We start from the raw sequence: 140471 nt of genomic DNA, 5'->3' as shown, positions 1-140471 counted from the left end.
CTCATTATTTAATATTTGTAAAAAGACAGTAATCCCAAAATCTGCAGATGCATAGCCCTTTTGTATTTTACCCCATTTCTTTCTTCCCTTTCTGCTTAGGAGTTATTCACCATGAGATAACTCTTTTTACTGTAAACTGCAGCAAAAAGTATCCCGTTGCACCAAAAAAAACAACTTTTTGATGCGTGGGAACATAATATTTGGTAAACCACTCTAATTGTTCAGGAATTCAGGATATCTTGGACTAAATATCTAAAAAAATATATCAATATGATACCCTTCAATAATCGTACACAATATTCATTCTTGATACTTTTAATCAGTGTTGACGTGCAATCGACCAGACCTTTTTTTTTGTGTCCCGCAGGTAAAAATTGGGACCTCAGTGCTGCTCTGAATGATTATGAGGAGCTCAGGCAGGTCCACACTGCCAACCTGCCGCTGGTCTTCAACGAGGGCCGCTACTACAAGCAGCCAGAGACACGTGACACGCCCACCCATGTCAGCAAGATCGACAGGCCATGTGCACAGAAGCAGGAGGACAATGCACAAGGTACGAGGGCTCCCTCAACACCATGTTGCCACCACCAATGACCCCCACCAGTTTTGTCTTTTCTTCACTCGCTTCCCACTCATCCATGCAATTCTCGCTTCTTCTCCCCTCTAGAGAAGCGTCTGTCCCGCGGGATCTCCCACGCCAGCTCTGCTATCGTCTCGCTGGCGCGGCTGCAGGTGGCCAGTGAGTGTACCAGCGAGCAGTTCCCTCTTGAGATGCCCATCTACACATTCCAGCTACCAGATCTCAGCATGTACAGCGAGGATTTCAGGAGCTTCATAGAGAGAGACCTGATCGAGCAGTCCACCATGATGGCTCTGGAGCAGGCCGGTGAGTAATACAGGATATAATATTATACAATACATTCTGGTATAGTGGTTCTCCTACTACTGTTATGAGATATGTAACATAATCTTGTGCATGTTCTTGATTTAGATTACACTGAAATGTGGGTAGCAATGAGAAAATACCATTGAAAGTCAGTAATAGACAGTAGACAGAGACGTGGAGGGTGAGGCTGAGAGTAGAGATACAGAGCAGCATCATCTGGAAGCAAGACCACAACAACTAATTCAAAGCATCCAGGATCCCAAAGGATTCATCTCCCAGCTTCAGTTTTGAACTAATGGAGAGAAACTAGTTAGTGAAGTTTCAAATCTTCCTGCAGATTTTCTCACAGAGACTGTAAAGACTTTCTCGCCTATTTCTGTTCTAATTCTGGGAACAGTCGTCCAAAAAGAAGATCAGGATAATTAAATATATTGACTTTCATATTTCTATATTTCATAAACAAGTGAATAAGAGACAATCTGTCTAGTATTGTGAATACATTTTCAACAGTCCAACCAGAAAATCTATAAATGCTATAAAATATGTATCTCTGCAAATAAAAATATGTGAAATAAATTACAAGCAGCTTAGTATTAGCCTCCCTTTATGGGTGGTTGAATATCAACCAGCACATGAATCATTCATGGTTATAACATCATTAAACAAACTAGGATGTAACAGTAGTCCAAGTTTTAAGAAAATTAACTTAATATCTAACATGTAAAATGCAAAACATCTGCATTTTGAGCCCATCCACACTGAGGGGGTAAATCAGTCAGAGCTTCTTCTGTGTTTACTGTTGTTAAATAAATGATGCAGTCAGATCACCCCAGGCTCAGAGCGATGAGGCTGCCTGCAGTAAAGCAGTGTGCCGTGCCCGGGGCTGTGAAGCAGTCGTCTCTCCCTCAGGGACGCTGGCAGGGCGGTGATGGAGCAGAAACTGGAGATACTGTAAAAGTCAGGCTGAGGAGGAAGATACACTGAGTGGGTTTTTGAAAGACTGCTGGGTATTTGAGGGTGTGTGCAAAGCATATGGCCTGTGCTAATCATTGCCTTCAAAGTTCAGCTAATGAAGCTAATTATGCCTGTTGGCTAATTGTTCTCATTGGGCCATCACTGGTACCTGCTCCAGTAGTGTGAGACTGGAGGACATTAAGTTTACAGTTTATTTGAGTAACAAGGTGACAAACAGTTGTGACGGACAATCGAAGGCTGCTGTAAATATCTGTGGTGCATTCCTGACAGAGATGATTTTTACAGAATCTGAAAGGACCATTAGATACATCCCATGTCTAAAATAATATCATCAGGATATAAACTACACTCAAAATGACACTAATTTCATGTTATTTAATTTGTATAAATAAAGTAACCCTTAACGATGTAATAAGTAATTTAAAAAGCTATAGACTCTATAGTATAGAGCTTTTTATGGACCTGAGACTCATTTATTTATTTATCCATTTTATTGCTCTTGCTGTATCTAAAATATACTTGCTATAAACCTAAAATTGTTTTCTATTATTGATAAATTTGCACGTTTCTGTTCCTTCATTTGATCACCTATGGCCCCTGTTACATCCCCAGTCGCCTGTAAAATAAACATCTCTCTTGGAATTGCCTCTCCCAAAGTTGTTTCTGTTTTTCTTATGTGCTGCGACTTCTTCTTTGTAGATTGTATTCTCCTCTCCGTAGAGATGCTGGGCTGGGTAGGAATAAATGTTGCTTTGACCCTGTAAAGCCCAATTAGATATTATATTGGAAATGTACAAATGCATTTTTTGTCTCTGCATTTCAATTTGAGTAAATTAAGAGAACGTTGACTTGAAAATGGATTGAAAGTAAAAGGTATTTGCTCCCCTCTGTTTCTCAGTTTTGTGCAGAATTCATGGTCTTATAATATTGTACGTGTGTGCAGGCCGTCTGAACTGGTGGTCCACCATGTGCACTAGCTGTAAGAAGCTGCTTCCTCTGGCCACCACAGGGGACGGGAACTGCCTTCTGCATGCTGCCTCTTTAGGTGAGCTACTCATGTACACTGGAGTATATCTAACACATGATATTACCATATCATCCATAACAACTGTGCAAGACGCTGTCTATTAACAGCGTCAGTGCTGCGTCACAGCTGCTGAATCCAGAGGAGGGAGTGGGAAAGGAGGATTGGAAGAGCAAAGGTAGCAAGGAAGGGAGGGAGGGAGATAAGTGACCTATACATTGCAGGAAACTGTCAGCTGCAGGGTTCAGTGGATTCACAGTTTATTCAGGTCCCTGCCGAAGGAGGTTGTTGACTTCCCAGTGTGAGGACGACTGCAGCAGGAGCTGTCAATGTTCGAGGCAGCAGAGCTAATGCAATTTACACTGACAGTCGGACAACTAAGGCCCTTTGATGAGTGATGAAAGACATTTTTAGACAGGAAGTTAAAGAGCTGAGGTTTTCTCATAATGATTATATAGTTTGGTGCAATGGCTGTGTTATTGTTTTATGTCCTCAATATTAACAAGCAGTAACGGTGTCTTGAATCTGTGTCAATCAGGGATGTGGGGCTTCCATGACAGAGACCTGATGCTGAGGAAATCCCTGTATACCATGATGAAGAGCGGAGCGGAGAGAGACGCTCTGAAGAGGAGGTGGAGGTGGCAGCAAACCCAACAGAACAAGGAGGTTGGAAGAGTAAATGCATCACATCCACTTTCACGAATGATAGCATTAACACATCCATAAGAGCAAGCGAAGGGATGAGCCACATGTAACCACTGCTATTACGCGCTGATTTTAGCTTCCTTGCTGGGTCGCACATTTGGATTTTTGCTGCGAGGAAAATAGTCTTTTTGATGATACCATGTGTGCATTAGTAGCAGTGTTAATACTGTCAAATCCTCTGCACTTCCTCTCCCTTCTCTTGATGTTCATGGATTAAAGTATTTGCCAATCTATTAGAAAAATGGTGTCACCAAAGATAGCTCAGGCAAAGAAGTAGTCCAGATGCTCATATTTTAAAAATGCCTTCGGGCGTTCTGGTGGCCCACTGATCTAAGACGCACACCATGTAAACGCAGCGTCCTGGTTTGTTGCATGTCATCCACCTTTCTCTAATTACGCATAATTCCTGTCTGTTTTTTTTCATCTTTCATCCATTAACGGCAAAAATATGACAAAAAATATGTAGATGCATAAAGCTTCTGGAGATAACTTTGGAGATTAATTATGATAAATAATGATAAGGATTGTGTGGGTGATTTATTAGAAATTCTCTATGTGTGTGTGTGTGTGTGTGTGTGTTGGTGCAGTCGGGGCTGGTGTACACTGAGGAGGAGTGGGAGAGAGAGTGGAACGAGCTGCTGAAGTTGGCCTCCAGTGAGCCTCGCACTCACCTCAGCAAAAACGGCAACACCAGTGGAGGGTAAGCAGTTTGACTCACATTTATCCCCATTTTACTCCCAAAGACACAACGAATAATACATCCCTTCAACCAGAATCCAGCAATGTTTGCTCCGTAGTCATTGTATAAGATGGCGAGTGGAACAACACGGAGCAGCCGTAGTGAGTGTTGCACAGCTCTCGTCCCACATCACACATCACACTCTCCTGCTGTGTTTTAATGGCTTGTACGTTGGAACACCGCAGGAGGCCCACAGTTAAATAAAACAAAAGTGACCTTCTCACTTCGATGGATTTGTCAGGGAAACTCATTGTTCCCACTAGTACTTTAAAATTGACTCCTTGATTTAATAACATTGTTGATGCTGTAGTGTGAGACTGTGCCATCTACTGGCTGCCATCAGTATTAATCATTTGTCCCCCCCCACCCGATGCATAAACAAGTGTATGAGTGGGTTTATCATAGGCTACAGAGGCAGATCTGAAACTAACTGTAGTTTCCTCTTCCTACGCACAGAAACCTTGTGGTTTGTCTCTTGTTTCCATTTTCACTGAAAGTATCACTCATTCTCTCTCTTATCTACACGATGGGCATAGCAGCTATTTTGGTAGAGAAAAAACAACTATGATGGAAATAAAAAAAACTCACCAAGGTGTCTGCTGGTTGAAATGTAATTCACTTGAATAACTTGTGATCTAAGCAGGTTGTGGCTATCTGCGCTCAGTGCTGACTTCAAAGCTAAATGTAAAAAACCTCATGAGAAAACATGCAACGGCTATTTCCGTGTGACAGCAGCATCTGAAAACTATTTAATAACTGCGTTAATTAGCTGTCCTCGCCAGCGTTGACTTATCCAGCACAAAGCCCTCTATCACTGAAAATATCCCACAATTTACCCATTTATTCTGGTGGTTTTAACCTCTCATTGAGTTAGACTCTAATACAGTAATCAGGTCAGGGACGTTTGATGGTCCTAGTGTGAGATGAGCCCCTAAATAGGATGAGTGGGATTCACATATTAAGAGGCTCTTTATTAGAGTGAATTTAGCAGCGTGGCTGTTTGTATGGCTGACAACTTAATTGTTGCACATCATCTGGTTCCCTGGCGGTTGCATGCCTGATAGCTCTGCCTCTGCTTTTTCTCTCGGTCTCACCCTCTCTCACTCTTTATCTCTCCTGCTCTCTTTCATTCAATCTCGTGTACGAATAGATGGATCTTTGTACAAGTCTGTTCAAGGTAGCCAGAGGGCAAAATGGATCAGGTTAGATCACGCAGGCACATGACATTTACTGTTTGGCAGATGTTTTTGCATCCCTCTATTCCAAGTCAGGAAATTGTCACAGTATCCCATGATCCCACTGTGTTACATGGTTGTTGTTGGTTTTATGTTGCAGGGTGGATAACTCTGAGGATCCGGTCTATGAGAGTCTGGAGGAGTTCCATGTGTTTGTGCTGGCCCACGTGTTACGCAGGCCAATTGTAGTGGTGGCGGACACCATGCTCAGAGACTCAGGAGGAGAAGGTAGGCTGACCGCATCTTGCGTTGATCTTCTACACTACAGTAGGATAAGCAATGTACTGACACTAGATGTGGTGTTCCAGCGTTTGCTCCCATCCCGTTTGGAGGGCTCTATCTTCCTCTGGAGGTTCCTCCGAGCCGCTGCCACTGCTCTCCTCTGGTCCTAGCCTACGATCAGGCTCACTTCTCCGCACTGGTGTCCATGGAGCAGAGAGACCAGCAGCGAGAGCAAGGTAAGCAACTGTGCATCATCACAAAACCACTTACCGTACATAATGTTCACGGAGAAATCTGGAGGCATACGCAGATTGGAATGTGGGATGTGAACCTTTCGTTGACCTCCTGTTCTTCAAAAATCCCAAGTGTCACCTGCTGTAATGTGCATTAGTGAGGCAGTCTCTGGTTTAACTTTAAGTGGGTAGATTGCAAGAATGAGGGCGAGTGGTCCGCCTGTCCTGCTAGAGGTGAATAATGTATGAGACAGCAGTCTAATTACCTGTGCTCCATTATTAAAGCAGGCCAGTCGACAGCAGGAACCAGGGAGTGGCCAACGTGGATGGGAAGTGGACAGCAGGCAACTTCTTCTGACTTACTGAGCACTGATCAAATCATTCAATTGTATGTAGTTGTGTATCCACATCTCTCTCTCAGAGGTCACTGTTTGAATTTAGAGAGTTACAGTCGGTCTGTTTACGGTTTGCCTCTTTCACGGGGCTCTGTGATACGGTGCTGCATAGAGCATATTTATTGTGTTATGTCGTGGCGACGGGGTGTGGATTTTCCATTTCGTGTGAGTGGCTCTTGTTTTTGTCTTGTTGTGCTTCCACTCCGGACATGTTGCTTATTCTCGAGGTCTGAGTAATCTTCACATGGAGTTCCTTTAATTGACAAATAGAGTGGATCTCCTTGACAACCGGTCTTGGTAGTCACGGCACTCTTCTTTATCTGACTCAGTGGGTGGAACTCACTTGTCACTTGCGTGGGCTGTCGGCCAGCTCGTCCCTCTGCCTCTTTTTCTCACTCTCAAACACAGATACACTTATGCAAACTGTTTCTCTCTTCCTCTCTCTGTCTTCCTCCTTCTCGTGTGCTTTTCTGAGCCTGTACGTTTCCTATTCTCGGCATGTAAACACCAACCTAGTTATTACGTCTGGGTACGACCACTGCAGACTTAGCAGACAGACGTGATTACTATCATGCAATCCCTGCCCTGAAGTCATTCCCTTTTAATGCCAGCAGCACATCAGGGATGAAAGGCAGCCTACTCCACAGCACATAACTATTCAGCACACCCACTTTTATTTATTTGGGTGTTTTAGTGTTGCAGAGGTGGGTTCTCTGTTTTGTCCACCAGATGGTGCATACGTCCAAAGAAGCGGCTGTAGCTAGAACACTACAGCACTGCATGACTCTACTTTTTCATTCTGGTACACTGTGTCCTGTGATAGGAATCAGAGTGCTTTTTGTCTGCATTCTCTCTCTCTCTCTCTCTCTCTCTCTCTCTCCAAGATGTTATGAAAACATTTGCATGCTTAGCTCGGTGCATTTGTATGTCACGTGATGAATCATATTTCACAGCAATGACACAAATCTGTGCTGCTCATGGCATGTTTCCCTGCATTTGTTATGTATGTAAGAGGTGTAGTTTTATTGTTTTATATGATATTTATAAGTAATGTGTGTTTCTGAATTTTAAGAAATGGTACAATGCTTATATGCTGAACAGACAGGCAGAGGGTCAGACAGACAGACCTAATCTTCCATTGCCAATTAGGACAGAGCAGCGCCAGCCGGCCCTTAAGCCCTCACCACATCACCACATATGGGCAGGGTCCCGTGTTGGGGCCTCAACAAACCGATCGTCTCTGCTTACAGTCAGGCCAGTGTGCGGACGTCTCAGGTAGAGGGTTGGTCTCAGTTCCCCCAGCAGAGTGAAGAGCATCCGAGAAGCTGTCGGCCCTGTGTGTGTTCAGGTGCCAGAGGCTGGGTTAGAATACTGGCTCTTTCTTCAGCCGTCTGTACGGAAGGTTATAACGAAGTAACCCGATTCTAAACCACACTGACACATCACTCTACTGACCCTTTTATGGCCAGCTTGCATGAAAAACAAAACAAAAGGGAGGGGTGTCTAAAGTCTAAAGAGGTTATTGCTAAGGATCAAAACTTTCTTTTATTTCATTTTTCTCCCACTGGGCACATCCCAACTGCACAGTCAAGTTGTTTTTTTCTTCTGAGTAAGGTAGTCAGGTGAACCCAGAGCTTTCTATGTGTTTTCTATCAGCCCACTGCTGCTCACCTGCTGTGTGATAATGACTGGCTCCTCAGTAGACGCTGTTGGCAATGTCTTTTATCAGCTTGTTTGTGCTCCTGTGGTTAAACGATGTGTGAGTGGAACTGGACCTCTAAAAAACGGTGGAGCTATTTCAAGCTCTGGTCCCAGTACCAAAACACTTCCAGGTTTTCTTTGGCATCCCATCGTCAACCCCCTAACACCCATCTGAATGAAGTAAATGGCCGTCTTTTACACAAAGACCACCTACATAACAGTAACAGTGTAACCATCCAGCTCTGGCCAGGTTCTACCTCTCTACCTATTAAAGACACCCAGTGTATTTCTCCCCATGCAGTCGGCGTAGTTAAATCAATATGGCAGTCTGAATTAAAATGCTATTTGTTGTGGTTTTATATGTTACTTCAAATGTGATGCTCTTGTAATTACCACCATGGTTCTGCTGTTAAAATCTGTGGTGAAAATAAGCTCAGGCTTGTTTATATCCATGACTGCTGTTTAGTCTGCTGAATTGAGTCCTTTAAATCTGCAGCTGGGCTGAGTGACCAAAGTCAAGGATTCAAATTTGTGCATTTTCCAGACAGCACAAATTTTTCTTGAATTGTAAACAGAGGAAACATTGGCTCACTGTTCCTGCTGTGACTAAAAGCTTGTAATGGGTGAGTGTCCTCTGAAGGGGGTAAACGAGGAGAGAGAATCCTCTCCTTCCCTGCTCTCATGACACGAGGCATGATATACTTGTACTTTTTAATTTTGTGCAAACTAAAAAAAGCAATCAAATCATGTGAATGCATGCTTAGAAAGGTTATCTACCTCATTTCCAGCAGCTGTTTCCTCACAGGTTACACCCAAGTCCCCCTCCGATTTCAAAGATGCAAACTGAGCAAGGCGACGCAGGCTGACAGCTATGTTGCTGAGTACACAGCTCGCATAGCGCAGAGGGCTATGATGTCATCCATGCATAAGCTATGGGAATCGGTCATTCAAGGACAACAAAACAAGGCTGCCAACAGGGATAGTAAATACATTACAGCACACTTTAGTCCCCCAGAGCTCCATTGGCAGTGTTGAATCTGAAATCTGGACCGGACCCAAGTGGGAACAACAGCACACACAGCAGTTTGGAATGGCGTGAAAGGAGGACAGCTGCATCGTGGGAGCCAGGACGCCACCTCACGGACCTCCGCTGCCTGCTGCATGACCCTTACTGGGAACTGAGTGGGAGCTGGTTAACTGCGTTCTGTCTGTCCGTGTGTGTTTCTGATTATGACTGAATTTTTCTGGGCAAGAGTGTTCTAGGAAAGACCCTTCTTTAAGAAAACCACTCTTTTTTTTTTTTTCTCCCAGTTTTCGTCGCTGCAATGCCAATGCTCTCATTACTGTTTGTCTCTATGGTTACAGGCATTAGTCATGCTTTTTTATTTTTTTGGAAGATGGTGTAAAATGCATCGCAATTTACAGGTATGACGCAAAGGCAACCTTGACATTTAAGGACAGGTCTAGGCGGGTTTGTCAGCACTGCTATTAGTGATGTATTTACTCAGCTGTTGGAATTTGTTTGCATAGCGACTAATGGTGTCACATACCAATAAGTGATCATGTTTGCAGTGTTAAATTTGCTAGCATGGGTGTGGCCGCACTAATTCTCTTTCAAAAACGTAAGGCATCATCACTATGCATGTATCAACACTATTTTGACACATGTGATTTATAGTGTACTTTGCACCTATGCACAGGCACTCAGGAAGAGACACAAGTGGGTAAGAGTGAGCGTTTGACCTGCAGTTTCACCAGGGACACGGGAGGGGCCGTTGCTGCTCGTGTCTGTGTCCGCATGAAGCCTGCAGAGCAGAGCAGCCCAATGGCGGAAGAATTGATAAGGCGGGGAGGAGACTGTATCTTCCATCTGGGGCTGACAGTGAAGGCTGGAATGTCCTCTGCCTGAACAGCCTGCCTCTCTCTGCTGTCTTCCGGACAACAGCCCCCACACTAGGCAGCCTGAGGAGAGCTGTCATGTGGGCCAGTGGGGTCTAGCTAGTCCTCCTCACACTCTTGTTTTGAAAGGCAGCCATGCACTCACACACAAACACGTACACGCCCGCACTGTGCACATAATATAAGCACGCTTCCCACGAGAGGAAGCTCGGGTGGGTGTCTGTTTTATGTGCTCTGTCCAGTGTTATAATGTTGAAAATATCTTCCTGCTTGTAAGTAGCTGATCATATCAGCAGGGTATGAATGAAATTATTTCAGCACTTGTTCAATTTTTCAGCAGTCCTGTGTCTGATTGCAATCTATTACTAAACTAAATCATCCTGTACAGCCCCGAACAACTGCAGAGCTACTCGGTTCAATGTGAATCCAAGCAGCAGCCTCATCGTGCCAAACTCAGACTACCAAATCCTTTAGTTTAGCTTAGGGGTGCTTTCAGTTGGTCACAACCTGGGTCCTATTTTGGTAGTTTTGCCCATCACTCTTTCTGGTAATGATAACACTGCACTGACCCAAGTATCTGCAAAGGTCTGGGATGTCTCTAAAAAGAAAACACACAAGGCCGACACCACGGTTTATGTGGAAGAGAAAACAAAGACAAACGGTAAAATTATGACCCACGGTGTGTGTTGTAAATTCATCACAGTTTACAGACTGACTTCCTACTTCAACTTTGACCTAACATACTTCCTATAGTTGTGCATGCACATTGTTTCTGTGAATCAAAGGATTATGACCAACATTAAAAGTATACTCTGTTTGGATTTACCGCCAAATAAAGTGTTTTAGATAATCTGACTAAACTGGGTTTTTTTATTTTTTGCCTTGCCCCATTGGACTTCTGAGTGTTATGTCTAGATATTGCAGTGTTATCATTAGAGATAGTAAAGATTCCGATGAAAATAAGACCCAATTTGAGAATTAATAATTCATTCTTGACCTTCACTGTCTGGATGAGTCAGCATGAGTGACACTCACTGGTCACGGTTACTTCTCTGCCTAAAAAATGTATGTCAGATAGAATGCACCCACAGTATACTTTACCCCATGCTGACAGACATCTGGGATAATTAACATGCCATTATTCTAGTGAGTCAGTATGGTGTCACGTTAGCTCTGACACCACGGTGGCCTTGTGAGAGAATGGGTGGCGTGCAATATAGACTCCGGTGGTAGAGCTAGACCAAACTAACCTTCTGATAATCTCATCTCTTCCAGCTGTTATCCCTCTGACTGACTCGGAGCACAAGCTGCTGGCACTCCATTTTGCCGTGGACCCTGGCAGGGACTGGGAGTGGGGGAGGGACGACAATGATAATACCAAGCTAGCCAAGTAAGTCCTGGAGAGCATATCGCAGGGTGTTGATGCTTATCAACAAAGAACACAGTGGCGCTGACTACGAAAGACCCACGAAGGGTGAAAAACTGCAGGCCAGGGCAGTTCTGTTCGTCTACACACAGGGCTGTATGTGGAGGATTTAACTCTCATTATGGCCTCCGAGCTCAGGTCACTTTAAAGAGTGAGCCGAGAGAGAACAAATTGTGAGATACGTCAGTCATCCATAGGGTTTTCCAGGAATGGCCTCACTAAAGCAGCAACACACTAACAAAGAGTTTATCTAAGGGTTTTCTGTTTCACATTCCTGCCAGTCAGGGGGTCAGCTTATCATTTAAAGGAACAGTTCACCCCAAAATACACCCAAAAATACATTTGCTGTGAGTGGCCTACTTTTAGAGATGGCGCCAAAGAGATGTCTGCCCTCTTTCGAGTATATTGGGACTAGATGTCACTGGGCTTGTGGTGCTCAAAGCGCCAAAAAATACATTTGGAAAAACTACAGCAATGTCTCTTTCCAGACATCGTGACCTGGTTACTCAAGATAATACACAGACCTAGTTTTATGTAGGAACTATTTTCTGTCAACCAAACTACACCTGTCAACCGTATTCCCAGGGTGCGTCTATAATCAATAAGGTTACATCTCGTCCATGAGTAGATGCACGCTTCCTTTTGCACGCTTCCTTTTACACGCTGATACCGTTTGCGGCTGTAGATCGAGGGTCTGTGGATTATGTTGAGGGACCGGGTCATGTTTCTGGAGAGAGATATTGCTGTTTTCAAATGCATTGTTTTGGCACTTTGAGCACCACAAGCTGTAATATAGTCACAGCTTAATGGAGAGAAAGCAAACATCTCTACAGCCAATATCTCCAAAACTAGGCATTTCTGACCAAAACAATATAGATTGATAAATAGCACTACAGGTAAATATGTATTTCTGATTTTGGGGTGAACTGTCCCTTTATCAAGCTCCAATGCAGATATACATGGAAAGAATGTTCAAGCTTCTAATAACACCTCTTTATATTACCCTTAATGCATTGCAAGCATTCAAAGTTTTCTTAAATTCAATAAGTTCCTAAAAATGTCAAACTCAGATCCGTTAATATGCTATATATGCCATTGGGTTCTAGTAAAAAAAAAAAAAAAGGTCACTGTTATATCATCACTGCTAGTTGTTAATTGTGGTCACATGTTCTCCCACAGTCTCATCTTGTCTCTGGAGGCCAAACTCAACCTGCTGCACAACTACATGAATGTAACATGGATCCGAATTCCATCTGAAACAAGGGTAACGTTTTCTCACACGTGTTTGTGGTTCATCACGGTTAATTTAGCCAGAGAGACATTTCAGATTCCAGATGATCTTGAAACCACATACTGTTCAATCAATCACTTTTATCTACTGTCAGAGTCCCAGGAATTCCTCTGTTTTTTCTGATTATGTACTTTTAAAAATATTTTTGGGGGAATTTGTCTGGAATAGATTGGGAGTCCCTGAGAAATTTCCCTGAGACCTCATTGCTATGTTCTGTGTTTTATTCATTGCTGTGTGTTTTTGTGTGTATTTCTGTGCAGGCTCCCCTCGCTCAGCCAGAGTCTCCCACAGCCTCTGCAGGTGAGGATGTCCAGTCTCTAGCTGAGTCTATGGACTCTGACCGCGAGTCTGTCGGCAGCAACTCTAACGTCAACAACGGCAAGCCCAGCAAGGAGAAGGACAAAGACAAGCAGCGCAAGGACAAAGACAAGAGCCGGGCTGATTCTGTAGCCAACAAACTAGGTAGCTTCAGCAAAACCTTGGGAATCAAGCTGAAGAAGAACATGGGAGGTCTGGGTGGCCTTGTGCACGGAAAAATGAACAAATCTAACTCTGGCTCAGGTCGTAGTGGGGAGAATGGAGGGGAAAAGACAAAGAAAAAGGAATCTAAGACAACCAAAGGGAGCAAGGAGGAGTCGGGCCAGTCAGCCAGCTCCACTTCCTCTGAGAAGACCACTAGTCCATCCCCTACAGACAGAGACGGACCCTCCAGCTCCTCCCCCCCAGGGAGACAGGACAGTGCAGCGAGAGACAAGACCCTGGAAAACTGGAAATACAGCACCGATGTCAAGCTCAGCCTCAACATCCTGCGGGCTGCCATGCAGGGGGAGCGCAAGTTCATTTTTGCAGGCCTCCTGCTCACCAGCCATCGACACCAGTTCCACGAGGAGATGATCAGCTACTACCTGACCAATGCCCAGGAGCGCTTCAGCCAGGAGCAGGAGCAGAAGAGGAAGGAGGCCGAGAAGAAGCCGCCTGCCACTAACGAGGTGGCCGTGAAGAAGCCCGAGCATGAGAGTGTCTTCCAGAGGGAGAGATCGGACAGCTCGCCACCGGAGAGCTGCTCTCCCGTCCTGCCCCACCACACCCACACCTACAACCACAACTCCCAGCCCCCACTGGGTCTCAAGATGCAGGGCAGGAACAGTCCCACTCCTGCAGCCCCTCTCATCTCTGTCCCAGTCCCTCCTCTCACCCCGCCAACAGCCTCCCACCATGTCCCCCACCCAGCCCCAGCCCCTGCGCCTTACTCCTCCCCCAGTATTGGTGCTAAGAGACCTGGGCCCGTTCCCGTGTCTGCCCACTACAGCCATACACCGCCCATCCAGCGGCACAGTGTGATTCACTTACAAGATGTCAACTTGCAATCCTCCATCTTCCAAGATGACCCCTATAAGCCTGTGGTGGGCACCCTAAAGACATGCGCCACCTACCCCCAGCAGAACCGCACACTCTCATCCCAGAGTTACAGCCCCGCTCGACTGTCCGGGGTCCGCACTGTTAACACCATAGAGACCCTGTCCTACAACATGCCTGGCGAACACAAGTCTCACACCTACACCAATGGATTCAACGCGGGGGACATTCAGGACTGCTTGGAGTTTGCTGATGAGGACAACTCGTCTCACACCTGGCTCAACCAAGAGAAAACCAAAGGGCGGAGCTCTGGAAGCCCTTTGTACTGCTTTCAGCAGCGCCGCTGCAAGAGGGAGAACTGCTCCTTCTACGGCAGGTCAGAGACAGACAACTACTGCTCCTACTGCTACAGAGAGGAGCTGAAACGCAAGGAGAGGGAGAGCAAAGTGCAGAGGCCCGCATAGCCATCACAGCCACTTCAGCCACATGTCAGCAAGGCCGCAGGAGACGTGAAGGAACGACACCATCTGCACTCTGCATTTAGAATAACATGATGGCAAACATTTTCCTATTTTGTTGAAGAATGCTCTTGTATTCCTGTCACCCCTCCCTTGTTAGTAAAGATTATTACTTTGTGATAGGGGAAGCAGAACTTGAAACAGTGAGCAGCTTTGGCCAGAAATTGTGCTGTGTTTTTTTGTTTTTTTTGTCTCATTGAAGTTAGTCTTTTACTTGTTTTAGAGTAAAAGTCATCTCTCTGTGATATAACGTTCTGTATGTGAGGGAAAGTTCTTTATTTTTTAAAGTACAAAAAGATTTGCATCTCATCAGGAGGGAACATTTTAGCTCTTTTCATCAGTTTGAATGCAATACCTCTGCTTGGTTCTTCAAACATTTGTAGTTGTTTTGCAATCAAAAGAAATTCAATGGGAGATTAATATTAGACTTTAAAGCAATAAATTGGTGATTTTTGCTACACCCTCTCCCAATTTTGTCTATGCACCAATAATATAGTTACTGTAGGTTAACTGTGTCTTGTAAATTGTAAAGGATTGTCACGGTGTGCTTTTGTAAACAAATTTGAACTACAGGAATTAAAATGTGTAAGCATTATAGATTGTAATCTTGGATTAGGATGAAAATGTAAAACTATCTCATTTGTTAAGTGTACCTTTGTTCTTGCCACAGTACAAGGGTTTCCTGTGTCAGAATTGGACTCAAGATAATGTGTAAGATATCATTTCACATTTGCACCCGAAGTCGACCTCCTTAAGTCCACGAGCACTGCCAAACTGGCTTCCTTAAAAAAGATTACAATTCGAATTTTTCAAAATGTTTTCTGTGGCAAACACCGAACAGTGTGCAGAGGATCAATTGCTTCTGAAATATGCAGTGTTTATGGTGTGTTTCTCTGAGTCGCCTGTTAACTACTCTATTCGGTTAATGTGTTAGATGAGAAGAATTGTGGGTAGTGAGAGCAGGCCGATGCGTATTTGTCTGAAGTGTGATTACGTGTCTCTTCCCCTCCACACAAACAACACAATGTGCAATCATGCTATTAGCACTATGTGGTGACCTGCAGTATAGATGTGTCACTGGTCCAGTGTGAGATTGTCTGTTCTTCCATATCTAGAGGCCGTTTAAAAGAAGCACCTGCTGCTAAGAGCACCTCAAGCCTTTGTGATCATCAGTGCTTTAACCAATCAGTGGGTTTGTAAAACCCCGGGCCTCCAAGTGCTTTCTGCTCATTCGACATGACTACTGTAACGACGCAGTGTTTGTGTTGCTGTTTGTTCTGGTGATGCTTGGATAATGTACCATGCTGTCCTTACCTAAGTGTGTCCTGGCCAAGGATGTCCACTGCTCCCTGGGTTTGCTTCTGTCTCTCTCCTGTACACACTGCAGTGTTGCTCCTCTTTGTTTCTATGTGACAAGTTCATGGACTCTCACCATGTTAGGACTGTAAGATATGATTTTGTATTCCTTTAAGAGTTTTACACTACTTTAAATTATTAATTTGCACATTAGGTACAGATGTAAATATGAAAAAAAATAGTTTATTGTTACAAACATGGTGTGTCTGCGTCATTTTTGTATTTCCTCAAGGCGGTTATCATCAGGAAATCTAGAGATTATAGAGTTTATTTTTAGGCTGATGATTTTCTAAATCAATATTCAATCACGTTACCATTGAGATCATGTTGTTTAGGTTTCTCTTGATCCACATACGTTACAATACACTTTGTTTGCTATTGATTAGCTTTTATCCTCTTTTCCTTTTTCTAGTAAGGCCTAAAAGCAGACGATAACTGGTTAAATGACTGTATTAGGGTACCAGAACTAATCACAACTGAATATGGTTATGTTGTTTTAAACAACAATCACTGAGGATGATTATTTGAACTGTCACACTTTTCCCTGAAAAGTACAATTGGCATTAGCATAGCTTAGCAGCATCTTTAAAGGGGTACACCACTTTTAACATTGCACTTCTATAATGTTGATGGACTTGTGAGAGACTGCAACAAAGACCGAAATATGCTGATTTTTTTGTTGCAAATGTGGGTCAAGCTCCAAACAGACTGGATCCTACAATTCCTAGTTTCCCAGATTCAACAGTTTCTATTGTAAAACCCTTCTGGCTGGTCTTTTAAACTCCATGCCCCAACTTTGTAACACCGACTTTAAAGAGTTTAAAGTCCCAAAGCTGAAGCTGAGATAACCCTGATGAAATCACCAGGGTTAACTTCTCAGACTTGACAAAGCTTCTCCAGAGCCTCACGAGACATTATACAACTGCAAAGTACTTCACACGAACTGCTCTTCATGTCTAAAATCAGTGCAGTGGCCCTTTAAGAGACTATTTGTCTCTAAAATAGGACACTTTCTATGGTTATTTGAAAAAGGTAATTAATCTTGCTTTTTGAATGAGTCAAACAAAATAGAATGAGGGGAACATTTCCACCAAAATCCTTCTGAGATTACAGCGTTGAGATTCTTGGGAGTGAACTGACAAGTAGGGCAGCACTCCAGACTTGGAGCTCTAGCTGCTTTATTCCTCCAGAGATGCCTCGGCATTGGCATTAGGGTCGATGCCACGCAGCGAAAGAGGCTTTGGAAAAGCAGCAGAAAGTCAGCAAGTGCATTCATGTGAGAGTGTCCTCCAACCCTGCCATGGTTAAATCTGGTGATGGCTTCCTGTATGCGAGCAAATGTCAAGACAAATGGTGTCAAACACTCAGTGACTCAAATGACTCAGAGGAAATTCAAAGAAATGGCTAATTATTTATTTACCTTTCTAGATATGAATGGATTAATTTAATTACAGCTTAATTAAATCTTCAAATGCCGAGAAAAGCAGCTTGTGAGAATAACAGAGTGAGAAGGGATTCATTGTAGCACATTAAAAGCTGTGACCAAAGGCTTCCAGTCAAATGATCATCATTGGATATACACAAGCATGGTTAAGTAAATATAGAGTGTCTTTAGGGTTGTTTTTAAAATTTCTAGCTGGCAGCATGGCTCTAGTGATGTCAGTCAGTTGCTCCACCACGATTGAATATATCGTCATAGCATTTTGCACAGACAATACTTTCCCCCTAATAATGAATTTGTAAAAACGTTTGCATTCCCCTAACTTTACCTCCTCCTAACTCTCTTTGTTTTATGAATGGATGACGGCAAGACTAATGACATTCCCATCAGCCCCAGCTGTACTTGTGTTCAGTGCAAGTGTTAGCATGCTTAAATGCTCACCTAAGCTGAGGAACAAGGTAAAATTGTTTAAATGTTAGCATTGAACTCAAAGCAACACTGTGCCGAAGTACAGCCTCAAAGAGCCTCTAGCATGGCTGTATACTGTAAGGTCTTGTTAAACTATTAGGCACCCACAGATTGCAATAAGTGAGGAGAGAAATAGTGACCTGTACAGTAAATATAAGTTTAGGCAGAGTAACAAATCAGTCCCTGTCTCTGTCAGAACTCCCAAATGCAAATGTAGAAAGAAAAGGAAGAACATCTTTTTCGATAAAAGAGTATGAGGTAAAGTTAGCCTTTGCTTTTTTCAAGAATCCAGAGTCTGTATTGTAGCAGCTGGCTGAGTTGGTGGAGTGAGAGTGAGGAGAACGTTGCAGTAGCCTGTAATGAGTGGGATGAATTGCATACTTCTGACTGAGATATAGTCTCGTGACTGGGCTGCTAGAGACAACAATGTGGGTTGACTTCTCCAACTGTTTCCCCCGTGCTTCAGGTCACATCTGTGGACTGCGGCTGCTAATAATATGGAATGACTTGTTAAGTTTTGAAGATGACTTACATCTCCACGTGATGTCTAATGTTAGTCACACAATGGCACATGAGGGGTCCTTTTCTTCCCAGCAATGTATCCCCGAGCTCTTGAATCCTGCGTCCTCCATAACAAGTGCTGAATGAGACAGAGTGCATTGTCTTCTTTCTTGGATCCCCTTTTCTCAGAATTCCCTTTGAATTTGCATGAGGGACCTCCCTTTGCTTTTCAAAGCAACAAAGGGCTCTATCAGGCATGCAGCAGTCGTTTGGCAGGCCTCTCATCCTCTCAACACAGCCTCCATGTTTTGTTAGATTCACTCAACTCATTAAAACTAAAACACCAGGATATAGTAATTCTGAATTGCCTATTATTTCCCTTTCAGATGCATCTGTCTCCTTCCTCACATAATAAGAACCCATTAGAGGCCTCAATGCAACACAATAGTTCATAAATATAGATTTTTATGATAAGCAGTTGTCCCATTAAGATAGTGAAAATAAAAAGTGGGTATATGAAGTGAATATTCCGATCGTCTTTGTACAATTCTGGTTTACTAGACTGTAAGGCTCTACCTGACAGTATTTACAGGGCTGTTGTGTTTTAAGCAGGTTGATGCCTTTGATGCCTCCGCTGCAGTGAGTGGTAATGCCAACCCCCCCACACACACACACACACACACACACACACACACACTCCCATAGCTAAGCCTTGTTCTCAGCCAGTGCCAGCCTCCAATATCTGAGCTCATCCCACCCGCTCTGCAGGATCTAGCGCCAGCCCCGCCATGCACTGCACTCAAGAGTGGGTGGCATCACATGGCCTCTCAGCCTGCCTTCTGGGGCTTGGCATGGAGGAAGAGGGACGTACACACACACACACAAACACACACACACACAGGCCTCTGTGCGATTAAGACCACTACTGCTACTGCTGCCACTGCTGACCACATCTCTCCCTTCTTTTCTGTGGATTAATTCTACTGAGTCTCAAAGTCAGCGATGCCCACACACCTCAGTGGAGCATAGACCCTTTCCAGGCCACAAAGTCTCCCACGCTCTAGACTTTGAGTGTGTCGGGTGCACCAATCAGCAGCGGGTACCACCAAACACCCACCCCCTCATCCTCATCTTCCATCTCTCTCACACGATGTACTGTGCCTTTCCTAAGACAATGCATTTGAAATAACTCGTGGTTGAGGTTCTCGCCACCCTGTAAATCACTGAGTTAATTCTGCGTGCAGAACTTCACCTGGAGACTGGGTGCTCGGGAGTCGATAATCCAAAGAAAAGGCGTGACTGAAGAGATAAATCAGTCAAACTGAAACTACCTCCGCCCCCACATCCTGTCTGCAGGGTGATACCAGCCGAGATGAGCTGTCACTGCTTATATAACTGTGTGTACTTTGCCCCGCTTCTGCAGCAATACAACTCACTACAAAGGAGAGAATGTGTCATCCTCAGAATAAACACGTGATAGAAAGACGTGCAACCCAGAGAGTGGCTCAACCGCACAACCACCAAAACCTGAGATCTTTCTTGTAATCCAACAAGATACGTGTGAATGAGCTCAGTCAGTGGTTTGCTGAGGGTCCAGAGGCTCCACTTTCACACAGAGGAAAGATACAAGATGTGTATATTTTGAAGCCCTATTTTCCTTGACAACAGCTCCCTGCCAACATTCAATGCTTAAAACAATCAAAAATAATGAGTTAAATATAAACACACAAAAATGTCTCTCATGTTGCCACACAAATATGAAAGACAAGCTCTGGGAACATGCCGGCTGTGATGGCACACCAAGTTGTGTGGTGGTGCCAGGGGTGGCAGCTTGTCTGTTCGTGTAGTGTGGTGTGCTAGTAGCTCCAACCTGCCTGGAGACAGGAGGTGTACAGATTGAGCAGGGAGAACACCAGGCTCCTCATCAAAAATGTTAATGGCTTTGTTTTTTCTCTTCCTTCCTGTCTCGTTCCACATCGCGTGATTCATCATGGAGCGGGAGAGGACACACCTGCAGTCTCTGCATGGTGTTGATGGGCACACTTGGCTTAAGTGAAGGATAAATGCATGTTGAGCAGCACATGCAGATGGAGTGAGAAACTGCTTTTTGTGTGTCAGACGGGTTTAAACGTGTACTTTGCTCAGTGGGAAGCTACAGTTGATAGTGAATCATCCATTTCTCTGTATTTGCAAGTGCACTCGGTAAATACAGGAAACCTCGCACAATATATCATTCTATCGGGCCTGGAATACAATAGGGAAGGAAGGAGTCCCCAGCATTTGGTGCCCCGCCCATTGTTGATACCCCCAGCAGTTACTGTAAATATTTGCATGGGTGAAATGAGGGAACAAGGTGTACTTCCTGTTCCTGCAAGAAAAATACTGAAGCGCATGGCACACTTGTGAGGAAACTCTGTCTAACTGAGTAATATCCACCCATTTATACAGTTCTCTGCTGTAACTCTGCTCTAATGATTAAAATACTTTGGATCAATACAAGGAAATTCCTTAGGTGGGGTCTGATACACATCTGACATTAAATAAAAACACACTCTTTCTCTTAAAATTAAAATGTTAAATTTGTAAACAACAAAACACACTCTTCACTTCACGCTTCACTTGGTATGACCTTTAGCTTATGGTGACTAATGTTAGCTTATGCAACAGACATAACTGTGTCACTTCCCTGACTTAAAGGAATAGTTTGACATTTTGGGATTCACTTTCTTGCTGAGAATTAGATGGGAACATGGATACATCACTCTCATATCTAAACAGTAAATATAATGTTAGGGCTACAGCTGATTAACTTAGCATTAAGACTGGAAACAGGGGGAATCAGCTAGCATGGCCTTGTCCAAAGCTAACAAAATCTGCCCACCAGTACCTCTGAAGTTCATCAATTCATATTTTGTAACAGAAAAGGAAATGAGTACAAAACAACATTTTAGCTGCTTATTTTATGAATTTATTTCCAAATGTAAACTTCACTATATCATGCATACAAGTTATGACAACATACATTATTCAACAATCTGTTATTTTTCATATTTGCATAGGACATGGTCACAATATATTGTCTAACATGTAGAAAATAATGCCATAAAAAGGTACAGCAGAGCAGCTAAGACCAGCACATTAAATGTGTGTAGAACCCGAGGAACTGTACAACTGTAATACTTGTATGTAGTGATTTTGGTTTGCTGAGAGAGAAAAAACAAAATGACACCTGAAGGTTAGAGTGAGGTCTTAAGAAAATGTACTGGCCATAGCTGAGTCGAGAGTTATTTACAGATTAGATTATACTGGTGCTGAAAGGGGAAGCAGCACCATGGAGTCACTACAACAGGCAACTGATGGTGATGGGCAGAGGACAAACACACAGAGGTATCGAGAGAGCGACGTTACACTGAGGAGGTACACTGAGGACAAACAGGTACAGGAACCAGAACCAAAAGGCTGGTGGGTGGCTCTCTCTCTTTGTAATTAAAGGGAGGTCATTCACAGCACGCTGTGCTGCATAACCTGGAACAGACTAATCCTTTGAGGGCAAACATATCCAAAGCTTGAGCAAAATGCTTTTTTGTCAGTGTGCATTTCTGCTTTTTTGTCAGCGTGCAAGAGCAAATGCCGCACAGTGTCAGTTTGAGCAGTCAAGCAAGATCACATGGTCAGTGAAGGGTACAGACAGATGTGGTCTACTCCTCTGCACAGCCCTACTCTTTTGTTTCTCGTCTTTTTACTCAGTCAGAATTAGTTTGCTCGTAAGATTTAACAGGTTTTTGTTCATTCAAGTGATTTTCAAAAAGAAAGAAAAAAAGAAAAGAAAGCTTGCTTATTTGAGATGTAGAAAAAGGTCCGTATCAAGCACAACATCCATTAATCAACACCTACAGCATATAAAGTTGAACCCAAATGTCCAAACTGGGTTGGGTTCAAAGTTACTGCCACATTCATCTTTCCCTTCATAGCCTTTGGTAACAACTCGTAACTGTGGAGCCTTTGATGAGCTGCGAGAACTCAAAGCTCCTTCTCACTCTGAAGAACCTCTCTCTCCTATCATGCCTCTTAAAACATTATATCCCGAGCTTCAGGGCTTTGTCACGAGGGAGGACATGCATCAGTATGTCCTTGTCTTTTAAATATTACATATCAGAATACTTACTAAAATATTGCATGTGTGTTGTTCATTCAAATTGGCTAAGCCTATAGAGCCTGCAGAGTAGAAAGGAGAGACTAAACCACTGGGAAATGTTGACAATGAGAAACGTACCTTGTGCACAACGCACAATGTGTAAAACCTCACAGTCAAGACAGACTTCGATTCATAACCTACAAAAACGCATCGGGTCCATGAAAGCAGCACATTTATAGCAAATGCAATTTTCAATCCTTTGGAATGGTTGGGCGTTCGTCATCATTAAGATTGTTTATGTCAAAAAAATACCTGCAATAAGCCATTATACATTGCTAGAATATTGTACAGCCAAAAAAAACAAAGTACAAATTAAATAAAAAGAACCAAATGAAGACAAAGCTACACAATCAAAATGTTTACATAAAGCAGAAAAGAAGTATTTAACTTAGAGCACTTGCATATCAAATATGCAGAGTTGCTTCTTTAAATCCTGTACATCACATAAAAACATGTCACACTTTATAAAACTGTACAAGTTTGTTAAATGTCTGATAGTAGCTAGATTTTTTTTACCCTCAACTTTTGTATCTTGATGAAGTTACCATTATAGTTTTGGCACACAATTGCATCGATCATGCTTGTACACTGAGACCAGTCATGAAGATGAGACGATCTGATCGGTGATATATTCATGTGATTGATGGGATTTTTAAAAATAAGATTCATGTTAGTTCTTTACATACTAGGCAGCAACCAATTAACTTTAATATAATTTTACAATTAGCAGAAAAAAATATTAACTGGTACACCGTTAGCATCTTGTAGAAACCTTGTATTTTGCTGTATTTCCATTTTGTTGTTGTTTAATTAAAGTCATTTATTTTCTTTGACAGATGTCCAAAGCTGTAATGTGGGATTACAATCACAATGTAGGATTAAAAAATGCTGAAGTAAAGTTTCAAAGTAAATTACAGCTGACATCATCCCTCATGTAGAACATGTTTAAACTAAGATAAATACATTGAGCTCAGTAGAGGAGGGGTGTTTTAAATATCTGTGTAACATAAAATAATAAAAATAAGGTTTTATTATTTCCCGGAAAGATTACGTTTAGAATCTACAAGGATGTGCAAGACCCTGACAACATGGGATGATTATATAAAATTTAGCCCAGTGTTTTTTTTTTGTTTGTTTTTTAGTTTTACAGAAAAAAAGTCTCTTTCTTCATTCAAGTAGGGACAAATAAAACCACCAATTATTTGTGCTACTCATCAAGCAAACGTAAGCTACATGATGGATGTTTTGAAAAGATATGAAGGTACAACAAAAGTCAAATATTTCAAGAGGTATGATTTTTGAAAAATATACAAGCATTTTATATGAGACAAATAAAACAATAATATAAAATCATGACTACATTGCTAACTCACAATGCTGTGGTCTCTATTCATATGGAAAACTTTCAAAAGAATCTAAATAATAAAGAAAATTAGTCACTCTCTGAAATTGTCGAAGATAGAAGTCAGGACGTTCAATACCCCAAACCAATTCGTTTTCTGACTTGGAGGAATTTTTGGATAACAGGCTAAATGGAATAACCTGCATCCTGACATCAACAGAGTATTAAGTGTTTCTGATAAAAGGGATAAATGTATAATTTTTAACAAAATACGGTGCCTTTAAACAGCCCGACAACAACAGTCAACCTTGTGCTGTGATATATACGAAACAGATGCTGAAATGACCTGAAGACAATGGAAAATCTAGAAAAAAACCCCAAAATAAATCAGACTATACACCGTTATCCAGAGAGGTTAATAATTATTTGACAACAAAATCAAGTACAGTAAAAATGGACATGTACAAAACTGTGTTCAATGGCCTTTTGTGTTGAATTATTCAAGTAGATTTGGTACAGTGAGAATAAAAGTTATGAGACACTCATGCCTGTGGAGGCCTATATGTGACTGGTGCAGTCTGGATGGATGGATAGACTGGGATGTTTACACTGTCACAGTCGGTTTATTTTCAGATGGTAGGAGCTTCCTGCCTACTGTAAGTCCACTGACACTAAAGGGTCAAAGGTGTTTCACTGAAAAGAGTGCCAGAGTGCCCAGTGCTTACTAAGGCACATAGCAGGACAGTAGGATGTTATGTAGACATAATAGGCAGGAGCTGGGCCCCGCGAGGAGGCGTTCCTGTGTTTCCAGTGTGGGCGGACACTGACCAGCAGTGAGCACCAAGCACCCAGGAACACTGGGGGGAGTGCGCTGGCAGAATTTTCTGTGCAGCAACTGATGTTACAACAAAATACACAAACTGTCCCATATATCTGCTTTGCGGATGTCGACCCTGAGGTAAATGTACAAATGATGGATTAAGAAAGGGATTCATGAAACCTGCTTGAGGGTGAGCTACTCAGATTTTTTTTTTTTTTGCAAGAGAAAGTTACACTACAAACCAAGTCAAAAATTGACTACAACAACTAAAAAAAAAAAAGTCATCGATAGATGCCACACAAAGCTGCTCAACAGCCATTCGAAGAGTTTGTTTTTGAAAATCAAAGTTGTTTTTTTTCCAGAAATGGTAAATGTAAAACCCTCTCAGTGCTTCTTTCACAAAGAGCTGCTGATCAGTGGCATTCAAAGTGTCATTTTACAGCCTGGAAGCTATTTTAACATTAAAGAGGGTCGTTGTTTTTTTGTTTTTTTTAAAACATGTGGTGTTTTTAGGAAACTACTGCATTTGATCCAAATAAGGGATGTTTTCTTTCTGGAGGATGTGACAGAGCTGATTCTTCACAACTTTATAGAGAGATGGCTGCTGTGGAGAACGAGGGACAAGGCCGGCCATTCATGAACTTACACCTGCCAGATCGCCTCAAAAACCCTCTACGCTTCCAAGGCGCAGTTGTTAACATGCATATAGTGTGAAGCACTGGACTGCAGGGCAAGAGTCGCTGGTAGAATGAAGCTAGCACATGCATCAACAGTCTGGAGGGGTCTGACAGGACCAAATACATGGATGCAACCATTTCCGGCCATAGTGCCAAAGCAATAAAAGAAAATGTAGGCATAACGCAGACTGGCTGGGCTGCAGCAGTTTTGATAGTGGTTCCCGCTTCCGTGGAAGGTTTACTGTGCCTTTTGCCTGACTTATTGAGGCATGTCTGTCTAGAAACACAAGTCAGCTTTCTCACGGGACATGTGAGCTTCACAGGGAGGACGACGTGAGGCTGGCGAGCACTGCACCTTGCCGATATGTTCGTTTTGGTTCAAATGTTTTTACAACAGTTTAAAAAGCCCCCTTGTTGCGAGAGAGAAGTTTGAAAGCAGCTGTTTTAGAGCTCTGTTTTATCACTATGAATTTGGAGCGACATTTTCCTTGGCATTGTGAAATTTGACTCTCTAGCAGTAGTAGAGGATTTCTCCCTGTGCTTAGGGTGGAGTTTGGTACGTCCCACCTACACTGCTAGCGTTGTCTAGGTAGTACTGTTGTTCATACACTTCTCTCTCTACTCTTATCCTACAGGATGGACGAACCCGCTAATTACAGCCATTTTTCTGCTCACGGTTTCTACAGTTGGAGGGAGGAAGGAGGAAGAAGGAGGAGGAGGAGACGGGGTGTCTGCGACTGGGTGTCTCCTCCTCTGTGCTGCTCAGTTTATGATAAACTTCTCCTCGTCTATCAGGACCTGCCCTCTGTCTATTCCAGATAGCTGCTTTGTGCATTCTGTGCTCCACCATGTCGCAGCCCAGCACAGCCAAGCTCTGCCCAACACTCTGGCCTACATTTGAACCCCCTTATGCAATTTGGCAGAGTTGGAGGTTCGCCACTCTCTGACAGGACAGTTAGAGCCAGATGGGCGAGGGAGCAGGCCCCAGGAATTGCATGTGAGAACTCCTGCTGCGGGCTGTGAATAGCTTCTTGTGGGATGCAGCTGTTTCCTCAAGGGAGGCCACAAAAGGCAGAACCACGAGGAGGGAAGTGAGCAGGCTGTCTGGTTCTACCTGTGATACTGCCAACCACCAGCCACAGGCCTCAATGAAGGGCAGCTTACAAGACTGAATAGAAAGATTTCATTCACTCTTGTCTTTGGTACTTTTTCCTATGTGCTTCAGAGAGGGATAGATATTGTTTTAACTAAAGTCGTCTTTGTGTCCATTTTGCGTGAAATACTGGATGATGATATAGCACATCAAAAAATAAAAAAAAACACGAACAGCTGCTTTAAAACTTAACTGTCTCTATTTAAAGGCTACAAAGTTTCTTAAACTGAGTAAAACTGTTCACCCAATATAACCCTGATCCTCCCACCATGCAGATTTACACAGTATATACTGCACACCGCTGTCTAATGAAATACATATTCAACCCAGTGTAATGGCAACTGAATGTCGACGTTGCAATGGAGGAACAGATGTATTTTCTTTACTGAGGTGAAGGTTTGGGGATTGTCTTGTTAACACACAGCAATTGCATTGCATATGAACCCCCCCCCCCCCCCCCCCCCCCCCCCCCCACCCAGAGCACGAGGACATGAGTTCTGTGTACGATTGACCATATGACCGAAGGGCTAGTTTTCTTGACAAAAAAAAAAAAAACAAAGAGTGCAAAATTGTGTTGAGTGTAAGGCTGCTATATATGTACTGTATGTTTCTCTTCACCGTGTTCATTCTTTCAAGCTAACAAGGCCATCCCTGAGCAGGGCGTAAAATTCAACCCCCTGTTGAATTTCAGAGTAAAGTGATGAGTATATTGTGCAGTCAATGTGAGTACTGTGAAGTACTGTGGTATTACAGAAATAGCAACTGTCTTCAATCCTGAGGTGTGTGTGTGTGTACCCCTTCTCCACACCCGTTAAAAAAAATCAAAGAAAACCCCATTTTGATATGACTTGTCAGGGTGTCTGTTTTTTCTTCTAAACCTTGTTTAGCTGACTGAGAACATACATTGGACAACTAGCCATGATCAGAATCTAAAAAAATACAGACATATGGTACAGAATGTAAATATTGCCGTCTGGGAAAGGCATTACCTTCTTTTAGGATCACACAAGTAATTGCACTACAATAAGCAGTTATGTACAGTATGGTACACCACAGCAAGCGCAGGAATAGCAAAGGGGGGTTGCTGACAACTGTGCAACACAAGTGTTAGGACAAAAACACAGGCCTCGCAGATCAGAGGCAGAAAGTGCGACTGGGTTTAAGTTTAAGGCGAGTTGGCTGGGCTGAGGGCGGGGCTGAGGGTGGGGCTGGAGGCATCCGAGCGGCTGTAGTCGCTGAGGGAGCTGGGACGTGTGGTGCTGCCGCTGCTGCCGCTGCTGCCGCCATGGGGCCTCTTCAGCATGCCGGGCTGGAAATCTGAGTGGCGTCGTGCGTGCTTCATGAGGTGGTCGCTGCGCATGAAGCGCTTGTCGCAAAGCGGGCACCCAAACTTCTTCTCCCCCGTGTGGGTGCGGTAGTGGCGTGCCAGCTCATCTGACCGGGCGAACTTCTTACTGCAGTCGGGCCAAGTACATGGGAATGGCCGTTCTCCTGTAACACACAGATGGAAGGAGAGACTTCTGTGTTGGATCACACAAGAAGATAGCAACATGGCATTCAGAACAACAACCCTTTTTTGTAGCTAATTTAGTTTTATCATTTAGCCTGCTTATTGCTGACCATTTTCCACACATTTTGCACAATCTTCCCCCGTGTTTTGTATGTTTTAGCCAATATAGAGTAGACCTTCTTCAAATACACCACACTTTTGTTACAGACCATGCTGTCAGCATTTTACAGTTATCCTTAAGTGCTTTAGGTTATAGGTTACAATGACAGTAACTTACAATATATACAATGAACCAAGTACAAAGTATTGATAGTGTCAGTGAGTGTAACATGAAACAAATCAAACTCAGTGGTGCACCCTGGTGCTTACAATGATCCAAAATGCTCACCACAGTGAGAGTAGTGGCTCATTAAGAAGTGTTTACATGTTAACAAGTCAAGACGACTGCTGTGCACAGCTAACAGACATTTTTCAAGCCTGCTGAACAAGACTGTTGTTTTCTGTGCATAGTAGACTGAGTCATCAAGGGATAGTGATCACAAGGTCATTGCTAGGACTGATACGTCAGTAGAGCGAAAAGGAAATCAAAACCACCCAAGAGATCTTCAAAATATAAAAAAATGTGAGATAAAAAAGGCTGTAGTGAGAGTAAAAATTGGAACTGTGCTGGAGGAGCCGACACAGTTTAATTATCTAAGCTCCAGATGCTAATCACACTCACAATGGTTACCCAGCCCATTTTCTAACATGCAACTATCTGTGACTCTGCACATGGGAAATTACACCCTTCCCCCCTCAATCAGGCAATAAAAGTGGGCTTTGACACAAATCTACTTAAAGCCAGATGGTACTATATATCTTGTGGTTTCCTTCCCTTCTGATGTGGAAACAGTGTGCGTGGAGCCTGAATGCAGCGCTCTGCATCCACTGGCCAACATGAATAATACTGTATTCCATTTAGTTCCATTTCAGTGACTTTCTGCCTGACAATAGCAACATCCAGCATTCTAATTTTACCGGCGTGACCTTGCAGTACTCTTGCGAAGGGTGGCGCTTCAAACTTTTTTAATGTTATGGCACTTTCCTGAGAATAAGGATAGTCAATCATCGTGTGTGCACTCCCATGCTGGGGATTCGAGGTATGAAAGGGAATAGACGGTGACGGATGCATGAATGTTTATAAGAGGCACGACAAGTACATAAGAGCAGGCCTGCCAAACACTTATTTTGTTCTGTGGTTTCCTTCAGGGCCACAATGGAAACAGTGCTGTTCAGCATCAAACAGACATATGCTACCTGATGCCTGTGAGTCTCAAAAACAAGAACTCGGTGCACGACTAGTCTCGATCCCTCCCCCCCATACTGCATGGTTACAAAACATGCAGACAGACAGAGCAAGTCCAGACAGCCCAGTCTGTGTGCCTGCCTCTGACGCCTCACCTCAGCTCCAGACAAACTCAGTCAGCCCTGCCCACTACAGTTCCTGCTGGCTGCTGGTGTATGTAAACTCTGTAACTGACATAAAGACATTTGCATACACACACTGCACTCAGCCTTGTCTCCTTTCCCCCAAAACATCCATACTGTTCTCACTCTGCTGCAAGAGTTAACACACAAAGAGTCAATCCATCTGCCCTGCATTAGTTACAATTCATAAAAACAAGGAGGTGGTGGTTGTTTGACCCTATTTACACATCCTGGACTAAAGCCTCAAGAAAAGGAGGCAATTTAACTTCTAAGACACTAATCTCATTGAACGGACTCATGGTAGTCTGATTTCATACCTTATTAGCAAGAGAAGCAGCCCGTGCTGCCACCTGGCACTGCAAAATGAGTTATTGGCTAAAAAGTGTAGCTAAGTTCTGCGGGCTGCTTAAGGCTCAATAACCAGTGTAACGGATCCAACTACATTCATATTTAACCAGACACCAGAGAGCTAGGCTGAGATATCCAGTCTAACTGCCCTGATACAGTAATGCAGTCATAGTGAAAGCATCAGGTATCGAACAGCAACTCACAGACACGCATCAAATTATTTAGAGCTCAGTGACTTCTTAGAAAATTCCCAATTAACAGATACGCTGCCCATTTTCACCACCCACTAAATTGCTTTTGGCATTTAGGTCAACGATATGAATATGTATCAAAATTCCTGCTGCTTTATTGTCAGCCTTGAAAGGTTCACTAACATAAAGAAAAAACATGCAATGCCCCAATTAATTGTGCTTCTTTCATAACGTGAGGATTGGGATTTCCATGAGGACAGTAAAAAACAATTTTCTGGTAACATTAAGGAGGTGTAGGGAAAAGACGGTTTGAACCTGAGTTGAAGTGATGATAGGGGTTATTACCCTCAGTGGTAGGAGGATGTCTCTCTCTAAGATATTCTAATACACTGCAGATATTACTCAGCATCTCTGTTGAAGGAAGAATGCTGAAAACTGCCCCCCTCACCCTGCTCCTATTCCCATCATGAATTGTTGTCACAGCAGGGCACGGTGGCGATCGTGACACCAGGCCCCACCGATTGGTTATCCCATCTCTGGCAGCGTCCACGTCCAGGGTGTGGTTTGTGTTTCTCAGAATGTGTCAGTTGCAGAGGGCAAGGGGTGGGGGGCTAATGAAGGAAGCGTTTCCCTAACGAACACAGTGACCCAGTCACCCGCAAAGTGAGTTACATCATGCACACAAACTGTATCTCTACTAAGCACTAGTGTCCCCCCTCCAAGGCGATGCGATTATGTCACAGGTACTCTTGTTATATAACTGTTCCCTCTGAGGCCACTGGGTCAGTAAATAAACAGCTCATCTCTGCTCCTCTCACATCCTTCTCTCATTCATATCTAAGAATCTTTTGGCTCCTCGGTTTCTGCAGAAATGGTTAAGAGAAATGGAATCTGAGTTTGTCTCCCCTGTTGTAAGGGATGCCGTCTGCAAAGGGGAGATCAAATCTCTTTTTGACGTGAGCAGCGGCGCAGGAACTCAACTCGGTCACCTGCTCCAACAGCTACCAGCATTTCAAACGAGAGCAGATAACATTCCTGGTGTGTCCTCAGGCATGGGACAAACTCACATCGTGTACAGCTCAAACCTTCATGTGAGCCTGCCATAAGAGAGCTAGAGTAAATAGCTCTGCAGGGTGAGAAGGGGAACAAATACAGTTCCTGTGGACACATAAGAGATCACCTTGAAGTTGACTTTGCTCTGCCTGCACGGTGAGAACCCGAGCAGGAAATATCGTTTACAGAGCTCAGAACAAAAACAAGGGCCACACTAAACCTGCGTGGACTTTTGCAAGCAAACCGCTCGAGCAGTGAAAGTAAAACTGGAGTCAGACTGTAGATCACACAGCTCATTAGAGTTGGAGCTACCTCACTTCAGCGTTAGCTTAGTGGCAGAGTCAGCTTGGCAGCATGAAATGAGAGAGACACCACTAACTCCAGAGGTAGGGCTCAGCACAGTCCTGTAATTTGGTTGCATGTTTACAACAGACTATGACCTGTATCCAACCAGGGGCCAGCAGACAACCATCCGTGGGATTTGGGGTCGCTCATCAGCATAAACCACTGAAGCAGACAGGGTTAACCCAACCGAACCCAACCGAACCCAGCCTCTCCGTCTACACTCACCGTCACACGCCAAAATGATCTGAACACTAACACGTGTGTGCAGAACAATGAATATACATTATGGCTTTTGCAGCTCCTCTTGTCATTGCTCGTGCAGTGGTATATGCAGGCTTCGCTTGTGCAAAAATAAAAACAAAGCTTTACAAAGTTCTGTGGACTGTGGGGGATAAAAAAAAGACACTACTTGATTTGAAACATATCTGAGATCAGAACTGTTTACATGGCTGCTTGTCTAAGAAAAATTAACTCAGTGGGAAAGGAGTCAAATTGCAAAGAAAATCACGATATCAAAACATGTTTTTTTTCCGACGCTCCATTTAGAGTTTGTTGCAAACAAGAATAAGTAACTGCAGGAGAAATAGAGGAGCCGTGGGTGCTCGTGATGAGGACCGTCTCAAGTTTGTAAAGAAGCTCAGAAAACAGGGAGGATTTGATCTATTATCATCTTTTGCCTTTATTGAGAGGGACCTTGCTTGCCGTTGAATAGCATTCCGCCCCTTGTGGGCCTATGGGGATCAGGTTGTGAACAATAGCAGCAGCCTATAGCTCCCAGCAGGAAAGGCACTCCTGTAATGCATTTCAATCAGACAGGCGTACTAACCGTAACTCACTCCCCTTGTTCTGCACTGAACAGGGCTATTGACATTCAGCCGGAGACACGCAGCTGGGTCGGGTGTGACCGTCTGATTCCTGCACACACTTAGCCATCCATCACTTCATCCCTTTAACTCTTTAAGGGAAAGGTATAGGGGTAGCCCTCCTGCATTGACCAGCTCATCACATTTGCCTCAATTAGTTAGAGTGGGCACTCTCTTTCAGCTTTGACTGCATAGTAAAACAACCTGCAGCCTTGATGAGTTGCAGGTAGTCCCCTTATCATTTAAACCCAGGTTAACCAAGGACATGAAAACAGCTGCAGCCATTAATGGGTGTTTACAGTTGGTCCGCAGAAGCAGGTGGGAGTAGGGATGCCCCATCATCCGTGACTCTCACTCACACAGTACAATGCCAGCTCATTCCACTGATGGAGTCTGACACTATAGCTCAAACGTGATAGACACCCTTACCAACCAGCATCAAACAATGAGCCATAGCCCTGCCAGATCGTGAGAGGCCTCGCCACACCGCAATAGAAGTAGATACAGGCTGGAGATAGTGCCAGCTATCCAATGTTATACCTGCCACAAGTAGGAGAGAGATGTGCCCATGTCTTACAGAGAAAATGCTTATGCCCTCCTTCCCACAAGACACCACAAAATACTCCTCATCTCGTGCAGAGGGCCACACCCTTGTGTCGTGGTTTGCCACAGTCTGATTAATCACGCAGAGAAAGGGGACACACTTACATACCGTAGGGAACATAACAGCCCAACTGGAGACAAAACACTCTCTCTGACATTAGCTCCAGAGCCTTTCCTATCTTATTCCAGATGATCGGAACACAACAGAATGGATACAGTCAGAGTCTAGCTCTCAGATGGGACCCTGTGAGTGCCGGGCTGACAGGGGTGTTCTCTGCTGCAGAGGTCACAGCCCTTCCAACGTTAATCAGATTAGATGCAGCTGAATAAATGACCTACATCAATGGAGGGCATTGACAGTGAATATCCCGGTATCTTACCCCACCCCCACCCTGCCGCACTGTATATTCTCCGTCTTTGTACTGCAGATCCCTTGCCTTGCATGCGAGATGTGGTTTGTGAATAGGAGAGGTGAAAAAAATGCACAGTGTTCCACAGGTCTGTATCCCTCTTTTCCTGCCGCTGGTAATCGACACCACACCACAAGCCGTGGCAGGGGCTCGGCCTCACAACACAAAACGCTTCAGCACCTATTTTGCTTTGCAGGCTGGAGAAGATGGGAGGGGCTGGTGGGGGAATAGACAGAGCAGCTTTTATAGACCTACTCCAGAGCTGACTAAAGAATACATGATCCCTGTAGGCCACTGAAAGCAACAAAGCCAGGGAACTGCCTGGCAGAGACCTGTCAGTATTAGGAGTATCCACCATGCATGCTTCACTGTTTAATCAGTTCAATTAGATTTACATTCCAACATTTGTGAGGAACTATCCTACTGTGAGCTTCATGTGTCCATATAGGATAGCTTATGGACAGCACGTGCACCACCACAAGACTCAGAGATGTCTTTCATTGAGCAGGAACGCTGCACCAAAGGATTAGAGCAGGCAAGATGGTGGCTCCAGTTTGGTTTATTTACATCCCGAGGATAAAGTAGATTTAACTAATACCTTGTTTCCATTGGACACATACTGTACTGCCACACGTTGCCTTCACGGGCCGACCAGATTTCTTCCACAAGGAAAACATCTTATCTTACGGCAGAAGAAAACGCATCACTAGATTCATAACAAGACTACGAGTCTATAGTAGCAGCTCTGTGGGGATGTACTTAGGCTCAATTGTACATTGAGCTAAATGCTAATGTAAGCACGCTAACATACTCACAATGGCAATGTTAATGTCAGTGTTTAGCAGGTAAAGCTTACCACACGTATCACCTTAGTAAAACGGGTTAGCATGCTATCATTTGCTAACTACCACGAAACAAAAAGTATGATTGAGGTTGATGGGACTGTTGTTGGTTTTGCAGATATATGGTCATAACCAAAGTACTGGACAAATTACAATTTTGACCTCAACCAAAATTGTGAACCTCATAGTGGCATAATAGGAAAATCAGCTGATCACCATCATCCAGGAACCATGTCTGAACCCAGTTTTGACTGACCTGCTAGTGGGTCAAGAGGGAAAAGTCAGGGGATCACCAATGTCATGGCAAAAAAACATGGCAATCTATCAAATAGTTAAGATATTTCAGTCCAGACCACAGTGGTGGATCGACTGTTTAAGTCACCAGAATGGGGACAAATGTAAACTGTGAGCATATCCTGACAGAGGGGTGATCGATTTATTACACGTCAGGAGAAATACGGCTCAACTGGGTGGGATGGTGGAAATCCTGCCGTGTGGCAGGTAGACAGACTGACCTCTTGTGCCTCAGGAGAGTTTACACCCAATGCTGTGCCAAGGTCAGGCTCAAGCAAGAGCAGGAATACCCCATCTCCGCCCTGCTACCTCATCACTGCCACCAGCCACACAGGAACACTGTGCACTCTGTGTAGCAGTGCAGCCAGATATAAAACCACTGGCAGAGATGCAGTATATATAATCAGAGACTCCTGCTTCTTTTTCCAGGTGGAATTTGGGATACTTTCACGTTTTAAAAAAGTGTCATTAACCACAGTTATTTGGCTGAAAATGGAAAGCGTGCATGAATATAACTGGGTCTACATGGCAGTGGAACTGTGCTGCCAGGTGGTGCCACTTATTTTTTAGGACAGACAGAAGAGGGACTTACAACCATCTCGCAGTATTAGAGTCACCCCCAGCGGAACACAAAAGAAGTCCAGACAAAACGCCAAACCAACTGTAAATTATGTCATTAGGCTCTTTGTCTATGTGAAATATTGACCCTTTTCGTCCCGGTGAGTCAAATAGTTTTCGAATAGGTCCGGGACACTGACAAGATGGCCTTTTGTGAGGCCCAGCTGTGGGGGGGGCACAGCAGAGGGCCCAGGCTGTTCGTTCTGAAGAAGACTTGTAATGAGCTTGTCAGGGGCTATCTCTCCTTTTGAGATGGTCGTCTGCATGACACGACCAGACTAGGGTAATGAGGCTTCACGGAGAACACCATGTACTTCATGACCACAGGACACCTCTTGGGAAAGTGGGTCTTCGTCGTTAGAGTCGATAATGCATCTTAAGACAAAGAGTCGACAAAGAACGACTGAAAAGAATCCAGCTGGTGCTGTGAAAAGTCTTCAGAAAGAATAAGGAGCAGTTTCATGTATATGACCTTCATTTGTTCAATTTAAAACTGAGTTGATCTGCGTTAAATGACGGCATTTTTGCATACTGGAAGATAAATGTATGTGTCGGAGAAAAGGCCCTCCCTCCCACACCAGGAGACCAGACAAAAGCTGTCTGGTAACCTTAGTGCCCTGAACTGTGGAGATCATCAAACTCAATGCAGTATAATGAGCGATTTAAATTCAGCGTGTTCCCCCATGTCTGCTGCATCCTGATGTCCCTCTTACACTGTGAACAAACTTTAATGAACCCACTTAAGAAGACTCTAAACCGGGAACTGTTTAATAACTTTAAAAGAGATAGTTCCCACTATGATCAGGATAATCCACATATCTTATTCATTTTAGTATCTAATGAAAATTGTTCACAACAAGGCCTGTGAGCTGTACTGTGTATTAATTCATAAAAAACACATTGCTGTTGAGTTTGTTTTGTTAAATGATGATTTGAGCACTTTTGTTCACCGCATTATACTGGAGCGGCAAATGAAGCTGAAACTATCTTCATGCATTCAGGAGTGCTGACCCTTAAAAAAGTTTGAGTAGTTCACAAAAGATGATATGCAATATACTGATTCAGAATTTGAACAAACATCTACCTTAATGGCAAGATCATAAAATAAACTAAAAAATATTTTTTGTATGGTTTGAAATGAAATTAATGAAGTCTTTCATAAGATATTACTAGTGAGTGAAGTTCATTTTGAGCTGTAACTGGATTGATTTTCTTATGTGCTGTAGACATTGCATAATAAATACAATATAGCTCAGGTTTTCAGCTCCTCTTACACTCTGACAAATCACACACACACACACACGCACACACACACAAAAGGCTTTGAGCGTTAAAGAAGTTGGGGCGAGGGCGCCTTGTCCCTGGCTCTTTGTTTAGAGTCAATAACAGTATTTTCCCCCCCCCCCCTCGATTAGATAGCAGTGTTTGGCCGGGACTGACTGGGCTGGAATCCATTCTCTCCTGACTCTGCTAGTAGGGGCTGATGGGAAGCTCACTGCTAGAGTCTGGCTTTTTGAAAGCACTGCAAGGTTGGCTGAGGCAGCCCGGGTTACCTCAGATGACCATATTCTGGGACTATCCAATCAAATAAGCAGGAAGAGCCATTATTATCAGAATTTATGGGACCCAAACCAATCGTGAAGCCAGACACCGGAGCACATCCAAACAGAGAGGCAGGCGAAAAGAAAGGCTTAATAGGCAAAGAGACAAGGGCTGGGCTCATACAGAGGGGGGGAAAAACCTGCTCTAAAAACACATGGTCGGGCTGAGGGAAAGCACAGTGAGCACCGGAGGCTGGCTCTCAGAGAGAGCTGCTGCAAGTTTGGCTGAGACGAGGAAGCTGAACTGAGATGACTCACGTTCTGTCACTGTCCAATCAAATGAGCAGAAACCTTATCTGAAAATTATAGCACACAAACCAATCACAAAACCAGATGCAGGCGTGAATCCCAAAAGAAAGGAAAGACTTAAAGGGGAAAGAGACATGGGCAGGGATGATAGACAGTAATACGACTGCACTAAAACACACAGTGTACGAGACACAGGCATTGTATGCCCTCTATACATGTAATAATACTGGAGTATTATGGACCCCTATTCATCTACATACACAAATCAAATCAGTGTCTCATTCCTGTTGTTGACTAACACTGATTATGCACCACTGCACCAAGCTGCAGTTGATGAATAAAATGTGGTGATACTATTCTTAATAACAATTAATAAAATTGGACAAATCTACGAGAAAAATCCCCATATAACAGGCGTGTCCTATGGCGTGTACTTACAGCTTTATTGTGCATTGGTTTTTTTGTATCACATATGGCATCCATATGACATTCTTCCAAAGGATATTACATCTGGTGATATGAGGACACAAAGCCAGGCAGGGGAGGAAATTCTGATACAAAGGCAGGTGAGGAGAGAGGAATAGGCAATGAGACAAGAATCTAGCCATGTAAGGATGGGTCACTGATGTTTAATATTGAGACAAATAAGGAGAATTGTGCAAAAAAAAAAGGGGCTCAATGTCAAAAAGGTCCCATCATATTTTTAATGATGTGTTTTACTTGAACACTTTTCTGTGGAATTAAATTTCTATATGACTCAAATATGGGTCAAGTTGTTCACAAGAGGGTGTTTCTTGTGTGAATCAGAGAGAAGTGTTTGGTTTCTGGGCTGTCAGGCTGATGTATGCGCGTGCGTATGTGTGTGTGTGCGTGTGTGTGTGTGTGTGTGTGTGTGTGTGTGTGTGTGCGTGTGTGTGTTTGTTTGTGTGAGAAGAATGGGGGACAGCGGCGGGAAGAGGGAGTGTGAGCTGCAGTCTACAGAGCAGAGAGAGGGAGGCTCCTCAGTCGAGGCTCAGCTAGCTGAGTCTGTTGCTGGCCAGATCAGCTGGCAGTCTGTCTAGCGGGGGTGTGGCACATCACAACAAAGGGCTTTGGGCAGACAGGCGACTGCACAGCTCTTATCAACCCCCTCAATTTGAGCCGATCCACATCTTTCCCCCCTCTCAGTAGCCTATCCTGCGGAATGCAAAGAGCAGATACGGAGGTATGGTCCTTCAGGAAAGTCAAACGTAGCAGACTGCTGATGTGGAGCGCCTTTGAGAGCCCTTCTCTCTGCAGGGTGACGGTACACTCACTGGATCTATCTTGAAAACTTTTTTTTGCATGCCCATGTTTGTGCATACTTGGCTTATTCTGTGATGCGCGCATTGTTGTTTATCTTTCTCGTGTCGCCAAAGTTGGCTGTAGTGAATGCGCGCAGAAGAAAACGGGAAACCTGATCTGTGTAATTTAGTTCTGCGTTTGCACTGCAGGTTCGGTTTGTACATAGTGTTCAACGCAGGAAGGAGGGGGGTTTGCAAGAGGAAAGCAGTGACAAAGCTCAGAGATTTGAGTGGGAGTGTCACTATTTTTGACTCCCTCCCTCTCCCGAAATGAAAGGACATTACGCAAAGTTCATACAGCTGAAAAAAAACCAATCCAATTATTAAACTATTACGCACCAATTATGGCTTTTATTCTAGGCTACTGTGTTTGTGCCGATTATTCCAATTTATGGTGGATCTGTGAATGTTCAGCCGATGACTATAAGGACACACAGTCAGTCAGTCACCCTCCTCTGTAGCCTACAAATCGGGCTGAATGTAAGAGAAACCACACTTCTTATCAGTGTTCTCAGTTTTAATGATCCATTCTCATATAGGCAAGGGAACTACAATAAATCATGTGCACAGCAACAAACAATTGCATCCAATGAAACTGACCTGTATGTGTCCTTAGATGAGCTTTGAGGTGGGATGATTTGCCATAAACTTTTTCACAACCTGAATAGTGGCATTTGTGCTTTTTCTGAGGTGATTCTTGCTCAATTCGACCTCGCGATCTTTTGCCTCTTTGTTTGAGCGACGGATCGGAGATGGTGGTAGGTGTGGCAGAGTTTCCATCATCTATGAGGTTCGGCATGCTCTCATCCTTGATTTTTGCCTGCTCGGCAACATTGTTGGGAGTCTGCTGGTTAAAATCCGCCAGAATCCGCGCCACAACAAAAAGAGAGGAGTTGTCTTTCATTATTAAAGGTTCTTTCATTTCCTCTCCGTTCTTAGAGGAGGACGGGGTTTCTGGTTTAATCTCCCTATTCCCTTTAGGAGCGTGAACAATTGCACGACTGGACATTGAAACAAGGCACTCCGCTGCAAAGTGATCCATTTTGTCTTTGAAACAGCCCCCTCTGCTTCTTAATGACATTCAAAAAATAAAAAACGATGGCGTGAGAAAAAAAAACTTGTTCCGTGGTTCCCTTTGTGTGGTGGTGTGTAGGAGGTCGTTCTCATCAGAGAGAACTGACTTTATGATCTTACCCGGCTTTCCAATATTGTCAACATCCTGTGAGAGAAACGCCTCGAACAAAAATGCAGACAAGCTCCCTCAGAGGAAAAACATTTTTTTAGAAACCCGAAGTCTTTGATTAGTGCAACGGAGCTGGTGACAGGACCTCTGCAAACTTGGATGCGTTAACTCCCATCGCGGCTTCAAACACTCTCCAGCATAGTGAACGTGTCTCCCGAGCGCCTGTTCCTGCTGGTTGTATCCATGCTGGGGGCGTGTCGACCGGCAGCGCTCGGCAGCATCGTCAGCCCAGCCGCGCACTCATTGGGTACATCGTGTCCCCAAATGCACCGAACAACACGAGTTACTTGGAAGTTTCACCACAGGTTGCCTCCATGCATTCAGATGATGTATCTCACAGGCGACACGGTGATGCGCTGCAGAGACCTTTAGGAAGCGTACATGCGTTATTTTAGGGGTGGCACGTTCTGCAGCACCCTGTCCCACCCAGCATGCATGTGCGCTAAGATCCTTTTGTTTGTTGAAATTGTATTGGACACCTTTCGTTTAGGAATGCAACTAATATTCTGCCCATTAATCGATTAATATATATATATATATATATATATATATATATATTGAAACCAAAGAATATGGTTTTTCATTAGTTTTGATGAAAAGACTAATGTGAATTAAATTATGAATCAATAGTCAAAATGGCTGATTTTCTGTGATCCACGTGCTTTTTCAGACCTACTATGGTTAAAAAAAACAAAAAAAGATATTAGCTGATGGAAAATCAGTGTTGATGTATTTAGCATTTCCTCTTTATTCGCTGAATGTGCAACAACTTTGTCATAAACTGCTGTGTGGAGGTGAATCTCAATAAAAGCCATTATGTCACATTGACTTCCCCTGTTTCATATAATTTAATCACAAATGTGGAAATCATAAAGAAAAGCACACAAGTCACTAAATAACATTACTGAGACAAGGGAGTTGTCTTTTCTGCAAAACGGGCTGCAGTTCATCATCAGCAAGCTGTCCCTTATAGTTTGAATGATATTGTGTCACCTTCTTGGAGCGACCGGCACATTCTGAGGACATTGGCCAACGAGTCGATGCACAAGCAAAGAGCTTGAATGCTTCCAACTGCCAAATTATTTGGTTTAGCCTGCTGAGAGTCCACACAAGCAAAATCATTCTTCCTTACAGCCTCTCAAAGACTTTATTTTTTATATTCTAGTCAGAGAGAAGATTGGTGGTTAAAACACAACTGTCAATAACTGATACACTTTTTAAAATTCCTTTCTAGCTTGTTAATTAAAGCTATGCTTTTTACTGTATTGCAGTCTTACCAAAATGCCCAGTTTTATTTTGTAATGCTTAATTCTTTAAATGTATAAATGCACATATGACAGAAGAAATAAATAAAATAAGTTATGTCTTATTTGACAACTCAAAAAAGGCATTCAGGATCTCATATGCTCTTTGATTATGACCCATTTTCAAGATAATTATTCTGCTCAATGCAACACCAACAGCTTGTACATTTATTTAGAAGATGGCAGCTTCCTTTTAGCAAACTAGCAATTCACCTCAAAACCTTCCTCTGAGCAACTCTGTGGTCTCTGCCAGTTGAAACACAGCCAGCCAACACAGGCAATGTCTTCTTCAATTTATCCTCCGGCGAGAGACAAGTGACACCATTGTGCAGAGGAAAGAGTCAAAGCCGTGCGATATGGAGGTTTTGTCATTATTAGACAATCATTTATTTCATGCTGCTAGTTTTACAGCTGGTCAGTGTAGACATATTAACTGGAATTACAGCCATAAAAGGCGGCCTCTTCTCTTCAGACTTTTCATTCATTTTAAATGTAAAGATTTCTAAATACAGAAGCCCGCCAGGTGCGTATAATAGCATATCACCAGCTACAAAGTCCTGGCAGAAAACAAACCAGCTGATGCTATTGATTAGTAGCTAAGGACACGAATGACGCTGTTAACCCCATGCACCCAAATGAACCCCACTCTTTCCAGGAAATAAACAGGACATGTACTCAGGATGGATTTGTCTCAGATTAGGAATATAACAAAATGTTACATTGTACCTAATGTTTGCTGTGATCCGTACTACATTTCATCTGTTATTCTTTCAGCTTGAAGCCCAATTAACAAAAAAATAAGCTAATTTATGAAGAATAAGAATAAACGTGCACTCTGCCGATACAGGATCAGACCTGCTTTCCTGCCGCAGCTGATGCTCTCCTGTGGGAATGAATGCACACTTTCAGCACTGTGCACAAAAGCCCACACTAGAAAGTTCCCAGTGTTCAGTGTGAGCAAGGCGATGTGGCATTCAGAAGGCCATCTGGCTGTATTATTTTACATATTCTTTCACTACAAAAACGTGGTGTTCTTGTGTTTCATGCGGTGCTTTGGCGATCTTTTCTAAAATGAGCACGACAAGAGGGCATGGTTCCTCTTTCACAGGGTTATTTCCCAGAGTTGTGTTGAAACTGCAAGTGTTTATCAACTCCCTCTGGGCGTCAAGCGCAAGAAGGCCAAAAGAGACAGTGGGGACATCAGCTACAGCTTGTAAAACTGAACTTCTCCAAAGGTAATACGCAGCTGTAGAAGCGATCATTTAAAAAAAATTGAATACAATCTCACTCAGAGGGAAACTGAAATGTCTCTCTCTGTGGCTGCAGCAGCAATGTGATGATTCAAGAGACCTTTTCCCAAATCCCAGCACCAACCCACAGAGCACAGTGTCCAAACAGCATACTGTCTGGCACTGACACAACGTTCTCAGGCAGGAGCAGCGCTGTGATTGGCCTCTTCACTTCTGTTTGTAATGGGAGAGATCCTCTTTAAGCACAGGACAGCCTGACCACTATGACAATCTGGTGGGGCTGTCGTGTCAAGGCTCAGAGAGAGAGAGAAACAAAGAACAATAAAAGCATGCAACACCACAAGTGGATTTAAATTGTTGGCAGAGTTTTCTCCTCCCTGCAGCAGGTGGTGATGTTCAGTGGAGGGCACTGGCTTATGACCCCAGTTTGGTCCCCACACTTGGCTAAAACATTGAGTCAGACACAGAGTTGTTGTTAACTTTAGCCAAAGCATTTTAGCGGTGCTTTTTACTCCGAGCAAAATGCTAACATCAGCATGCTAACGTGCTAAGTGAACAGATAATGGCTCTAGATTTAAAGTTCAGTGATCGCTATTATTGTGGCTACAAAAATGAAATGCAACTGTACTCACTGACTCAGCATTTATTAACTTCCTTCTGGGATTTCTGTAATCTAGTGCTGACATAGCAAGGGCACTCCGACTTGTCAAAGAAAAGTGAACATACCCTTATCAGAACAGAAGAAGTAATAAACCACTTCAGGGTGTTTTACAGTTGAGCCAGTCTTATTGGAAATGGCATGTGTCTTAACTGTTGTTGAGGGAGAGAATAATAAGTATTGAACTTGTGGTTTCATGTAAATCAGAGACATTTACTCACTGATTAGAATAAACTCAAGTAATGTGAGAGATAAGAACTGATACAAAATAAATGGTGCTATAGTGTGCTTATATATGAGTAGTATGTTGTCTCTCTTTCTTTGTTATTGATCTCGATAGCTTACTCATCCTAAGTGACACATCAACAGTTGGGCCCCATGACTAATGACGACAAAGCAGGCTGTAATTTCACCTGTATAGAAAAAAGAGGATTCGTCATATAGAAGACGGTGTACAGGTGTTTAGAAGCAAACATGTAAGTCAACAGTGAATACCAAACCTAACACTGACTCTCTTTACCCATGTGGCTTACGTGTGCTGGCGTGTCAATAGGCCGCAGGTTAAATATTGTTCCTTGTTTCTTTGCTTTGACCAAAAAGAACAGCATGTATGAAATGCAGTAATAACACAAGGTCGAATGAGTCAGTCAGGCGTAGCTGAGACGGGTAAACAAGTCCAAACTACCTGTTATTGTAACAAAGTGCGACCTGGCTGCTGTCTAGCAGGATATACTTGTTATAGTGCTATTGGGTCCTTATCGTCAAGACACTCAGGGCAATAGTGATTTCCTGACACATGTACAGATAAGATCATATGTCCCTGCCTGCCCCTGTTCCATATTCTCAGAAATCCTCCAGCTTTATTCAGTCTGGAAAAAACATTTTGTCTTAAAGTTTTCGGTTTGATATTTGGCTTTCGGCCAAAAAGGACAGGATGTTCTTTTTTGGGTGGATGATACTATCTCTCACAGAAAAGATGCACTGTATTTTGCAATGGACATTTACTTCCCCATTGTAGTTTGACACCTACCATCAAAGAAGTGCTGTTTGCTGATCAATTATGTGTTAAGGTTTTGATTTTGTTGAGTTCATCAAGGGTATGCCGAGTAGGAAAAACACAAAACGTGTTTTTGGTTGTGAGTTAGAAGATGAATACAATTCTTGTATCTGTTTGGTAAATATAAGGCTACAGCCAACAGGCAGTCAGATTAGTTTAGCTCAAAGACTGGAAAAAGGGGGAAACAAAATTGCACAACAAAATGACTAGAGCTCACCGATATACACGCTATATATCTTGTCTCTTTCACTTTGACAAGAAAAGTATGATCCTAAAAAATATAGATGACAATTGTCATTTTACAAGGGTTTATGTGCGGGACTAATTCTTAGTGTGATATCCGGGATGCTCCGTTGGCTGCCTGGTAACCTCACCGTGATTACAATGCATTGTGCCCAGCCAATAAACAGCCTGGCAGCTTATCTCCACGTAAAACCATGTTGTGTTTACACAGTAAATGTATTAATTAATGAGCGTGGTTTAGGAGGTAGGGCGGCTCGTCCTCTAATCAGAAGATAAATGCTGAGGTGTCCTTGGACAAGATACTGAACCCCAAATTGCTCCTGAAGGCTGTGCCATCAGTGTGTGAGTGTGTCCGAATGTTTTGTTTAGATCCTGATGAGCAGGTGGCACCTTGCATGGCAGCCTCTGCCGTCAGTGTATGAATGCGTGTGTGAATCAGTGAATATTGACATGTAGTGTAAAGTGCTGTGAGTGGTTGGAGGACAAAAAAGGTGCGAGATAAAAGCAAGTCCAAATTAATTTTCTGTATTCAGATATGTACATACATGTTCGAGCTGTTGATGCGGAGGAATCATACACACTGCTGTTCAAAAGTTTGTAATGAGAAAAAAGCTTGATTGGGTACCATTAGACATTCGACCATGTTTTTAAATATACCTCGGAGTTCAATAGGAAGAGAAGATATCACCGGCTATTTGTAAAACAAATTGGAAGCTTAGCAGTTGTATGTGTGCAGATTTAAACAGGATCAGGTTCCCCTTTCAGTGTCAAGTGCATAATAATGCATCCTATAAAAGGCTGGAATTGACAAGTCAAACTTGGCAATAGAAATAGAAGGCAGGTCTGGGGTTAGCACTATTGTAACTGGATCAGGTAATATTAGTTGAACATACCATGGACTGACAAAACAAAGTTTGAACGTATTCAGTTCAGTTGCACCGTTGTTGGTCAATAATGATCGAGGCCCAGGGTCACTTACATTTTTCCTGAACTGGAAAACACATTTAAAATCGAACGGTAATTGTGGGGGGGAAACAGAAAGGTTACAACAGTATTCTCCCCTGTCATGCAACACTATGGGGACATCGACTAAATGGGGCCAAAACTATTTCAGACGTTTATAATACTTTTGGTGTCTCGATTATACTGTATTATTAAAAATCTATGTTGACCGGCAGCATATAAAGAAATATAACAGGTTAACCCACGAAAACAGTCCAGAACAGTTTGTTTAGACGGTGTCATGCAGGGGTCCTTCTTCAGCAACAAAGACTGGAAGGAAGAGGGGGAAACATTGTAAAGTCTGATGGCACAAAAGAGCACTCTAATGGTGGTCTGTGAGGCAAGTTGCAGGAAGTAGGTGGAGGCTGAAAGGAGGAAAGGGAGGCTGCATCAGTTCACACAAGGGTGGGAGGTGTTGTTAAAGCTGGAGTTCAATGTGGTCGTCATCCTCCCTCTGCCTATGCCTCCAGGCTGTCCATGTTTAGCCACACAACAGAGGCCGCCTTTTTCACCAGTATGTTAATCCTGCCTGCCTCCTCCGCCTTGGTGCCGCCTCCCCAGCACACCACCACAGAACAGAGTGCTGCCCAACACTCATTGATGGAACATGTTGAATTGTTGCATAATTTGAAAGCATTAGAGCCTTCTCAAGACTGCGACTCCATCCTATGACGTGAAAGTGACGACTGTCACGCAATGCAGAGTTGAATACATGATCGCGAGCTGAAATCAACGTCACTCACTTGACCCTAGGCTGACGCTGAGCCATGACTATGTGGTGCCATCATTGTTCCTTCACATCACAGTGTGGTGGCTTTGTCCACTCCACACAATACAGCTCAAAAGAGCAAAGTGAAGCGGACACGGCTTTGTTTTTGCGCCCATTTGCTGGTCAGTCCTGGCCCTATTTAGAATGCATTGATCAGTGCAGTGGCTGGGGAGGGATGTGCCTCGCAGGCAGTGGTGAGGGGACCTGACTCTGAAATACACCATTCAGCTGAGTGGTGAGTCCGCAGGCGCTGCATTAACTTGCCGTGCTGATGCTATAGAGATGAGGGTTTCTTTTCTAAGGCCATTCAACAGAGGCACTTATATGGCGAGTTATCCACGAGGGATAAACCGGCGCCATGCTCGAGTCTATGCAAGACTACACCGAGCAACATGGAAAGTACATTGTCACATATATCTACATCAACTTGATGCAAGACATTAGGCTAATTGTTTTAATATTTGTCTAAATATCAGAAAATAGTGAGAAATGCTTATCATGAGCCAAAGTTAATGTCTTCAAATTGCTTATTTAATAATATAAAACCCAAAGATATTCAATGTACATCAATATAAAACAGAGAAAAGCAGCAGATCCTCAAATTGGAGAAGGTGGAACATGTGAATACTACAATATAAATGACTGAAATGATGAATTGATTATAGTCATCAATTAAACAACTAATTGTTTGGGATCAATAAAACATGCCTTCGGCTATCAGATAGATGCAAATCCACTTTTCAGTCTGACCTACTTTGCTAAAAACTATAGCTTTGTCCTCTGGAAAAGCTTATGAGTCTGTCTGTACTTTATGCTAGACTGCTAATTAGACCACTGGGCGACAACATATGCACCGTGACCTTTTGTGTCTGATTTGTCCTCAATTAACCTTTCAAACCATTTTTTTCCAGGCTTGTGCATTGCCTATAGTCATTTTTCTTTTCCCCCCAATTTGACCTATAACAATAGATTTTGGTTTTGTTTCCATTAACAAGCGTGCTTGTGCACCGTTAAGACGCGCTCGCTCTGTAATTTGGATGGAGTAGACTAGACTCTGCCTATATGTGGTGCAGAGCGAGTTCAAAAGGAAAACAGAGAGGTTGCATTTCAAAACATACGATTTCCAAAGCGGTTCTGTTGCATCGCATGGCTGTTTTTTTTTCGTTTTTTTTCGCCGCCTCGACTAGAGTGCGCTCGCATGTCACTGGGTTCACATGTAGGCGCGGCTCCACACAGACTGCTCGGTGCATGAACGAGGCTGACCTCGGGGATGAGCCCGGCGCGAGCGGGGTTGGTGGGTGGTTGAATTGAAATGCGAGAGGTTGCAGCGTCCCCCTTAAAACATCTCGGCGTGCGTCGTTACGTCGAGACGTAACACCGTTTACAAGGGAGCGTGGTGTTTATCCTCAAATGACCCCAATGCCGTAGCGAGAACATCCCGTTCCTGAGATATTAATAGCTCCCCTTGCGTCACCGAACTGTGGAGCACCGCTTTGCTCGACACGCAATGGAGCCACAAACTGTGGCAGCGACACATTTTCCTCCAAAGCAAACATGGTTATAAAACAGGTAGTCATCATTCTCTACCAGCTGTCTGCGGCTGCTCCAGCCAACGTGATTACCTCTTGTAAGCATTACACACGTTGTTATTAAGGCGGTGAGAGATGGGTCTGGATGTCAATTACTCAGCCAGTGCACACTTGGGGAGTTTAGTGTCAAACTGAAGGGTGATTTATTGCATAAACAACAGAATGTGGGTCAGTGTATCAGAAAGCTAAAAAGTGCATGGCATAAAAGTCTGCAGTGCAATTTTACAATCCAACAATTCAATACAGTTTTGTGCCAATAGGAGAGCCAATGTTGTTGTATAAGCGCACAATGCACAATAAGCCATATGTTAACTCAGTCCCTTCCCCCTATCCTAAAGCCAAGTGAGACTAGAGCTACAGAGCCTGGCCTGCATAGCTCCAGAGAGAGGGAGGGAGGGAGGGGTGGGAGGAGAGTTTCTGTTGCTATGTTCTCTGGGAGTATCCTGTCTGGAGGATCTATGGGCTGGCCGATTTTGAGGGCTGACATGGCAGTGTCTTATGTAGGCCAGCAACAGTAAAACAACGTAGGCAGCCCCAAAAACACACTGAGGGAAAAGTGTTGTCATGCAATGCCTATACTGTAAATCTTTACATTTTACTGGTATGCAAAAACCTGACTGGCAGATTGTGTCTCAGCCAATCTGTGCAGTGTTATTTAATCCTTAATCAGAATCAGAATCAGAACCGTTTATTGCCAATGTATGTAACATACAAGGAATTTGTCATGGCAGGTGGTGCATAACATTAGACAATATGTATATTTATGTATATGCTTTGTGCTAACTCCTCCACAACTGCATCCACAAGCACAAGAGTTGAGATGTTCACCTCTGGTTGATGCATGTTCTGCAGATGCCAAATAAAACATGCCGTGGAATTATTATAATCTCTAAAAATGAAGTCCTAGTGGTACAAAAGATTTGTGTAAAGGAAAAAAAAAGGTTAAAATAAACAATATGCAACTCAAGATCCACTTACTAGCCTTTTGTGGAGCTTTTGACTGTATGACACAGGCGTCATCAGAGATATGGTTTCCTCAATGGCCATTAAAATACAGATCTTTAAAACTTGTTTTTTCCAAGTTGACTTAGAAGTCGAACTTGACAGGCAATTCTCAACCTCGGAAACAAAAACAAACTTAATCGGCTGAAAAAAATCAACCTTGAGCCAGGAATGTTTTGTCATCTGCTGTTTCCAAGATCAAGAATGAAGTGAGCTTAAATTGATTGTGTCCAGAGCTTCATTTATCCTAATACTTCTTACTTTCAAACAGGGAACTGCTTATTTTGAATGACTATCATACATCTCTTTTATGGTCCCTATTATAAAGTTTTAAGTGCTTCATAATCATCGAGGTGCATGCTGCGCTGCAGGGAGTTTCTGTATTACATCAGCTTTGTCCAAGCCAAAACCTACTTCCTGTGAGTGTGAGGAAATCATTTGTATTTAAGGGAAATGATTTGATTCGAGCAGACAACGAAACCTCAGCAGAAACACAGACCAAAAGGCTCAGGTGAAACTTATCGTATGAGATAAGTTTCTGTACATGCAGCTCAGGAAGACGCTTTTATTCACAACTCAGAATAACTGGGATGCTGATGAAATCCTTTGGCTTTGAATGATGATGCTCAACATGTGCTTGAATGGTGGCTGAGTTTGGTGAGGTTAATGAATACTAACATGACTTCATATGATTCAATAGCCATTGGCCGCATTTGATTAACTGGATTTTACATCAATTCACAGGTATAACTGTAACACAGCTGAAGAGGTTTTCTTGACAATTCATCTCTAGAATGAAGAAGCTACAGTAAATGTGACTGACTAGATTGAATGATTTGAGTGTTTAGCCTCAGTCAGCTCAGGTCTTTAAAGATTTGTCTGTTTCCTCAACCCCGACCGATTACCTTACTGCTGTTTGCTTAGTCTCTCTCCACCATCTGTGTTTCAGATCATCCAAGACAGTTCTAATTACGATCACAGGCAAGAGACCATAGATAATGACAATGCTACTATGATCAGCAGAATTAGACAGGTGCTTGTGGACTTGCTTTGACTCGGGCTTTTATGGTTTCTAACACACCCTGCACAATCGACGAGGATCCGAGAACCTCGCTGACTCGTTGTCTCCTGCTCACATACATTAACAAAGCAATTTCATTTTCCATGTCACCATTGCAGAGCTTTGTTTTGTGACAATTTGATTATATTTGGAGATAGTAGTTTGTCTGTGATGAATTCACACACAGTTGCTAATTTTGTCATTGTTAAGGTTGGCTCTGTAAGAACAATTTCAAATACGGAAGTGTCAGTCATTTAGCAGACGCTTTCATCCAAAGCGACTTACAATTGAGATTCTATCACGTTCATACACCGTAGGCGCAGCTGCGGGAGCAATCTTGGGGTTAAGTGTCTTGCTCAATCACACATCGACATGCGACTAGCAGATCCTGCAGTTTCAGTCAGTTGAGACTGGAACAGAATAGTCAGAGCTCATGGCTTTCTCATGCCAGATAAAACTGTCTTTCAGTCATGGCATTAACAGCAGCCTGTGGCTCAGATGAAGTATTGAAAATATTGACTGTTTTTGGCTCACAATGCTCAGTTATCCCACTCACAGCAGCTCTTTGGCCGCTGAGGTAATCAAACAACCATAGCAATGACTATTGATTTAGCTTGTTTACATCCGATTCTGACATTCATTTACATCTATTAAACTGTGGTCGAGGTCTGCCACAAAGCCAACGGCATCATGTGGCTTCGCTTCGTGGTGCGAAAGAGCTGATCAGCAGTTTTGTGCTTTTTGTCTGTCTAGCTGTCAGTTCCTGTCTAGCATCTCCAGAGTGTTACTGCAGGGCATGTCTTCATTCGATTATATTTATGTCAGCCCCTTAAAAGGTCAGGAAAAGTAGTGGGGAATAAGGCTTTTGAGTGTGAATCCCACATGTGGATGTTTAGATGTTGGACGATGAGTTGATTCTGGAAGTTTACGCAGCTGAGCGCGTGACTCAACACCCCCTCCTCCACTGAGAAAGATCTGCTTCACTACTCCCTGGGAACGGCTTATGTGCTTCCCCCTCTGACACCACACACACTGCAATCACAAACATGGAGGTTTATGAAACTCCTCTGATCAAAGGAAGGAGCCACTGTTTGTTTCAGTGTGACATATTGTGAAATGGAGTTAGCGGTTGGAGTAACTTCCTGCAGGTCAAGAGTGCTGCTGTTTTACAGCCCCACTGCAGCATATGGATTCCCTGTTAACCTTTGTGTGGGCCCCAGGTCAACGTTGGAAATGACTTACGCCAGCATGTGCTATCTGTGGAGCAGAATAGAGATATGTACGCTGGCTGGCCGCTTAGCTGCAGCACGCACGAGGTTCATGGAATGCATTTACCAGGGTACGGATTTCCAGGAACAGTTTTGCTCTAGTGGTGTGCAATGAGCCAGTCCGAGCAGAAGCAGACAGCTGGGTGTGCACAAGCCTGCCCTGGTGTTCACAAGTGAACTTGTTAGCCACAAGTGGACTGATAGTTTGCCACGCCTACTTCCCTAAAATCCATTTTGTGCTGACAGCAGAGTACAGAGTGACCACTCCTATAAACATATAGACACCATCAGTGTTATCCTCATAAGTCGTAACCTTCAGGAAAACCTTTGGCTCAACACTACTGCCTATTTACCCGTCACCACATTCTGGCCCCTCCTGAGCCCCAGACATTTATAAACATCCTCTTTCTGACATTGGTGGACATACAGAGACTCGTGACCCACAGGGGGCTGTTCCACTGACTGTTCCACACCTCTCTAATATATCCTTTTGTCGGGTTTAAAACATACAAATCAAGTTTTGACTGTCACAACTAATAAGTGGTTATTATGTGGGGAGCACAAGGTGCTATAGAAATGCAGAGAGCAGAGGGAACATGTGCTAACATGACCCACTCAAAACAAACCACAAACGTCCTGCTCTTAAGTTCAGGCAGTGCGTTTGGTCTGTGGAGAGAGATGAAACGTCAGCGCTCACACATCATCCCTGTGTTGTTATCTCCCTCTACACATGTAACGTTTTTTAATAGAAATGTGTCCAACTGTGTGCATGTTATTATCAGCTGAATGTGTTTGCCCCCCTCTGCAGCACTGAGGGACCGAACACACCTGGAGAACCAAGGTCTCAGGTGAGGGTGTTGTCTGCTTCCTTAGCAACCAGGAGAAACACTGACTGCTCACTGAGTCAAAACACACAACCTTTATTGTTTTGTTACTGTAGGTCCTGGCTGATCCCCTTGATAAAACAACCAGCACGCACGTAATCAAAAGAAGACGTAAATGACTTTGATTGGTGTTATTCACCTGCAGGTTTCTGCTGTACTCTTGTTCCTTGCAGTTAAATGTTTGGGTTTCCTTGCCAGGAGTGGTGCCTTTAAGCACATCACAGGTTCACGGGAACAAAGAAGGACTTCCACTGAACAGTTTAAGTGCACAAAGTGAAACATGGCCTCTTCCTCGAACGGTATCTCCTTCCAGAGTATCACATGTGGAAGTCGTTTCACCCTAACCTGCTTTCCAGCTGTTAGTTTTATCTCATCTGGCTTGTGTGATGACATTAGTCACACAAGACACATCACAAATGATCAAGTAAAAGAACCAAAGGTAAATTGAGCTTAATGCAGCAAAGCAGGAGCCTGAAATGAAACTGGAAACCAGCGTACTGTTTCTGTTTGTGTTGAGTATGCAGATGCAGGTTCTGGCTGAACTGGTCATGACCTTCGAGACAAACTGATAGTGTTAAAACTCAATATTTCTGACAGATATTCTGTGACCCCCATGGTCAGAGAGAGATTAATGCATAATGTCCTTGGCCATACAAGAGATCAGAGCGCCCTCTTGTGGTGGAAATGTTAAATTAATTGTTCTAAGTACTTTTCGTTTTGTTTCTAATAGTCGGCGGTTTGAGGTACAGTGTGTACTGCAAGCTGATGTACTGCTGCGGTTAATCCTTGCAGACATGTATTTTGAATAACATAACCCTCCCCTAACATACATTTCTAACTGGAATGCAATCACCTCGTCTGCCAAAGATAGGCCTACGTTCATGTCAGGTTGGATCTACTATTTAAATAGTATCTGTTAAATGAGATAATGTCAACAACCTGTGGTTGTACATTTGTTTTCTGTAGTTTAAAATATCTCCTGTTACAAATTGCCAAAGTGTGCCAACAATGAGTTTTTTACAGTAAATGTCAGCAGTATAAAACCAATACAATAGACACTACCAACCACATTTTCCGCAATATAATGAACATAAAAAGGAAGTTTGGATAAAAAAAATACGATAAGATTTATTGCCCCTTTGGGGAAACTTTTATTGGACTCAACATCAAGTACATGGCAGCATAATTACAATCATTCATATATTGAATTACATAAAGTTGCACATGTAGTGATGAATCTAACGGTCATGTGTTTTGATCTGACCACGCTTTTCACACCGATATTAGTTGTTGCTTCTGCTCCATTCAGTGCTCTACCTTCTCCTGGAGACAAATAATCTGCTCATATGCAAAGCCCCAGCAGATGATAAAGCTTATTTGTGTCTGCTTACAATGAGAAATTAGGCCTTATCCATTCTTAGAGGCAGACAACATCGAGACACATGGCTGGAATGGAGTAGGGAAAAAATAATTCATTCATGGACAACACTCTGCCAAGTGTGAGATAAAGACAAGTGGAAACCTTCCAACTTTCCTCGGTAACTAAAACAGGCAAGACTTTTATTTTCTCATGTTGAAAACAGCAGAGAAGATACTTGTTGATTTCATAGTGTGGATTAGTAGAATGGTTATCTCCGTGCTACACTCGCTCATGCTTCGGCTGTGGTTTACTTGTGTGTCACAATGTGTTTCTGTGAGCTTCTCTTTTAGTACAGGATAATTGTGTTTATCCTCATAAACCCTGGTGGTTCAGTCATTAAACACTTATGTGCAGACAAACCTCGTACAAGCGGATATCTAAACGTTTGCAGCTGTAAATATCTTAGATTTAGGTCTTAGGTTTGAAAGTTGCACTCAATGTAAATATCATATACTGTAGCTTCCAGCTACTTTGTGGTTTCCACTTCATGTTTCCATGAGCATTTCAATATTGCTCTGGGTAATGTTGGTTATAACTATTCCACTTAGTATCCAGTAGGGGGAGCTGCTGCATATATAATCTGTCTGACTATGGCCTAAAACTTGAATCTTTTTCCATCTGAAGTTCAGATGGAACTTCACTTTTCGTTTGATAAGAAGAAAAAGAAAGAAAATCTACATAAAAACATACTTTGTTCCCTTCTTTTATTCCGCATCCTGTAACAGATCTACTATAAGGTGGCAGATAGTTTAGATTCTTAGATTTTTATGTTGATACACTATACAAACGTCACATTTTCAGTTCCGGTAAACATTCATAATGTCACAATGACATTGCATTACAGGTTTCAGTTGGTCTGGAAGTGATAACATCAGCCGTTATGTGATACAATTCATTACTACTAATGTTTTTCATATTTCTAGCTCTGTTAATGAATGTCAAAATGTTTGCTCTTACTCGTCAGCGTAGGCCAAATCATGCAATGTGGTATTAAGCCTTAATAGTTTCATTTTGCATCAACTTTGTTGGTGTTGTATAAGAGGTCAAACTCTTAACAATACTTAACGTCAAGCTGCTCTAAATCTGAGACTACTTTATATGGAACAAAACTACATCAAGTGAGATCTTTCTGAAGAAGTTTAACAACGTGGTAGGTAGAAAGTGTGCAGTTTGAAATAATTGGCGGGACTATTCCTGGTGTGTTTCTACCAGAGAACTGACTTCATGCAGATTCAAATTAGAGTGTGTTAATTCTGTATCTGTGCATACCTTTCTGTGTGTACCCTGATGGGACACTCCTCAGACACACTGAGGCTCATCAGGTGGGACAACATTGGGCTTTACCCTGGCTAACTTCAGCCTCACAGCTTGCATGGTCTCTCTAAGCCTGTTTTGCGGCTGTGTTGTGCCAAAGTAGATTTACCTTCAATAACCATTTATTAAATCTCTATCCATTAGACCCTGAGGCTTCGTAAGAGCCGGCTGCATTAAGCCTGATTATGGGATGCAGACGAAAAGGGTCTATGTGTCAAGTGTGTCATCGAGTGATTTATATCCCTGGCTCGGATCTCTGTCTTGTCATTCGGGAGTGAGCATCAGAGAGGAGAGAGGAGCGCTGAAACCTTGAATTGAGTGAAACTTTGATCATTTTTTTGAGATGTGAATCCTGAGGTTGCTGTCATGCCTTGGTTCTGTAGTGGGTATCTATGGTTTCTGTCTGGTTCTGATGTTGATGCTGCCGCTGAACACTGACCTGTTGCCATTCTGAAAGGATCCCTTTCTAAGTCCGTCTTCAATATGGACACCAGGGGCCAGAGTAGCAACTTTAAACGGGCCTCCCTCAAACGCACCACATCTGGCTCGCAGAAGGTAAGAAGAAGCCTGTTCTGTCACATTCAACGGGGATTCTGCATTTCTATACTGAGTTGGATCTGATCTGGAGTGTTTTAATTTGAGTTGGAAAAAAAAGACTCAAGTTCTCTTGAAATTTGTGGGATTTATTTAAAAAGTGAATATTTGTTGTTGTTCCATAAAAGTTATCTATAAAAGAAAAAATATATATATTTTAAATGTGTAACTTTTTGTATCCAGAAACCACAACTACTTTGACTGAGAATGACTTGTGTTGAAAGCAGGTCACATGAAACCACATTAGTTCCTAACCAATCGTTTCACAGCCCCTATGGCACAATGACAAGCACCATTCAGGACAGATGGTCATATATTGGTGTGCACATGGTCTGCTCTCCATGCCCTGCAAACGTCCTGTTAAATGGTGTTTAAAGCTGAGCAGGCTTCAAGAGCTGCTCACTCCAGTGCTGCAGTTTAATCCTTCATAATGGCCCAGTATGGACAACCCTGACCATGAGAGATTTAGGACGTTTGTATATTTCTAAAGTCTGCTTTCATGTGATTAACACACTCCTGTTATCATGTCCTTGAAAGCAAGAAATATGCAATTTTTATATTCATGCTTCTACACTAAATCCAACAAGCAGTGCATGCTGGGATTAGCGCACGCACACTGCAAACTAATACACTACATTTGTAATGCTGCTGTGCTTTTATTTTAAATGTATTTCAGCACAGGACATTGGAGGACAAAAAACTACGAAACGTTCTCACTTAAATAGTTTTAAAGAAATTATTAGTAAAAGATAAAGATGGAAAATAAACTGAAATATCAAGAGTGAATTCTTTGTAGATTACATACCCATAATCAACTTCATAATGTTTTGAGGAAAATTGTTCACCCTGTGGTTAAATCACCCCGACTCCTGATGTATACATCAACAGCAGGCTATATCTGACACTGACATCATGAAAATAATTTAGTGTGATGGGTTTCTATAAATTACCGCAAGCATTATGTGGTGAGATTAAAACTCTTCTATAATCCACAGCCTTTTTATACGAGGTTTTACTCTGTAAAGCAATCTGGAATGTCATTGCTCTCAGCTGCACTTTTAATGAAATCTGATATGTTGCTAAATATAAACTAATTTGCTGCACAAACCATACTGCTGAGAGATATCCGTTTTTTGTCATGTTGTTTGTAGTCTTAAATCATGGATTTATCTGCTTTAGTCAAATGATAAGTGTATACTTCATAATTTACAGTGGGGTCATAGTATGAAGAGGGATTTACTTTTGATCCGTGGTAGAGTGCATCAGAAAGAGAGTAAAGGCGATATCTCTTTGGATCTGGTTGGATGACACGTGACTAGAAATCAGGGTAAAGTTGAAATACTCTCCAATAAAGAGCACATTCAGTTAAATGTGTTCGCATGATATCACCTTGTTGCCATAAATGTATATTTTCTGTCTACAGACTGAACACTGTTCTTTTGTAAACGAGCTGCCTCTACTGACCTTTTACCTCTTTTACAGAGAAATAGTTAGTTGGGAAAGAAATGGCCAGAAAGCATCTAAAGGGTTGTAATAATCACTGGACCCTTAAAGGAAATTTGCCACATCAATAAAGGGCAAAATCAAGCCATATGTGATTAACAAATCTTACAATTTTGCAAGAATTTGCAAGATCATATGACTGTGTGATGTAAGCGTCAGGCTCAAGTCAGGTGAGGGCCAAGAATCCTCAAAAAGCTTTAAAGCTCAGGGGCCGGACTACAGCAGACCCCAATGTGTGAAGTTCTGAGTAAGCAAAGCTCATGAAAAATAAAAGTTTAACCAGTAAGTTCTTTAAATGTTGCAGCATTCTAGTTAAGTTAAACTAGTGACGTGTTACTCAAGTGCAAGCTTTGCTGGTTGTTGCACCTAAATACTGAATCAAACCCAATAGATCTTTAGAGTGGTCAAAGCAAAGGGGAAACTGCCTCTAAGATTTAATTCTGCTATGGAGATGGAAAACTCTTACACCCCATAAAATAACACATCATAAGGTTATATATCTGCTACTGGTTGGCCATCTGTTGAGACACTACATGTTATTTATTTCAAAACTGAATTAGAGGAAAAACCCGTCAAGACGCACCATCTCATTTTCACAGGGGTTCTCCGGCACAAAACATGGAAATTGACTAACATTTGAGAACATAAATTTCCCATATAGGTCCAAATATTTATGTTGCAGAATGATACAAACACTCCAGATCATATCTGTTAATTAAGTGTTGCAGAGGTAATAATGTTTTTTTTATATGATATGGCATGTAAAGCTAACATTTACATATAACTACTGTCAAAACCTTTGAAACTGCGTGTGGCCTGTTGCACTTTATAAAGACGATTAAAGAGGATCTCACTCAGACCTGTGTGTCCACGCTGAGAAATGCTTATCTTCCGCTATAAAAAATATTTTAGACTCCTTATTTGTTTTTACAGAGGTACAGTACTGTCTTTATTCTGATTCCCAATTTCATGTCGAATTTATTTTGCTCTCTTTTTCAGTCAGACCCTCCTTTGGGGCAAAGCAGCTACTTTAAAATATGTCTTATGACTCCCTAACTCTTGGCGATAATCAGTGACATGTTGGACTCATGTGATGGCTCACTAGGTTTTCAAACAATGAGTGCATTTACGAACAGGGCTGACTGAAAACAGTTTGCTTCACAGTTAATGCAAATTTGCCTATCCAGAGTCTATCCAGAGTGTGTCATTCTGTCTAAATATCTTTCTGCCTCGAGTTAAAATATGTGAAAGGCAGCTTTTTATTCGGTCCACGTGGGATCGACCATGAGTCTGAAATGGTATTTTTTTAGACAGCAAAGGAGTCTACATGGGCTTCCTTCCTGTCACACTGCATCAGGCTCTAACCACATCGCCATTCAATACCAAAGCCGAGCAATTAGTTGCTTTATCTTCAACCCTGGTGACATTCCATTAGGACCCCCAAATCCTTTCTGATCCATTTCACTTGTGCTGATGAGGCTTTTGTTGTGTGAAGCCCGTCGTTACTACAATATTCAGAATAAATCACACGTATAGTTTTTTACTCACCGACAATTATGTGTTCAAAATGCATTGAAACAGACCAGGTCAGATGCCAGCCTACAGAAATACAGCCGTCATTATACCTTTACCTTATGACGGTTGCTCTGTGTAATTGTAGCAGCACTGGAACAAATTTGCTGTGATCTGGTTGCTCACTAAGCTGAGGGTCAGGAGACCAGAGACCATGTGATCCCAGTGCAAAAAGGCATGAATGTATGGCATACAACTTGACTGACACAAATACTCTGTCTACTGCCAACATGGGAAAAGTACTCATTCTTAGAGAAATTCAGGGTAGAAACATATGTACTGTGTTTATATATTTTATACCTTTTCTGTGACCTCCCCAGCAATCCAGCAATCATTATTTCCATTCCAACACAATTGCCTTTTGTTTTGAACGGTCATTTCCTAAAAAAAACTGCATGTTGGAATGACTGTTGTTTATTGTTCATAGGCTTGTCGTAAGTCTCGTTAATTTGCCGGTTGTGACACAATCTGATCCTGCAGTATCTAATTCTTTAAGGTTTTTGTTGTTAGGTGCTCAAAGGCAGCTCTTAACGAGGCAGGTGGTTTGCCGACTGGATTTTGGTTTTAATTGCTGTGGTTAATGAGTTTAAGTAAGCTGAAAGAACTGTGACATGCTCACCAAACCCCTCTGGAAATGCGCTTTGTTTTCCTCGGCTATAATTACCAGCGGCCCACGTGCGTTTTTAACCAGAGCACAACCAAAAGGGGGAAAATTGTTAGGCTTCTCTCTCTCTCTCTCTCTCTCTCTCTCGCTCTCTCTCTCTCTCTCTCTCTCTCTCTCTCTCTCTCTTTCTCTCTCTTTCTCTCTCTGTGTCTTTCTGAGTCATCAACCACCAACCTCCCTTGTCTTTTTTACTCTGAGTTACGGTCAGGCTCAAACTGCTCACTTCAACCATAAAAGGAGAGCTTATTAAACCATTTCACATGAGGAAGGTTTTAAATGGATGTCTACAACTTTGTGCTTGTTAACTCCATCTCAGCTTCTAGCTCACCTAATGCCTTCCTCTGGTTATTTAAGCATGCTCCTGATGCCCTTAATTACTTTAAATAGTCTTAATTGAATTACTCCATTAAGTCCAGCATGTACAATGAATATGATTCATTTTAAAGTAATCTAAATAGGTCATATTTTACTTTTCCCTGTTTGAGCCCACAGTTTAGTCTGTTGGATATCAGATAGAAGCCAGTAGGCTAAATGTGATTTGTGTTAACAGTAATATCCCCTTTTCAGCCTGCTGGGAGGCTATTTACTACACAAAATCCCAGACATTTAAACAAATGCAATTCCACTTAACATGAGAAAAACTAAAAAGCAAGATAATGTTGAATAGCTGCCTGCAGAGCCTTCCTTTCCTCCACAAAAACATGGTGGATGAAAATAGAGATTAACTGCAATTAGCATTGACTGACCTTGCCCCCAACTGGAGACCAGTCATGTCTTAACAAGGCGCCTTCCAAAAGAATGCCTGCATCCAATTCTCTCAATTATGCAAATTGGGTTGAAATCAAAGTAGTTGGAGGGGGTGAAAATGTTTCGAATGAAAAGTTGGGGAGCCTCTGAACGAGATTGCAGCGCTTTCAGGTTAGCCAGTCTGCACCGTCTTCTCACACAAGCTAAGATCTTCCACACTGTGAAGCGAACACAAAGAAAGGAGTTTCAACAAATTGGGAGATTAGGGGCCGGTTATCAAAGTAGATTTATTGTGCCTTGTTCAAGCCAAGGATGAAAATACCCTGTGGGCATGGAGAAGGGGTCATGGGACTCCCAAAGGGATTACCTTGAACTGGAGTCATGAGACTTGGGCGAACAAAGACCCTGCTCACATGCTCATCATATTAGCTGGCCCTCATAAAGTGAAGAAGTTTCATGTCTTGTGGGATTCAATGAGAGCACTTGACTGGGAGTGCAGCACCAGGAGAAAGCTCTGCTGGAGGAGCAGCAGACTTTAGACTTCCTCTCCACTCTCGAGGCTTAACTTCCAGCAGCAGATAGGACTCTGCAGCTCGGACAGAAGATTGTGTGTAAGTGTATCTACATTCTGTAACTGCAACTCTTTTTTAAAATTAATTAGATCGCTTTTATGGCACAATTAGTTAGATATGACAGAGATTGTGGAACAAATTACGGATCATGGAAAGTGAATTCACATGTGATGAATGAGAACAGGCAGCAATTTAGTAGTTCTGGGTGTTTAATGATGCATAATAACGGTGAGATGGAAAACTGCTGTAACAAGACCGGCAACAGCAAAATACAACAAGGTGGTACATTTGTTTTCCAAAAAGCTACCATGTAAAAGTATTTGTGAATTACATACGCTATTCAAAATGTCTTCATGCAAACAATCAGTTTAACTGTTTAAAAGGAAAAAAGAAAACACTAAATAATAGAGTATTTTTAGCAAAACATCACTTGGTGATTTTATCTACTCAACCAAGTGTTTATCCGATGACTCTTGAGTGAGTCTATTGGGTGAAATCAGGTCATCACAGTAGCAAACATTACAGGGGTGATTTATATATTGATTTATATATGATGAAGGGAAAGATAAAAAGTGTGGATTAAAGAATAAAAAACTGCAGCAGTACTGTTCCAGTTCAACTCATTAAGACCAGCACATAGTATTAGATGGAACCATAAATATGTAAAAACAGGTTGTAAAAAATACTATAGACCTGATCAAATAATATTTTTTCTTTATGCAGAATTGAATGGATAGTTTGTGGTTTTGCAGCCGCCCTGCTGGCTGAGGCTAATCGTACCGATAAAGAGAGAACAGTAACTGCACTGTGTTATTGGAACTTGTGATTGCTGTTCACAAGACAAGACTCACAAGTCTGTCATTCATACTCATATGACTTCAGACTAACAGGTGACGTTGAAATACTTATTTTACAATGTTTCGACCTATCGATGCAGTTAAATATTAAGATGATTTTTTTTTTTTTTGCCACACTCGACTTCCGAGTGTTTTCTTGGAAAGATTTGCTTCCAATGCTTGAGTTTTAATTGGGGCTCCACAGTCAACAAAGGCCCTCAGAGAAACTCTGCTTTGAACTTGGTTATTTTTGCTCAGCACTGAAAAAAAAATCCGACAGCAATCAGAGCAGGATTTGACAAAGTGCGTGGGCATAGTACTTTGTGTGTGCTGCTTTTCACTGGCTGCTTATCAAGCTCGAGCAGACAATGAAAGGTGTTAGTCCGCATCCACTGCATACGGTATTACGAGCTGTTAATACCAGTGAACACGCAATATAAACTGTATTTCAAAGTCTCTGCAGAAACATTTTCACTTTGATTTATATTTTCCCCACGCTCACTGGTTTCTTCGCAGGATGCATATAGTCTTCATCGTTTAGCCGGGATTACTACCAAGAGGATTGTAATAGTGAAATTTAAATACAGATACCTGCAAAGATGATCTCCCTGTGACCATATGACACAATGTGAGCTAACACCTTTTTCTCTCTTATATTTCCTCTTTACAGGCACAAAAAGTTTGGATTGAGAGGACCTTTTTAAAAAGAGAATGTATTCACAAATTTCCCACCAAGGACCCGAGCAGGTATTTACACTCTCCACACTGCCTTTTTAATGGTTATTACTGAAATGTGGCCTGATCCATGAACAGCAGCACATTATCATTATCATTTCAACATGACATTAAAACTCAAAAACTATTTAAATGAATCATCAAATTCATTTCAGTTGCTCCTTTTTACTGCTATACGATCGAACTTTAATTTTACTTTCTAAAAGTTGAAAGCTGTAAAATAAAGAAAGAAAAAGTAAGCAGGCTGGTGAAAATGTATCTTTTACTTTCCTAAAGAATTTGTAATTTGTGTTTTGTAACTTGCATTTTTACTATGAGTATTGCTCTAAATAAATTAGAAATCATTTTAATTTACTTAATCATGACACCTATGACTGCAGGTCATCAGACATTTATCAGGATTATATTTCAGAGGGTATTGTAGGACATGGTTGCTGTCCTGGGCTCCGGGAGCAGCCAGGCAGTGCCGGCCTTTGTTCGCCGAGGCACAAATTTCCCAGAAATGGGCACACAGTCATTAAAGAGCCTGTGCAGTGTGTGTTTCGAGTAAAAGACACGGCCTTCATGCGCAGACTCAACAAAACACTTGGCTCAGTTGAATCATGATTCAGCACTGGATAGGACACTGCTCGGGGATTTCTATGCATGATCAACGCACATTTTTAAGTCTACATCCACGCAGGGCCCAGGACTGACAGGTTTGTTCTGTGATCTATGTAGATGTTCCTGTGGTCAGCTGACAACGCAACACGTGGCCATCCCTGCTGGTGCCAACTCGCTAGAGGAAGCGAACCAGCTGGTGCAGATTGACACCCCAAAGGATAAATGGAGTGTGATCAAGCACACCAGGACCTACCCAACAGACACCTACGGCTTAATAGAGTTCCAGGGTGGAGGATTCGTCAACAAGGCCATGGTGAGTCTAAGCCATTGAAAAATGAATTCACAGTGACTGTGTGGTTTGATTAGAAATAACTCACATTACGGTTCTCATCCCTTATTTTCTCTCCTAGTATATTAGAGTCTCCTATGACACCAAACCTGACAACCTCCTGCATTTGATGGTGAAGGACTGGCAGTTGGAACTGCCCACCCTGCTCATCTCCGTCCACGGAGGTCTCCAGAACTTCGACCTCCAGCCCAAACTCAAGCAAGTGTTTGGCAAAGGCCTGATCAAAGCTGCCGTCACCACCGGAGCTTGGATCTTCACGGGTGGAGTCAACACGGGTAGGACGCTGACAGTTCAGGATAACGCTTTTAATGTTCGCTTCACAAAATAACAATTTGTGACATTAGAAGATTACCTTTGTTCTAAATAGTCAATAAATAATACCTATTCTGCAATTTCCTAGGAGGGATTTGACTAACCCATTGTCACGGGTTTAAGCAATGTAATTAGAGCTTTGGTTGGGAAAATTCATCACAAATGGCAACGGTGTGGCGGTGCGTGACAGTAACAGCACGGTATCCCATAATCCAGACCCATTAGGCAGTTGGAAGAGTCATTATTCATGTTTACCATATTTTGCTCTTTACATCTTAGGGGTGATCCGTCATGTCGGAGATGCCTTAAAGGAACATTCCTCCAAGTCACGAGGGAAGGTGTGTGCTATAGGAATTGCTCCATGGGGGATCCTGGAAAACAAAGAGGATCTCATCGGAAAAGATGTGAGAACCTATTCTGCTTTTAGTTTCCAGAAAAAAAAGATGCTTTCTTACTAATATTTCTTCTTAAAACAGGTAAACAAACCCTATCAGACAATGGCAAACCCACTGAGCAAGCTGGCTGTGCTCAACAACAGCCACTCCCACTTCATCCTGACTGACAACGGCACCTGTGGGAAGTACGGCTCAGAGGTCAAACTCCGCCGGCTGCTGGAGAAGCACATCTCCCTGCAGAAGATCAACACGCGTAAGTCAAACAGCGCTCCGCAGACATCATAAAACATCGTCCATGGTGTGTTTGAGTGTGTGCCAGAGTCTTGTTGGACATGCGGATGGAGAGCTCCTCTGTGGCCTGTGGGCTTCCCTTTGTCATCCTATGCCTGGAGCTCGGATAAGGCAGGGACAGCAAAGGGATGCTCAACTGTCACCACTGACTTCACTCCCTCCTCCGGTTTCGTCTGTACGCGCCCATCAAGTCAATGTGTTCTGCTTCAACATTTCATTCTCAAAATTCTGTTATCATAAGGTGACACTTTGGTGATAAAAGAGTGGATGAAAGGACTCAGTATTTCTGGCTGTGTGTTGCAGGTTTGGGTCAGGGGGTTCCTCTAGTGTGTATGATAGTGGAGGGAGGCCCCAACGTGATCTCCATCGCACTGGAGAGTCTGAGAGACGATCCTCCCATCCCCGTGGTGGTGTGCGACGGCAGCGGCCGAGCTTCCGACATACTTTCCTTCGCACACAAGTTCTCAGAGGAAGGAGGGTGAGCTTTTAGATGATTTCTCCTTTACTGTACTTGGACAGCATTCCTCTGGTAAAAACAAAAAGCTGATATGTTCTCCTTGAATCTTCTTTTTCCAGGATGGTTCATGATGATGTCAGAGAGCAACTTTTGGTAACTATTCAGAAGACTTTCAATTATAGCAAAAGCCAGTCGCAGCAGATCCTGCTCATGGTTATGGAGTGCATGAAGAAAAGAGAACTGGTGAGTAGGAGAATAAACTGGAAAATAAGGTGTTGATATCTTCAAGATATTCCACAAGTATTATTTGAAAGTAACATGTCTGTGTCAATCAATAAATATCTCTGAGTTGTGAATTCATCTGGTCTCCATCGTCATTTATCCATTCCACTCATCTGTGTATTGCCATTAACATATCGAATAAACATAATCCCCACAGCGTGCTTGTCATCTCTCCTTGTGGTCGTGTGCCATTATGTTCATGTAATTTGGGGCGAACGCAGCTTCACTACATCATCAACCCTCATGTATAGTATAAGAACACAGCTGTAAAGATTGTAAAGATTTTTGCAAGTGATGTGATTAGTAGTTTGTAATACCCAGCGTATATATTTAATCTACAGACTGCATACATTTGGGTGGGAAAGATGAGCTCACACTACCACCTGCTTAGCAGAGACTTTTACTTCATCCATCCACACTAAGCATGCAGCACACAGATGGAGGAGAGGATCCATCTCCCTAATCCTCAGCCAGGTTCTCTTTCCTCTCCCCGTGTTTTTTTCAGTCCTCAGAGTGCTGTCACTTCACCAGCGACTCTGCATCCTCTATCCCCAATGTATTAGACCACCTAATGCTCCAACACACTCAGATAAGCACCCTAAACTGCTTTTTCAAAGATCATACCGCTGTGGGCATTTAGTTTTCACTGATACCCAACCCAGACAATCTGACAGAGCCGCCAAGTTGTTTGAGCTCTTTATAAGCAACTAAAAGCCCACACTGCTGCCAACTCTTAATCTAAAGTGCCATGACTAACCTACAGGTGAATCAGTGTCACCGTCCAGTCCCCAAATAATCCTTTCATCCTAAGTGCATCCCATGTGAACAGCTGGGTTTAACAGATACACTGATTTAGAAGGCTGAAATTTGCTGTGATGCAACACCAGGCTGCAACATTTAACCGAATTAGGAGTTCACCAATATAACAGTCTCCCTATTTACCAAAAAGCACACAGCGCATCCTGCAACTGTCTGAAAGAACAACACGAGTCTTCATTATCAACGCATCCCGAGACCAGGCCCGGCATCTCTAGCGCCGTGCCACATATTCATCCCAACTTAATCCCATTTACCATGGCTGCACATGTGACAGACCCGTCAGCATTATTTCATTTGATATAGTCGAGTCCATAACAAAGAAAACACTATCATGCTGTCTGACTAGTAAAATTAGCTTGTTCAATGGTCAGCCTGCAGTGAGAGGTCTAGCTGAAAGAATCTCCCATCAGTTCATCGCCACATGTTTACAGCTGCAGTTACAGTGGTTCATTCATTCATCCATTCGTTTAGGTGGTTTGTTATCAACCGATTAAACCATTACAGTACAAGGCTTCACGTCTGCTGTCGCTTCTTCTCTTATTTTTCACATGCAGATCACAGTTTTTCGAATGGGTTCTGAGGGACAACAAGATATTGAAATGGCCATTCTTACTGCCCTGTTGAAAGGTATTATCTGGCTACACCACAACAACAAATCCACATGTGTGTGTACTATTACTTCACAGCAATACTTTTCTTGCGATGGACTACATGCTTGCTATTCTCTCTCTGTCTGTCCTTCCGTTTCTTTTGCATCAGGCACAAACGCAGCAGCAGCTGACCAGCTTAGTTTGGCTCTGGCCTGGAACAGAGTGGACATTGCTCGTAATCACATATTTGTTTACGGACACAATTTACCAGTAAGTGGGGCTCACATGTGAATAATGTAAATGAATAATTTCACATGAGTGCAGTACAGTTACATCGCTGGCAAAGATGTATTTAGTACAGAAGGAAATAATGTGATTTTGAAATGGAGTTGCTCAAAGTCCCCCTTCACTCAAAATGTGTTTGGCTTATTGTTACTTCATGTTGTGGAAAAAACAGATATTGATTATTAATATTCAAAGCAGAGCAGTTTTATATGTCTTCAACTATATCGTTAAACAACAAAGTATCCTCGACATATAGCAGAACCACAGAGAGATCTCCTATAAACTGTGTTGTGTTTCTCAGATAATCACAATTCCAGTGATTTAATGTAATCAAGTACCACTAATGGCAGAAAATAAATTGATATTTTTATGCTTAAGATTTATTTATTCACCTTATTCCCTGCTTGGTAAGCCTGCCGGTGCCATGGTCAACTCTACAACGTCTACCTCCCCGGCTCAAGAGAAGCAAAAGAGTCCTGCCAGCGCGCCTCGAAACAAAACCCGGGCAAAGAAGGGAAAGGGGAAGGGAAAGACAAAGCCTGAACCTCCAGAGGAAACAGACCCTAGGAAGTTGGAGTTGATTCGTTGGGTAAGAGTGGGGTTTAGGGCAAAAACTCTCACTTGAGTTCATAATATGAATATATAATGATTGCTGTGATGTGTAAATGACAAGTCATCTATCTTACTCTAAGGTGAACTCTCTGGAGCAGGCTATGATGGATGCTCTGGTGCTCGACCGAGTGGACTTTGTCAAACTGCTCCTTGAGAATGGGGTCAGCATTCACCACTTCCTCACCATTCCCAGACTGGAGGAGTTATACAACACGGTGGGCCTGACACACTACAGCAAATGAAAATGAGACTGAACCCCTTTAAAATACAGATCTGGCAAATATGAAAAAGGTTGACACTAATTACACAACCTTCTTCTTCCTCCTCTTCGCTCTTCCCTCAGAAACTTGGCCCCGCTAATACACTGAATACTGTGGTCAGGGATATCAAAAAGGTAAAATGATCTTTCCAATCATGTTTTCTGCATAATGTCTAACATTTAAGACTTTTTCAGGCTATACATCATCTTGAGATACTTGCTATTTTACATATTACACTGGTGGTTTTGCAGGGAAACCTTCCTCCAGATTATCAGATCACTGTGATTGATATTGGTCTGGTGCTGGAGTGCTTCATGGGGGGAGCTTACAGGAGCAATTACACCAGGAAGGCTTTCCGCAACCTCTACAATAATTTGTATGGACTAAAAAGGGTACGCATGGGTGGAAGAAAATAACTGATAACAGCTCGTTCATCATATTAAGTAACATTTATGTATTAATGATGTTTTGCTCTCTTCTTGCAGCCGAAGGCTCTGAAGCTTCTTGGAATGGAGGTGGGGTATCCTTTCCACAACAAAATCTGTCAAGTAGCTAAAACAATACAACCCACAGAGAACAATAATCCATCATTATGTTTCCATGTTGTCAGGATGATGAACCAAGGTCAAAAGGCAAGAAAAGGCAAAAAAAGAAGAAAGAAGAAGAGGTGGAAATTGACGTGGATGACCCTGAGGTCTGTCGATTCAAGTTCCCCTTCCATGAGCTGATGCTGTGGGCGGTGCTGATGAAACGCCAGAAGATGGCGCTGTTTCTTTGGCAGCGTGGAGAAGAAGCTATGGCGAAAGCCCTGGTGGCCTGTAAACTGTATAGAGCCATGGCCCATGAGTGCTCTGAGAGTGAATTGGTGGATGACATCTCCCAAGACCTGGAGAACAACTCCAAGTCAGTACATGTAACATCTCTCACAAATGTTTCACCTGTAGCTTTCACAAGGTATTTTCTCCCCAAAAAAAACGCACAGGTGCATATCACTCTTTACATTGGTTTCCTGTCCTCTACTGAACAGCAACATCTGTGATGTAATTATTGTAATTAACTTCAACTTTTCATTTGCTTCATTTGCTTCTTTTTCATATTGTTTCATGTTTTTCTGTGATCTCAAACTTTTTGAGTGTGCAATAAAGAAATGAATATCATAGTTTCCTCTCTTTCATAGAGAATTTGGCCAGCTTGCCTACGAGCTGTTGGACCAGTCCTACAAGCATGACGAACAGGTAGCCATGAAACTCCTAACATATGAGCTGGTCAACTGGAGTAACTCCACCTGTCTGAAGCTGGCTGTGGCTGCTAAGCATCGTGACTTCATTGCCCACACCTGCAGCCAGATGTTGCTCACCGACATGTGGATGGGCTGCTTAAGGATCGGCAAAAATCCCGGCCTCAAGGTTGATACCACAAAATGTTTCCTTTTGGGCATCCATAAAAAAATATTCCACAGTAATAATAACATCACTAGTCGTAATACATGTAGTATTGCATTTAGGTAAGAGTAAAATAACAACAAACTCACTGTGTCTTATAAAACCTGTTTTCTCACCAAGGTTATTCTGGGAATCGTCTTTCCTCCTCTGATTCTACTGTTGGATTTCCGTCTTGGAGATGATGCATCCTATCATGCACCTGGAGACAAAGAACAGGGAAAAGACAAGGATGACGACACAAAATCCAGCAAGGTAATTCATTCATTTTACACATATTGTTTAAATAATTTTTCTTGTCAAAGGGTAAAAAGATATAAACTGAAGCTGAGAGATTTCTGTTATGTTTTAGGACCCTAATAATGATGCAACTTCCCGAAAGGGAGATGAAGAGGAGGGTAGTACTAATGTCCGCAAAATCCCCATTGGCAAAAGGTTCTTTGAGTTTTATAATGCGCCATTCACCAAATTCTGGTTCAACACTGTAAGTGTCCTTCATTTAATCAAGAATGATTTCTTATTTTGTTTCACTTCGAGTGTTGTGAATTAAATGCAATGGCATTTGGGGTATTTTCTTCTTCTCTCTTCGACAGATTTGCTATCTGGGATATTTGATGTTGTACAACTACATAATCCTGGTAAAAATGGAGCGATGGCCATCTTTACAAGAGTGGACTGTCATTGCATACATCGTCACACTTGGATCAGAAAAAATCAGACAGGTACAAGCCATTAAATATGATACATTTTATCTGATTTGAGTCCTTATAAGTGTAATACATATATACATATATATATATATATATATATATATATATATATATATAGATATTATCTAAATTGTGTGGCATCTGCATGACCTTTCAACCCTGGTGTCTAGATTCTGATGTCAGAACCGGGGAAGCTGAAACAGAAGATAAGTGTGTGGCTGGAGGAGTACTGGAACATCACAGACGTGGCTGCCATTTGCACCTTCCTTCTAGGTCTCATGCTACGGCTGCAGCATGAGCCTTACTTGGGCTACGGCAGAGTCATCTACTGCATAGACATCATCTTCTGGTACATTCGTGTATTGGACATCTTCGGAGTCAACAAATACCTGGGACCCTATGTGATGATGATAGGGAAGATGGTAACAACATTTAGTGTTTCACAAATTATGCGACAATCACATGACAGACATGCAACACAAACAGAATGAACAGAAGTTTACACTAACGCTATCATTTATATGTGCTTCTTGTCTTTCAGATGATAGACATGATGTACTTTGTGGTGATCATGTTGGTGGTGCTTATGAGCTTCGGGGTGGCTCGGCAAGCCATCCTTCACCCTGATGAGGAGCCAACATGGCGCCTGGCCAGAAACATTTTCTACATGCCCTACTGGATGATCTACGGAGAGGTTTTTGCGGACTCGATAGACCGTAAGACTAGAGTTCATAGTAAGATTCTGTTTCTTGATTCTGGGCAGATGATCAGTGTTACAGTATTTTTCCTGTTTCAAATTCTGTGATGTTTATGAATAATATATTACACTGAAACCCCTCAATACTTTGTCTCCCTCTGCTGGCATATTTATATTAACCTTCAATACATGGTAATCATTTTGCATTGAGGAAAAGCAGGATATGTATTATTATCTAATTTCCTCAATGATGATCATCTGCCTGTAAGTTGTTTTTCTGTCAGTGTTTCATCTGTCAGGGTGAAGGCAACAAGCAGCTGTCGAAAAAAGCCTAAATTAGCAAGGTTATTAAATATTAAAACAGATGTTTTCTGAGGAAGTTACTGATCCTTCTGTTTGTTTTAATATACTAAAAATATATATATAAAAAAGAAGCAATCTTTAGTGTTTGATTAGTTGCAAATTGGAGAAACATTTTGATAACACCAGTCCACTCTTTCCTGGACATCGGCTTGACCTTGACAGAAGTGCGATATTAAAAAAATGCGTGTTTATTGATTTTAACGCTTTTTCAATGTTTCTCCAAGTCTATGCGATGGAAATCAACCGTGAGTATAGTGTTCAAGCCAAAAATACATTTCAAATCAGCTAAAGAGCTCGGAATAATTTCTACAGCTAGAACTTTTCTTTCGCTGCAGCTCCATGTGGTGAACATCTATATGATGAGGATGGGAAGAAACTGCCTCCATGTATCCCTGGTGCCTGGCTCACACCTGCCCTCATGGCCTGTTACCTTCTCGTGGCAAACATTCTTCTGGTTAACTTGCTCATTGCCGTGTTCAAGTAAGTATATGCCCCAATGTCTAACTGCTCTATTGTTCTACAAGAAACATCTGCTATTACAGTGTGTATACTCACTGGTCTTGGTTTCCTTTTCCACAGCAACACTTTCTGTGAAATCAAGTCCATTTCCAACCAGGTGTGGAAGTTCCAGAGGTATCAGCTGATCATGACGTTTCATGACCGTCCCATCCTGCCGCCACCTCTCATCATCTTCAGCCACCTCTACATCCTCTTCAACAGGCTGTTTCGGCGGTGTGCCAGAAAGAGACAAGATGGAGAGTTGGATGAGAAGGACCGCGGACTCAGTAAGTCACTTCTAATGATACCAAAAAAATACACACAAATGAATTTAGGTTCATCCTGGATCACAAAAAAAAAAAATGTTGCAGCCCTTATAAAATTACAGGTCAGTATTGTTTCTGACTGAAACACACTGACTGACTTGTTTCTACCAGAGCTCAGGCTGAATCCAGAGGAGCTAAAAAGTCTGTATGAGTTTGAAGAACAGTGTGTGGAGGAATATTTCCGTGAGAAAGAGGACGAGCAGCAGTCCTCCAGTGATGAACGCATCAAGGTTACCTCAGAAAGGTGAACACCCTTTTTCATGCACGGCTCAGACATTTCTAAGCATGTTGATTACAGTTTATGCTCACATAAACTATTGTTTCTCTGGTCTGCAGAGTTGAGAATATGTCCATGCGTCTGGAGGAGGTAAATGAGAGGGAGAACACTATGAAGGCCTCTCTGCAGACAGTGGATCTGCGCTTGGCACAGCTGGAAGAGATCCACGGACGCATGGCGGTTGCCCTGGAAAAGCTTGCAGGGGTGGACAGACTGGAACTGACCAGAACCCATTCACGAAACTCCGCTGTCAGCGACCCCTCCTCCCTACTGCGCCAGGGCAGTATTAACAGTGCTGACGGTTACAGTCTTTATCGCTTCCACATGGACATGGAGGAGTTTGCATCGAAGCAGAAGGACACAGATGAGACAACTAAAACTGGCGTAGAAAGACAGAGGAGTCTGCGGCAAGCCTCCAGTATTTGTACTCTCAACACAAAGGAAGGTGGTCAGACCTTAGAGGTTGGTGGTTTGGAGAGATCACGACCAAGTTCATGTGTGGACATTCTCATATCTCCATGTGAACAAAAGCCTGCCTCTGCAGCATCGAGTCAAGAGACCATATCCAACCTAAAACAAGGCAGCACAATGCTGCTAGATAGACTACAGCCTTGTTCTCCACCAAAAAGAACTAAATCCTTGAGATACTATCCAGTTGAAGACCAACCCATTTCTCCTTTGACAAAGAGGAGGGCTATGAGCACCATCATTGTCAGCCCGCCTGATGAACCCGAGGAAGCAGATGAGCCCACAAAGAAGGCCCAACTGCCGTCTGGAACCTCCTCTTCCCCAAAGAGGACTAAATCATTGAGATATGTCCCTACTGAAATCCAAAGCCAGACTTCGCCTATCACAAAAAAGAGAGCTATGAGCAGCATCATCTACAACCCAGCGGAGGCAGGTGATGATGTGCAAACTGCAGACTACAAGTCAGTAGTGGAACAGATCACTAAAACACCAAAACAGTGGCCGGCAAACTTGGAATACGAGGTGTACCCGAGCACTATTGGTCACATGCCTAAAGTGTCAACAGTCAGAACTCTCTCCCAGCAGTTCGAAGCTAGCGCTGCACCTACAGAGCCTAAAAAAGAAGAGAGTCAGACGGATCATAATCCTTTAGAACGCAAGGGAGCTCGTCCAACAGAGGAACCCGCAGCACACCAAACAAAGACGAAGGCCAAGCGCAATCTCTCAGACGCTACAGAGTATCTGACTGTAGCTGATGAAAAGCATTTTCCATCTCACAGATCGCAGAGCTTTAATGTCAGCAAGACGAAAGCAAAAGTGGTTAGCAAGGAGCCCAGAGCCTCAAGCAGCGAGAGAGACCTGGTTGAAGCCTGCAGGGTAGCAGGGGACGATGAGGGGACAAAGATGGAGGCAGAGCAGAAAGAAGATGATCCACAGGAAAATAAATGAGAGCCACGAAGGCAGGAGGGATACAACAGAATGAGGAAAAATATATTTATGGAGGAGGAATTGAAAGCTACCAGCGATGCAGAGAACTAGCCGGCCTTTCAACTGGAGATTACCGAGTTCATGATTTCACATTAATGATCAAAAATAGGATGACAGTAATGAAAAATCATTACCAAACTGACATCTTCTGTCATGCATTTAATATTAGTTGGCAGTGCAGAGTAGGGACAAATCAACACAACTCTCTCTTTGAAAGATCCACTTTCTTTACTGTCTTTCATTGGTTTAACATACAGTAACTCAACATCATTCACATTACAGCTTTCCTCAGTCATTGTGTTTTCAAGTTGGATGTCTACATTTTAGGGTGAAAATAAAGTATATACACAATCAGTTAGTTGTGCCAAAATCATGACACAACATGAACATCAAAAACATTAATTCAAATATGATTGACACTTTCAAATACTGTCTGTAAACATATTCTTTTCAGATACTGTAAAATGTGCTTAAAAATATTCCACTCAGAGGTAACCCTATAGCTTTCATGCAAATACTGACAATCGCATAACAATATGTAGTTAGGTACAGCTCCTAAGAAACAAACTACCTCTCACAGTTTCAGTTTGACACAGAAACCTGTTTAAATGAAGGTTTCCTGAAAAAGACAGTAGGTTATATTTATACATATTTTTGTCTCTCCTTTCACAACACTGGGAATCCTTCGATGCACGCATGAACAAATAGAAATGGTGCCAGTGCAACAGGAGACCGTAGGCATATTAGTATACATGAATTTACACAGACAAGTACAATCAATGCTGAGACGTGATATGTCCATCTGACAGTAACATCATGGTAAATATGATAATAGATAGAGTTTATAAAACAATGCTACAATTTATGAAAGAATCTGCATTTTCCATTTTTTTTCCCACATTTATAAGACAACTATGTGGAACTTCATCATATTAAATAAAGTCTATTTTCAGGACATCCAACAGAGGTATTATAAAAGCCAACAGAGTCACTGCCTCCTGTGAGCAGACTCTGCAGGGCCAGCTACAAACCAATTCTGAGGATCATGCTCAGGTCTTTTGCATGACAGGATATACAGTATCAGGCCTCATTCCTTGTTGATCCTCTTCATCAGGATGGCATCCCAACCACTCGTGAACCTGTGAGCTTCAGCTGGCAGGAAGGAACTCTGAATATTACCACTGCTGTCGCTGCTGGGAGGACGCCCGGAAGGTTGGAACCAGAAACAGCAAAGTCACGCTAGAGAGCCGTGAACACTGGAGGCAAGCAGCCTAGAGGAGTGAACACTTGAAGAATTTTATCCTCTTCGACTTTTTGTCTGTGATCTTGACTGGTTTGCCTGATCCTCCGGCATTGTTGTCAGTCTATCAGGAAAAGATGTGATAGTAGAGAAATGTTATAAATAAAGTAGGCCTTCACAGGAAGTGTAACACCTGTCAAGGTTGTAGGTTTAGTTCCTGCATTATAGTCATATCAATCGAGCAAATAAACATTATTATGAAACTGGTTATCAGGCTTTCAAACTTATAGAAATGTTGTGTTTTATTGCAGTACTATTAATAAACTAATGTTGATTCAAACGTTTTGTTTTCATTAATAGAGAGCTCATACTTTAACAAAAATGTTGTATAAGCATCTTTACAACAAAGAGCAGTCCAGGTACAAACATCCACCTATCAGTGACCTCTTTGTAGCCTGAGAGGTGAAACACAAGCACTCGCTACTGCTTACAAAGCTCATCTGCTGAGTGAAGGATCATTGAAAGCAACCTAGATGAGCATTATCATCTTTTTTATCAGCTCCTCTTATCTGAAAAATGGCGGCTAAACAGTAAGAAGACTGTTTCAAGGTGATTCCAGTGAATGAATATGAATCTGTAAAAAGTGTGAAAAGTGACATGTCCCCACCATACCCAATGGAATCTATTAATAAAATATCTTAATCACTTACCGTCTTTGAGCTCAGGTTATGTAATATGTCTCTTCCAATGTTATAAAAGGCCTGGAATGACAAATAATAAACAAAATATATTAAATGTACATATTTATTAGCCATGTTAGATGGTTCTTTCAGGGTAAAAAAAAAAATCAGCTTACCTCTTCTACATTTAGGCTAGACTTTGCACTTGTTTCCAAGAACTTAACTCCATAATCAATAGCCAGCTAAGTGAGATAAAAATACAAAAGTTAGCGTGTCACTCAGCCTGCACAGCATTTCAATTTGTTTGGGACTGCTTCTTAATAATGACCAGCTGCAGAAACTCACTTTTTCACCTCTGTCTTTGGACACCTGTCTCCTGTCAGCCATGTCACATTTGTTACCCAGTACCATCTTCTCCACGTCAGACGAGGCATGCTGGGAGTTAAAAAGACTCATTATGCAAAGTTGTGCTTATCAGACGCAATATCAGACAGCAAGTACAACCAAATATATAGACATATTATGAAGAAAAATATCAGTTCAACTACTAATACTAGTTTCAATTCAGTGCTCACCTCTTCAATATTTCTAATCCAGTTTTTTATGTTTTCGAAAGACTTCTCATTGCAGATGTCATAGACCAACATAATGCCCTGTGAAGAAAAACAGTCCTCCTCATAAATAATAATTATTTTGATATGCAAGATAAACCCAGAGGGAGGAAGTGCCAACATACCATTGCTCCTCTGTAGTACGCTGTGGTGATGGTGCGAAACCTCTCCTGCCCTGCAGTGTCCCTAAAAACATCAAATTCATTGTGAACATTGGTGTCACACTCAGATTTTTAAAAAAGGAAGAAAAAAAGTCAAATAACACTTACCAAATTTGAAGTTTGACTCTCTTTCCATCCAGCTCTATAGTTCTGATTTTGAAGTCTATTCCTGCATTTGAATAAACAGGCAAAAGACAGAGGCTGATGCTTACTGCATTGATTAATAATTACATGTGATTATAAAACATTTTTGCTCATCATAAGATGCACCACAAACCAGGCACTTCTGCAATACACATCTTCCCTTCCTGAACAGTAACCTTTGAATGGACTGTTAATCACATGTCAAGTCGTAGGATGACATCATTCAATGTCACAGGACAACTAGCTGCTGCAGTGTACTGTAGAGCTTAATGGAGGACATAACAATATTTTAACAATTCTGAATGGAACAAAGAAGGCCTCGTCTTTTAACAAGGATTCCAAAGGTCAAACATCATGACTACAGTTTTTGATCTCATTCCATATTTAATATCTGGTGCCTATAAGCCATCAAGGACAGGTGATTGCTATAATGAGTCTCTCCCATTGTCTTGCTCCTATGCAGTTACTGTCGCTTTAACGAATATGGGTCTGTGTAATAGAAGAAAATATGAATAATAGCCCTGCATATTGACCACCATGTGTGCAATGCTGTAAAGCATCGGTTGATACGGGCATGCATTATGTCAGATTTATATTTAGGGGCGGCAGCAGGGTATAATCACCTATTGTGGATATGAAGGTGGTATTGAAGGAGTCCTCGCTGAATCTGAACAGCAGACATGTCTTGCCGACTCCGCTGTCTCCGATGAGCAACAGCTTGAATAAATAATCGTACGTTTTCGCCATTTAAACACACCGTAGACTCCGACGTTTTGCTAATAATAGGCCGTATTGAGCCGGGGTCCCCCGTCTGGAAATCCTCAGCTGTCTGTGGTAGACTGGCAGCCGACCGGTGCCGAGGAGGGTGTCGTCACTTTCTGCTTTGCATTATGGTCTATGTAGTTTCAAGGGATAAGGGGAGAGGATTAACTTTACATGCATTCGTTTTCTTTTTAACAATCACTGTCTTATATGTAATGGGGGAAATACTAACATCGCGGTTGGTCGAATACGTCCCTGAATTGTTCAGCTTTTTGATCAATTTATATAAATATAATATAAATATAATTTTGGGTTTCTTAGTGGTCCAACGTTCGTTATCTATATGACGATTTCAATAAAGTCCCACACAAACACATCTGCTGTTGTATCAACTGCAACAAACAACTATAAACACAGGATGCAGGTTTCCAGATTTTTTTCAATTTAAGTAGTTAATGAGAAAATGCCATCAAATGTTCAAAATGCAATATTGCAATCGATTCCTCACCAAACCATTTATATTTCCAAAGAATTATTTTGTTTTAACAAAATTGCATTGAAGGACATGCTCGTGTATTTTAACATATCCTGTTAACAATATCCAGGGATGTCGCAGGTCTGGCAGCAACAGTTCCAGGAACTGCTCAGCCCTTCTTTCTCTTCCACCAGCTTACGTATGCGTCAAACAGCGAGCATAGCACTGTGAACATGCCTGTAAGTTACACTGTTTTTCCGTGGTGATTTATTTTGTTTGAGTTAATATACTGTGATGTCAACTGTCAATGCATCTTGTCGAGTTCCCACCGTCGCACGGCGCGGTTGTGTTCGTGGTGTGAAAGCCTCGGAAGTTGTGTCGATATGTAGCAGCAGCAGCACGTGTAGTTAAAGTTAGCTAGCGTTAGCCCTGTGTGGCACGGGCGGCGTCTACTTGCTGGAACGCAACCGTATCAGACGTGTGAAACGTTCTGCAATAGAGCCTGTTGTGGAGTAATGTCGGGCCAAGAAACAGTCTGTAACAATAACGTGTATTTTCTTTTATACAAGGTGGTTAGTCTCACTGGATGTGGTGTATAAACACAAATGCAAATTTATCTGAAAAACTTCAGCGTTAGTTTTCGTTACTGCCAACGTCCATGGTAAACGTTAGCTAGCTAACATCTGGATTTATTTGCCGTGTTGTCTGTCATACTAGACTAGATTAAAACAGTTATACACGTGACATGACATTGTGTAACAGGAGTAGCGTTGTTATACAACCGTCGATAAGCAATGGAAAGATAACGCTCTTTAATTAGCTCTTTCACTTATATGACTGCGGTCAATTTACTAAAATCTGTCAAATTAAATGTCGTCTATGAAATGTATTTTCTCTGTAGCTCGCCAGAGACCTCCTCCATCCTTCAATTGAACTTGAGAGAAGACAACATAAAAAGAAAAGACTCGTCCAGAGTCCTAACTCCTACTTCATGGACGTGAAGTGCCCAGGTACAGTAGATTTAATTTATCCTGGACGTGTGATACATGCACAAAGAACAATAGATGCTGTTATTGTGTGCAAGTCACACATTGACTCATCACTAGTCATTTGTCCATTTTTTACGCCGCATTATTCATACTATACATTTTCCCTATTGTTTGACAGTTAAATGTTTCTTTGCAGGCTGCTATAAGATCACCACAGTGTTCAGCCATGCTCAGACGGTGGTACTCTGTGTGGGATGCGCAACAGTGTTGTGCCAGTCAAGCGGAGGAAAGGCCAGACTGACTGAGGGTAAAACATCTTAAGAAGTTTAATTGTTGGATAAATTCCCTTTATAGATGTAATATATCTGTCAATTGTAAGTAGAAGGCTGCCTCACTCATTCTGATTTTTGCTTCACAGGTTGCTCTTTCAGAAGGAAGCAACACTAAAAAGGGACTGTACACTTAATCATGTCTGTAATTAAGCCGTGCTGTTGATGAATCCCTTGTTTTTACATCGATTACAATACAGTTGTGCATTCACTAATGGCAGGTTCTGTCACTGTACAGATGTCCAACTTTTATGTATGATGAATTTATAATCTAGCATAGCAAACATTTTTAAAATGTAAGATGATTCAAAATAAAATCTCATTTAGGCAATAAAGAAATCCGTTCTAAAACTTGAAGCATTCTGGGACTTTTATTGAGAAATGAACAAAAACAGTTTGTAAAGATTGAAATTACCTTCACAGAAAGCATAGAAGTAGTCCGTTGGGCTTCTGAAAATATATGTGCCATTGATTTCTTAGGAAACACACACAGATATATAAAAAGACATGGATTGTAAATACCGAACATACGGGACGGTGAGCCAAAGTACAGTTTTGATAACTTGGGGAGCACAAATGAAACGTACAATGAGTACTCCACTTGCATATATACCAGGAGTGTTGCTCAAAAAACAGCTTTGGCAGCTGTTTTAAACCTAATGTTCTTTGCATTATATTACTTTGAAAAACAGAACTTTAAAAGCATGTTCACAAAAAAGAAAATAATCTGAAACAGAAAACCCACATGCTCTACAACACATTGTTTTACGATTACTGCGTCTGACATTGCACTCCACTTCTGGGACCCTCCTCGTCTTCCTCATAAGCTTCCCCACTGGCGCTTCTCTGTTGCGTCCGCACATCCACCTCACAGAGTTGCACGTCCTCCATGTCGTCGGTAATCATCACTTCCTCCCTGGGAGGAAGCAGTCTTTCCAGCTGGAACATGAGATGCTCTGGAAGCCAGCCCGTCTCTGGGAAATCCACCTGCAGGATGAATTACAATCAGCTTAAATTAAACGTCTCCACAACCTAAGAATGCGATTTGTTTCGTGTTCAGTGTACCTTACCTGGAACTTAATGAAAAGCTGGCCCTTCTCAAAAGGTTCCTTGTAAATTGGCATGCCCTCATTCTGAACACATTTGACATCACTGTGCTTGATTACTTCACCTGTTGATAAAAATAAAAAACATTTGTTGATGACATTTTAATTACAAATACGTTCTAGTAGAGAAGGCAGCACTGGAGACCAGCGAATCTCCATCAATTACCCGGCTGTGAGGCGATGATGAGCATTCGGTCATCTAATGTTCGAATGGTCTTCTTGAAACCACACAGAGCCTCAGCCAGTTTGATGTTCATCTTCATGGTCAGATCGTTGACTTTTCTCTGGAACACAGGGTGCTCCTTCTGATCCAGAACTATGATCACGTCCCCGGGCTCCAATCCAGGTTCCTGGTCGCCTTCTCCAGTGAATGTAATTTTCTGACCGTCTCTCATACCTACACAGAACATTCATCTTCAGCTTAGTTTGCCCTGCAGACATATTTACACTACGATATAGAATACGAGTATCTCAGATAGGGGGAAATAACAAACCTTTATCAATGTGAACTTCAAGAACTTTCTTCTTGCGTTCTACTTTGCGTCCGTTGCAGCTCTTGCAGCGGTCTTTAGAGTTAAATTTCTCGCCCTGTCCCTGGCAGTCTGCACACATGCTTTGGATCTGCTGGATCATGCCCGGTCCAATCTGTTGCACCTTCACTTGTACTCCTCTTCCTTTGCAAGTTGAGCACTTCTCCAAGGCACCTTTCTTACCACCATAACCTGTATCAAAACAGGAGATTGCCATTTATTGAACAAAAAAAAAAAAAACAGACATTTACATTGAATATGCGATTAAAAACATTAAAGAAAAAAAGAATATAACACTACATACCTTCACATTTTTCACAAATTACACTCTTTTGAAGTCCAAGCTTCCTGGAGCTGCCTTTGTACATCTCCTCCAGTGTAACACTAAGCTGATGGACAACATTCTTCCCTACAGGAAAGGCACATATATATGCAAGGTAAACAGTTGTGCAAGCCGTGGGTATTTGAATATGTAAGTGGTCTGCTGCTAGATTACTTAAATCCTACCTCTTCTTTCTCTCTGCATCCTTCCTCCACCTCCAAAGAACATGTTGAACATGTCCATTGGAGAAGTTCCTCCACTCATGCCTCCCTCTTTGATCGCTTGTTCTCCTCCTTGGTCATACAGGTCTCGTTTCTCTGGGTTTGACAGCACCTCGTATGCTTGAGAAATAAGCTTGAACTGTGGTGATGAAAAGAAAGAACTTTCTGATAAGACTGCATCTAAAGTCTTCTTAAATAATGAATCTCTCGACTATTCTTTCTGACAATGACTGATATTTAGTGGTGCAACGGATCATAAAACTCACGGTTCGGATCAGAGTCATGAATTAGATCAGCACAAAAGAAAGAAAAAGGAGCAACTAAAACTTTTACAGATCCCTGATCATGTTTTTTGCCACCGATACTAATTGTCGATCCATATTGTTGTTTGATCACAGCAGCTGGTCTGGTTGGTTCCAAACTCTTTTTTTTGCTACCGTCCCAAAAATCATTTCAACCACTTTGAAGCCTCTAAACCCTTAACATTTCTAAATTTCATCCTTTTACTTTAGTTTTTTTCCTCATAAAAAACATACAAATCAAATAAGGAAATAAAAGATTGCATTTTTATGGATCAAACAAATATTGTAATTAGTGATTTTAATGATTATTATAAACTGCTTAGAGCTGGTGTAAACAGCTCATAATGCATCTCTAACATCCATTTTATATTGCTGTGAAAACATCTCCTTCATACAACTGGATTTACTCAGGTTTCTTACTAAAACTACAATTTACGAGATTACGACATCACGATAACGTACCTTCGCCAAATACTCATTTTCACTGAGCAGAGCCTGAACGCATCATAATGGAACCGAACAGAACCGTCGAACATTGAAGGATTAGTTACATTGTAACATTATCAGAGATCGGCGACTAGAAAAGCATATTTTACAGAATATCGGCCGATAACGATAAGAGTGTATGTCACACTGCGGTGGTTAACGTTAAACTGTGTAATTAATCCGAACCGATCACTGATATTAGCCCTGGAGCTCTGGGGTGTTAACACATTGTCTACAATGACAGTAAAGAGCCACTTCATTTTATTTTAAGGTCACAACTTCTTGTCTGATGCATTTCACCCAGCGTCAGGGGGGCAGATCTTCCTGTACTTAACCCGAGGAGCTGTGAGACCATTCCAGAAAGTTCCAGGGGGGGGGGGGGAATTCAACAAGGCGAGCAGTTTAAAATTAGAAAGGGCGACACCCTCACGTTAGCTTTATGTAACTAGCGCTAACTTACCTTCTCGCCCTCATCGGGGTTCTTGTCGGGGTGATATTTCAATGCCAGTTTCCTGTACGCTTTTTTAAGGTCATCTTGTGAGGCTTTGGGATTGACACCCAATAGATCGTAGTAGCCGGTTTCGTGCACCATGGTGACAACCTAAAACCAAAAGACACACATTAGCATATAGATCCAATGCTACCGTCAACGTGAAGGTTAGCCACATGTAGTAAAAACCTAAAATCAACGTCAGCTAACAACGTGAATACACATCCACAAAGTCCACAGTAGCCAGGACGTGCGACGGAATTAACGTTACGCTTATAGCCACCGGCAGCAGCACGTGTGGTTTAACGTAAATGAATTGCAACCATATTACGTTCGTTAAGAGCCTACGTTGTGTTCAGGCTTGAATGAAACCGTTAGCATTCATTTGCCGTATAGCTAAATCGCCGTTTCCAATCACAGCCTAGTGTACTCACTTGACAGTTGATGTTAATATCCTAGCTTTCGCTGAGACTGGTGACGGAAGATGGCTGGTTCTTATAAAGGCTCTACCGTGCAGAACTTTCTGGAGAGCTGTGAGAAGAGGGGGCCGCCGGAAGTGTCGTTGGACCTGAGGGGGGGGGGGGGGGGGGGGGGGGGGGGGGGAGAGAGAGAGAGAGAGAGAGGGAGAGAGAGAGAGAGAGAGAGAGAGAGAGAGAGAGAGAGAGAGAGAGAGAGAGAGACTACTCAGATCCTTTACATAACTGGATAATTGCTGCATTCATGTGCATCACTTTGTGTTGTAGCTGATGAAGTTGGGCCAAATGCATTAGAATATATTTGTTAACTATATTATGTAGTATTAATAATGTACCTGCAATATGACTACCAACTAAAGCGGTCAAATAAGTGATTTTTACTTAAAAGTAAAAAAGCATTATGGTAAAGCTATGGGAACAATTGCTAGTTTTTCCCCAGATCTCCCTGCGTTGTTCTTTTAAATACGAACATGCAAACACATTTATTAAGAGATGAGTTGAATAATGTAGTTTTGAAAAAAATGACGATTGAGCGAATTAGAATATGTGGTTTTAAGCCTATTTTGTACTTAACTTGTTGTAGGGAAGCCTGATAACACCTTTGCTAGAAGTTTGTCCTTCATCCCACATGGAGAAGATGATGGAGAGAATAAAACAGGCAATCTGTGAGTGTGGATATGTGAAAAAGAAACTGGTGACGTGGGCGATGTCAGTCGCTCTGGAAGCCAATCATAAGTCTATGCAAAAGTAAAAATTATGAAACTGGAGTTTTTTTAAATAATTCTTATCCAATGTAAGAAAATCTGGGAATTAAATTACCCACCAAACAGAATACTTAAATGCATTTTTCAAACAGAAAATGTGAATATAAAATAATAGAAATCACTATTTTCTCTGATAATGCTGTGGTAAGGTGGTGTCTGGCTGTCAGTACAAAATGGTCAACATACTCTGAGGAGACAGGCGAACATTTTCAAGGGTTTCCTCAATATGGAAGATAAAATAAGAGAAGCTTTGGATGAAGACAGATGGCTGCATTCTGGAGATCTGGGGAAGATAGACTAATAGGGTTTCTTGTCCATCACAGGGAGAAGAAAAGGTAGAATAATCTGAGCAAATGAAGCCATTGTAAGAAAATTGCTCATCTGGTCACTAGCTCACATTCTGTGCATTACTCACACTTGAGTCCATGTTGTTCTGGACAGAACAGACAGATCTATTATCCTTGTTAGGAGTCATGTAATGTCAGGGTGCCCTGTCTCTCTCTTCATTCAGAGCTGATAATCACAGCTGTTCCCACAGAGGAAGCAGTGAAAAAGGAGCTCATCATCAGCAATACAAGAGGAAGTTCTTGTCAATGCTTTTAGCACTGAAGGTGATGCCTTGTTATCCAGATAATGAAAAATGATATCGGGACCATATTTAATTTATTCTCTTAGGCAGAAATATTTCTTATTAATTCCCATTAGTTTCTGGTAAACAATACATTTGTACTGCTTTGAAATCATACTAGTTACTTGTATGATAGGATGTTACTCTGTAGTTTTTGTAAATAATATGTGGTATTCAGTATATCGTTGATACCAATTTGGATAAAACTTTAACATGGAAATAACTTCCACCAGGAATCTAATCACACAGGAGTCACCATCATAGCAGCTGAGACGGTTTATGATACCCACAAGAATAAAAAGTCTAGCATTTCTAATGTCATTGTAATATTTTTTCTTTATACATTCATTATAGTTGCAGCAAGAAGAACAGTTTCACAATAGAGATTACTATAACCGTTAACTTACTATGTTTAAATCATTAAAGCTTTAATTTCATAAATGACTGTGAAATATATCCAAGAACAAAATTTAAGGGTTTGACTTGTTGACATTTTGAGTGTTTCTCAAGTGTTCATGGAGGTTACAGATTACATCTTTTGTGTTAAAATAGCAGTGTTAATTACATAAGACAATAGTTGAAATGTAGCCAATAAATAGACAATATCCACCACAGATAAAACAGTTCAGGAATAAAATGCATATCACATATACAGTAACTGATGCTCAAGAGATAGTGCAACAAGAATAATGAAACATTTGGAATGTCTAATCCCAGAGTGTTTTTTTTTTTTTAAATACATATCATGGATTAAAATGTGCAGTATGTGCAGATACAACTTGACATGAAACAAAGTGACCCTAACACATAACTTGTGGTCTTATTAAACCAGATCCCTCACTCGTTGACATATTGCTTCTGTGAATTCTGAGCACTTGGAGTTTCCTCCCAGGTCTTTGGTTAGAACCTTGAAGACAGACGATAAAATCATAATAAATCAAAATGAAAACATACAACCAAAATGGCATTTCTTTCTTTCGTGACAAGTAGATTACCTTTTTGTCTCGAATGACGTCAAAGCAGGCAGTCTCAATCTTCTTGGCGTGGCCATGCAGGTCCATGTGCCGCAGCATCATGACCGCACTGAGCAGCAAGGCGGTGGGGTTGGCCATGTCTTTCCCTGCTATGTCTGGGGCAGTTCCATGAACCTGACAGGAGAAATTAATCACAATCTATCATCATGGTTGAGATTTTATGAAAAGATAAGAAACATGAAGAAGCCAAACTTTGATGCGATTAGCTAACTCTGGGGCACAAAAGGAGGTCTGCACACTCCAAATGGTTTATTTCTCTTGTAAGGCAACATTTCAATAAGGTAAATGTGATAGCGATGTGTGTCGATTTTCCTGTTTTCTCTTTCACGTTTGCCTGATGAAGATCTTTGCAGATCGTAACAAGAGAAAGAGAAATTTACCATTTGGAGCCATTTGGAACTGTGTGCAGACCTCCTCTGTGCCCTACAGTTACGTTTCTTTGTCTCACACATGAGTATATTTGCCAGGATGTGCACACACTTCTCTCTCCTTAACTCACTCATCCCACACCACGAACGTCTACTGTGCAACATGTACTTTGGTCATCACAGTCTGACAAATGGGAATAAAAAGAACATACCGACTCAAATATGGCAACACCATTAGCGCCAATGTTTCCACTAGGAGTCACTCCGAGACCTCCAATTAGTCCAGCACAAAGATCACTGTAATGGTAAACACACACAGTTACCTTTTTAGATGTATTCTTAGTTTGTAAATACGTGCTTTTTGCTCCATTTCATTGAGGGACAAAAATAATGGAGAAAATATGACTTATTAGTACAACAAGTGCAATATGCAAGAGGTTTACTTACCTCAAGATGTCTCCGTACAAATTCGGCATCACTAATACATCAAACTCTGTAGGATTCTGTACCATCTATAAGAACATGTATAAACCATGCAACTATTAATTAATAAGCAAAACCTCCAACAAAATATTTCTTTATATCCATCTAAAACATTACACACACAAAACCAATTCAGAACAAAAGCTATTGGGACTTACATTAAGGCAAACAGTATCCAAGTACATCTCATTGAATTTCACATCTTTGTGCTTTTCAGCAGCCTCTCTGCATTTTCGTAGGAAAAGGCCATCAGACATGCGCCTATAAGAAATGTCAACAGAGGACAACCATTACATTTTAGCAAACAGTTTTAAAATGACAAATTACTTGAAGCAACTTACATAATATTGGCCTTATGAACAGCAGTAACAGTGGCCCTCTGATTATTTTTGGCATATTCAAAAGCATACTCTGCGATGCGTTGGCTGGCTTGCTCTGTAATGAGCTTAATACTCTGAACAACCCCATCAACAATCTGAAAAAATACAAATCCAAGAGACATTCAGGTAAAATATGTAAAGTGTAACCAGTGTTTGAGCTTTTTCAAAAACAAAATGACAACGTTTCAATTCCTTAATATCAAAAGGTGTCTTCACTGGGGAAGCAAAACAAGACGATGAGATACAACGTTTTGATCTATTAAAGCAAATAAGCCTTTATGTTAATTCAGTGAGGAAATAATCAAAATGTCAAAAGAACAATGTAATGTATGAAAAATAAACTGGAAACAATGCAACAACTAAACAAGTGATGTGCTGTTAAAGGGTCTCACCACATGTTCAATCCCACTGTATTCTCCCTCAGTGTTCTCCCTGATGGTGACCAGGTTCACATCCGTGTAGGGGGTCTTGTAGCCCTCAATGGACACACAGGGGCGCACATTGGCATAGAGGTCAAAGGTTTTCCTCAGCAGGAGGTTCATAGAGGGATGGCCAGCAGCTATTGGCGTCTTCAAAGGACCTGTAGATTGTTGAGCAATTCAATAGTATGTACTAGAACAGGGATAAGATCTAAACCAATGTGTCATGTTTTTAATGAACAGTAAAGTATTCGTCCCGTATTTTTAAACCTCTTTCCAACACAAAGGATAAAGTTATTTTATCGCTCTTGTAGTTTCTTTAAGTAATTATAAGCCTATTAAGCAGGTTACCTTTTAGGCCAATTTTGTTCCTGTCCATCGATTCTTTGGCATCAGGAGGGATCATCCACTTGCCACCAGGTCCTTGGATGGCTGTAACATTTCTCTCCTCCCACTGAATAGGTGCCTAGATTTTAAAAAAAAAGAAAAGTGTATGTACAGAAAAATCACTCGATTAGTTTACATTATGGAGCTTTTTCCAAGACTTTAATTATTTATCTGATTTGTCTCTTCAGTATTAGTGCTGGAGTAATGCAAATACAGTGTTATCTATCGCAACCTAAAAAAAATCCTTTTTGCTGTTTATTGTTCCTGGTGAACAATGATGTTCGGCAGCCAGTACTAACTTCAGCTACTTCAAATATCTTCATGACAGCAGTGGAGATCTCCGGACCAATTCCATCCCCAGGGATTAAAGTAACAGTTTGAATCTGTGAGGCAGAACAAAGACACATAACATGCAATGATATACGAATAATTACCCACCTCAGAGTCACAGTTTAATACAAGCAAAATGTGTAGCATTAAAGGAAAGATACATACTCCACACGTGAACGTCCTGGGTTGTGGGGTCTCTTTCTTCAAAGCTCCAACCACACGTGACACCTGACAATCAAAAATGGCCACGGTTTGTAAAGGCAAAATTAAACCCTACCTCCAGCAAAGAACAGAAGTACCCAAGAATTGTACACTTATGTTAGACTAATTTATCTGGATAACTATTCCTCTGTACTGCACTCTTTTTGACCAAAAGGTACATAATCACTGTTGTGCACACGTATCTGAACATGACAAGCAGTACAAGTACATGAAGCACAAGCCATTAATGTCAGGATGGATGGATAAGCATGAGAGAAATTTGCAAAGGACGTCCTGGAAGAGGAGACTCGATCCCATTCACAGCAGGAGTTGTTAGTTCTTTGATTAGCATGTTCATTGCATCGAAAAGGCAATTTTCTGTTGTCTTGTTCAGTATAAGTGACTTAATATGCAATTAACCTTTGCTGTTGATAAACACCATCACCTCAAAAGAGGGCAATGAAGATCACTAATAGCCAATACCTTTATCTTTGAAACACAGCTGCCAGTTAACAGTAAATTAGCTTACATATGTTATCGCAGCTTAACGCTATAGTTGAATTGCAGAAATTGTAGACATGCAGTATAGCAAAGATGCCGAGAGCTTTTTCCAAACGCAGGAAGGACAGTCCACGTTGTAATGCGTAACGTTATGCTGAACCACAGTGCTGAACTTACTTCCTGAGCCTTGATTTTATCCTTGCCATTGAGCGACAAACCCCACTGTTTTAGTAGGTTAAGAATCTGTAGATGAGGGACATTTCATTGACATCTGTTGAGCAATCAGCTACAAACTAACTTTTACAACAATGCATGATCAAATAAGACATGTATAACAGCTATAGCTAGTTGCATGGGTAGGTTACGTTGGTATCTGGTATGCCTGCAGGTTTAGCGTCACTGGATTCATCTAAACACAATGTCATGAGTTTGGTGCAATACCTAAAATACCATTTACATATTTCCCCCGTACATACCGCTGACCTCCACGCCGTCCCTGCCATCTTCAACTAGCCAAGGTCGATGCAGCAGAGTCAGCAGCAGCTTGTCGAGCTCACCGCAACACAAAGCGGATGTCCGTCCGGGACTATTTCCTCCCGAAATCAACCCTCATTAAATAAATCTCAGCATTAGTTAACGTCATGATGCATGACAATTTAAATTATTTTATGGATGCAACGTTCAGTTATACACTCTTTTAATTCATTCTATAATACTGACTAATTCTACACTTAAATGCACCTTTAAAGACAGGATTTGCTCGTGCTGTTATTCTGGATATCTTCCCGGATTAGCAATGACATTTAGGGAAATGACTTCCTCTCAAGTGATACTTGAAAAAACTAAATGCGAGTTTATGAGAGGAAAACGCGTACTTGTGATCATAAACGGGCTAACGACTGATTGCTGGTCTGAATAATGGATGGACTGCGACTAGAATTGCCGCACAGACATCTTTGCACCACCAGGTGGCGACACTGGACCGCTTCTCAGAGTCCACGTACGTGTTTTCTTTTGCAGTGGATGTGCAAACAATGTCTACTATGTACGCACAGTACCAGTTGTAGGTATGAGTAAAAAGAGATGTGAAGCAATTGTATTTGCCACAAGGTGGTTCCACAAATAATAAACTTTATGATATAAAACAAGTAGAAACAGCTGAAACAATCATCCACTTTTGCAAAAAGTTCACCTCACCTCACAAAGAAAGCATACAGCATGGGAGACATGTACTCCCAAAATTATCCAGCAATGCAAAATGGAAGAAAGCTCTTAATTACGTAAAACCTATAGAAAATCTTAAGCAGCAGATCTCTCAGCATAAATGCAGGCTACAACATTGTACAAAATGCACACTGTGCAAGTAAAGACATCTTTTCAACCAAACTGAGGGGTGTCAGTATGGATAAAGGTTTTCAAACCACTTACATGTATCCTTCGATACATAATGCATAGGATGAGATTTCAACAAATGCCTCACACTGCAACACCAAGCATGTGTCTGGCAATGGTACTTATCAAGCATTTGGATACAGCTTAGTAATTTGAAAAACCTAGAGTACATTAGCCATGGAATATCATAATACAACTAAAACTTGCACACAAATGTGTCTCAAATAGCCCAACTCAGATAGCATAATGCTTTGGCTGCTTCTTCAGGCTCATAGATCTTTCAGTTTGCGAAATGACATGAGTGGCTCTGTTGTTGAGGAGTCTGCATTCATGAAGTACATCTGGAGAGGAAAATAAATGTAGGGAAAGGATTATATAGAGTTGAGTTGACTGGTTACTGTGGATCAAATGCAACACTTTTCTTTTTAAAGAATTGCTCTGCAGAGAACCTCTTACCGTTAAACTGTTTGTAGGCTTCTTCAATAATGGCATTGTTTGATCTTTTTATCTCCCAGTAATTATCCTCCACCCATGGTTTGCAATCTGGATGTTCAACAAGCTGTCCATTCTTGTATAAACCGGCTGGACATTCATAGAAAGACAAACAGTTCAGTAATGTTTTACTTGGAATATTAAAACTTTAACAATTGCAAACTGCATCACAGACTTTGGACGATTGTGTATGCAAGATAAATAACAACTGAACTTAGACTGATGAATGGAGTGTGATAATAAGTCATGACACAGTCACACACTAATTAACAAACACACCTTTGATGGTATCATCGATGTCCTTGCATAATTGGTACAACTCACTCCCACGTCCCACCACTCTTTCACCTACAGATTAGAAACAGATAAAAAAAAATGTAACAGAGTCTCGGAGATAACGTTACGCAAGAGACTAAAAGAAAAGAAAAAAGTCTTACCATCCAGCACTTTGATGTTGGGGAACATCTCAAGAACTATATTTCTATATGATGAGTTCCTGCACACTGTGCACAGAGAAAGCCACTGTGAGTATCAAGATATTCCATTCACGGGGTTGTTTTCAAATAAAGTCACAACAAAACAATTACCTGGATTACTGTAATTGTAGGTGTTGTCTTTGAGACGTATATTTTCGAGCTTCCTCAAAGGCTGAAGGCAGTGTAGGCTCTCAATGCTGTTGAAGCAGACACAACCGATGAGAGATGACTTTTACACAACCAATTCAGGATGGTGTACGTCAAAGTATAATTACTGGTAGCAAAATATTATGTTTAACAGCAATGACACATTACATTGTTTGTATACAGTGCAATTAATATTGTAATTAGTGACATATTCATAATGAGGGTAAGCATTTGGTCATATTGCGATACCTGGATATGATGTTACCAGCCAAGTTTAAGTGCTGTAAACTTTCACAACTACGCAGTGGCTCTGAAAGCACAAAAGCAATAAGATTGCAATAAAAATTCTAATTCATGACAGAGATGTGCACGATAAGGGAACACACAGCATGGAACTAAATAATATGTTGCTCCTGAAATCTTACCTAAATTGGAAATCCTGTTGGCAGACAAGCCGAGTACAGAAAGAAGCCGAAGAGATGCCAGAGGAGCTAAACTTGAGATGTTATTTCCAGAGAGGTCCAGTTTCTCTAAACTCATACACTCCCCAATGCATCCAAGATCATGGATTCCTGTAAGACATGCAACTTATCATTATAAACAATAATAACGCATTTTTGAAAGGCTTTACTGGTAGATACATTAATTGAATCTTACCAAGACCTCTCAATTTGAGGAACAGTATCGACTCCAAATCAAATTCTCCTGTACGTGACTTGAGCAGCACAGCAGTTATCTTCTCACAGTCTGCATCTGAAAGAATCGGAGAAATGAGACTGCAGCGTAACAAACCACACATTCACGTTTCTATTCTTATAGATGCAACACAATCCCAGGGTCCTCAGTTGTGAGTCAGCGCTGCAAAAAGCAGAATGCTGGAAGCCAATTGTGTCTGCTCTGTTTAAGGTGGAACACTCAAACAGCAACCCATGCAGTCCTTCTCTAAAAAAGCAAATACCAATTCAAGCAGAACATGAATTTCATTATCTGGCAGCACGCTGAGCTTTTCGTCTGCCAGCTCTGGAGAGACGGGACACAAACAGGCAGATGTGCTGTCTGTGATGGTATTAGCTCGACATTTCGCATGCATGAATAACCAGTGAGGGAGTTATATTTGGTTTAATTTCCTCAGGCAGAATCAGTCCCTAACACTAACTCCACATGACTCTTTCACGAGCCTGAACAAACGAAACACTGACTCCCCGGCAGGTTGACCATAAATAAAAATGATGCTGGGGTCATTTTCTTTTACATTTCATCCTGTTATATATTCAGATTTGCATCAGGTGTATTCATTTATTTAATATGCAAATGAAAGGGCTGTCAGACAGGGTACTGAAAAAGGAGGAACCAGTGTCGTGTTGGAGCAGGGCCATCAAACATATGTTGAAACTCATCAACACACGCAGAAATAAATAAAGGTGACGGTGTTTAGCTTAGCTTGACACCAGTAAATGCTGTTAGCTCATGTTAGCAGCTGTATCTTGTCTATCGCCTTTGTGATTTCATGAGGATGAGAGTGGGTGGGTTAGTTAATGAAATGGTAACTGTTCATTTTTCCTCTGATGATGACACACGTACAATGTTATGCGACGAACGATGCGTTGTTAGCTACATGTTTAGCTGAAGCCGCCTCTAGCTAGCGGCTAGCATAGCGACGTAGCAACAAGCTATCCGTCACAACTTACCTTGGTCTTTATCTCGCTTAGAGTCCATCGCGGGCAACTTTGCTACTTTGAAAGCTACGTGTCGCAATAAAAAGCGACGGTTTTAATCAACGCAATGGAAGACAAGGCTGTGGTTGTTTTGTTTTGGTGGGGGAGGGGGGGGGGGGGGGGAATGTGAAACTGGCATCTGTCCTGGGGTGCAGTCAGGACGCGCTCACTGTACTGCTGTGTGCTGCAATATAGCACGCAGGTGGATTGCACGGACCTCAAGTCTCTGCAGTCCAGCGCAGCGGAACGACACGGAGGCGATACATTGTGTGTTAGAGGGAGGACGAGGACGTGGCTGGGGGACATTGTTGCAGTATTTGTTAGATGTTGTGTCTGTGCAACAGGTTCGTGGCAATTCAAAGTTTTTCTTTGGATACACAGCAATGAGAAATCATCACTCAGTGGGTTTCTGTTGTGGCCATATGGGAACGTTATAGTCAATTCTTACTAGACTTAATTTAATCCAAAGGATAGAAAATACATGAGCATGCAAAGTATAATCCAATGACATAACCCATATGCATTTCTACTATGAGTTAATTTGTTTTGAAAAAAAGGAGCTGAGAAATATGGGAAAAAGGGGTTAATGGAAAGTGTCTGGCCAGACATCATTTTAGGTTTGTGCTAGTGCCCATACATTACGGAAGGTAACTTGTATTCCCTCAGTTTGAGTATTTTTATTCAACCAGGCTACATTTAGATTGAACTTTTATATGCCACTAGTTATGTAGGCTCATGTGACATATAACGTTACATTTAGCCTACTTTGCAGATCAAGAGCTTATAAACAACATATAATAATAGTGATAATATTGCTAATAATAATAATAGTAGGCAGAATACATTTTCTACCACTGCACATTACACCCCACTCTTCTTCACCCAAACATAATGACGTTGTTGACGTGCTACAACACACATAAAAGCTGCAGCCTTTAATTTCATAATATAAAATCCACATATGTGGATTGATCAACATTAAGCAACACACAATCTATAGACAGCATCTTCATTACCAGCAGGTTCTAGATTATGTATGTATCTATTTATTTATTCATGTATTCATTTATTTATTTATTTACCAGAGGTCCTATTGGTTTGCTTATCTCTGGTGGACAGCAGCTGCCTGTCTGCCGCACATCCGTCTGCAGCTCATGGTCTCCGCAGACAACCCCACTGGCTCCGACACTGGACACTGGTCCACTTAGCTTTTTTTTTTCTCCATGTTTTTCACGCATCCCTTGCGTTTTACAGGCATGGCGGACATCTCCTGTAAGGACAATAGCAACAACCTGTCTTAAGAGTTTGCATCGTCGTCAACCCATCCTGTGCGGAGACTTTGTCTTTGCCGCGGACCCCCTAAATGCCTTTCATTGAGAAAAGGCCTCGGCCGTTCAGTGTTGTGAATGTGTACAAGCAACAAATTACCTGATTAAGATGGGTAACAAGCAAACGATATTTACCGACGAGCAACTTGATGCCTACCAGGTAAGTGCACCTGCAGATTGTTGGAAGAGCGTTGTCCAACTCCTGAATCAGAAAAAAACATGTTAATGCATAAAATAAGTAGATAAGTACACTGTAAGTAAATAATTATGCTTATACAGCTTTGTAATGCTCGTACGTATTAGGTGTCAGTGTTTAAAGACTTAATTGCATGCTTTTTCTATTACTTTTTATTACTATTCCATGACTTTATTGTCATACATCACTGTTCATCTTTTCCCCTGGTATTACCCATGTCTCGATTTGGGTAAAGCAAAAATGTACTGAACATTTTGCGAGATAGAGAAAAAGGCAAATGGATGAGTGCAATATTGATCATTAGTACCAAATGGCTCAATTAATTAAAGGCAATAATCAATTTCCCACTAAAGGTCAGTTATGACTCTACTGTTTAAATATTTACATAGTCTTAATAAGGTGTGAATAGCAGAAGGTTTTGATTTCACTGCAAACTGGTGGATTTTGTGTCACTATCTGAGAACATCTGGCCCTTTGTCCCCTGTAACAACGATCCAGGTTTTCCTGGTAAGAAACACATCTTCATGTGCACAGGTTTATCATGTGATAAGGTGTGGACTTAATAATTGATACCAAGCCGGTTTGACATGCTGTGAAACTTTACTCTCAGGAGACAGTTTGGTTTTCAAGAGCCTCTCTGGTTACTCCTGCTGCTCTTTAAAAAACGTATTAACACACTGTTGTTTTCTGGTTGCATTAGTTTCTGTCTTTGGTATCAATACATCTTATTTTTGTAAGATCAGATATTTAAGGTAAAACACCCTGATATCAACTGAGTGAACTTTTTTCTTTCGTTGTTCACCACTCACCAACTTACTAATGGTGTAATCTAACACGATGGAGACAAGTAGGTTATGATGAATAGATATTGCTTTACATATACAATTATCAGTAACCCAAATATCTTCAGGACTGTTTTGAGTGGATAGATCTGTCTCTAGTGCTCAGCTGGCTTCACTCTGCTTCTCACACTCATGAGCACAGCTCAGGCAGAGTGGATACATGGGAAAATAAATGTAAAGTGAAGTGCCTCCTGTAGGGCTGTTGGATGATGTGTGTGCCAAGACATGCATGTAAGACACCAGCAGATAATGTTCCCCTTGCCACATTGTTCCGTGGCAGAGGTGACAACACTCACATACGTCATCATTTAAGTGACACCAGACACTTCGACTAGCGTTAGAGTTGTTCACGTGACTTCAGAGAAACCGTAATGTTGTTTTATGTGACTCACAGATGTGTCATTGAGAGTGTTTTATAAAACATGTAAATATCTTTTGTATCATAAATAATTTGGCATACAGTCTTTTATCAGACGTCCCTCATTTTCATATTTGTGTTATTTTTCTCTTGTTGCAGGACTGTACTTTTTTCACCCGCAAAGAAATTCTGCGGTAAGATTTTTTATCAACTGTACCTTTCTGATGTCTTGCTCACAGATGTACTGTTATTTTATTTAACTAGCATAGACTAGCTAAGTTATAAGCCACTTGCTCTAACCATAAGATCAGCCTATATACACATAATGATATCATATAAATGTACTACGCCTGTCTTTATTTCCCCATGTGCCATCCTTGTAATCCATGTAATACTGTATTTTAAATCACAAACCATACTTTCTTTACAAGGAAACGTAAAGAGAAGATTACTCACTCTGCATTTGACTCCTGTTGGAGTAATTCAAAATTATGCAAAGCAAAATTAAGAAACACGGTATTTAACATATCATTTTTATATTTCCAGTCACAGTTCAGTGGCTACTAAATGTCCTTGTGCGGAATGACATCCTAAATGATCTTCTTATACAACTCATTAATTATAGCTCCCCATCAACTTAATAACATCTCAGCAAACAGTCAATAGCATAACAGCCAATCCAGACACATTAAAATCTTAAAATCTTCAGGTGTTTGTCAATGAAGATCTAGAAGGTTCCGTCCGGTAACATCAGTATGTTACATAAACCGTTGAAAGTCGTGTTGACCTTTTGACTGTGGTGTTGTTTTCAGTGTCACATTTCTCCCTCTTTCGACATGTGCAACCTCAACACTTACAAAAATGAAATAAATATCAATCTACTCTTAGTGATTGGGTGAAGGTATCATGACTCATAGGGCCGCATCATTTCTCTCTGTCACTCACCCCCTTAATGACAGGCATAAATTAAACAAATCGCTTTTCTTTTTAATGGAATTGACCAATGATGCTCGTCTTTCAGGATCTTTTATCAGTGGTTCTAGATGTTGGAAGATACATAGCTACTAAAGAGATTAAAAGCCGATACTCAAGAATGTTGCAGCGTAACATTAGAAAAGGATGAGGGTTGGTACAGGAATTTGAGGTCTAATCTGTGCAGTAAAAGTTGTTTTTAAATGATATCTCTAAAGAATAAGACATTGAAGTCATGTGTGTCCTGAGGTGCATTGGTTACTGTCTTCTAAAATTACACAAACTACCAAGAAATAGAAATTCATGTTACAAAACAGAAACATGCTTGTTTGATCCTATATTTATTTTTATCTGTAAACCAGAGGTGATGAAATCAGTAACCTACATAATCAGTAACCACAGAAAAAAACTCGTTTTTTTCAGCAGGACTCATTTCCATGAGGCTTCTGATTAATTGCATCAATGCTGTTTGTTTCACTTTCTAACAAAACATTTGTACCTTTTTCCTCCCTTTTCCGTTATAAACAAACAGTATGCATGTACTTGTTCCTCGTCAGTGAAATTGGCCTGCTTTTGATTCAAAGACCATCATTGAACTGGAACCAAAATTGACAATCAGCCGAGGGCGTAATTGGGTCACTCTTTATGACCTTCATAAAACACGTCTCATTTCTGTCTCCAGCTGCAACGGTTACAGCACAGTTATGTGACATAAAAGAAACAGGTTATCTCTGATGTCGTAAGGATTTGAACCCCTCAGTATTGTGTCATATCCCTAGATTAAAACATTTCAGTGTATCTTTGTGTAATAGTTTTGGAAATAAAACCTGATGTTAATAGGCCAAATTTGCAGAAACTGTACGATACAAACATTTTCCACGGTCGTGGTACGTAAGAACTGCAGGTTCATTTCTTGCGGTGTACCAATGAAACTCCATCATTTTGACAGGTTTATCTAATTTAATTGTAGTGAGTTTGTCCTCTAAGACCAGGGTCCCTGCTGATAGATGGCTGTGCTCTGACAACGCAGGTACGCCATGACAGGATTAGTCAAAGGACAGAGTGAAGGGGGCTGTAGATAAGCATACACTCTCCCGACGTTGTGTCATCATTCACACAGCCTCTGATATTATTTTCAATAATGAATGACATAAAATTCAAGGTTTTAACAGCACAAGAAGAGAGGGGCAGGAGAGAGAATGATTAGTTGTGCTCTAAAATTCTCTAGGCACAACAATTTCCCCCGGAATAATACAGTTACTATCTTTTATTTTTTTAATTGTTTTAAATGTTTTCCACTGCGTAAAATGTATTACACATCAAAATATAACTGTATATTGTTATGTTTCTAAATGTCAGTAAACCAGAAGCAAAATTGTTTAAAATGTTTTTATTTTTTATTCTAGGTTGCACGGCAGATACCATGAGTTGGCTCCACATCTTGTACCGATGGACTACACCAATGATCCTGATTGTAAACTGCCTTTAGCCTTAATAGTCAACATGCCAGAATTAAAGGTAAACAAATCCTTCTTTACCATATACCTCAGTAAGTCCTTTTCCCTAATGAATCAGCCGCAATTTGCTTTTCACCAAGTTTCCAAGAGGACACTAAAACAAATGCGGCACCCACTACTCATGTGGGCCGACACCTAATCAATACACACTCTCCTTCAGCAGACAGAATTGATTTCTAGCCATCATCATCACTGATCTGATTGCATGACACCACACTCTGAGCTCATGAAAGTTAATGTGCCGTGAAACGCTCAGCCTTTCTACTCTGACTGACACACCCCCTCCTATTTTTAAGCACCTGCCATTTGAAAAGGACATCCAGGAATCTTGAATTTTGCATGTTGCGAAACATATTGCAGCCACATTTACCTCCACTTTTCTCCTGTGCACCAGACATAAATACCACACAATGTCACATGGAGTCCTTATCCGCCTAGGGTTCAGCACAGAGAATGTGGCCCTAGCTTGTAAAACCGTCACACGATTGCATGGCCTGTAAGCATGGTGGGGAGGAAGATGGAGACCAGGCAACGCAGGGTTGATGAGACCCAGACGATACGCGATCACCCGAAGTGCTCTACAGCTTCATAACCATAAATACATTCATATCTGGCTGAGTTTTAATGAGCTGTGCTGAGTTGACTGGATGATACAGGCACTGACACGTCTCAGGATATGCAGTTAAAAATGCCATTGCCCTAGGAGGTTGATTGCTGTTTATACAAATGGCTTATTTTGCTGATCTTGTATTAAGCTCAAACATGCTCATTGTCCTCTGGATAAAGGCTGTGTGTATATTAGATAAAGGTACAGAGATAGTGACATTCCAAGTCTCTTCAGTGGGAATTTATTGCAAGCTGCGTGAAATAAGATACTTACCTGGGATATAAAATCTTTAGCAGCAACTTATTGTAGCCCTGGTGTAAAAGTTAGGTATTAAAACAAGTTAGTTTATAATAAAGTTGGATGAAATAACTCAGTGAGGCAAATAAAGTGACAGTAATTTAGTTTAATAAATAAAAAGTGTTTTACTGAGAGATTAAGATAATTTAGTCCAACATAACGTAGGATGTAAATAGGTGAATAAGTAGTAAACAGCTCTAAACAATATTGCAGTGGGTTTAACAAAAAAACACTGATTGTGCCTTTAGTTTGAGCTGTGGTTGTTTGATTGGTTACTCTAGGTGTCAGTCAGTAATTGGTCGAAGGTAAAGCAGAGGGCGGGGCGAAGAGAAAAAAGACAACAAAGAAAAAGAGGCGTGAAGAGAGAGCGAAATAAATACAGAAAGAAGAAATGCAGAGAAGTGTGAACAAGTTAAAGAAGAAAACTGCAGCTGTGCACAGTTCTGCACATTTGTTGCTTAATTTCAGTCGACTTTGTCGAGAGTTGTGTGTAAGTGTGTCTGTGTAAAGCTAAAGTCGTCGAGTCGCTGGACCAGAGGACGCCATTGCTGACCCGAAAAGGACTGTTGGTGTGTTTCTGACGAGGACTTCACCGCCGTCACCTCCACTGTCGACTAGTTTCATCTCTTGCACCACAAACTGTTTCTGCAAGACTGAGCTGAACTGTGAGTTTAGACTTTCTGTGTGTTTCGCTCTGCTGAGGATCAGGACTCGGGAGGCTGCATCGCACCCGAGCTACACGGGCCTGCAAGCTTTCTTATTTTGTGTGTGTGTGTGTGTGTGTGTGTGTGTGGGTGGGTGGTCCCACGTGTGTTTTGAGTCAATTTAACGGGTAACTTAGGTCATTATGGTTGATTGACGGAGGTGAAAATAATGGCTTCACCATACTAACAAAGAGCAGAGTCAGCACTATTCAGTTGAACCCTGTGATCAGCAGAAAACACCCACCAGTTTATACCTTTGCAGATCATATGTGAAGCACGTCACCCATTGTTCCTTTCGGGTGTTTTTAAGATATTTGTTTTTCTTATCCAAACATCTTGGTATTTACATTGCAGTGAGTCTTACATTAACCCTTTGCACTGATCCTTGTATATGTTGCCATCCCCCTTCATCTGTAGGAAAACCCCTTCTGCAGCAGGATCGTAGAGTCTTTCTCCGAGGATGGGTTTGGGAATCTCAGTTTTAATGAATTTGTGGACATGTTCTCCGTCCTCAGTGAAATGGCTCCTCGAGAGCTCAAGGCGATATATGCCTTTAAAATTTACGGTAATGACGGATTTCTGAAACACTCTCATCATTTTTTTTTTAATTTTAGAATTGATCAAATGTTGTTTTTTTGTTGTACATCTCTGTTGCCCACAGATTTCAATGTGGATAATTATCTCTGCAAAGAAGACCTCGAAAAGACTCTGAATAGGCTGACGAAGGAGGAGTTGACTCCTGAGGAGGTGCAGCTTGTGTGTGAGAAAGCCATCGAGGAGGCGGATTTAGACGGAGACAGCAAACTCTCTTATGCTGACTTTGAAAATATGATTACGAGGGCTCCTGACTTTTTAAGGTGATTCAATGTTTGATGAATTTGTCAACACGTTGTATAAATGTATGTGACAAGCAAGTGGCCCTTTAAAATCAGGCTGTTCATGCATTATCCCGCATGCTGTGTACCTGGTTACTCCTTCACCAGATGGCTGGTGATCATTTTCATCATTTAACTGTCAGCCTAACAATCAATTCAATCCTGAGCCACCACTATGCACATTTACATGGTCTCTTTTGTCACTTCAGTACCTTCCATATACGAATCTGAGAGGGCTCCGTCGAAGGTTTCCACGGTCGACAGCGTGGGGAACCTCAGGACTCTACCTGTCAATGGCCACAGCACAGTGCCTGTCTCCCACTCCCACTGTCAAAGAACATCTAACCTCCCCAAACAAAATACTGGATGAAGCTGAATTCCATGAACCTGTTATTTCTTTACTAGATGAAAATGTATTTTCCTTTTACTGCCTTTTTAAAAGGGCTTGACCTGGAGGGGCCTCTTGTTGGGAGAAAGACTATTCTTTCCACATTTTAAGGTTGAATCATGGTCAGTGAAACAAGTATGAAACGAGCCAGACTCATCTACCTACAGTATATTGCACATGAGCTACCCCCAGTGACGTCTTACACACTAGATATTTAGTATTCATGAGACAAAGGACAAAGCTAGAAGTCAATGAAAGCACAGCATTGGCATTAAGGGCATACAGCTATTTTATACGAGCTATGCAATATTTAGAAATGCAGTGTGTTGCTTTTAACATTTTGGTTTGTTGTTTGTGGAACTGATTGATGACGACAATCATCTTACTGTTCTCCAGTTACATGAAGGGCTCCGTTGTCTGAACAAATGTTGGTATCTTTCTTCTGCCTCAGCCATTATCATGACATGTTAAATGCAGCCATCTTTTGGATAAACTTGTTACAATATTTTATGTGACTTCAGGTATTTGTCTTACTTAGAATAAATGTTTTTCTCTTTTTTTTTTTTTTTTTTTTTTTTTTTTTGTGTGTGTGTGAATGGATTTGTAATGTTAATTGTCGATGAAAAAGCATGAAATGATCCTTAAATACAGGAGCTCTTGTTGTTGAATCATTTCAACTGAATGACCTGACCTGAAACGTTAATGAGTTCAGTAATGTCTCATCCATATAACCAGTTTACCTCAACCCACCCATCGATGATGATAAGGACCATAACGATCAGGGAATGACTGGACCCCTGCATAGCCCATCATATGAGCAGTAATAACTTGTTAAGCAGGATGTGATCATTAGGAGTGAGCTGCCTCAGCACTCACAAGCATGATTACATCCTACACACACATTCATCTCAACGGGAAAGCTGCAGGAAATGACTGGTCATGTTTGATTAATCCTGGTTTCTTGGCTGTAGGGTACATATTTGCATCTGGTACAGTATGGAATACAATTATGTTTTTGTACGGCATGTTTTTCAGCTTAGGTTGTACTCGCGAGTCATACTGTGGATGTTGGCCAGCCATACATGCAGAACATTTTGTTCCTCTGCTAAGATTCATCCCGAGGCATCTTTACGTCTTTGCTGCCAAATGCAATGGCTGCAGAATAAGTATGACCTGGTTAATTGGGGCTGAGTCTGTATGCAGAACAGTTCGAAAATTGAAATTGGGACACTAGCTGCAACATAACATATATATAGGCTTTCCTGTGTTTGCTATATTGGTAATAACAACATGTTTGACTGTTGCTGGAACTGTGATGGCATTATTTTTCTGTGACAGCAGACAAAAAAATATACCCACGCATGCATGCAGATCAACATAACATGAGGGTACAAAACAGCCGCGGTGGTATGATTCTTCTCACGCACACTGCCAGCTATGAAATATTTGGAAAAGCTGATATTGAGAGTCTTAATTTGCCTGAAAGGGTAGGATGTTGGAGTCAGTTAAACAGTGTGCAGTCATCAGAGCAGCCAGTTAATTCTTCCTTTATCTCCGAGCCCCTTTACGAGGGCAGCACCAAATATTCAGGGCAATGCAGTGCTGATTGTGTGGCTTCATTAATTACTGGTCTCACAGAGAACATCTGTTTAATTATGATTCCAGCAGAGAAGCTTCTGGTGCACTGTGATACTGGAGCTGTAAAGCAGCCATTACTGTAAGCAAGTTTCTGTACGTTTCTGTGGTTGAGCGAGGCCAAACAGTGTGTGAAATTCGTACTGATCTCACTCAGCAGGACCTCGTCTGCTTTAATTTGATGGGATTTAAGATGGTGACTTACACCTTCACAACATGGCCACAGTGGAGAGCTGACAAACTGCTCAATGGCAGATAAAGACATTTTTGCTGTGTATCAAAATACCCTATTATTTCTTCTTTTTCTTACATTGTTAAACCCTATTTAGCAGTATTTAAAGAATTGATGAACAATTGGTTCATAACGTACAGAGTTGCAAGTACAGACAGATGTAAAATGTCTAATGCCGTATGCAATACTACAACTTTTCCTGTGAAGCCTCGGTAGCTAATGTATAAACTGATAATAAATGACTGACAATACTATACAACACAGTTGTTATCAAATATTTGTTTACCATTCTAGATCAATATTAAATATTAAGTATTTATTTTGCTATGATTATTCATTATATATATCTTCTATTTTAGCAATGAGGTATTTTTTCATACAGTTTGTGAACTAATCAAACTCCAGCCACTGCTGAGCGTCATGAGATACAGCTGAAAGCTTTTTTTTATGCAAATCTATATTTCTGAGACTAAACCCTCAAGCTTATGGGTTGTATATAAAGGGGTTTTAGGGGTTAAAGTTACGTTTTTTTAAACAGTTATTCTATGTTTGAAATATTTTGGGTTATTGTAATTCTCCATCCACATCACAGTACCACACAACTGTGTTATATTTAAATGAGGATATGTTTTATCTTCTTTTGCATACTGAACCTAGTGCATTGTGTTATCCACAGGTGCAGAAACCCACTGGTACACAATCAGGCATCTTGTCTCTCTGGTTTAAGAAGTGACACATGTTTCCTTTTCCACTGACACTATCATCTTTATCTAAGTTGTGAAATAGATTATGACTGAAATGTCAAAATATTGTTGATCCTACAAGCTGAATGATTTGATATTTGAGTGAGTTATTATATCCTGGTTTGTTTTCAGTGGAAACATCTTATTTCCATACACCTGCCACCCAAGTTCTACATAAAACAGTCCTGCATCTGATCCTGTCTGTAATGACTTCTAAAGATAACTATGACCATGGAAAGCATTCAAGTACTAAGAAAGGTTATACTGTTGTTTTAGTGCATACCACTAAAACTATAATTAGAGAGTAAAAGAGCAGCAGATGATAGAAGATAATAAATTCCATTTCAACATATTTGACACACTTCCTCATTGCAGTTGTATGCAGCCGTTTGAAATCTGTATGCAAATAAAGTTTCCTGTGAATGAAGTGCAGCATTGATGGTAGCAGCCTGTAGGCAAAATGTATTTAAAGACCAGTAGTAGACACAGCACACACTTTTTTTCTGAGGAAAAGAATTGTGAGTTTTCCTCTTTGAATCTGTCATTTATTTAAATATGGAAAATAAAATCTAAATATAGCATAAATAAATACATTAAAATGCAAAAATACAGAAAATATCATTTGAATAGCTGTGAAAATGTAATCCCATGTTGAAAAGAAGCTTTCACGAAGTGTATATTAGGCAGGACCACTGTAGTGTCAGAGAAAAACTAGTGAACATTTGTATTAGCAGCTCGTAAGATAGCATCTTCACCATTTCCTCTTGGCCTCAGGGAACAGCCATTTCCATTTATCATTCTGCAGGAGGTAAAAAAGAGTTTAATCAATAAATAAAATAGGATGCACATTAAAAACAACCTTTCAAGTGTCCAAATGAAAGCTTTTGACAACACTACTAACCTTTAACCCAAAGGATGGGTGTTTATGTTTAGGTCTGATGTCCTCCAGAGGCTCATAGGTGTTGCTGTTGGGTTCAGGTGTTGCTGTGTCCTCGTGGCCAGGAATCAGCTCGTATGTGTTGTCACGAGGGAAGCGACCAACGACGGCTTCATTGGGGACCTCAGCGTACCTGGTCCCAGAGGATGTAGTGTGTGGACTACCAGGCCTGCCAGCCAGGTGATAGACAGCACTGTCACTTATGTGTTCCAAGCTGTGGCTGCTGCTTGCTCTGCTGCTCAAGTCTGTCCTCTCTGGCAGTGGGGCTAAGCTAGCGGTTTGTCTGACGGGTTTGGGGGAAAGTCTCGGAGGAGTGTGGGGGGGTACACTCAGCCTGTAGGACTGCTCTCCATCAGAGATGTTGTCCAGAAGCGGTAGAGACCTGCTCTTGCTGTCCAGCAGGCCGAGCTCAGAGTAAACAGACTCTGCTCCAGATGGAGGACTACACCTGCTCTGATCCTGGATTGTGGATCTCTCAGCTCTCCCAACATTATCTCCTGGGAGATTGTCTTGGCAGATGTGTTGAAATGTGGGGATCTCCCTGGGTGATTGCTTCATGAGCCGAGTATACAAAACCCTGTCCGGGTCATTCAGGGGGCCACTTGCAAGGTGCCTGCTTCTCCGAGGCAAAGGTGGTACTTCCTGTTTTAAAAAACAAGCCAGGTTGTTAAAATCAGCTTGGAGGTACAGCAACAATTTATGTGTAATATATACATCAGAATAATCTTCCTGTATATAAAGGACTATACTTGCCTCCAGGGTCCTGTTGCTCTTTGGTGGCCGTGCAGGCGGCTGCTCTGACTCCGAGTTAATCTGTGGTTTTCGCATGTTCTTCACATTTCCGACAGTGGCCACATGCTTTTCTTTAGGGCTAACCTGGATGGTATCATACAGCTCTTTATCCAGTGCCTGTAAGAAAAAAAACACCAGTTAGACCTCCATTCTCGATCAACATTACTTAAAGAAAATAACTCAGGGGTTTTGTCTCACCTCAAAACACGAAGATGCCAGGTACTCTCCAAACGGCTGAATGGGTTTTGCCTTGTAGTATTCTATGAGATCAGAGACTGAGTCGTGTCCCTCAGTGTCTCCACACACTACAAACTTCCCTGATTCACTTTGGTTTATCACGAAATGTCGACACCGATCCCTGCCTCTGCAACAGGAAATTAAAATGAATTAGATTAAAAAAAAACACAAAACAAAATGTGTTTCTTCTACTGAAAAAAACGATTTAAATGGGAGTTTGATTAAAATCACTGAAATATGATCTGTGGTTTAGACAAAAAAATTTTTTAAAGTACCATGTTTCATTCTGAGCTCTAAAATACTCATTGCATACTGTACTTTAAAATTTGTATAGCATTAAAACACATTATTATAGAGAGGTTCATTTTGAAAAAGGTATATTTTTAAATAAGCTGACTAAAACACAATCAGAGGTTGTTCAGGGCAAACCAATACTCACTTATAAGACAGTATGTATCCGATGGCCTTATCACTGAGACGGATCAGGAAACAGCCCAGCTCCTTTTCTCTGAGTATTTCTTCAGCCTCCCTGTCGATAGACCACCAACAACGTTAAAACACAAACTCAAAAGTGTTTCCCAAAAGCCCAATACGGCTTGAGTTTACAGGAACAGCGAGGCTGATTTTGAGCGGAGGAAGGCGGATTACGTAATTCACCTTGGAAATTACATTGCATCAAAGGAAAATCCATTTGGTTTCAGGTCTTTTTCATAAACCTGTCATCTACCGATATATACACAGGTTCTGTAGGTGTTTACTGTACGTCTGCCAGAGGATAGGTCTTAAATGTCTGCTATGCTAAAATGTCACTACACTCTGACTTAAGATAATATAGCTTAAGTGATAACCCACATACAATTGTTTTCTTCACAAATAAAATACACCTTCTATATAAAAAATGCAGCTGGTCATTTGTTACTAATCTGTTATAGAGTTTTATAGTAGTTATAAATTAGTACATTAGTTATTTATAATTCTACATAGAAAAATACATAAAAGCACTTCGGAGAATAGAATTTCTGATATTGAGCGTTAAAGTTAATTCTTAACCTGCAAAACAGTAACAACACCTGACTCATCATAGCCCACTTGAGATTTATTTTGTACATTTAATGAAATATTTTCTTAATGAATACTTACTTTCTTGTGATGAAGCCCAGGAACCAGGTGGGGAAGAAGCCGTTCTGGACGATGAGTGGCACTTGAGTCTCTATGAACCACTTTGAAGCCAGTTCCCTGAGTCTTCCTTCAGTCCCTTCAACATGACAGTCAACTGCTGGTTCCCTTTGCTCCATCCTTGCCCGGTCCTTATCAAATCCACACAGACAGCCGATGAAGACAACCAGCATTCATTTTGAAAACATAGACAGTGAGAGTGCATTTCAACCGACTAATTTGCTTATTTTTCAGGAGGCGTCAACCTAAAGTAGCTCAACATGCTCATTGTTGCAGGAAATAACACGTTGTGTGTACTTAATCTTACATTTTAACATATACTGTATATTATTTATTTGCTGTTAAGTAACAATATTTAATAATTGAATTTAACATAATCAAAACTATTCAGCATTCACGATGTCCAAAGTCCTTTCTCCCTTTTATTCCACTAAGGCTTCTGTTTACATTGACCTCCTCTGCTGTAATGTCACACAGATGTTACGCAAACTTATACTTTGCATGGAGATTATGTGATGAATGAGTTAGTTATTAAAGCAGGGGGGGACCAGTTGTGGTGAGCGTGGTGGGGATCTAGTAACAGTACTTACCTTGAAGCAAGATGTCAGACAGGTCCTGAGGCAGGGAGATTTTGTATGTCTCTGGTCCTTTGTCCTTGACCCGGAAAAGTGGCAGATCCTCTCAGATCTGGGTTTCTGTTGTCTGTACAGCACGCAGCAATTTCTTTCAATCCCTAAAAAAAAGATGGACAATTATGAATTTATTCTAAGCTGAACATAAATATCAAAAACTGTTATGATGTGAGCTCTTTTTCTTTTTAGTTGAGATGGAGTACGTACCTTTCCTTGAGAGTGTGTGGTTTGAACCTGGTGTCATTTCAGCAAACATTCAAATGCTTCTCTCAATGTCTGAACAGTCTGTTACCTCCAAGGTTGTTCTGAGGGAGTATGACCCTACAGTGCATGGGAGATATAGACAGATGACATTTACTATTACACATATTTTTCCGCTGGCTTGGAAAGCGGTGCTGCTCGGCAACGGCACGGCAGACTTCATACAGCTCATTTGCATGAGAGAGACGTCTGAACAAAGCTGGAGCTTCCTGAAGAGAAACGGAAAGTAAGCTGTGGTTTGTGTGCATGAGTGCGTTGGTTTTTGCAAGGTGAGATGTGTTTTACCCACAGAGTGTTTGATTACTGTAATGGGAGATCAGTTGCGTCAGCAGTGGATCTTCTGTGTTTCCTGACCTGGGTTTGCAATGAATGTGGATCATGGCTGAAAAGGCCGGACCAAATGTGTGAACAAATGGAAATGTTTGGGAAGATCTACAGATACTTTAATTAAAGGGCATAAACAAAACTATAATACGATGAGATATTTCCCAGTCTTGATTTTAAGGTTGTCGTAAAAAATATATATATAGCTAACTCATTCGTGAGACAATCATCTTTCTGTTGGTTTCTGCTCAGTGGTGAGCAATGAGAAATCCCTCTGGGGGAGAGACCAAGAGACCATAACCAGAGCGAGTCTGTGTCATACTGATCGGGATGCCACTGAGATCTCAGCATTCCCCGATGATTACGTTGCTCCAACCTTGATCTCAGAAGACACTCTGCTACTTTTCCCTATAACCAGCTGAGCAAACCTGTCTCTGAAAGTTTGATCAGTGTGATCCTGAATGTCTACAAGGTTTTATTTTTCTCCAATTTTCATACAGTAGAAATTAAAAGCCTATTATCGATCGAACCAGCCACTGTTTACACAATAATTGTACCGTTATGTTCCATGTATGACCAAGTAGTGCTGCATGACCATGCGCGAGTATTTCAACATCAACTCAACAATACTGTCTGTCAGTTTCAAACTTCTTTGTGAGTCACTATGTGCTCCTCTGGGGGTGTTGAGTGGTTTAGGGTCAAATGTTATCACTGTTTCCGTGTTCGCAAAGATCCAATGTTACAGTCACAGTATCATACTGTATATAATGACCAGTTATTAATGTGTGAACAATATAAAACAAATGTGTGAACAATATAAAAAAAAGATTGCATCTACTGCAGCTGTGAGGCAAACAGATAAACAGAAAAGGAGGCAGAGTTATCAGACAGGTACCAGACAAGCGCTCTTAAGATCAATGTTCAGTCTTCTGGCGACATACCCATGAGGGGGATGTGGGTCTTTTAAAAGGTCACAAGACAGTTGAGGTTAGTAAAATGTCATTCCACCAAAACGTCAGCACATCACCTTTAAATCTGAGGGTTAAACAAGCATCCTGACAAACAACCTAAAGCAAGCCAAAGTTCAATCTGACCAACAACATAAAAACACAGGTTACACAGCTAGGTTGTTGTTGGGTTTCACTGTTGTTTCAATGGGGAAAATAATTGGCGTATATCCAAACATGGGTCGAGACAGACATGTCTAGGACGCACGTACATCATGCTTTAGCATGTTCACATATACAACCATCAATCAACCTGAAGCATGCTGAACAGCTTTGGGCAGCTCCAGGATGAACTCTGAGCCCAGTAGGAAATATTCCAACAGACTAATATGTGTTCTGTTATCGACCTCCGTCTTACTGTATGAGTCACACTGTGAATAACATAAGTGAATGTCAACACCACAGATTATACGTTGGTGATAAAACTGCTGTGAACTAGATTGATTTATTGATCAATACACTGTAGCTCCTAAGAGTGGAAAGAGTAATAACTAATTTCCTTTTACTTACTGACATGACCCATTCTGCCTAACATGTACATTTACTAGATACTGTAGTTTAGCTGCTAATAGTTCAGTACTTTTACTTAACATTTTGAATGGGAGACTTTTATTGGTAGTTGAGTACTTAGCTAACATATAGGCATATATGTGTAACAGGGGCCCAACAGCAACTTTCTACCTTCGGGTTCATCCAGCCATGTTCACCTGACAATTTTAGGTATTTGTATTTTATATTTCCAATTTTGAGGGATTTCAATATTTTATAATGACCATATTTGGTGAATATATGTGTAAATCAACAACAAAACAGGAACTATTCTTTTTTTTTGTTTACCATTTGCAGCTGCTGGAGTATCTCGGGTTGCACATCTGGTTTAACACCACCACCCAGCGGTGCTGCCGCCTCATACACTTTACACGCGTCACCTTTGAAATAAACTACATCTCCCATGCTGCCCTCTCAAAAAAAAAAGGGCAGGCAGTCATGCGGATGGAAACAGTAGTGGGCATCCGCTGCGCTGCACGAAGAAGACACTTCGAGGAAAGATGCACGAAGAGGAGGATGGCAGCGGAGCAAGCCCCTGCACGGCCTCGCGGATTGTGGCCCCGAGGTCCGTGGATGTGGCCGAAGTCGAGGGAGCGAAGGAGCAGGCCTCCAAGCTGTGCGGGTACTTGAACAAACTGTCGGGCAAGGGGCCTCTGAGAGGGTACAAGCCGAGGTGGTTCGTGTACGATCCGAGGAAATGTTACTTGTATTACTTCAAGACTCACCAAGATGCCTTGCCGCTCGGGCACATCGAAATAGGCGATGGGTGCTTCAGCTACGACGTGGAGGGGGAAGAGGGTCAGTTTGAGATCCGCACGACCGGGAAGGAGTTTCTCCTGAAGGTAGAAACTTTTCGGCATGTGTTGCACTGCTTTGCTGTCATTTGTCACTTCCTTTCTCAGTGTGGAAGGCGCAGACACACCCATTCTGATTTGTTTTATTCTCAGCTCGGATTTTAGTCGGACGTGCAAAGACTTCTGCTGACACGGTTGTGATTTGAGAACTTTTAAGAAAAAAAAAAAAAAAAATTCAAAAAATGAATCGGGCTACACGTGTTTACCAGACACGAGCTTAATCAGCACATGAGTCAGCTTAATGCCCCACACACACTGTCAGTCCACTGTGTACAAGTAGAGATAATGTTAGGCTGAGTCTTACCTGAGCTCATCTGCCCCCATGACACCCCTGCCTTGCCAATCAATCATCTCACGTGATGGTGTCTTCTCTGCTGTCACATGACTGTGACTGGTTTCAGTGCCAACAGACAGGTGTCCCTGGCTGCCCACTAAAGTCTGGGAGCGTTTTCAGCAGATGGTAGGACTGGTTAATACCAAACAGCTTGCATGGCCCGAGGCTGGAACTGAGACTGAAACCAGCGTCTGTGCTCGTTCACATGACCGATTCCTAAATGACCTGCTATCTAAAGCGCTCTCGGGCTGCTTCATATGCTTTAGTTATTTCCACAGCTGTTATTATTTTCCTAGCCAAGGTGTCATTCCATTTAAATTGATGTTTGAGTTGCCTTTCAACCTTAGATCTCCAACATGTATTTGACTTAATTGTGTTACTTCTGCGTGAACGTGTGTGTGTGTGTGTGTGTGTGTGTGTGTGTGTCTGTCTCTAGGCTTCCAGCAGACAGGTGATGCATTACTGGCTCCAGCAGTTACAGCAGAAACGTTGGGAGTACAGCAACACACGAGGCTCCGGTCAGAGAGACAGCTGGAGCTCCCCGACCCTGGCCTACCCTCCCACGGGCCTCGTAGGGAAAGATAACGGTAGGCAGGTACACATACATACATACATACATACATACGGTGGGTATGGACACCCGTTTCCACTGCTCAGTCTCTTCACATCCAGGCAGCAGCGGAAAGTAAACACCTGTATCTGATGGATTAATATTTACACAAGTTGCCAGGTTCCTGAGTTCACACAGAAGGAGCATGAAGGGGTGGTTTTGTCCAGCATTGAGCATTTTTCAAGTTTCCCCTCAAGTATCTGCCACTGTAACATGTCTAAAGGAATACATGCAGCTCAAAAACATTTACAATACAAACAAGAGAATACATTTATACAGTATAATATATTATTAAGCCTATCGGTCCCAGCATACAGTGTTATGGCGATCCAAGCAAATGTGTGTCCACCAAAGTTTAGTTTTATCCCTCAAAGAGGCTGTAAACAGTTCTCTGAGTATTTGTCTCTGCTATTTTTTTGTTACGATTGTTTTGTAAACTATTCACATTCTAGGTGTGACCCTTGCCCTTATGAGGTCAGACCGGTTAGTCACATGGTTTGACTGAAAGAAAAGTTGAGTTCAAGTTTTATGTAGAAGTTTGTTGTTGCAGTTTTTCCATTTTTGGCTTATTATTGTTATTGGAGTCCAACATATTGTAATACTTGATTTTGTCAACATTGCTCAGCCCCAATGTAAATACATAGAATACAACTATGCTTAAAGTAATCAGATGTTTAACATATTTTTTCACACAATGTGTTGTTTTTGTCTAAGAAGACTTTGACCTTTTGTGAGTGAACTGTGATGAAATGTGAAGGAGCAGGAAACGCATGTGAGATCATTAATCTCTCTTTAACTGGAATTCTCCCTCTAGCTGCGCAGAGGACATTAAGTGTGTCATGTCCTTTTTGCATGGCTAGTGAAAGATTCACATGCCAAAGCTTCTCTTCACAGTATAACCAAGATGCAAGATTACATGGTAGTAGCTACTGAGTTTAAAGGTTTAGATGCAACAAACTCAAACAAGCCGTGCTGTGACATGTGAAACTAATGTGCCGTATTAATTAAAGCTGGCACATGTAACAACAACTATGTGGTTACAAATGGCTTCCTTCTTGGGCGTGACAGCATAACGGTCGAGCTGTTTGACCTTTTACAGAATGTTCCCACACTTTCCAAGGAAATTCCAAACAAAGAGGAAACTTTATATTTACCCCTCTTTGCTCAAAATGGCTACGTACTGTATTATTTGGCTGCTCTTGAAACCACAGACATCCACTCTGCTGTAAATATCATTCTGGGTGACGCAAGACGAGCTTCACTTTACTCTGGAAAGCACGAAGGCTCACTATCTAATTTCCTAAAGAAACAATTGAAATATAGCTGCAGTCCTGCCAAACAGCAGTAATGAGTAATCCAGTGTTATTATCGAGCTGTTCTAATTGACTCTAATATATGTTTTATTTCAGATGCACCCGTCTTTGAGAAGCTAAGTGACAGCATGGAGAAGGTCCGCAGCGACTTTGCCATGGAGACGGATACCGATGGCGGGGGAATGGTGGGTATCCAGTCAGCCAGAGGGCCTTCTGCTGCGTCCACCAACCCCCTCAACTTCTCCCTCAAAAACTTCGGTACAGAAATCAGGTGAGGCTGGACGAAAGCTTTCTGCAGGCTAGATGATATTGTACCCACAGTTTTAAAAAAAAAAAAAAAAAAAAAGGGAAGTGTATTTGTTTTTACTTCCTGCCAAACCGGCACGACGAGTTTGTCTGCTGTATGCCCCAATAGAGCTGTATTAAGTAAAAGAAGAGACCTCTTCAGCTGTTCTTGAGGTTGACTCAATGAGAGGAAATGGTTAGATCCATAGTTTACTGGTTGCTCCAGTATGCAGCCATCAACAGTTCCCCTTTAGGGCCAAACAACACATCTATTCAAATGGTGCAAAACACTGAAATGCTAAAAATGCGACATGTTTTGGAATTTGTGATGGAAAGAGAGGTGAGTAGGAATCTTGGAGCATTTGAGTTGCTTAAAGCATGTGTCCTCACCAGTTTGTTTTTGCTTTCTTAAGATGTAGCTTCTCATATTTTGAAATGCATAGAGTTTTACAAGAGTTCCTGCAGTTGTGACTCATGAGCCCAGCAGAAATGTGATGTTGAGAGATGCTTTCGGGTCTCAGTTATGCTCATAAAGCGAGAGTGAGTCTGTTGTGGGGCTGCTGTTGACGAATGCATTGATACAAATTGAAGTGTGTCTTTTCCGTCACATGGACGTGAGGCTAATGACGGAAACATGTGGCTGAAACACGGTTCAGTGTATACGTGGTGTGAGGAAGGCAAGAACTGCATTCAGCTGCACACAAACAGCCATGTGGTTGCAGTGATCTCACATTTAGAAGAGTGTGTATGGGTCTCTTATTATGGACATGACCGCTGTTCATTTTATATTCAAGAATGCCTTCCATTTATGTTGTTTTTTTATTTAAATTTATATAGACACTTTATTTGTAAGTTATGCTCTCCCATTAAATGTAACCTGGACGCATCAAGCTGTATTGTGTGTTTCCTTTTACTATAAAGACCTCAACAACGGCCGTTTGTGCTCATGTTACCATTAACAAAGTAGCAGAGGCATCAGGCTTCCCTGCAGTTTGGACTTGATCCCTGAGGATTTGAAAAGCGTTCACACTGAAGCTCCACGGTCTTACTCGCACTCTCATCTGGTTTTTGTTTTGTCAGGAACTCCATGTCTTATCTGCGGCCGGGCAGAGGAGGTGAGAGCAGACGCAGTGTGCTTCATACCAACCGCAGCAGCAGCGCAGAGGAGTGGGAGCTGGTGGATGCTCCAACCAAGGACTTCCCTGAACAGAAACCTCATCCAGACACACACAGACGTACGTAATACCCATACGCATTACATTCTCCTGAGACGAATTGTCTGTTATTGCTCCACTCATTTGCTCAATAATATGACAAATGGACTAACAATGGACGGCTCCGTCCTCCTGATTCACTTTTATCACGTCTTTATCTCTCCTCTCTCAGATTCCTTTGGGTCGGCCGCAGCGTTTACTTTCGACTTTGTGCGTAACTCATCGCGGCCTAAGAAGCCTTTGCTTCGAGACATGATGGGCTCAGGGAGGTTTGGGCGCAACGCTGAGACGCACAGTGCCGAGAGCTCCCCAGTGGAGTGTAACGGCAGCAAACCTTTGGAGATGCAGCTTCGCCAACAGGAGGAACTGAGCCGCATGCACCACGAGCAGGCCAAACTCAGAGAAGAGCTGGCCAGTCAGAAGGTATGATGACATGAAAACATGACATTCGGTGGTAGACTTGTCTCCAGAAAGAGTATGGGGAAGTGGTTATGATTATGTACAAAATGTTGTCATCACCTGGTTCCTGAAAGCTCTCGTGTCCATTCACTCATGTCATTCATTAACCAATGGTGTTTTCTTGTTGCAGTAATTGTGATATCTCAAAGAGTCGATGGTTTTCACATGAACCATTAAATCTCCCACATTAGGGGTAATACTATGCTGCTTTTACTTTCATCTTTGAATTCGACACAAGCCTTTGGTTGTGGTGTCTGACTTAGCAGTTTGGTGTAATCCTGATGCTCCCGCTAATATAGGAAGACGGCAAATGATTAGTCATGCTTCAGCGAGAAACGAGGAAACGGCAGTTCTCCGAACAACAATCGCAGCTGCGTCGCTGCTTCCTATTACTCTGTTCTGTTCTTGCTTTAGTGTTGTGAGACCAGCCGGTTGATCACAATGAATATATAGTGTATGTGTCTACGCTTCCCCTGTAAAGTGGTTTACTGCCAGCTCAAACGTTAACAAGAATTAACCCAGTAACTCTGAGTACCTGACTCAACTGGCTGGAACTGCACAAGTGTTGTTGGAAATATTCAGTCACAGCTGACATTGTTCTGCTCAATGGGACGGACCAAAGCTGACATTGTATTGTTGCTGCTATTGATTTATGGCCTCTAGGTAATGTTTGGCCTCGACTGAATTTTTTAGTAACGTTGCAAAGTCCCCACATACTCTTCCTTGTTTATGGTGCTCATGGCGTTTAATTGCAATAAAGAAACGATGTCGGCTCTGCTCAATTCAGTCTTCAGACCTCTCTGTGGACGGTTTGGTCAACCAAATAGTTTCCGATGAAAACTGTAAGTTTAATTGTATGCGAGTGCGTCTGCATCAGTGTGACCACTTACAAACGCATGAGGGCATCACCTCTGCTGTGAAACAAGGCAGGAAATCCTGACTAGTCTGCACGGTCAGAGGTGTTTGTGAGAATATAATAGAATTGTTTCTTACAAGAGCGCATTTTTTTTTAGTTTTTTTTCTTACATATTTGTGAATTTGCCCCACAAAGACAAACAATGAACATTGAATTCAACATATTGATTTTTACTGCGAACCAGGCGACCACATTTGAAGGCATAATCCTTAATAATCCAATATGTATCTTTACTCAATCAGGAGTTGGTGAGACTTTTACAGCAGACTCTGAGAACCTCCCAGTGCGATAGGCAGCCAGCGCACCGTCCAACCCCGGCTACAGATTCATCCGCAGCTTCGGACCAGACTCAAGGTTCGGTAGTGACCCAGCAAGAGACCGGCCAGTTGGAGGCTCTGCTTCAGGAAAGAGATGGACAGATCCAGGACTTGTGTGGCCACATGGAGCGCCTCGCCTTGGAGAAGGAGAGTCTGCAGCAAGAGCTGAAGGGCCTGAAGATAAAGGTGGGGGAGATAAACGACCAACTGGGGATGCTGATGGAGACCATCCAGGCCAAGGATGAAGTCATCATCAAGCTGTCGCAGGAGAGTTCAGAGCAGAGCGGTACTCCAAACGACGGATCACCATCGCCCAATAAAGATCAGGAGGAGATGGACATCCTGAAGGTACAGGAGGGAACTTTTAAACCCGATATATAGTTGATACAAATTATACACATTATGAGAACTTTGAGTGTATATAAAATAGATTGTTATTTCTTTAGCTTCTTGTAGTCTGACTAACTGCACATGTGTTTCTTCAATTTCAGGACAGTCTTCAAGGCTACAAATCCCAGAACAAGTTCCTGAACAAAGAGATCCTGGAGCTGACAGTATTACGCAGAAACGCAGAGAGTAGAGAAAAGACTTTAGAAGCAAAGGTACACAGGATGTGTTGGTCGGTTAATGGTGCATTATTCTGATAATGGAAAGAGGAAGTCTGAGGAGCTTGTAGGGGAAGTCCAGTATTGCCCTTAGCTGGTGCCCCCTAAACCTAAAAATGCCAAGTAGGAACAATGAATAACTAACTATAATATCTTGCTGCTGTCAGTTATTATAGCAAAAACACTGATTCAATTTCTCTGTTGTCTTTGCTGCAGTATTTGGCGCTGGAGGCCAAGCTTTGTCAGGTGGAGAGTAAGTTTTTGGTGCTGCTTCAAGAAGTGAAGACCCCCGTATGCTCGTCTTCAGAGCAGAGCCCAGCCCGAGAAGTCATCTCCCGATTATTAGAGGATGCGCTGCAGGCAGAGAGCTCCGACCAGCAAGAGCACCCCATCTTTAAACCAAATGTTGTCAGGTACAGACTATGCCAAAAAGACTTTGTTAAAATATGCTTTTATGTTTTGTTCATATTGAAAGTTAGGTTACATTTCTAACTAATTTATTCAAGTGTTGTTGTTGTAAAGTAAAACAATTTTACAGCACTTTATACATGTTTTGCGAAGATAATCTGCTAAATATAGATGACATCACAATGTAGTGAAATGAAAATCTACAAAAGTGTCTGTCCTCTTGGTATAAGTTGACCAAAATCTAACAACACATCAAGGACAACTCCATTGCAGGAGAGAAAGAATCGCTCGTGTTGCCTAATAGCCTTAATAGGCCCACATGTATTGCAGTCCTTAAATCTGTTTTCATTTTTCTTGACTGGAAAAACTAGCTCTGCTAATTTGTACTTTGTTCGCTGTTGATGTTGCTCTGACGTCTTTGCGAGCTCAGGCATGTCCTTTTTAAGGCTCGTTAAAATGTATTGTTAGAAATTCAGGCAATCCCTGAGTGATATAGGAGATTAACCAAATGTGGGTCCCACTAAAAGTGTTGTTGAACATCATTTCCCTACGTTTTCTCTCTTCCTTGATTTGATATCAGCGAGTATGACACGTTTGGCTTCAAGACTGTCCCTGAGGAGGAGGAAGAGGAGGAGAGGCTGGTGGCAAAGATGAGAGCTCTGGAGCTGAAGTCTCTATCCATGACGGATCAGGAGGTGTCCATCGGGGTGAAGTGGGAGAACTATCTGGCCAGCACCATGAACAGAGACCTGGTGCGCTCCCCTGAGCTCAAGGCCCTGTTTCGCTACGGCGTGCCCCATGAGCACCGGTCCCAGGTGTGGCGCTGGTGTGTCTCCTTCCACGTCAAGAAGTTTCGTGACAACTTGCCACCTGACTACTATGAGACCTTACTAAATGTTGCAAGGGACAAGCCCAACCCGGCCTCAAAGCAGATCGAGCTGGATTTGATGCGTACTTTGCCCAACAACAAGCACTATTCCTCACCGAATACAGGCGGCATCCAGAAACTCAGGAACGTCCTGATGGCTTTCTCCTGGAGGAATCCAGATATCGGCTACTGTCAGGGGCTAAACAGGTACAGGAGGGGTTCTGGTTTCTCCATATCCTTCTGTCCCTCTATGCCTTGTAACTATTCATTTATATTGGATTTTATTTCTTCAGGCTGGCAGCTATCGCCTTGCTGTATCTGGACCAAGAGGACGCCTTCTGGAGCCTTATAGCCATTGTGGAGGTCTTCATGCCAAGAGACTATTACACCAAGACTCTGCTGGGCTCACAGGTGAATAAGGTTATATGCTAGCATTGGAAGACAAGTTGCAGCGTCATATTCACGTGACTGTGCGGCTCATGATCATACAAAGGATGTAGCACAGTAGTCGGCACTCTTTGCTTTCTTTCTCTCTGCTGGATCTGACCCCATGTTTTCTTCTGCTGTGCTTTATTGTCGGCAATAAAGGATGTAAATGTGTGTTGGTTGTCTTTTTGCAGGTTGACCAGCGTGTGTTCAAGGACCTGATGAGTGAGAAGCTCCCTCGGCTTCATGCCCACTTTGAGCAGTACAAGGTGGACTTCTCCCTCATCACTTTCAACTGGTTCCTGGTGGTGTTTGTGGACAGCGTGGTGAGCGACATCCTCTTCAAGATGTGGGACTCCTTTCTATATGAAGGTCCTAAGGTGAGAGCCCGAAGAGAAAGTAAAACTTCAGATCTTGACATGAGATAAGGAGAAATGTGTTGTCTTTCATTTTGCCTTCATCTACAGATGGTATGTTGGATTAGTTTTCTGTTTATGTAAACAAGAGTTTACCCAGTTTTGAAATTTGAACCCACTTTGTCTCCAACTTTATCCGATCAGCATTTGTGTTTGGATTTTTCCAGACCTCTTTTACCCTGCCAACAACCATGGCTATACAAAGTTAAAGCCCCACTATGTGTTATGTTTTACCAATAATGCATTAAATTCCTATTTTTAATGGGAAAAAATCCCAATATAACATTATCACCCACCTCTGCGTTTCTTCTTCACGTCTACAAGAGGTGAGGTTTGTGATGTAAGTGTATTTCTGTAGGCATGTGTGTGAAAGCATGCGTATAGAATGCTATTCTTAACATGGACTCAATGTTACCAACAGCTGCTCTTGAGTATCCAAATAAACAACAACAACATTTAATTATATATAATAAAAATATACCGGCACTATGTGTTTTTTAGCATGTAGTAGAAAAATATAAATGAATCCAGCATTGAACCTGCAATAACAGATTTTTGGCCACTTGGGGGCAGCGGAGACGAGCTGTGGACACCAAACTGATGATCTGTATTATCAATCAGCTTTTAAAAATATCATTGTGAACTTGTTTGCAATTTACATATCCAGCAGACACATTGCAGCAGCAGAATTCATCTGGAGTCGTGTTTGTGATGAAGTCCAATATTCACCATCACCTGAGACAAACATCTAAATGCTCCGTATATGTTCACCAGTTAGTCACGTAAACTTTGTCTGTCTGCCGTTTTGATGCCAGGCATGTGGCATGCACTGAGTTGTTGAAACATTTCATGAGAAAACGACACAGTCGAGAGCTGTGAAAGCTATAAATCTCTGTGGAACTGAGTGGAACTGCAGAGTTGGGTGATAATTCCCTGTGGGTTCATCACCATGAGTACAAACAGTTAGTCATGTGATCCATTGTGGATATGAAACTATTGATTATAGACACTTTATTAATATAGACCCTGTGTAGAGGTCTGTGGTGGGAATCATAGTTGTTCAGCTGTTCACTCGTTAAATAGCTTTTGCCTCATAACAAGACAGTGAAGACTACTGTGCTGCATGTTCAGACATTCCTCTTAAAGAGACAAATACGGTCACGCATGGAAAGTTATGAGGTGGATGTCACAGCTTTGTTCATTTTTCTCCACAGATCATATTTCGCTTTGCCCTCGCTCTCTTCAAGTACAAAGAGGAAGAGTTTCTGAAGCTGCAGGACTCCACAGCCATCTTTAAATATCTTAGATACTTTACGTGCACAATCCTGGATTCAAGGTACAGCAACTGGAATTTGTTTTCATATTTCTGAGGACATCGAGTCTGCAGTAATAAGGAGCAAGATAATTAACCTTGGAATAGCTTATCATATCTGGCTGCATGGACAAAAACCTGGTTATCCACAGTCTGTGAGTTTTGCATTTGTATACAGAATAGTCGTAATAGCTGTTCAAATATATAAAACGGGGACAACAGGATGTCAAATCTGCACAGCACAGAGCATGCAGAACAATAAACAACTATCCCATACTGACAACTGTGTCTTTGTTCCAGGAAGCTGATGAACATCGCCTTCGGGGGCATGAACCCTTTCCCCATGCGACAAATTCAGAACCGCCGCTCCTTCCATCTGGAGAAAGTCCGTCTTGAGCTGACCGAGCTGGAGGCGATCAGACAGACCTTCCTCAGGGAGAGAGAGACGAGTCAGGACAGACGGAGCTTCGTCAGCGACGATGAGGAGGATAACTGACATTAAGGTTGTCGCTGAAGTATGATGACAAAAAGATCATCTCCATACGCCGGTCATGTGTTGCAGTTGTAAAAGGATTTTTTCAAAAAGATAGTTAGAGTCTGAATCAGAGCCGGACCAATCAAATTTTTATACATTTTTCGTCGAAAGAACAACTTTACGAGCCAAATGGGCTTTCTATCAGTATTCCTGCCATTTTAAATGCTTTACTTGTTGTATGCTTGTGTGTATATGCCTCATGCACAGCACTTCAACGCCGAGCTACACTCTTACAGTCCCATTCAGTATTTTAAAAACACGGCTGTGATCTTTTAATAGTTAGTGATTTTATGTCTGTTGAAGGAATGATTGTTGTTTTTTTACTCTTGTTTTCATTTGTTTTTCTCTGCCTCCGGTCCCTTTCTCACACACGTCTTAAAGTTGTTTACCTAAATCTTTTGCTGAAATTCAAATTTTGCTGAAACTTAAAATTTAAATCTTTGAGCCTTCTGATCACCAAGTCATTCCAAAATTGTACATATCATTCCAGCCTCTCGAGGTTACACAGAGATTTCCTATCAAACCGGGGATCAAAAACGTAATCTTCCCATGTATTATCACTCACATTAACGGCACGTGGAACACCTTGGGAAAAACTGTGTTTGTATTTTGCAAGATATGCAGTATTATGCATAATGCTGGAATTACCTTTCAGATGCATTTGCATTCATTGTCCTCAGTGTGGCAGTATAACATGTCTGCCCAGTGTTTACACTAGTTCACATGTACCCTCAACACAGAATGATTTTAGAGTTTGATATACTGGCTTTGAAGTCACTCTGTCAACATGATTGAAAATAGAAATATGTTTTTTAATCTATGAGGGAAGTGTTTCAGGAGTGTGGCAACAGCTTTCCGTCTTCCACATCTAGGTACTAACAGAAGACCGTTTACTCTTTAGCACTGTGACCATATTCTCTATTACACTTGTGTCACAATTTTTGCTGTTAAACAGACCATTATGAAACAGTTGCTTGCTTAGAACGAAACCACGTTTATATTCGGTCAAACGACAGTGTACAACTGATGTTCTCTTGTGTGCCGATATATTGTTTACAGTTTGTAATAACTTTTAATTTCCTTTATTTTTACGTTACTTGACTCTACTTGCTGTTGACAGATTATTTTTGCTGTTACTTAATTGACTACCTTTTATTGTACTGTCAGTCCAAGCACCACGCCTAACATTTTGGACGGACCACCTGAACTTGTGACCAAATGACAGAATTGTGGTCGCTTTAATGATGGAAATGTGAATGAAAAAAAAAACTTGTAGAAGAAGAGATTCAATTTGTTTGTCTGCGTGAGAGCAGGTCTTTCATGAGACTCAACTTGGATCAGTTTAAGATGGAAAGATGTCTGAGGTCCAGTCATTTTGTCAAAGGGCTCATACAGTAGGTTTGCGCATATTTGTAATACATATCTGTTCTAAGCATGGTTTGAATGCATTTCCTTGTTTTCTGTCAGTTTCATATTCAGATGGAATAAGCTATGTTTTATGCTATCACCTATTTCATTTCTCTCTCTTTTGCTTTTCCCAGCAATGTATTGCACACGTGTAAGGACAAGATGACTTCAGAATATTATAGGGCACTTCACTTTTTTTGTATGTAAATCTCTATGGTATCTTGTTCATTGTTAATCTGTATCATTTAATTAAAAGCTTTTATATTACAGAATGAAATATGCCATTGTATGTTTTTTTTGTAAAACCAGTTAAAAGACAAATTCAATAAACAGCTGACTGAGTGTGATCCGACTCATCTGGAGGTGTTCATAAGAAGTAAAAAGAAACGGCTCGCTGTAGTAATCCTCAGTTCCTTAAATGCTTGAGCAGAATATACACCAGACGTGTCATCTTTATTGATAGCCGGTCTCCCCTCATTCATGCAGTTTCATAATAGAGCCATCAGGGGGCGGGACTTCTGCAGACACAAAAGCCTGATGGTTCTGCCATAAGTCACAGAGAACAACAGAGACGCTAAAGGAGCAGCTTTGTGCCTGAGCGACAGCCGCGAGGAGAACAGACCGGCTGTAGGAGACGTGGGAACCGATGCAAGTTTATCGTCCGCTCTGCGTCTTACAGAAGGTTCGACATAAGGTAAGTTTGTGGAGCCATGAAACTTATCAGATAGCAAGTCTGTGGTATATCAGTTTTTTTGTATTCACATTTTTACATGTACATAAGTGATCATTCTTTTGGTGTACAATTACTCAATATTCTATTTTTAAATTCTAATTCATAGCAGGAAAAAAAACGTTATGCTTAATAGTTACAAAGCATATGTTGCTGCCAACCTTTTTGCCAAACAAAATGTTTCACAACAATAGCAAATTTCACATATCCTGTCCTAATTAGCCCAAATGCTCTTTTCTTTTGATTGGTTACAATCACAGGAACTAGCCACTGTTACACTGCCCAGCTTGGCACAGTTCAGTTGTGTTTGTTCAATTTTTAAAGCCAATAATCAGACTTTAGACAAGGGAAAGACGGACTCTTTTGCTGGTGAACTTATAGTGTTTGGGCTTTTCTCAAGAAGAAGGTGAAAGTGTGTACAACTCTGAGATGGAATGCTATACAAGCTGGAACATGTAAACGTTTTCATCACTCCAGTCATAATTCAACAGGTACACCTCTTTGTACCAGCAGGGTTGGACTTGGGGAGAAAGGGAACCAGCTGGATAGACGGGCTTCAGCGGTGCACATCAAGGAGATAAACTACATCAATGAAGACACTTGGCATGGCGGTATTCAAGCAGCAGCATGTGGATGATTTCTATGAAATTGGAGAAGAACTGGGAAGGTGAGTAGTTTTCAAAGCTGTACAGTAGAGGCGTTTAACATGCGGAGATGTTTAACTCCATCGTATAGAAAATGATCCTCCTCACTCTGTGTGACGCAGAGTGTGATTCAGCTCTCCCCTGCATGTCTCTTGACACAGAGGTCCTCGTGTGTACGTAGGTATGCAAACAGCTGGCCTGTTTAAGCTTGAATTGGGGAGTGTCGCTAGGTTGAAGTTTACAGTGAGAGATAAAGTTTCAAACGCACTCTAAGAAAACAAGCTCTGTTTTGGGCATGATATGTCCAAACCATGAAAGAGAATACAATTTGAGTTGCTGCTTTTGCAAGAGCTGATTCTGGGTAGTGGATCAATGTGGATCAAAATGTTGAGGAGGAGCATTAATTGAGTCACACATCGAGGAAACTGTGTCCCATGGGGAAATAAATAAAAGGAAGTCGGCAGGGTGCAGTGTGGGTTGGGGAAGCTACGGATCAACTCTGCACGGAAAGACGGCTTTGGGTTGTGCACCACTTGCTAACAGATAGAGAGGGTGTGAAAAGAAAGTATCTGACCTCTAACCTTTCACTACTGGTCAAAATATACACTATTTCCTGGTGTTTGCTGGTCTTTTACTGCACTGCTTCGTTGACGCACCCTGAATGAATAAACCAAGAGCATTGACACCTTCATTGTATTTTACATTGAGCTTCCTCGTATATATTAGCCTCATGAAATATTCAAATGCATCTGTGTATGAAAAGATTTAACATTAATAGATTAAACCTGTGAATTCACTTAAATGATAATGGGGGCCATTTGTATATAAGGCACCCTTTAATAGTTGCAACTAATGCTTTATTAAGGGTTCATAAATCATGTACTCATGCTTTATGGATCAGTTATAAGTCCTAAGAACAACTTTCTTCCTCTGTGGGAAAGAGCTGCAGAACATATGGACTTGAATGCACTTGTTTTGAATGTAATATAACTTGATGTAATGTTTCCTTTGTCTTGAAGTCTTGAGTTATCACAATTTATAATTATAGATTATTTTCCAACATTAAAGGTGCTCTCCTGGTTATTTAAAGAGCTTAACAGACAAAGCAAGTGGTACACTGGCCAGAACCTGTTAAATCAAAAGATGTTCTTATTAATGGATTTGAACCAATCTATGAAAGATTACTGAATGATTTCATTACATCATACAAACGCTTAAAAAGAAAAGTGTATTAAAATTCCTTTCTAAAGTGTTTGTAAAGGGTTGAGAGAGAGAGAGAGAGAGTGTCTTGGGGAGAGTAATACCAGTAAATGAAAGCTGTGGAAAGGTGTTTTTTAAAGACTGACAATATCACTGAGTTGTGGTTGAGCTGGAAACATGTTGCTTGATAAGACTACTGCTGTGAGCTGAGCTTCGTACATCTTCAGCTCGTCTGTCGTGGGAAATAGGAAGCTGATGTGGTTAAAAGCCGCTGATACTGAGAATAAGAACGGCTTTTTCGAGAGCCTTGTGGGTTCAGATCTCTCCACACACTACGCCCCAATGGAACTGTTACTCAATCGTTCTCTTGAGAGGGTGGGGAGATTTGATGAGGGGGTCCAAAAGCTGATCTGTGTGGAGTATTTAAGATGTTCTGTGGTCCATGGAACTGTTGAGCCATTCGCTACAGGAAAGTCAATTCATCATACTGTCAGATTTGAATGTCACAGGGCCCCATGCAGTTGTCAGTGTTTCTTTCCACTACTGCCATGAGTTTTTGGTAAACCTATCTGTAAAACAACCCTTTGCTTGAGAAGTGAGGCATTTACTGACCCGTCTTACCATCCGAGTGATGACACTGATGATGACATACAGTAGGAAGTGTCACAGTGTGAGCCCACAGCTGCCACCGGCCCTCCCACGGACCGGGGAGACTGTGGTGAGTTGTTATACAAGCGACCGTCAAGGCATGTTGTGGAATATGTGAACTCTACCTGTCAACAACAGGTACATTATTGTCCATATTTGGTCATAGCACTTGCCACTGTCTTTGCATGCTTGACTAAAAATGAAAAGTTTATCAACTTCCTCCTGATTTTGAAATCTATAAATACTTCAGTTACATCCTCTACAGGTTTCACATTGGTTAGAACAGAAAGTTGTGTGTCTGTGGTGTTTTCCGCCTCGTTAGCGGCATGGCTTCAAAGATGGAATTGTTTGTCTGAAATGTCTCGACGACTGTTGGATGGATTGCTGTGAAATTTGTCCATAATGTCCACCTTTTCAGCTACTGCCACCCTCAGTTGGTCAAAATGTTAATATTTCAAATTTTTACATTTTAATTTAAAACCAAATACATGCAAAACATTCCCCTTTAGCATCAACATTACCTTTTTCAAATTAGCAAATGGCAACATAATATAATGCTCAACAAAGAAAGTGAACATGGTACACATAATCATGTAAGCATTGTCATTATGTGCATGTTAGCATTTACCTGAAAGCACCTCTGACCCTAAGTACAGCCTCACAGCGCTGATACAGTCTCTTGTTATTATACTAATGTCTAGTTCCAACTGAATGCAGGAACACTGAAACGGTCACTTCACACTTGATGTGTGAAGCGTTTCCCAATTTGCTTCGGAGTACTGTGGTATTTGTAATTTCTAGAAATACTAGCCACATTCTTGCAGAAGGAAATGAATTAGAGAAATGTTTTCAGTTTGCAGAAGTTTGTTGTCGTGGGAGAGGATGCAGGAAGGGCAACAGTGCAGACTTAAGGCTGTAGCCTTCACAGACGTGTTGAAGTGGAAAGAGATGACAGTCGCGAGGCAGACAGGTGCTGCTGATGAACGGCAGTAAAGTGATAGAATTTCTCCAAAGGGATTTACTGCACATGATGTATCTATAGCACGGACAGTATAGGCATGCATGTACAAGGAGCAAGACAAGAATGCATGTAATCAGCTCTGGAGAACAGTCACTCTGTTGAGTGGATGACAAATGTATTTATTCAGTGCAGCGACTGAGGGAACTCCACTCACCCCGTTACTGTCAGCAGACACTCATACCGCTACTCCACAGATGCATCGTCGACATTGGACCACTTCAAACAAGTGGGAATCTAGAGTATTCTGAACACTTCATGTGCATAAATGTTGAGATATTTCATGATAATAGCAAGTAAATGGGTTTCAAGCAATGATGAGTCATAGTTTAGAAGTTTGAGCTGCTTTCCAGGGGTGCATAGGGACAGGGCTCGGTTAATTATGAATCTGGCCGTCTTGGTCACGCCGCCCCAGAGGTTCAGTTGAGAAATGTGTTTAAATATTGGGCCGGCGCCACTTGTCCGAGCATTCCTCCAACCTTGGCTGTGGATAAGGAACTTCAGCTGTCGGACGTGGAAACTCTGCAGGGAGATGGTACTTTCAGCCCCACTGGCCGGCTTAGAGCTAAGACAGCCGGCACGCCTGGCCCGTTGTGGGAATACCACTCCCAGCATCACCGCTCTCACCGCTGTTACTCTGCACCTCGTAACAACAGAGTAAAGCCCTGGCACTGACAGTCGGGCTACAACGCACACCACGAGGGGTCATTCTGTTCAGTCTTGTCTGACAGGCAAATCAAGGACATTGTTGATGCTTCTGCCACGTAACAGTTCCTCCCCTTGGGTTGCTTGATGTTTGTTTTTGCAACTGGAATTCATTCAGCGAGTCCCACTCCTCCTCAGTTCATACATCACTACAGTATAGTCATCTCGAACAGGGTCAGCTCTTCAGGGATGTCTCAGGGGTGGAAATATCCTGTGAATAGAACAGATAGAGTGACCATTTAAGATTCCACGCTGCTGCTCTGCTTCAGCATCCCACCTGCCCTGCTGTTGTTTTTCCTTTGTGGCATGTGTGTGACTCTTTGAAGACCATTGTTACGATGTACACCCCCGCCTCTCTCTTTTCTTCTCTCCTGCTTTCTCTGTTGGGTCATATTCACACCGACATCTGACCTTTAAGTGTTGTTGTTGCTGTGATATGAAGTACCTGCGTTTATTAATTCGAAATTACTACTGATTATGAATAAATCCACACTTTTTGATCCAATACAGGTGCCCAGCAGTTTATACTTGTTTGTGACGCTTATAATCTAGTTTTTCTTTCTCAGACTGTGTCAAAGAAATATTGATTTAGACATTTGAGGTCAGTGTTTGCAGTGTGGTTGTACTCGATTGCACAATATTGGACGTTCTATCAAACATTATGATATGAGCTATCAAACATTATGAGCTAGAGCTTTCTCTGTGTGTAAACTGATTTGTGAAATGAGAGTGGCAGGAGCACAGTTTTTGGACAACCTTCTTACAACAGTTCCAGCTCAGCAAGCTTTTCCCTTCTCCCCAGTAGCAGCACGGATGTAGCAGGTGGAGCTGTCTATTCTTAGCTCTCTAAAGACAACATGATGATAGTGGACGCAGACTGGACAGCCTCTCACAGCCACCCTGGAATCTCTGTGTGGACAGTTATGTCCAAAACATATGCCTACCAGTCATTATCTGTGTCCTCTCTCTGTGTGTTCTTTAACAATGTCTAAAAATATAACATGTCTATGTTTCATTAAATCATTTGCAAATATACAACAAATGATTATGTCCACAGTATGATTTATCCAATCACTAGCCACGACTGATTGCTCCTCTTCTGTCTTGTGAAAGATGACGTTCATCGTCCCCACTCAGAAACGTTTTGCCAGCTCTGCTGCCCTCATGTCTTTCTGTGGCCTATTACGGAGGGATCAGTGACTGAGAGGCTTGTTTTTCTGAATGTATAGAGTGGGCAGGCCAGCCCACAGCAGCAGGAGTGACAGCAGACGGAGCCTACAAGGGCTGGTCTGATGATGAAGCCATGGAGACTCACCACATATATTTAACTGGGGCGACAGTGCTGGAAGATGTTTTCACACTTCTCGTTCGGTCTGTCAGTTGGGCAATTATGAATGAAATCACTTGTTATGTTAGGGGGACAGTTACAATAGAGATTACCAAATTTACTGGTGGAGTCACCCCTGTCTTTAAGATGAAATGCCGGTTATAGGTTAGTATAGCTCAGTGAAACCAGTGAAACAATAATCCACTGAGAGAGGGTCTCTAAGCCACACCTCTATTGTGAAATATTCAGAGTTTCTGTGTTTTTTTCAGTGGACTGATCTCTTTAGGATGGCTAGACATTTGGCAGGAAGGTTGCTTCAGTGGGAGGACAGCAGCTCTGTCGACACTGCCTGCCTGTCTGATTGTTCTCTGTCTGGCAGGGAAACAGGAAGGAATGGAACATACCTCAATATTTCACCTGGTTTTGACACATGGCTTCCTCTCTAAAGTCCGTCTTCACACGTAGTTATATCCTGTTCCTTAAGAATGTCATGAGAAATTGTTCTCCAACTCTAAAAATGATGGCTAACACACATGAGAGAGACAACAGAACTGTAATGAACTAATGTCTGTGTCTATTTTCTTTGTGTCTGCAGTGGGCAGTTTGCAATTGTCAAACGTTGTATAGAGAGGAGTACAGGCGTCGAATATGCAGCCAAGTTCATCAAGAAGCGCCAGAGTCGGGCCAGCAGACGTGGCGTAAGAAGAGATGAGATTGAGAGGGAAGTGGACATCCTGCAGCAGCTCCAGCACAACAACATTGTAGCGCTACATGATGCGTACGAGAACCGCATAGATGTGGTGCTTATCCTCGAACTGTGAGTCACCGCACGATTGAACAATGCAACACAATATCACTACAGTACTACAGTAAAACATCCAAACATCTTCACAGAATAGTTTTAGTACATGTTCTGATCTCTGTGTTTATTTTTGTGTAAAAAGATTGTTTGTCGAATCTGTGTTTACTAAAAAACTACTTGCCAGGATCACGTGTGCCAGAAAGAACCAAATGTTTTTCACAGTCAAATATGGGTTGTGTTGAAAAGAGGCCTCAGAGGCACGTGTTTGGGTTCAGCGACTAACTGGCAACATGTAGTGCACAATTAGGACTACAAGGAAGCTCAGTCCAATCAAAGCAGGGGTGAACTGACTGACAGAACAGTTACTGTTACATGCACACTGTGGGTCATTCAGTCTACTATGTTTTCTTTGTGTGAATATCAAAGAACATCATGTGTATCGCCTGGCAGCTGGTCAAAGGACTATTTATATCACTTTTCAGCAGTTTTTCCAGTATTTTATTATGAAAAGGTTGAGAGCTACAGTGATTTATAATTAGGGCAAATTGTTACCACAAACAAACATATCTAAGGCATCCTCAACCAGTGCATCCAAATCCTGAGAACTCACTTGAGATAATGTTCAAGAGAGTCCAGATTATCTGAGCCCACAGGATGTGTCTCTGAGTGTGTGTGTCTGTGTGTGTGTGTGTGTGTGTGTGTTACAGGGTGTCTGGAGGAGAGCTGTTTGATTTCTTAGCTCAGAAGGAGTCTCTCTGTGAAGAGGAGGCTACTCGGTTTATCAAACAGATCCTAGATGGAGTCGAGTACCTCCACTCCAAGAGGATCGTACATTTTGATCTGAAGGTACAACATGCTCCATCTGTGCATCATATATAAATCTATATCTGTCTCGTGAGGAAGATGATACTCTTTACAGCCACTGCTACTAACCTGTACGTACATGCAAGGTCAAGCTGGACTAAATTCCAAATATATATAGCAGGTGTTCAATGTCTCGCTCTTCTGAATCACACATCCTTCCTGTTTTCTGTGGCTGAAGTCCGGACACTCGGTTATAGACACAACAAGGTTATCTCTTCACTTTCAGACAACAGTGTCGCCCACGCTGCTGATAGTCACTGTCCTGTTTTTCTGCAGCTGCAGCTCCCCTTCGCTCTTAATGCATTTCATTTGGCCATTAACGAAAAAGAACACTCAGTGAAGGGCTCGACTCAAACTAGCCTGAGTTTGTGACCTTCACTTCACAAAGACAGATCTGTGCACTCATTTTCAGAGGGTCAGTTGAGGAAAATGTGTCCGTCCAGTCAGCGCGGATGTGACCTTTATGTTGATTTATAGGAATCCAGTAAAATCAAGTTTTACAAAGAGTTATGTGCTGAACTATTTCCCAGCTATTCTACACAACAAGACCTTACAGGTCCCCCAAGAAATAATCCGTCACATAACACCCATAGATGTATATTTGTCTCTTTTACACTATAGCTTTTGTGAGGATTTAATAAATGAGACACAAGGTGTTAATTACTTTAGAGGTGCCAAAGGTTTTGTTCCTTTTGGACAGAGGCAGGCTAGCTGTGTCACAATGTTTACAGTCTTTTTGCTAAGCTATAAATAAGCTGCTATCAGAAGCTTCATAGTTGGCGTACAAACGTGGGAGTGAAATCAATCTTCTCATCCAACTCTTGGCAAGAAAGCAAATAAGCCCATTTTCCAAGGTGTTGTTTAATATTTTAATATTTCACACTGACGAGTATGACTGTAACTGTTACAATGTTTTTTTTTAATGCTTACACAAAAGGCGACTTTAAGGTAACTTATTTTATTCAGTGTCGTTTATGAATGGTCCAATATCGGTAGAAATCTGCTTACAAATAAGCCTGTTTTTTGTTGTTGTTCTTTTTCAACTTCAGCCTGAAAACATAATGCTGCTGGACAGGAATGTTCCTCTACCCCGCATCAAACTCATAGACTTTGGACTGGCACACAAACTAGAAGCTGGGGCAGATTTCAAAAACATTTTTGGAACCCCTGAGTTTGTTGGTAAGTGTTTTTATATGAGATGTGTTTGCAATGAAGAACATTTTAAGAAGGTGTTTAGCCTGGCGCTGTTTGTGATGCAGGAGTGTTTCCTGTCTATTTTCAGCTCCAGAGATAGTCAACTATGAGCCACTGGGATTGGAGGCAGACATGTGGTAAGAGCTTTTAATTACCTCTGAATCGGCTACAACAGGCTTCAGTGCATAATTTTGGATTAACCTTGTGCTTTTCTTTCACAGGAGTATCGGAGTCATCACATATATACTGTAAGTTAGGATGATTCGTGATTATGACTGAGAATCTTAATGTACCTAAAGAGATTATCGAGGACACTCAAAGTGTGTGTGGGAATGTTGTTCTAGTTTGAGCGGCGCATCACCTTTCCTCGGCGACACGAAGCAGGAAACGCTGGGAAACATTTCGGCGATGGACTACGAGTTTGACGAAGAACTCTTCAGCAAAACAAGCGAGCTGGCCAAGAGCTTCATCAGTCAGCTCCTGGAGAAGGACACGAGGTAAATAAACTGAAAAAACAGCTGTAGGCCTAAGGTCAGTTCTGATAATACAAAGCCCAGTGTTACAGAGGTCACACCGCAATAAATCCCAAGCACACAATGTGCAGACCTGATCCAAATGAGAATAAAAACTAGCCAGTCCACAGAAATCTAGTGCAAATATTTAGCCACATTTGTTTTTGGTACAGTGATACACTTAATAAAACTAACAAACTAATGGCAAGCAAAGAACTGTGTGTCTTACTTTATAACATGTGATCTTGTTCTTGTTGCTTAACATGTGTTTCCATCTAAATGCACCTCCAGGAAACCAAATATTCCTGTGAAAGTTATCCCTGTGTGAACCGACGTATTCCTGAGAGAAGTGTGACTGCTCACCGTGCCCTGTGTGTGACGTTGAGTTGTCTGGGTGTATTTGTTCAGCTGCATTTCCTTTCTCTCATCATTTTAGAAAACGGATGACCATACAAGAGGCCCTCGACCATCACTGGATTAAGGTATGAGCTTGATTTATGTGTATTGTAGCATGTTTTTGTACTCTCAATAAATACTGACTACTACTTCCTGCCACACGTGAAAACAAGATTTAACCGTTGATGTCAAAGGTAACATGAGGGAAACAGGTTTGTTTGTTATTAGAGATGAATATTCATCTTTAAATCTGCCAAAAATTTTTGACTTCATGCTGAAAAAGTTCCCACAAGTATACAGTATATTCTCTGGTTTGTTGAAAACATACTGTATCACAGTTACTGTATATTATTTCCATCACTGCACCACATCTCTCTGAGTTTTCACCATTCACCATCAACACACCTCTACACATCTTGTACAGCTTGTCTTTTGCAATCAGAAATTGTATCTAGATTTTCAAGCGATCGAACTGAAGCAAGATGTCACTAATTGTGTTTTTAATGGCATGGACATTTAACAACCTGTAATGTTGGAGAAGTCTACTCCAACATTTGGCTCTGAGATGCATGTGAACGGTGTTTTGCTGTGGAGCCTTTGTTCTGTTTGGACACAAGCATGAAGCCAGGAAACATAACACCCATAATGGGATTGTCTGCTGTTTTTGTGGCACTCTTACCTGCCATGGCTTTTGCTGTAGGGTCACACACTAATCCTCCGGTGCCACGGCTGCTGGGATATTCACCGCTGTGTGTGTTTTCAAGATGCAACAATGAGACAGACTCTCATTCAGTGTCCCCTCCTCCCCTCCACCCTTCTGTCTGAAGTCCTGTGGCCACTTGGAAGAGGAAAGCGCTGCCCCTGACACTGAGAAGAAAGGGGAGCAGCTCAAGACGAAGCGTCTTAAAGAGTACACCATTCAGTCCTACTCCAGCATGCCCCAGAACAACACGTATGCCAACTTTGAGCGTTTTGCCCATGTGGTGGAGGACGTGAGTCTGATGGAGAGGGGGCTGTCAGAGGTGGCAGTAGCCCACCACACTCTGCAGGGTGATATAGAAGCACTGCTCTCCATCTACAATGACAAGGAGAGCTGGTACAAGGAGGACAGTGAGACTGCGAGGAAGCATCTGTCCCAGGTCCGCTACGAGTTTTGTAAAGTGGAGGCCACGAGGAGGCTGCTGCAGGAGGACTTGAAGTCTATAGATGCCAGTCTGGAGAGCATCAGTGGGAAGTACATCCATAGGCAGAGTCAGTTGGATGCTCTGAGGCAGGAGCTGAACTCTGAGCTACAGTGGCTGCAGGAGGTGATGGGCTCTCTGCATCCGGAAGGAGCCAACAGCAGCAGTACGAATACGGACGTGATGCATGCAATGAAGGAGCTGCTGCATCAGTCCTGCAGGAGGGAACTGAGCCCTGAGGCCAAACAGCCACTCACAGAGTCTGGCTAACATACACAAATCAAGATACACTTTAATTGACCTTAAAAATCGCTACATGTTTTTGAAAATGAGGCTGTTGAATTCTACACTTTTTTCAGCAGCACAAACTGAATGTATATCTGTGTAGTCTTTAAATTAGCTTATTTCTGATCTTTATTTATTTTGTGAACTCTGTAGAACGTTGACACTTTTCAGTTAAAGTAATAGTAGGAATAGGAATTTGAGGAAATAAGCTTATTTGTGATCTTGATGAGAGTTGGATGATAAGATGGATACACTTTCACATCTGTACGGTAAATATGATGCTACAGTCAGGAGTAGGTTACCTGTGGATAGAGGCAGGCTAGCTGTTTCTCCCAGCCTTCATTGCTATACGCTAAGCTGACCACCTTCTAGCTGCAGTTTCATATTTAACAGACAGATATGAGAGCGTCATCAAACTCTCAGCAAGAAAGTAAATAAGCATCTTTCCCAAAATGTCTAACTATTCCTTTTAGCTTTTTAATTTGAATAATTGATAATGTAGATGAACATCAGTTATGGATGTTTTTACTCTTTTCAATGTTATGTTTCATAATTTCACATTTTTTAATTGATTTATTTTTTCATTCCATTATTGTTTTATTTTATTGACTGTATATATTGACATGTTTATTGTTTTTTTCACAAAGGTTGTCCATTTGTAAATTTACATGTGTAGTCATAAATGTTTTTTTTTCAGATTATCTATGATCCATTTTTCATAGATTCAAATGTGCACTTTTACTAAAGGTTACATTTATTTAAGTATTTGATTTAACTCATTATTTAACTATTTTCTTTCTTTCTTGGAGATGTTTTATGAGACATCAGGAACAACACCATCTATGATAAGACCACATGTGTTTCAAAAGTATTTCACCTCCTTGTCAGTGTTTTTAGCATCACAATAGATATTCCTGTACACGGCTCACACTTTGGGCCTTTGATGTACACACTGACATTATCCACTGTTGTCTTAATAACACTGAAATAAATGTTCATCATTTATTATGTACCTGGTGAACAGATTCTTCTGATTTGTGATCTGAGATTTTAATATATTTCCTGTTGTACTTCAGATTATAGCATCACAATTAGACCAGTACCACAGCGTTATGTTTTTGAATTTACTTGAACATTTGACATTAATAGTAAAGATACTTTCCCTGTTATTTCATCCCTCATTGTGTCTCTACAGCCTCTGAATCCTAAACAGGCCATGGTGAAGAGGTTGTCAGTGGTCAACTTGGAGAACTTCAGGAGACAGTATGCCAGACGCAGGTGGAAGGTAAAGTTTCAGTATTTGTTGCACAGTTTGATATTTCCTTACAGTGATCAGGGTATGAAAATGTTGCTCTTGATTGCTCTCAGGCCTCATTCTCATTGCTTTTATCTGTTCAACAGCTGTCATTCAGAATTGTGGCTCTGTGCAATCACTTAACGCGGATCATGAAGAAGGGGCCCAAGCTGCCTGTGCAGGATGGGGTAAGAAATTACCTTTGAAAAGCTAACAGCAATGGATCAGTCCAAACAGTTTGGGAATTTTGCACATTCGCTTTCTTGCCAAAAGTTATTTGAGAAGATTGATACCAATCTCTATCATCTGTATGGTAAATATGAAGCTACAGAGACTGGAAAAAGCTAGCTGGCTCTGTCCAAGATTTCCAGGAGCAGTGACTTTCTGGTGTCTGGTTGTCACTGTGAGGTTGCAATGTAACTAATGGAGACTTCAGGAAATCTCTCTTCACGGCCAAGAAATAGTGCAGCACATAACACCTGGTAAAACCGCAAATTTAGGATTTTGTACAAATTGAACAAACAAGGTATAAGGTGTCAATTTGTGAGTGTTGGAGGTGCTGGTAGGTGGATTTTGTTACTTACAGACAAAGCAAGGTAAGCTGTTTCCTTTTGGGCTAAGCTAAGCTAATCGGCTGCTGGCTGTAGCTTAATATTTACCGCACTGTACAAACATGAGAGTGGTATCAATCCCAACTAACGCTCAGCAAGAAAGTGAATATGCGTATTTTGTAAAATGCCCAACAGTTGCTTTAAGAGTAACTGTTGTGTGGATAATGAAGCAGTTACGATCTGAACTGTCATCACCTGTCACCACACAATTCCACAGCTGTTTCTCAGCTCAAACATTTTGATTATTTCAGAGGGATTGTGAAAGTGACCAAGAAGAAGACATCCTGAAGATAAGGCCGAGAAGCAGAAAGAGAAGCAGCACTTCCTGAGAGCAAGTGTGCCGGTCGACGATGTTCCAGTTGCAAAACAGTGACTCGGCACCTTTTTGATTCACACTTTGCAGCTTTTGCGTGTCATGAAGAGTCATCTGACAGTATCTGCTTGGCAGAGTTAGATTCTGTTATTTTTATTGTGCAGGCTGCATGTGTGGATTTACGAGAGGTGTATTGTTCAAAGCACCGACAGATAAATAAAATGGTAGCAGATCTTCATAGCCAGACGTTTACATTTTGTTCTGCTTAACATACAGCAATGGCTGTGTAAACACACCGTTTACCATTAACTTCTTCACATCAGAATAATTCGCTTGAAGACTGAACGCTGAGCTATCTTCTGTATTTTACATAGGATATTTTCAATTACTGTCAATTACTCGTGTCCAATGTAGAAATAATTGCGTGTCATCTTGTGCATATATAAAGGCAGTATATAATAAAAGAAATTTCACAGTTGAATTTTTAAAACAATTGTTAGATGTATTTATGGTGTAAATATAATATCAGCCAAATGTCTTAATTTCACTGTTACTTACATCTTAAAATGATCATACACTGTTTTAAAAACACATGTTTTTTTCTGTTGACTTGTATGTATTGTAAATTGAAATTGTGTTTATTAAATTACTGAACATGATGTTTTCTTTGGAAGTTTCTATAAAGCAAACAAACAAAAATGACTCCATCACAATTTAAAAATCAGATCATCTCATGAGATCATCTAATGAAAACATTCTTGGCAAATGCTTTCGCTTTCAGCGCTATTAAACTTTTTTTGTTTTCAGACAATCACATTGTAATATGGTCTCTTTAATTGTGATCTCAATGCAGGTGTAATTATAACCATATGTTGGGCTTGATGTTTGAAAAGAGTATCAGCATACAGATGACGCCCAACAACATCTTTTAGCACATCCCACAAGACAAACGTGAATGTGCTGCACAAACAGGCTTTTTTCAATGTGATGCCTCGAGCCAATGTTCCTGTCAAACCACAATACGACGATAAAAGGTATCCGAATGCCAGTGGCCCCGGACAGTAAATACATTATTAATTCTCTGAACATCAATGAGCACTAATTGTGATGGTGCATTCCTACAGATTTTTTCCTCTGACCACTGCTCAATTATTTAGTATCACAACTGAAAGGTTGTTTGGGTCCAGTTGGGCTGAAAGAGATTGGAGGGACAATTTGGCAGCGACACAATGTAGGCCAATTACACACTGACGGTAAGAAAGAGTTGTAATCAACAATTAGGTCAGTCTGAAATCTGTAAGCCTGTTTTCATACACTGCGTAGTACTGCATGTTACAGTCTGAGGGGATTAAGAGGTATAATTGGATGTGAGGAGATAACCGGGTACTTTCGGGGTATATCACGATGCTCGAGATACCCTCAATTACCTTTTCCTCTCATGTTGCTTTCTGAAGGCATCTACTTCATTATGATTATGGCCTCCCTTGAGCGAGCAGGTGAGAGGATGCTGGCCGTGCATGCAGCGCAAGTGGTCCATAATAAGAAAGCAATCACTATAGAAAGTGGATTAGGAGAACACACAGAGGGACATCGCTTTGTAAGCTAGTCCACACGTTGGCCGTGGACCAACAGGTTTGCGGTTGAAGAGGTTGGACGGTCCTCAGCTGATGAAGCCCAACATATCTAGATGAAGCTCAAACAAAAGCTCACTGACACGATGTGATGAGTTAACAGCTCCTCCTATTGAGCGCCACAGCAGCTACACCTCACATGTAGTCAGCCAGTGGGCCGGCACCGGGGGTGGTTTGCATTGACAGCGCGTGCATGGCCACAGTGCTTGGGGACATGTTCATGCAGGTTTTTTATCTCAATAAAATCTCCACGGTCTTCATTTTAGATATGCATAAAAGATCCTAAAATTGACTCTACTTCCAGGGTGCCAGTGCTGCACTAACAGCTCCAGAAACATTTGCCCGCAGGCTCTTGGAATGACATCTTAGGAACCAAAAACTATGGAATATTAAAACTAGAACGAAAGAGATTTCTGTTTCTTTGAGGATTATTGTTTGGCAGGTACCAAATCATGTTTTGCACAATGTTTTTTGTTTACTGCATTTCGGTATGCTAGGAGAATTGCATGCATTTTTAGCCTGAATGAATAACAAGTGTTGGAATAATTGCTTTACACTGCTCTCTGGGGTGTCTGGACACAGGATATTAAGCTGACGATTTCCGTGGAGTGTGACACATAGAGCATCTTACTGTTTAATAGATTGAGAAAGGTCTGTTGAGATACTGTTCTCCTCTTAAATATAATTACATTTGGCATGTATTAGCATCTTTCTTGTATAAATAGCATTCTTACAAAAAGCTGACAGTCCAACTGTTGACTTAATGCACCTCGAGTCCTTATTAGAGCATACACATACAGTGTATTTCAACTGTACAGTAGTTTGTTTCTGTTCTGTGACAACCTGTGATTTACTGGCAGAAGATGAGATAAGAGAAAACATTTAAAGCATGCTCTGGCCACTCGTCTGTATGGAGTCTCTCTCCAGGCTGGTGACTGTAAATATTTCAGCCATGTATCACTGAAATATGACCTGAGTCCTTTGTAGCTTTGTCAGTGATAGAGAGTGAAATGACATGGCTTCCAGTCAATCGTTACAGTTCGGTCTAAAGCATCTCATGTAACAGAGTCAAAGCTGGTATGTTGGGATCAATTCTGTGGTTTACCAGCGACAGGTTTATGGGATCATGGGATTCCAGCATACTTACGGATGATCTGATGGATAGGTTGTACACACAGACAAATAAGGAGTGCTGTCAGAAATCATATGCTGTTTATGTGTAACACAAAACCATTTCCTCCATTTAAAGAGATACAGATATCTTTGAGGCAGTACTCGACACAGTGACGTGTCAGGAGCCCAGACTGCAATATGTAATGTGGTCTGCGTGACGTAATCCAATGACTCTCATCAGTAATAATATACTGTAAATTACCTGCAGGTATATCTGAAGTGTGAGGCACCATGGTGATTCTTGGCATCATATCATAGGCATTTGACACTAAAAGGTAGACTGATGCAGGGACACTCATAATTCATGTTGACTTTTTAGAAATATAAATATATTTTTTATGGCAGTGTTGGACCTCTGCTAAAAGTAAATATGTATAATCCCACCCTGTTGAGACCATTGCATTGGCAAGTGCGTAACCTCATTGTTTAAGAATTCAACTTTGGTCAGAGGAGACGCTTTCCAGTGATACTTTGTGTTTCTTTCACAATTGTGCCACCTAGTGGGCATAAAGACGTCAGGAGTGAGACATGTAAAAGCAATGATTTCTTACAAGAAAATAATGCAATTTAAAAAACTCAATGTGTAAAGTAGATCATATGCAAACACATATGATCATTAAACATTCATTGACCAAGAATGGCAAATGTATATAACCATGGCTTTCAAAGATAAAAAAATAAATCTCAAGACAAAAGAAACAGACAAAAAAAGAAACTCGTGTGAGCACGTCAAGTGAGAAATTGTAACTTCAACATGCATTTACAGCATAAACGAAGACATGTCTAGTTTACATTTATGAATCTCTCCTTAGAATATAGATGAAATCTGCAGCTACAAGTGCACACATATGAAGGTTTAGCCATCTAGAATGGACTTGTGATTTATATATTCAATCAACCTATGTCACCTGAATATAGTTTGAATTGTGCTGTTATTGTATTCAGAATTATATGTCTGATGTTACAGCAAACTGTGTGCATGGGGACATATGTGAACTACAAATCTTCTGACTCCAGTGATTCATTGTGCATCTTATTTTCTGCGAGCATCTGAGGGCTGTGTGCCGCAGTGAACAGAGAAGATCTGACAGAGGAGACTGTGTAATTCTGGAAACAGACCTGAGGGCATTAATCATGAATGCCAGCCTCTTACTTTATCTGTGTGATCATTAGGCTATACTTTAGCATGACGATCACTCTCTGGAAATGAGCTCCAGGAGGCTGCTTCCATTATTCATACCTACAAGAGCACAGCCTGCCCCCTATTCTTGGAGATGAGACTTAATGAAGTGTGGCCATATTTAGACTCGGTGCTCTTGATAAGTCACTGAGTGACATGTCTTTGTTAGTGGTCTAACCCCCCCCCCCATGCTTCATTCTAATCAATTAATCAATCTGCCTCCCCAGTATCTGCGTGAGTAGATTTAAAAAAGGTGATAGGTGTTGCTCATTAGGATGCAGAGGTTAACTGGTACGCCACTTTAAGGAAAAGCCATATATTTGATGGGCTGACCTATTCATCAAAGTTGTGCTTTGTTGCCATTTGAGCAACAGTAATGCGTCTTCCAGGAAGACTTCAGCTCTGCTCCTGTGAGTACGTTGCCTACAAGCAGGGGCTGGCATTTTGGAACTACATTATGACATTTTTATAGTATTTTTTACGACATTCTTTTTTCATGGTATACTATACTATTGTTTTACTATTATTTTAACAACATTTTTTGACACACTATACTATCACTTCTTCATGATGTTTTTACGACACATTATGTTATTATTTTTCATGGCAAACATAAACATTACTTTTTAATGACATATTATATCACCACATTGTTATGGCTTCTTTTATGACAGAAAATGCAATGACTTTTTATGACACTATACTTTATATTGTAATGGCCATTTCAATTAAATAGGACACTAGTATTTCTTCATGGCATATTGTACTATGACTTTTTTATGACATTGTTATGACATATTAAATAATATATTGGTATTGAATACTATAATCTGACTCTCTGATATTTCTTCAAGACATATCATTATTTCTTATTGTATGCTACATTATGACTTTTTAATGACATTTTCATGACACACTATTTTATAGTAGACCATACTATGGCTTTTTATGAGATTTTATATGAAATATGTCTTATATTTCATTCATTTCATTAAATTTGTCATTACGGAGTATATTAAGACATAGCTATTATTATGACATACATTATTGTTATTTCTATGACATATTATGCTATGGACTTTTTATACCATACGGTATTAAAAAAAAGTATGAATATGACATACTATACTATAACATATTTTATTACACTTTTTATGACATACTATGCTATGACATTTTTTATGATATTCATTCATTTATTTTATTCATGAAATACTATAATTAAAATGTTTTGACATAGAATATTATTTTTTCATGGCACGTTATTGACATTTCTTTGACATATTGTATTGTTATTTTTTTGGCACATCCATATGATGATTTACTATACCACAACATTTTCATATTTCATACTATACTATACATTTTTTCATGACATACTATACAATATATAAAGGTGTTCAGTCCTCTGACAGATGAGACCTTTATCTCTGTATGGTGTGAATGAGTCCATTCCTTGCTTTGTGGGGATTACATCAAAGTGTGCGACAGTCTCTTGCAGAATGTTCTGAAACATGCTGTTCTTCCTCCCGCTGCTCTGAAGAACTGCAAATTATCAAGGAAGGCGGTGTTTTTCATTTCTTTTCATTTCGATAGACTGCTCAGCAAAAGAGCAGATGTAATGGCTTTGATACCTTGAATTCATGTCCAAAAAGCTTGAGTGACCCCTGTTCACTCACGTATCTGACATTAGAGACTTGGGAGTTAATTACAGAGTAATTAATCCTTGTTTGGGTCTGAGATGCTAGCAGGTTACAATTTGCTGATAGCAAATCAGATTTGGTCGCTGCATGTAATCAAATTTGATGACTGTGGTTGTGACTGCCTTTTAAAATTGCAGGATTAAAGACTATGAGTAATGCAAATCTCACTGTTGCATTTCAGAAGGATGCATTTGAATTTTACAGCAAGATTTCAGAGGAGATGCCACAGTTATCTGCCCTTTATTCACAACACCTTTTTCTAGCATGAAGAGGTTTTTTCTCTCTCAGTTTATTTATATATTAACTGATTGGGGGGTGACTTCACATCTGCCTCTAGACTTGAGAAATGAATTACATAGAAACTGTAGCTACATATAAATAACTGTAGCAGAGTGAAGCACTACCACCTTGGCTCTGATTCAACACCACGCCGCCTTGTCATTTCACACTCAGCTGGAGCTACAATCAAGGCCAATTTACAATGAAAGGGTAGCTCGAGAGAATGAAGCTGTATTATCCCTTCCAGATTTTTGCAACTGGAACCATGGACC

General features: G+C 41.5%; 12 protein-coding genes across 22 annotated transcripts in view; 6 read left to right on the top strand and 6 right to left on the bottom strand.

The window, feature by feature from the left end:
- otud7a (OTU deubiquitinase 7A) overlaps nt 1-24002 on the top strand; it is a 39935-nt gene extending 15933 nt beyond the window's left edge. For 2 of the 3 annotated variants that reach the window (XM_031871175.1, XM_031871183.1), the window contains 10 exons: nt 368-553; nt 668-886; nt 2805-2906; nt 3424-3551; nt 4178-4290; nt 5665-5792; nt 5873-6022; nt 11290-11404; nt 12620-12704; nt 12992-24001. In XM_031871175.1, coding sequence (XP_031727035.1) covers nt 368-553; nt 668-886; nt 2805-2906; nt 3424-3551; nt 4178-4290; nt 5665-5792; nt 5873-6022; nt 11290-11404; nt 12620-12704; nt 12992-14551 — 2786 coding nt within the window. In that variant the 3' untranslated portion in view covers nt 14552-24001. Of the gene's footprint in view, nt 1-367; nt 554-667; nt 887-2804; nt 2907-3423; nt 3552-4177; nt 4291-5664; nt 5793-5872; nt 6023-11289; nt 11405-12619; nt 12705-12991 lie in introns of all 3 variants that reach the window. The other variant, XM_031871191.1, reaches the window with a different exon arrangement.
- On the bottom strand, nt 21317-39712 carry klf13 (Kruppel like factor 13). Its single transcript, XM_031871205.1, has 2 exons — nt 38875-39712; nt 21317-28049 (listed from the first exon to the last, which is right to left on the bottom strand). The coding sequence occupies exons 1-2, from the start codon at nt 39353-39355 to the stop codon at nt 27724-27726; spliced, it is 807 nt and encodes a 268-aa protein (XP_031727065.1). The 5' UTR covers nt 39356-39712; the 3' UTR covers nt 21317-27723.
- A 14931-nt stretch (nt 39713-54643) lies between these two features.
- On the top strand, nt 54644-74104 carry trpm1b (transient receptor potential cation channel, subfamily M, member 1b). 2 transcript variants are annotated; one of them, XM_031862096.1, is made up of 27 exons: nt 54644-54892; nt 61496-61572; nt 62281-62476; nt 62574-62787; nt 63104-63228; nt 63301-63472; nt 63814-63988; nt 64087-64210; nt 65623-65695; nt 65828-65928; nt 66356-66532; nt 66636-66770; nt 66899-66949; nt 67067-67207; nt 67301-67330; nt 67426-67718; nt 67993-68221; nt 68378-68509; nt 68607-68738; nt 68848-68976; nt 69135-69386; nt 69506-69698; nt 70249-70269; nt 70360-70504; nt 70604-70809; nt 70960-71092; nt 71185-74104. In XM_031862096.1, exons 1-27 carry the CDS (start codon nt 54821-54823, stop codon nt 72539-72541), a joined length of 5085 nt encoding a protein of 1694 aa, XP_031717956.1. In that variant the 5' UTR covers nt 54644-54820; the 3' UTR covers nt 72542-74104. The 2 variants fall into 2 exon arrangements, with proteins under 2 accessions (XP_031717956.1, XP_031717948.1); XM_031862088.1 differs by lacking the exons at nt 70604-70809; nt 70960-71092; nt 71185-74104 and having other exon boundaries at nt 69506-69680; nt 70249-70428.
- LOC116391475 (ras-related protein Rab-8B) lies at nt 72790-76263 on the bottom strand. Its single transcript, XM_031862108.1, has 8 exons — nt 76040-76263; nt 75381-75441; nt 75237-75297; nt 75076-75153; nt 74846-74935; nt 74677-74742; nt 74531-74581; nt 72790-73944 (listed from the first exon to the last, which is right to left on the bottom strand). The coding sequence occupies exons 1-8, from the start codon at nt 76161-76163 to the stop codon at nt 73852-73854; spliced, it is 624 nt and encodes a 207-aa protein (XP_031717968.1). The 5' UTR covers nt 76164-76263; the 3' UTR covers nt 72790-73851.
- A 521-nt stretch (nt 76264-76784) lies between these two features.
- rps27l (ribosomal protein S27 like) lies at nt 76785-78328 on the top strand. The gene is made up of 4 exons (XM_031869494.1): nt 76785-76892; nt 77555-77663; nt 77839-77949; nt 78061-78328. The coding sequence occupies exons 1-4, from the start codon at nt 76887-76889 to the stop codon at nt 78087-78089; spliced, it is 255 nt and encodes an 84-aa protein (XP_031725354.1). The 5' UTR covers nt 76785-76886; the 3' UTR covers nt 78090-78328.
- On the bottom strand, nt 78324-81985 carry dnaja (DnaJ heat shock protein family (Hsp40) member A). Its single transcript, XM_031869478.1, has 8 exons — nt 81863-81985; nt 81399-81539; nt 80115-80289; nt 79912-80016; nt 79572-79799; nt 79244-79474; nt 79042-79142; nt 78324-78958 (listed from the first exon to the last, which is right to left on the bottom strand). Exons 2-8 carry the CDS (start codon nt 81528-81530, stop codon nt 78743-78745), a joined length of 1188 nt encoding a protein of 395 aa, XP_031725338.1. The 5' UTR covers nt 81531-81539; nt 81863-81985; the 3' UTR covers nt 78324-78742.
- A 1629-nt stretch (nt 81986-83614) lies between these two features.
- On the bottom strand, nt 83615-87989 carry idh3a (isocitrate dehydrogenase (NAD(+)) 3 catalytic subunit alpha). 2 transcript variants are annotated; one of them, XM_031869740.1, is made up of 12 exons: nt 87876-87989; nt 87577-87642; nt 86863-86925; nt 86667-86750; nt 86332-86446; nt 85954-86141; nt 85523-85656; nt 85340-85442; nt 85146-85210; nt 84911-84995; nt 84292-84444; nt 83615-84203 (listed from the first exon to the last, which is right to left on the bottom strand). In XM_031869740.1, the coding sequence occupies exons 1-12, from the start codon at nt 87900-87902 to the stop codon at nt 84120-84122; spliced, it is 1167 nt and encodes a 388-aa protein (XP_031725600.1). In that variant the 5' UTR covers nt 87903-87989; the 3' UTR covers nt 83615-84119. The 2 variants fall into 2 exon arrangements, with proteins under 2 accessions (XP_031725600.1, XP_031725608.1); XM_031869748.1 differs by lacking the exon at nt 87577-87642.
- On the bottom strand, nt 86912-91720 carry lrrc61 (leucine rich repeat containing 61). Of its 3 annotated transcripts, none has more exons than XM_031869768.1 (9): nt 91595-91720; nt 90564-90659; nt 90332-90478; nt 90156-90216; nt 89871-89956; nt 89721-89786; nt 89563-89631; nt 89248-89373; nt 86912-89132 (listed from the first exon to the last, which is right to left on the bottom strand). In XM_031869768.1, exons 1-9 carry the CDS (start codon nt 91620-91622, stop codon nt 89026-89028), a joined length of 786 nt encoding a protein of 261 aa, XP_031725628.1. In that variant the 5' UTR covers nt 91623-91720; the 3' UTR covers nt 86912-89025. The 3 variants fall into 3 exon arrangements, with proteins under 3 accessions (XP_031725628.1, XP_031725636.1, XP_031725619.1); XM_031869776.1 differs by lacking the exon at nt 91595-91720 and adding an exon at nt 90865-91584; XM_031869759.1 differs by lacking the exon at nt 91595-91720 and having other exon boundaries at nt 90564-90857.
- A 1000-nt stretch (nt 91721-92720) lies between these two features.
- Nucleotides 92721-103036, top strand: cib2 (calcium and integrin binding family member 2). The gene is made up of 6 exons (XM_031863225.1): nt 92721-93109; nt 94505-94539; nt 96724-96835; nt 98860-99007; nt 99104-99299; nt 99527-103036. The coding sequence occupies exons 1-6, from the start codon at nt 93059-93061 to the stop codon at nt 99546-99548; spliced, it is 564 nt and encodes a 187-aa protein (XP_031719085.1). The 5' UTR covers nt 92721-93058; the 3' UTR covers nt 99549-103036.
- On the bottom strand, nt 102810-106369 carry LOC116392083 (SH2 domain-containing protein 7-like). Its single transcript, XM_031863235.1, has 8 exons — nt 106297-106369; nt 106048-106190; nt 105422-105588; nt 104721-104810; nt 104243-104408; nt 104006-104161; nt 103217-103894; nt 102810-103114 (listed from the first exon to the last, which is right to left on the bottom strand). Exons 1-8 carry the CDS (start codon nt 106343-106345, stop codon nt 103067-103069), a joined length of 1497 nt encoding a protein of 498 aa, XP_031719095.1. The 5' UTR covers nt 106346-106369; the 3' UTR covers nt 102810-103066.
- Nucleotides 106370-108665: 2296 nt separating this feature from the next.
- tbc1d2b (TBC1 domain family, member 2B) lies at nt 108666-120856 on the top strand. The gene is made up of 13 exons (XM_031863212.1): nt 108666-109072; nt 109855-110005; nt 111438-111612; nt 112707-112861; nt 113013-113263; nt 114458-114880; nt 115024-115134; nt 115354-115550; nt 116126-116620; nt 116707-116824; nt 117034-117219; nt 118470-118591; nt 118868-120856. The coding sequence occupies exons 1-13, from the start codon at nt 108731-108733 to the stop codon at nt 119061-119063; spliced, it is 2922 nt and encodes a 973-aa protein (XP_031719072.1). The 5' UTR covers nt 108666-108730; the 3' UTR covers nt 119064-120856.
- Nucleotides 120857-121084: 228 nt separating this feature from the next.
- Nucleotides 121085-135052, top strand: dapk2b (death-associated protein kinase 2b). Of its 5 annotated transcripts, XM_031866962.1 has the most exons (11): nt 121235-121906; nt 127377-127598; nt 128291-128429; nt 129497-129626; nt 129730-129778; nt 129863-129889; nt 129986-130138; nt 130590-130635; nt 133211-133300; nt 133417-133497; nt 134172-135052. In XM_031866962.1, exons 1-11 carry the CDS (start codon nt 121830-121832, stop codon nt 134247-134249), a joined length of 1092 nt encoding a protein of 363 aa, XP_031722822.1. In that variant the 5' UTR covers nt 121235-121829; the 3' UTR covers nt 134250-135052. The 5 variants fall into 5 exon arrangements, with proteins under 5 accessions (XP_031722799.1, XP_031722814.1, XP_031722807.1 ...); XM_031866939.1 differs by lacking the exons at nt 133211-133300; nt 133417-133497; nt 134172-135052 and adding exons at nt 121085-121203; nt 131377-133027 and having other exon boundaries at nt 121753-121906; XM_031866954.1 differs by lacking the exons at nt 133211-133300; nt 133417-133497; nt 134172-135052 and adding exons at nt 121085-121203; nt 131377-133027 and having other exon boundaries at nt 121750-121906.
- Nucleotides 135053-140471: the final 5419 nt, after the last annotated feature.

The sequence above is a fragment of the Anarrhichthys ocellatus genome, unplaced genomic scaffold (genome assembly GCF_004355925.1).
Source record: "Anarrhichthys ocellatus isolate YVR2014 unplaced genomic scaffold, GSC_Weel_1.0 scaffold2, whole genome shotgun sequence".
In the NCBI taxonomy this organism is placed as follows: domain Eukaryota; kingdom Metazoa; phylum Chordata; class Actinopteri; order Perciformes; family Anarhichadidae; genus Anarrhichthys; species Anarrhichthys ocellatus.
Note: the sequence above shows the minus strand (reverse complement) of the source record. Positions and strands in the feature narration are given on the sequence as shown.

Bases quoted from the DNA above. Each gene is read 5' to 3' on its own strand.
- idh3a (XM_031869740.1), bottom strand. From the start codon at position 87,902: ATGGCAGGGACGGCGTGGAGGTCAGCG. The intron at 87,643-87,875 runs GTATGTACGGGG...CCTCATCTACAG, and splicing joins GGACGGCGTGGAGGTCAGCG to ATTCTTAACCTACTAAAACA. The intron at 85,657-85,953 runs GTGAGACCCTTT...GTATTTTTTCAG, and splicing joins ACAGTGGGATTGAACATGTG to ATTGTTGATGGGGTTGTTCA.
- cib2 (XM_031863225.1), top strand. From the start codon at position 93,059: ATGGGTAACAAGCAAACGATATTTACCGACGAGCAACTTGATGCCTAC. The intron at 96,836-98,859 runs GTAAACAAATCC...CTTCATCTGTAG, and splicing joins TCAACATGCCAGAATTAAAG to GAAAACCCCTTCTGCAGCAG. The intron at 99,008-99,103 runs GTAATGACGGAT...TGTTGCCCACAG, and splicing joins ATATGCCTTTAAAATTTACG to ATTTCAATGTGGATAATTAT.
- tbc1d2b (XM_031863212.1), top strand. From the start codon at position 108,731: ATGCACGAAGAGGAGGATGGCAGCGGAGCAAGCCCCTGCACGGCCTCG. The intron at 116,825-117,033 runs GTGAATAAGGTT...GTCTTTTTGCAG, and splicing joins AGACTCTGCTGGGCTCACAG to GTTGACCAGCGTGTGTTCAA. The intron at 118,592-118,867 runs GTACAGCAACTG...TCTTTGTTCCAG, and splicing joins TGCACAATCCTGGATTCAAG to GAAGCTGATGAACATCGCCT.
- klf13 (XM_031871205.1), bottom strand. From the start codon at position 39,355: ATGTCATTAAGAAGCAGAGGGGGCTGTTTCAAAGACAAAATGGATCAC. The intron at 28,050-38,874 runs GTCAGTTTCATT...TGTGTGTTACAG, and splicing joins TCATCTAAGGACACATACAG to GAGAACGGCCATTCCCATGT.
- dapk2b (XM_031866939.1), top strand. From the start codon at position 121,830: ATGAAGACACTTGGCATGGCGGTATTCAAGCAGCAGCATGTGGATGAT. The intron at 121,907-127,376 runs GTGAGTAGTTTT...TTGTGTCTGCAG, and splicing joins ATTGGAGAAGAACTGGGAAG to TGGGCAGTTTGCAATTGTCA. The intron at 129,890-129,985 runs GTAAGTTAGGAT...ATGTTGTTCTAG, and splicing joins GGAGTCATCACATATATACT to TTTGAGCGGCGCATCACCTT.
- lrrc61 (XM_031869759.1), bottom strand. From the start codon at position 90,705: ATGTGTGGTTTGTTACGCTGCAGTCTCATTTCTCCGATTCTTTCAGAT. The intron at 90,479-90,563 runs GTAAGATTCAAT...CATGTCTTACAG, and splicing joins CCTCAAATTGAGAGGTCTTG to GAATCCATGATCTTGGATGC. The intron at 90,217-90,331 runs GTAAGATTTCAG...TTGTGCTTTCAG, and splicing joins CAACAGGATTTCCAATTTAG to AGCCACTGCGTAGTTGTGAA.
- rps27l (XM_031869494.1), top strand. The intron at 77,664-77,838 runs GTACAGTAGATT...GTTTCTTTGCAG, and splicing joins CATGGACGTGAAGTGCCCAG to GCTGCTATAAGATCACCACA. The intron at 77,950-78,060 runs GTAAAACATCTT...TTTGCTTCACAG, and splicing joins AAAGGCCAGACTGACTGAGG to GTTGCTCTTTCAGAAGGAAG.
- LOC116391475 (XM_031862108.1), bottom strand. From the start codon at position 76,163: ATGGCGAAAACGTACGATTATTTATTCAAGCTGTTGCTCATCGGAGAC. The intron at 75,154-75,236 runs GTATGTTGGCAC...TTTTCTTCACAG, and splicing joins CGTACTACAGAGGAGCAATG to GGCATTATGTTGGTCTATGA. The intron at 74,743-74,845 runs GTGAGTTTCTGC...TATCTCACTTAG, and splicing joins CCAAAGACAGAGGTGAAAAA to CTGGCTATTGATTATGGAGT.
- trpm1b (XM_031862096.1), top strand. From the start codon at position 54,821: ATGGACACCAGGGGCCAGAGTAGCAACTTTAAACGGGCCTCCCTCAAA. The intron at 65,929-66,355 runs GTAAGTGGGGCT...CTGCTTGGTAAG, and splicing joins TTTACGGACACAATTTACCA to CCTGCCGGTGCCATGGTCAA. The intron at 70,270-70,359 runs GTGAGTATAGTG...CTTTCGCTGCAG, and splicing joins CTATGCGATGGAAATCAACC to CTCCATGTGGTGAACATCTA.
- dnaja (XM_031869478.1), bottom strand. From the start codon at position 81,530: ATGGTGCACGAAACCGGCTACTACGATCTATTGGGTGTCAATCCCAAA. The intron at 79,475-79,571 runs GTTTGTTATTTC...TGTTCTGTGTAG, and splicing joins TGAAGTTCACATTGATAAAG to GTATGAGAGACGGTCAGAAA. The intron at 79,143-79,243 runs GTAATTGATGGA...TTTTATCAACAG, and splicing joins CATCATCGCCTCACAGCCGG to GTGAAGTAATCAAGCACAGT.
- LOC116392083 (XM_031863235.1), bottom strand. From the start codon at position 106,345: ATGTTTGCTGAAATGACACCAGGTTCAAACCACACACTCTCAAGGAAA. The intron at 104,409-104,720 runs GTGAGTATTGGT...TTCCTGTTGCAG, and splicing joins GGATACATACTGTCTTATAA to AGGCAGGGATCGGTGTCGAC. The intron at 103,895-104,005 runs GCAAGTATAGTC...TTTTTAAAACAG, and splicing joins AGAGCAACAGGACCCTGGAG to GAAGTACCACCTTTGCCTCG.